Source organism: Sinohyriopsis cumingii, chromosome 10, assembly GCF_028554795.1.
Source record: "Sinohyriopsis cumingii isolate HCF-2022 chromosome 10, ASM2855479v2, whole genome shotgun sequence".
In the NCBI taxonomy this organism is placed as follows: domain Eukaryota; kingdom Metazoa; phylum Mollusca; class Bivalvia; order Unionida; family Unionidae; genus Sinohyriopsis; species Sinohyriopsis cumingii.
In genome coordinates this window covers 47,151,306-47,295,484 of record NC_142970.1, presented here as the reverse complement: position 1 = coordinate 47,295,484, position 144,179 = coordinate 47,151,306, and the positions used below count along the sequence as shown (strand labels likewise).

At 36.5% G+C, this 144,179-nt stretch overlaps 4 protein-coding genes and 2 long non-coding RNA genes across 8 annotated transcripts; 3 read left to right on the top strand and 3 right to left on the bottom strand.

The window, feature by feature from the left end:
- The first annotated feature begins 8,514 nt into the window (after positions 1-8,514).
- On the top strand, positions 8,515-20,769 carry LOC149789996 (uncharacterized). Of its 2 annotated transcripts, none has more exons than XM_089973390.1 (11): positions 8,515-8,643; positions 10,371-10,471; positions 11,017-11,148; positions 11,321-11,473; positions 13,497-13,796; positions 14,675-14,998; positions 15,652-15,690; positions 16,914-17,291; positions 18,051-18,347; positions 19,378-19,488; positions 20,015-20,769. In XM_089973390.1, exons 2-11 carry the CDS (start codon positions 10,402-10,404, stop codon positions 20,320-20,322), a joined length of 2,112 nt encoding a protein of 703 aa, XP_089829516.1. In that variant the 5' UTR covers positions 8,515-8,643; positions 10,371-10,401; the 3' UTR covers positions 20,323-20,769. The 2 variants fall into 2 exon arrangements, with proteins under 2 accessions (XP_089829516.1, XP_089829515.1); XM_089973389.1 differs by having other exon boundaries at positions 8,543-8,655.
- A 9,645-nt stretch (positions 20,770-30,414) lies between these two features.
- LOC149789995 (protein CFDP2-like) lies at positions 30,415-31,056 on the top strand. The gene has a single exon (XM_089973156.1). The coding sequence runs from the start codon at positions 30,415-30,417 to the stop codon at positions 31,054-31,056; it is 642 nt and encodes a 213-aa protein (XP_089829282.1).
- Positions 31,057-63,994: 32,938 nt separating this feature from the next.
- Positions 63,995-78,261, bottom strand: LOC149789994 (uncharacterized). Its single transcript, XM_089973387.1, has 3 exons — positions 77,980-78,261; positions 75,482-75,584; positions 63,995-66,930 (listed from the first exon to the last, which is right to left on the bottom strand). The coding sequence occupies exons 2-3, from the start codon at positions 75,493-75,495 to the stop codon at positions 65,760-65,762; spliced, it is 1,185 nt and encodes a 394-aa protein (XP_089829513.1). The 5' UTR covers positions 75,496-75,584; positions 77,980-78,261; the 3' UTR covers positions 63,995-65,759.
- Positions 78,262-84,451: 6,190 nt separating this feature from the next.
- Positions 84,452-91,690, bottom strand: LOC149789993 (uncharacterized). The gene is made up of 3 exons (XR_016423782.1): positions 91,562-91,690; positions 90,418-90,531; positions 84,452-84,678 (listed from the first exon to the last, which is right to left on the bottom strand). It is a non-coding gene; the product is annotated as an uncharacterized LOC149789993 (long non-coding RNA).
- Positions 91,691-104,940: 13,250 nt separating this feature from the next.
- Positions 104,941-143,554, bottom strand: LOC149789991 (uncharacterized). Its single transcript, XM_089972081.1, has 2 exons — positions 143,508-143,554; positions 104,941-112,215 (listed from the first exon to the last, which is right to left on the bottom strand). The coding sequence occupies exons 1-2, from the start codon at positions 143,546-143,548 to the stop codon at positions 111,054-111,056; spliced, it is 1,203 nt and encodes a 400-aa protein (XP_089828207.1). The 5' UTR covers positions 143,549-143,554; the 3' UTR covers positions 104,941-111,053.
- On the top strand, positions 112,225-140,978 carry LOC149789992 (uncharacterized). Of its 2 annotated transcripts, none has more exons than XR_016423783.1 (3): positions 112,225-113,869; positions 138,380-138,543; positions 138,935-140,977. It is a non-coding gene; the product is annotated as an uncharacterized LOC149789992 (long non-coding RNA). The 2 variants fall into 2 exon arrangements; XR_016423784.1 differs by lacking the exon at positions 112,225-113,869 and adding an exon at positions 113,889-114,115 and having other exon boundaries at positions 138,935-140,978.
- Positions 143,555-144,179: the final 625 nt, after the last annotated feature.

Genomic DNA, 144,179 nt, shown 5'->3' with positions numbered 1-144,179 from the left:
CATAGAAAACAAAGCGAAAATTTGAAAGGAACTTATAGCATTGTGAATTTGATCCCAATAGTCCTACAAGTTCTATAGAAGGTCCGAAAGTATAGAGCGTCCTGAATTCTGAATAAATTTTGATAATGAGTCCAGACTGTCTGCTCCTAGGCATGAAGCGACGAGTTAAAGATATGATGCAGGTGTGCAAGACATAATCATTGCACTGTCTTAGCTTTGTCTTGTCTGTACTGGAAAGTAATGTTCGCAATGCGTCTATATTTAACATTTTATTCGGGTCAAGTTCATCCATGATATAGAATTCTCCCGTCTGATACAGATGCAGGAATTCTCTCTTTCCATTTTTGTTTTAAATGTATTTGTACAACTTTAAGTAATGTTTGAATTATCCGAGCAACTTTGCTCTTACTCTCAAACCTCAATGTATTATATTATAAATATATATTGATCATATATATCTGACTCTACGTTACTGTATGATTTTATGCATAACGTAAAGTAGCAAGAAGTTTCAAACATTGACCAGATATTTTGTTTTGATCATAAAAGTATTGTGAAGCAGTTGCTCCTTCCCTCCACATGTTAATGCCGAAACTAAAGCATAACAAACAAATGTCGCGAGCAGAAATGTAACAATATAACTTAATGTTGGTGTATTATTACAAATCTATAATTAGACATGCTGCATTAAGCATCATGTTTATACTGTAAATATTAATACAAATATGTTTTCCTGAATCACATAACGTTATGTTAAGGCCGGATTTCTTTATGCCTTAGTTTTCGTGACGATAAATCCAATTTAGACCAATATTCTCACCGCGTGAATACAGGTTCACAAGATTCTCGAGCGTGAATCCGAGAATGGGCCGAGATCGTATACGGGATTAGGGATTCACATATGTAATATAAAAAATGTATGTTAAATGAAAATGAGTTATATATCGATTATTGGGTTAAATGACTCGTCACAAATGTGGATAATTTCCTTCCAACTACTCTTTTGTATTTTTCTACACTTTTCTAAGGAAAAAGCAATTAATTATTCGTTGGTGTTCTGAAGAAAATCGAGAAAGACTGTGGAACTCTTCAAATTAGAATGAACAAACTTATGTATCAATATGTTTCCTTAGGCTGTATGAGATAACCCTTTATTTTGGATATACTAAGTGGTAATATCCAGTGGAATATGGTTTTATTTTGCCACAATGTATGTATCTCCTATTGAATTTAGACTACATCAGTTATAGGCAGCATGCATGATATATTTGGATTATCAGTATAGTTTTAAGTTTGAGTTCTTTATCAAGATAGCTTCAGTAGGTAAAGATATTTAGATATCATTCTTCCCTTAGATGTCTCCCGCTTATCTTTGTACTAACACATTTCTTGCCCTGATTTCCTAGGCAGCACAATATATTTTGCTGGTACCTTTGTGCATATCATTACTGGTTTGAAGTGTTTCATGTTATGTTTCTAACAATGAATGATGTCTAACATGTGGATACAATTATATGTGGTATTTTATACACAGTGATAGTTCCTTTCCCATTTTTCTATTATTTCCTTTATCCTCTTCTTCGTTCTTTTTTCTTTCTCCGTTTCTGTAATACATAAGGTCCTTACTTTTACTAGAATAGTCAAATTATGTATCTCAAATATGTATCTATGTTTACATCAACGACATAAAAATATAATGTAATAGTCCCAGAATAAAAGTTCTATATTCTAGCTTCTATATTTTCCAAACTTTCTTCGACTCAGAATATCATCTATGCAATAACAATGATTATGATTGACACCAATATATATATATATATATATATATATATATATATATATATATATATATATATATATATATATATATATATATATATATATATATATATATATATATATATATATATATATATGTGTGTGTGTGTATATATATATATATATATATATATATAGGGTTCGGACCACTATTTAATTTCACATAATGCATAATGTTAACAAATTCAAAAAACTAATTTATCAGAGTTAGATAACTTGTGCGTCTTAGTAATCCGCGTCATTGTTTTCAGCTTCATACTGTTAAGCTGTGGACCCCTGATCTGCACCAACTAATAAGGGTTCATATGCTTTTTTCGGTTTTAATTTATTTACAGGGTATCAAAGCTGAAGTAAATAATTTGTTCTCAAACATAATAAGTAGGTGTAATTTTCTAAAGTTAATAAAGCAAAAATATAAATCCATATACTAGTCAGTTGACGCATCTCAAACTATTTAATACTCTATTTTTCATTCTGCACCATCGAGCAGGGTCTCTGGCTGTAAAATAATTAGTCATACGATACTCCCTAGTCTTCCCTAATGTATTCCCTAGTCTTCACAATATAAAATAACTTTGCACCCAGAATTCATAGATAATTTTGTCTATATAAATCAACTCCAAGCTATCAAAATTAACGTATATATTTTTTCAACTATACACTGTAGACTGAAGTTTATAAACTTACTAATGCAAAAACATTTAATCTATTTACTAGTCTCAAAATAGATAGCACTCTATTTTTATTTTCCCACAGTAGACTGGTTCTCTGCCTGTAAAACTATCAGCGGTCTGATGTCATGTATGTAAAACTGCCAAAATCTTCCACTGTTGTATTGATTAATATTGACGCTTTTCCATCCAAAGACACAAGGTTGGTCAGTCGGTAGTCGGTGACCTGTGACAGACATCTATCTGACCATTCAACTATTTCAACTACCGTGTGATAATTATTTAATAGTTTATGAACATATACAATTTGGACGCAATTTTGAGAAATCATCTGTTCAAAAAGGTTTACCAAAGACCCCATCAAAGTAGAACCAGGCCTGATATAACCCTGTAACTATTTCTGTAATTTCTAAACCAGGAATTGCTACACTCTCATATCAGAAGCACTTTCAACACTAACCGCTACCCAACGCAAAACAGTATATGCAGTTTTGCACTTATGTCTGATGCTTCTATAGTGTTCTGCCTCTTTAACCAAACCTTTTCTTGTTGACTGTTTGCAAACCATGAAATTTAAATATGTAGGCGATATGTGATACACAGGTGATGCAGGTTGTTTTTCTCAAATGTATCTGTAGTAAGTGGACAAAATTCATCAGTACTTATTTAGGTACTGAATCCTATTGAACTGCAAACTTTATCAATGAAATTGGACCCATCAACCGCATAAACTCGCTAGCGAGCCTGTCAAATTCTTAACTATCTATTTCAAGACCATGCACTAATAAACTATAAGAGGTCAGTTAATCGGTGCATAGTAAATAGTGTTAATTATATTGTTTATCTCATTTGCATTTTGTTAAAGTGAGTTTACTTCATATTTATGGTATGGGATTTGGGTTGTTAGTTCCGTATAACAACTAATTTAAATAACTGTATCTAAAGGCTCCGAAACAGAGCAGCATTTTTTGTACAATGATGCAACATGACCTAAAATATACTACACGACATAGACCAAAATAACGAAAACTTTGAATTACTTTATGTTAAAAACAAAATTAAAGAATTACAGTCAAACAAAACGTTGAATATACTCGACCGCATAAGTGTACACGGCTGAGTATAACCAAGCTGGAAGTGAGCTTGACAATGATCTTGACACAGTTCGTGTGATACGTTGTGTGTCTTTGATCTTCTTCCATTATTACTCGGACTATGACATGCAGGATTTAATGAACGCTAAGCTCGTATTGGCAAAACATATATCTTCTCTTGTTTTTCCAACACCTTTTTCTTATGTAAAACTTCAACAGATATATTTCTGCATATTTATGTTGCTCCACTAATGTTCGACTGTCATCTGCATTCTTCTATAGCAGGGAATGGATGTGCGGTAGCGTCAGTCTTTAACTGCATTGGTCGAAAGCACGATACACAACCAGGCTAGAATATATTACCTACCTAAGAGTATCCCCGGTTCAGCACTTAGATCGCATTTCTGCGGCATGATCTAACTAATACAATGTTCAAAGTGCCATTAAAACCAATCACAACAGCAAGGAGAATCAATACAGGTCGAGCGATAGCTGCTGTTTTAACCATCCGTGAAACTTTGGTTATTAACATTGATTTCGAATTATATAAACAACAATATGATAGGAGATGGTGTGATGAAACAGTTTGATAAAATAAATGAGATTTTTTAGAGTAACAACAAATGAATGCTGATGATTCAGAAAACCGTATTAATGGCGTTCCGAAAGCAAAACTCTAATCACGCTCAGGATGATTGCAAAAAATACGACAAAATGTGTCAGAATTTGTTGACCTCAGATACAAAGATTGACTTTAAATCACTCCATAAATAGATGATATAAACTGTAATATATTATATTAAGCTTTATTAACAACGGATAATTAGCAACGGATGAAGCTTAATTAAAAAAATAAGGAGTATAATGTAACGAACATAACTAAAATTAAATTATCCAACCTAAACAGTCAAATAGAATATTTTCTGTAGATTGAACCGAAAATATAAGCGCTCTACATGGCGCTGATTGACTTACGTTTAGAGAGAAATCTGCAAAATGAACGGAATCACATTCAGCAGATGAAACAATGCCCACATATATATAAATATCTACGACTTTGCAAAGACAAAACATATACGCTCCTGGCGATATTCACACAACTGAGATATTAGAGCAAGATATAATGCAAAGACTTTTCCAGATTATTAAATAGTGGAGAGCTTCCTCTACAAACCGTAAACTATGTACTTTGCAAGATGAAAAAGAAAGAAATGGTTATGTAAATATTGTGGACGTTGTAAATATAGAAATAGATGATCTCAGATGCCAAACTGAATAACAAGGACATAATAAAGTACTATATCAATGAAACAATCACAGATCTGATCAAATGCTTCCTGTCTGCAAAACTCCACTCATTTAGTTAAACAAAGCGAAACAAAACAGATCTGATCTAACCCTTCTTTTCTGCATAGAATCCATCCATGTTGTCTTCTTATATTCCGTTGTTTCTTCTTTGAGGACTCATTGCATAGGATTTATTAGCTGCAGGAATTATTCTTCTATCAGGTTGATCGTAATAGAAGTGCATAATCTCAAGTTACAACTATTGGATGATTTTCAGAGTTATGTTTTAACCAGAATGCGTGATATTTTTCATGACTACGTCATTTAGCAATAAAAATATGCCATCAACACCAAAAGTATAATTAAATCTAATTTTTAAACTGCTCTGATATGTTCTGTTGAAGTTTCAAAATGTTTTATCTGAGTGAAATCTTGCCATTTCAAAACTTATTAGTTCCTTTTTCCTTTATTAACCAGTTTTCCATTCCTAACTTAAATAACTAGAGATATAATGCCACATTTTACAGACAAGCATATCGCAGTAAGTAGTTTCAGACGCCTGCAGTTAAAATTACAAAATCAGTGAAAAAGAACTAAATTTGAAAAATGCAAATCCTATGGTGTTCACAGAGAAAGATGAGTTGCATTTTAACGTAACATAAGTTTCATTTGTTTAGTATAAATAAAACCACACAACCTAATATCCATTTGAACCTACTATAGTAGCAAAAACGATCAATAAATTCACTAGAGGAAATAGGGAGGCAAATACTAGACACAAATGAAGCGCGTGAGCAACAGTTTAAAAAAGCACTACCAATGATATCTCGTATGAACCTGGGTTAAGAACTCTCAGCTGCAATGTAAAAAGCAAATCATTAAACAAGATAAATGAAGATTAAAGGAGCAATTCAATGCTATGAGTTCGATACATTGAAGACTGATAATAACTGTTTGAAAGGCAGAACGCAACTGTTAGAGACACCGATCCAAAAAAATCTGTATTACAAGATCAGTTGTACACTGTACTTGCAACAGATGTGGTATCACATGACATCCACCAGAAGAGTGTACCAATCTATTACCGTATGGATCGCACTGATCTAAGATAAGAAAGCTGGAAGATGCTACTAATTCCAGGACATACCTGATCATGCAGAAGAACGGAGCTAGATCCAGACCCTAAGGCACCAACTCATCCTGCATTAGGATGTTAACACGGCTGGGGCTACCGAAAGAAATATCGGCCCACCACAGGCCGAAGCTGGAACAAGCGATCCTGTTTTTATTCCGGAAGTCCCGTGTGAGGTGGAGGTTGGAAATGATGATAACACCTCCCCGCAACCTTTCCCTGAATGTGATTAATATGAACAGACAAGTGCAAGCGAGATAAAAGCCAAAAGAGAAAATACAAAAGAGAATACAGCAGCAAAAGAAAATACAATAAATCGTAGGGAAGAATACGACGGCACCATTTTACGCACTGGAGGAACCTAAATGTGAGGACGCCTCTGACTCACAAACATCGGCAGTGACTGTTGTGAGAGAAGGTGAAGATGCTGAGAACTTAAGGCAAGTACAAGATATCCAACGGATCAATGTGACATGAACAAATCGAATTACCCCAATCTCAGCTCCAGGACACGGAAAAATAGGATAAACTGAAAAATGATGGCTGTGAAACAAAATCACTATTACCAATATATCACACGCCAAGCAAAAAGGAAAACAGAAACAAAAACATACACCAAAGTATACATAAACAAAACAAATATAAAACAAAGACACGAGCATTGAACATGACCCTCCAATTTGATGGCCCACAAACTTCAACGCCAAAAATGCCGCTAAAGCGGAAAAGCGGACATGAAGAGATTTCCAAGTTGTAAACGTTGGTGATATATTTTATATTCACATATTTACAAGTAATACTGAAAGCTTGATAGAGCATATATTTCTACCTGTCAGTACACACATAAGATATATTTTATGAGATGTCTTATACAATGAACTTTATAAGAAATCTTGAAAACGAAATAATGTATCGTTCAAATACTAAAATATATTAGAGGAATTTGGAGTTACAGTGTACTTAGATGCGAAATAATTACTTGGGTGCTATCATGAACGTGGGTCAGGTACGCACGAATGACGACTACACGTGAAAATACGAAAATGTTATGTATACGAATGTGAGTTACATGGGCTATCTTCTTCATTATGTGTCAAAGTAATTAACGGTCGCACTGTTACACCCAAATTGTACAGTAATTCTAGGCCATTAACAGGTTACAAGTGCAATTCTTGCGCGGATTGATATAGTGAACATTTATGCGGTATGCATAATGTAGATACGTCGCAGAGGGGTCATATCCTGCATCTATAAACAAACGTTTTTAATGTTAGTGAATTTATTTATGATTTAATTCCTTATTTTGTTGATTTCTTCCGTATTTCCGTATTCCGATATGATTTTCGTATGGCTGTTCAAACGTACATTCTATTCAAGTAACAGGCGCTGTACCCAAATAAAACTTGTCACTTTCATTCGTTTGGAATCACCACACATTTATTTATGATTTCTCTTTATAGTTTTAAAACATGATGATGAGATGAGATTTAAATTCGCTACATAAACATTTTTATCAATGTACTTGATCAATTCTTTTTTTCCTCCCGAAAATATGTACTGGATGTCGTTGAGTGTAACAGGTACACGGTACATTATGGATGATCCTGAATATCGAGTAGATGCAGGTCGTGTTAGTTTACTTACTGAAAAGAACACAAATGATTCATCTTGATTCATGTGGGAAGCAACTTGCACAAATACTAATATCTGAAGCATAGATTGTGGTTTGCGGTCTTTTTTATAAGTTACATGTTAGTAATTACATAGCGAATACTGGATCGTCTATCGCTTTAACATCTTTAAGACGTGGAGAGTCACAGAGAGAAATATAACCAAGAGGGAGACAGAAAATGAGCAGGGGAAGCTGAAATGTGAGTAAGCCTTAATACGTGAATACAGTTTTGAATAACATAGATATGAGTACATGAAAATGGAAAAAGAAAGAATGACAAAAGTGATAAAATTGGTACCCCACTGTAGCGATAACATTTTCAACTCACTGATATATTTCAGTATCTCATTATAAAATATATAATTACAGTGAATATTCTGGTATTAGTGTTATTTACCTTCATATCAGTAATTACAGGAGAAGAAAATCTATTTCATAAAGGTTGTATTTGGCATACGAACAATTAGTATTACTACCTTGAGGTTAGTTGTTAGCATTTCACAATGGTTATTACTTGGATTTGCCTATCTTATACCTATTAGATTGTACTAAAATGTCTATGATGCAATTTTAAAATGAAATGACCTTACACAGTTTGGACATGAAACAAAAATGAGTCATGGACTTATTTTAACAATACTGTTCAGTGCTTGTATTGCGCTCGAGATATTAAAATGTAAAATAGCTATCAAACTACCTTCGTTTTAATTTCCTTAGATACATAAGTATGACAGTACGAACGTGGCGGAAGATATTTTATTTTTACAGCAAGCTAACAAAGGTTATCACTATCCCCAACGACAAGGTCACGTGTGTATTTCTTTGGACTAAATCTTCCGGGTTTATTTACAGGTATTACCCGTATTACAAAGTCGGTATTTTACAATTTTGTGACTCTAGACGCAACGAACACACGAATATGAATGAATAAACTTTCAGCACCATAGTACCGAACTTGGAAGACAGCAGGTAATGTTTATGGTAAGAAATATAAAAACTGTTTTTTATTATTTTAATGTCTCATATGACCCCCGTAAGAAAATCTTTCATTCCATTTCTACATATCACTAGAATCGGATTTATGCCAAACAAAATTAGTAAAATGTGGAAAAATGTTGATCATATGGCTCTCTAGCACATTTTCGTGGGGAAATAGTATCGCAAGGGTTTGAACGCAGGTGATAAACTAATATCAAGCTAAAACATTAATATATGTGCATCATGTACAGCAAAATTTCATAATAATAATAAATTGCAGTATGCAGTGTAAGTCATTAAATGCAAGCTCGATATTCGTCCACCCCGAGTTACACTTGAGGGGCTAAACTCAATATTCAGTCTGGTTGTAATGATTGGCGAATTTCGCATTATTTATGTTGTGAATGAGGATCTGGTGGAATATTCATTTGTTTTCTGTAATACATGGTTTCGCTAACATATGAATAGCACAGATTTTTCATGTCAGGAGATATTTTTGCCTCAGCATCATAACTTCTGAGTGAGAGTAAAGTTGACACATGTCCTTGAACTTCGGAACGATTTGGTGCATATGACTGCACATTATGCAGCGCATTTTGTTGCAATTGTATGTGACCGAATTTGTTGAATTTTCCAGGGTTACCGTAGCACTTACCACAGTGTTCGTTCGACTGTTACCTATGCATCCATACCATGTTTTTAGAATACACTTTTCAAACTATTGAAACATTTGATCTGGCATCAACGCTGTAAAATGATATGTTAACAGTTTGGTGCATCGGAGTGGAATGTAACCATGACCAAAATACGTTCATGGCTTTCATGGATTCGTGTTTGAGCAGGATTTGATATCCATGAATCTAGGTTTGTTCATATCACCATGGCATATTTCCCTTCTATATCCTCTCTTATCAAGCTGCCGTTTGAACTCACCAAGACTGATTAACTCTCTCTCTCTCTCTCTCTCTCTCTCTCTCTGATCTTAAAAATTGATTTCAATATCAGAGAAAACTTTAGGGAAAGAAGGTTATTGAGATATTGCAGGGTGTGAATCTGCGTACCTTTTTCAAGTTACTTCAAGGTCTCACCTTTAATGTTTATGCAGGAGTTCAATACGTTCCTTACCTACCTGTAGTATAATTATAGTATGCCCTTCTTCAAAGAATTAATGAAGATTAAATGTGTGTAATCGGGGAGCTAAATCCCGGAAGTGGAAACACACAGAATGTACTCATAAAGTTTTCCTGAGGCAAATATTATTTCTTCTTATGGATTCGCTTTTAAATATATTATTATATGGTTATGAAGATTGAATCTCTATAGCTCTTAACATTTTTGCAGCACGCAAAGTTAGCAATTTTCAGTCAAAACTCTTAGTATTATCTCTGACTCAAGCTTCAAGATTTCAGTCTGAATGGTGCTAGTGGATTCAAAGAATTACTTACACACATATTTGCATACGCTGATACTTATGAAATGACAGTATATAATTACCTGTTTACTTCGTCAAAGACAAGTGAATATCGTAAAAACCAAATTGAGAGTAAGTAGTTCATCTTAACTCCGTCATTGATAGAACCGGTATTATGAAGTACCTTATAAGAGAATTGTTGGAAGTAGTTATACATATATTTGCAATGTAACTTCATATTTATGTTTTAGTATCGTTGTTGTCAGATATCAGAGATAGAAATTTAAGACTTTCGTACTATTTTCAGCTCAACGTCCACAAAGCTCGTTGTAAAAAAAATGGGATGTTGTGCCATGTGTCCTGAACGACAACCTGACAAATACGCTGTTTCTTATGCGGGGAACGAAGGTAAATAATATTGAGAAAACACGTTTTGCACCATAACTCGTTTCTGTTGTCGAAAGCTTACATATATAGGTGATCAAATATTTTGTTTAAATATTTAAATATTGCAATTGTCAGCACATAAATGAAAACATCGTAATTGTTAACGAAATATGTATGCTTATTTAAAAGCAAAACCATTATTTAATTCATGTACATTTGCTAGCGTTAAATGCAGCCTATAGGCTCAATGCACTCAGAATGTAATATTGCTTAAATGTAGATCATCAGGGAAATACCCTTGATATGTTCGTAGAAAATAAAGAATATGTCTATATCTATCCGTGTTTCTGTGCATGTCTTCGTCCATCAGACTATTTGCTTAACAGAAAATGAAAAGGTGTCTTTCCTGATTTCGACGAGAACTGTGTTGATACTTTGAGGTGATGAGCTGTGTTAATTCTTTAAAATTAATATGAACGATTTGCTTATCATAGCACCAACTGAAGTGTTCTAAGAATGATATTTTCTGTTTCTTTGTTTTGATGAAAAGGGCTCTTTTTTTCCAGACTACATAACTGAATCAAACGATGTACATCTTTATGCAATAAGTAACTCCGGACTTAGTGATGACGCAAATGAAATAGCTGTGATTACTCTGAAACACGTGAAAAGAAGAACCGACAGCGGTTTATACAATGGTACGTACGAAAATTATTATGTACAGACTTACTGCAGAAGACGTAATCCGATCCAGCGATCATTATTTGAAGCTAGTGTGCATTGCAGTGGAAACATATGTTCTCCTATGATCATTAAGCACCGCATAGATACAAACCTTTCCATTCAACTATAATCGTTCTTTATTTCCAGAATGTATACTTAGATCAAATACTATACAACTAAATGAAGGAAACTCCGGAGATGTAGCCAGCATAAATGAAATCGAAACGGTTGACCTCATTAAAAGAACTGACACCAACAAACGTTGCAGAAGAACTGACACCGAAAGCGGTTACAGAAGTGGTAGGCATGAACATTTATCCAACAACTTCATCGAAAAAAATAACATATGATCTACTGAAAATGAAATTAGTATGCATTGCGTTGGGAAAAATATATCTTTCTTTGAACATTGACTCCCCCATGAAAAGGAATTCATTTTTACAATTAGCATGAGCTTCCTCTTATTTTTATCTTATTACTGATAACTTAACTTCTATATGTATATTTCATTGTTCAATATTATAACGAATCTTCTAAATCAACCTATTTTAGATAAATAGATACATTGATGCATTCTTATTTGTCCGGGAATATTTCGTACACAATAATCTATAGTTTTTGCATAAATCCCTGTCAGTTTGTACCAACTGCCGATTTCAGTAACGAAAATATTTGATATATAAAAAATAAAGAGAACTTATTGCATTTATTGATTTCTGATTTCTAATTTGACTCTAACCAGGGTGGACCTAACACTGTCATTGTCTCTTTGTTTCATGCTTAACGGAGTTTCCATACTAACACGCATATTGCATACCCTATGGGCGAGACAATTTTCCTCTGATAACTGAGTGACGTAGTTCTTCCTATTCGGTAATTACTGCATAATTCTGAAATTACTATATGATGGATAATTGATAGTTATTTCCCTTTGAAAACATTTACATATAAGTTAGACTGCTTGTTAAATAAACGTGAAAGGCAAATGTATAGTTGTCATTATTTTCCTTTGCTTGCTTTGACATTTTAAATGTCGGATCATTCGACCTAGTCTTTGTCTTCTAAATACATTTAAGACTTTAATGATATTTTTTCTGAGTTTCTTAACTCTCAGTTGCCGAACCACATAGAAAATAACCCTGACAGTTACGATGGGGGAGTAGTGGATCTATCTCCCACTCACCCCCACATCGTTACTGTGAGAATCGGCGTTTAACATTGTAGGACTATGAGTCGACTTGATATAATGTTAGTCTTTGAAACCCCCATCCTTCCATTCCCATGTATATATATATGTGTGTGTGTGTGTGTGTGTGTGTGTGTGTGTGTGTGTGTGTGTCTAAATTCATTTGGGACGAGCCGCAACGAAAGTGCTGTGACTCCAATGTTCTTCTTAGCAGAGTTCGAGTTACCCAGCTTTTTCTGTCCAATCTAGTCAAGGAAATAATTATTTATTTTCAAAACATTGCAAAGATTTGTTATTTGATTTTGTCAAGTTAATTTATAAATTTTTTAAAGTAAAATAAAAACCAACCGTTTATGTTTAGTTTTAAAGGCGTGCATAGTTTATGCCTTCATTTCAATGTTTTTATTAGTTTCTGTGCACGTGACTATTTATTGAAGTTGATGTTTGAAAGTAGTTCTCCTTACAGCTTATACAGAAATAAACACAACTGTGTATGATCACATGGCTATGGTCTCACCAATAGAAATCTACCATTCATTTATCAACTGATGCAACTGTAATGATGTGAAGTTGCGCATCCGAGATTTCACTTTAAATGAAATTCTCGTTAACTGGATATGACCGGCGAGCTGAGTCTTTTTCATTGAAAACCTCCGTTTGGTATGCGACGGCGTTAGGGCTCCCTGGTCATAATCAGGTTTGAAGTTGTAAATCAATGGAATAACTGCCTAGGTTCTCTGCATTTTGTATCTCATTAACGTTTTTCGTTTTTTAAATCAGTTGGTGGGGGTACAAACAAACGAAGATGTATATTCAGACTATAAGCACAAATAAAATGAATATACCAATGCCTTTACATTGAAGCGATGATTTGACACGAATTTCAAATAACAAAGGTAATATGATTTTAACAACCGATAGAGTATCCAGTGAGCACGAAGTTAAAGAACATCAAACACTAAACTTTGATAAACGTTTCCAGATATCTGATAATCTTTATTGATATTTGACAAACTATATAAAAACTATAGCAAAACATTCCCTCAAACAAATAATTATATATAAGAAATATGCATATTCAATTTTTGTCAATGATATAATCGTATTTGCTTCCTTTGCTCACTGCTTATAAAACAGGTTACTTAGATCGCCTCTCACCAGAACATGAAAAGATGATACAAAGAAATTACCGATTTCTGCTGGAGAATCTAATGGCGAAATGTGTAACTCCTTTACTTGTGCAAGAAAGAATTTTGTCTCCGGATGATGAATTAGAAATTCGAAAAGGGTTGACCGAAAGAGCCAGTGCAGAAGTATTGCTCCAGAAGCTCGTCCATTCCAAGCCTGAGGGTTTTGACACCTTTCTCGAGGCTCTTCGTGCAACCAAACAAGAATTTATTGTTTTTGCATTGGAAATGGGTGTGAAGCCACAAGAAAGTAAGTGGAACGGAAATTATTCAAATTTTGAATATGCATTAAGCCACTAATTGATATATGTAAATGAGCTTCTCGAAACTCCCTATTTTTACCCAAGCAAAGAAGCAACAATAAAACATGAATTGATAGTTATTACGATGGACAACTATTCTATTCGACTATATATATATATATATATATATATATATATATATATATATATATATATATATATATATATATATATATATATATATATATATATTCCAACTACGGTTCTTTCATTTTATTGTGGCAGCAAACGTTTTGAATTAATACAAACCAATATTTATTAAAACGTATGTTTTAAACGCCATACTTATACTTCGTTTTGATTGTGTTGTCTTAAACCGGGCCTCAATCTTAGATTAACTTAATACCAAGAAGAATAGTGTGTGAACCTTCATTTCTGAGAATTGAATATTGGTCTCAAATTCATCGCTTGAAGTAAAAAAATTGTGTCGATCGTCATGGCCATAAAAATATACATAAATGGTCTAAATGGTTTTGTGGAAAGTGGAAAATGACTAATGACACATTTCTAAATATTCCTTTGTTTAAATATGCCAAAGATTAATCATATCGTTACAGATAGTTATCTTATACTAGAAATGAAACTTTTGCATGTACTTAATGTCTGCCAGTATAAAAGCAATTAAAATAAAACTGAAGTAACGGCTAATTCATAACATTTTAAGCATTTAAACAATAACTTTGCATAATTTTTGAAACCTTGGTAGTATCTTATTCCTCACATGAAGAGGTACCATAACGTGGATTTAGACATATGATTAATATTCATTTATAGCATGATGTAAAACTTGTTTGAATAAGACCAACAAATTCTTCTGATATTTCAGAACTTCCTGAAGATTGGACTATCGAAGATAAAGCAAGCATTGAACGAATGATAAAGCGGGAGGAATCGTACATCTTGGATCAACTTCACCCAGACAAAATCCTAGGATTTTTTGTGGAAAAAGAAATATTTAGTATAGAGAGCATTGCAGACCTGACATTCAAGTCCAGACAAAAGAAAGCTAAGCTCGTGCTAGATAGAATCTTGCAAAACTTGCCTTATGCTTTTAACCTCTTGCTGTACGCCTTGAAGCAAACAGGGTCAGATCAATTGGCCAGTTGCCTAAGTGACCTGGTTTCAAGAAAAAGAGACGTTTCTATGCTCGGTAGTATTTAAACTTCAATGAAAAATATTGACGGAGATTTTTTAAATAAGATAAAAGGGAACTTGTAAACATTCGACCTTGGAAATTGGGCACACTAAAAAATATCCTAATGTCTTAGCTTTTGGTTTGGCTTTGGTTATGACCCGTATATTTATTGACAAAAATACATGTAATTGAATTGGGTTACGATCTTATGCGTTTTTTGCAGACCTAAAGTATTATTAAATAGAAATGACTCTCGCTATAAAAACATATATTAATTAAATGTTTAATGTTTTCCTTATTTAGTGTCGCTTGCAATGGTGTATTATAGAGTTAACATTATTCGGACTACTTTTATGAAAATTAAAATGATCCAGTTTCATCGAAAACCTAGCTAAAATTAAGTTAAAGGTATGTAGATTTGGGAGTATGTCAGATGATTCGAATTGATTCGATGTATTTTAAAGTCAAGTATCATACGCATAGTTTCCGGAAATGTTGTGTGTATCATAGTTTTCATATTGATTTCCTTAAAACTGTACTCTGTAACTGTGAAAGAGAGAGAGAGAGAGTGTGTGTGTGTGTGAGTGTGTTTATGTATGTGTATGTGTGTCGTTTAAAAGAGTGTTAAATGCATTATGGATGTCATATTTTAAACATTTTTTTTTCAGATGGGAATTCAAACTCGAAACACAAAGGATGTCTCGGATGTAATTATTTTTATTTTATGTACCACACGATATTCTACGTACATATATCTTTCCTACATTTTCATCTCAGAAGCATATCTTAAATGTCAGTTTGATAGTATGTTTTGGTTCTTCTAACTGCGCCGACCAACAAACTAAGTATGACTTAAATTTGTTAGGTACTTAAATTTGTCCGAAAGCGTGTTCGTAATTTGATGCGCCAATTTGGGGTTCTAGTGCAAGTTTTCCAGAGTTTACTCCACAAAACTTAGGACAAAATTCTTTTCTTCATTAAACAGTCGTTTTTCCTGTAAAAGATAAAATAAGAATGAATCCAATGTTTAGTTGTAAATTCTTTACCAACAAGCTGGTGATTAGTTAATGCAATATGACTAATTTTTTACTTGAATATCGTTCCTTTATTTAAAACGCTTGTGAATTTATGTTGCTCGATAAATAAAAATTAAATTCAAAACACTGTTGTCACTGTCTGGCTGCTGGTCAACAAGTATGTATCATATGTATTCTACAAGATAATGTATGTCATACTTAGGTTCTTGAGAAGGTCTTTATCAACTTTTCAGTCAGAATATATGAAGTTTATGAATTTTCCAACTTATCTGAATTCGCAAAAAACTATATTATATTAACACCATACATATAAAGAAACATTTATTTTATGTCAGATACCCCATATATTATAGAAATTTTGTATTATTGACGATCGAATTTTAGTGGTACGCACTAGGAGCTAAAGTAATTAGTAATAGACCATATTTTAAAATTTTAGTACCTTTACCAATAAAACATTTAAATAAGTTTGTTGACAAACCTCTCGTATGTTAACACCTTTTGCAATCTACACAAAGATTCCTGAAATGTCCGCAAAAAAAGAAAAACAAAAGACTTTTTATAGTTTTACCTCGTTCATTTGTCTTTTCTGTTGAATCTTTCCAAATCGATCATAAAAATAAAATCCAACAAATATTTAACTATAAAACCAAATATGTTCCACCTACAAACTGGTTGATGTTATTAGAGAGGGAAATAAGCAAACAGCAATTAGTTATCAGTCAATGAGAATCATTTGAGATATATTACATGCATCAATACTTTTACATGGTCTGTAGTTAGTATGTAAAATAATTATGTATTCTAGACCAGAGCAAGCGTTTTAGGGTTACTTTCTCCCTTACTAACATATTTGAAATACATGAAACTCGACATTGTACATATTGTTCCAGGTGAATCAAACGTAAAGATCCAGATAAAGGCAACACTCTGTAGTGGAGAAGACATGCAACCTCTCACTGAGGCAGAGAATCATCTTGTTAAGCGAATAAATACAGAAGAATGGGAAAATGTGCGAAAAACCTTTTTCAAGGAGACGGAATCAGTGTTGAAGGAAGCAACATTTGGCAGTTTAATTATTCATATTACCCCTTGCTCAAAGAGAGCATATGACAAACTTTTGAAGTTTTGTCAAAACGGCAGTTTTGAAAAACTGCTGAAAAATCTTCTGAGCGACGAAAAGGCAAAGCAGCTTCTTCCCCAAGGACCTTTTACCGTCAAAATAGAGTTACTTGCAATCGGTGTTGTAGAAGAAGTTGAAAGAAGTGAAGGTAATATTGACTGTTTAGTAATGATCAGACTGGAATGAGATCAAATATACTAAGTGATAATGTAGATTATATGGTGACAATACCTTACATCTTCAAAAAAAAAAGTTAAAAAATGTCAAATAACTGTCGCAAAAATACGTTCTTGTAATGAATTTTTATATATGTATATATTTTTGGTGGCAGTATTTGCAAAAAATTTGACTAATTTCAACTTTTAAATAAAGTTCGAGTCGACATAAATTGGTTGTACGTTCCAGTAATAGACTATATTAAGTTTTGCTTCTTTGGCATGATATTGCTACTCACTGATCATTCTACAGAGATTAACTGACAACGAAACACCATGCTGTTTTATAAATGGACACATATAAACTAGTAGGACTGCCAATATTCCCCAAACGATAATGCTTATGTGCTGAAGCTTTCATCCCCAATAGTTTGTTCTTCACAAACAGACGAAAGTACGTTTGTTATGTTTTTATTCTCAGCAAACTTTGTGTTATCGGCTACATTTCTGGAACGAACGGTGAATACATATATTGATGCACACTATTGTTTTAGATGTTTCCAATATATTTTGTTTTGTTATCGGGAGAGGTGCCTACAATCCATATCTCTTAGAAAGGTGCCTATAATCCATATCTCTGCAAACATAATAATATCCATTATTATCGAAAACTGTTCAAATATAATCCGATAATATTGAAATATAACCCATTCACACTCTAATGTACTCTTGTTCTTAATTTACCTTTACAGTTGCTAAGTTCCGTGACAGGATTATTGAGGAATTTGACACAGTCGTGGATGAAATAAATCCAATGGATTTTAAGAAGGTTTTTGTAGATCGTCAACTTTTGTCTGAAGATTACTTCCACCAGCTTGGCCGATCGCTTGTTCAAAGTAGATCAGCAAGTGCAACAGACTTTGTTGAAAACGTTTTGGAGCTTGGAGAAGAACCAATATTAGCTTTTATGGAAACGATTGAAAAGAACGGTCCAGAATATTTGCTAGGTGTATTGAAGAAAGATTCAACGAAGGTTGCTGATGCCCATGGTAAGTACTGTTATTTTGAATTGTTTTAGGATTTGAAGCATTTTACTAAATATTAAATCTTAATGTTATAACACCATCTTCGGCTTATATTTATTTATTTATTAATTTATTTTTTATTTTGCGATTTGATACTAAAGATGAAGAGTTTAGATATACAACACTGTTTTTCAAAGTTTAAATTGTTGGGGTATTTTTGCCACCGCTTGTATTATTTTTTTCAGCTTGTGATCACTATCTTTATAAACTATTTCTTCTATTTTTCTGTTTCTCTGCTGTAATCACTTGCTAAAAGTTAGATCTTATAGACTCATTACGGATAACTAGAATTTATTAATTTTAGAGCAAAGGACAAATAACATTGGAGTCGATACAATAAAATACTAGAAACAGCGACGTATTGAATTCAAGGTAACTGGAATTGATGACATGGTAATTGAGGTCGTTCAAAGAAAAATACATAGTTTCTAATAGGTAAATCGAACTTGGCTATGACAAAATATAGTCAAAATTAAAAAGGGATATGAAAAATTGTTTGTAATACATAACGAGCAAAAAGTACGAGCAGATCTAAATTAATAATATATAGTTTAGAAAAGCTAACATAGGACTAAAACAATTTACCATCACTCGGTTCCTCCAGACATCGCAGCTTGATTTTAATAGTTATAAAGCAAAGCTTACTAAATACTTTAGAAAGTGATCCCACTTCCCGAAATACGATCAAATGTATATAAAATAACATATATGACAAAATGGGTCAAATTCTATAAGGGCAAGTCAATTCATGTTATATTCATAATGTACGCCTTCCACATATGATATCATATTGCAAACGCATTTGCATTGCCATCGATATGGATAAAATGTAGTTAGAAAATCTCGAAATATAAAAATTACGAGAGTCAGACTTGTTCTCAGAACATTTGGAGAGTGTTGTTCCTTATATTCCAAAATATATCAGAGAGAACACTATAGTGTTTATCGTTCCCTATATACCCGGTATCATTGGACATTGTTCTTTTTATTTCAGATAATGATCAGTTAATTGCTACGTTGCAGGTAAAAGATCTCAAACCCACTAATTTGGATGCAATTATTTTCCCCGACTCGCGTTTCCATATTACCATACAGGATTCCATCGGTAATACTTTATTTTTCTGTGTCAGTTTATCTTAGTATTTTCAGCCGATTCTAAAGATCCATATATCTATATTTATATATATATATATATATATATATATATATATATATATATATATATATATATATATATATATATATATATATATGTGTGTGTGTGTGTGTGTGTGTGTGTGTGTGTGTGTGTGTGTGTGTGTGTGTGTACGTGTGTGTGTGTGTATCATTTATAATTATTTCAAGTAAATGTATCTTGCATTTGTAACTGGCCATCAAGTGCATTTAGATGTTTGAATTCCGTTGTCTGGCGAGTGAATTCTTGTGTAACATTGCAACATTACGTTCAAGCTTGTCCCATTCTTTGCTGGGAATGAGCGCATTGCTGTTTTGCTTTAACTATACGACAGATCCCATTACCAAGATATCTATTCAGAGCCTGCTTAGAACAAATTATAATTCTATAACATATTAATCATACAATTTTCCTTCCATATTTTATAATTCTAATGAAATGCTTTCAAATTATTCAGATTTGCATACAACACCTCAAACCAATTCGGCTAAAAGTCTGAACACGCCAGGAGCAAAGATGTTTACAGTAACGGAAGTTGGCCATCCAAGGAATAGAACTTCTGACACATATGGAACGGAAGAAATAATTATCTCTAAGTTTATTGGGCGAGAAAACGACATCGCAAGAAAGACTGTGGGTTTTCGAGGTTCCATTATTTCACATTATACTAGTAGATTTAGTTCGGGCTTTTCAGAAGATGCCCAGTTTTCACAGTGGTCAGAAGCTGATCCAGCTGTGGATTTAAAGAGCGATCGGACAAGTTAAGGAACCAGTTTACATGACTGCGCTATGTCTAGACTTTCTTTTCTTTTCCCATTAAAAGGCCAACAAAACGTTGTTCATTAGACACATCCAAAGCAACATGACATTCTCATTATTGGTTCTTGCACTGCTGATTAAAGTTTGAAACCTGCAAACAACTCACGAATTTCATGGTTTCTCAAATGTTAATGACCGACCCAAAAACAAGTTATACACCTTGATAGTATTTTTGGCACCTCTGTACGTACTGTGTACACTAAAGACGTTTCTCAGCACGTTTTTGATGAAAATTGTAAATCTAATCAAGTACTACATTTCTGCGAAATTATTTGAAAGTTCACATATATGTGTTTTTGACGATTGTGTTCTCATTCGGAGAAGTAATGAAGAAGCTAATCCCACCGTCTCTGTATCTCAGACAAATTAGCAAACACACACACACACACACATACACAGATATATATATATATATATATATATATATATATATATATATATATATATATATATATATATATATATATATATATATATATATATATATATATATATTCTCTTCGATGATTCAGTCAGTTAGTTTTTATTGGTAGGTTATGATGGGAGGTATTGTGAAATAGAGCGGTGTGAATGTATATAATGTGAAGAAAAAACAATTTATTCAGAATTCCTTTTTCATATCTGTTTTTTTTTTTGTATTTTCAGTCTGCATATGTATTTAATGTTATGTTTAGATTAATTTGAGAATTAGTAGTTTTGGACTTAAAAATATTATTTAGGATAATGTTTGATTTAGTTCACACCACTGTAAATTCCTCTTAACGTTTTGTTTTAATAACTTCGAAAATTAAATTATTTGTTCAATTGTACAGAACTTGCTGGCATTGCTTTTCTATATTACTTCGTTTATGGCCATTTATTAGTGCAAATGGATATTCAAATAAATTCATGTGGACACTGGTGCATTTAACAAGAGAAACTTTAAATGTGAAATTTTATGAAGATTATTTTTTGAAAGCAGCAAAATGACAGAATGTTTAAAACAAGGAATGTTCTCGCTGGTTCATAGGAAGCCGAATGTAGAAATATTCTCCACCATAAATCATGAATGCCGAAAGGTTTTAGTGGACCAACATGCATCCAACAACAGGTCAACGAAATAGTGAATCGGTTGGAAACAGCGCGTTCAATTTGCGCGAGCAAGAACTCGTCAGAAGTCATTAATGAATTTGCATCGATTTTTCTGCAGTTGCTCCCCAACGACATCATGAACTCGGAAAACTATCAATCATTGATTCCTTAACTTGGTGAAGACGTTAATGATGCATACAACACCGATTACGTATTCTGAGGCAAATGAAACCCTTAATGCTTTTAACATAAAATTATGCGTTCCTAACACAACCGCGAGAGTTACCCCAATTATTACGATCTCGTCAACGAAACCAGAATTCTACGACAGTCATCGCCTAGAAAGACCACCCACTCGAGAGCAAGTTAACATCGCTGTATGGGTATTACACTTTATCGATATTCGATAGCGGCAGTTAAAATGTCTACCCGCTAATTACTGTTTTATTCTTAGTTAGACGTTGGTACAACTTGGCATATTGCTAAGGCTCCCACTGCCGAATAACATCTGCTAGATCAAAGAAAGAAATCCGGCGGAGAATTTCATTGTCGGCTGGCGAAGACTCTACAATTCATATCAACGAAGACGAACTCATTCTCAGCTCTTCCTTATTCATTGAATCATCATTGAATAGCATGGTACTCGCTGAGAACGGTTCTTGCTTGGCCTGAATATATTATTGAATGGTATGCGTAAAACTCAAAACATCCGGATACGATATCTCATTAGACATTGTTAGGAAAGAATTGCATGAGCGATTCGGGTTATTCCGACCTGTGACGTTATCTGTGGTAGATACGAAAGCGTAGTATTCATAAGAATAGCCTCCCATGGTCATATATTGCTTAGTTTTCCCCCCAAATTTTGCCCCGGTTACTTAGATCTCTATTTGTTTCGCAACTGCCTTATCTTATATACCAAAATCTTTATTTAGTACATATTCATTGTACGCTTTTGGATCAGGTCGAGAATATCGTGGACCTCTTGACAATACAATGCATTAAAGATCAACGTTATATTTAAATATAATTACATATTATATTATATATAATTACATGTTATATTCGTACATGAACGTTTGATATACGTGCGTATTGTTAAGTCGAGATAACCCGTTTAAATGACATATTACGGAAATGGTCATGGTCATGATGTCCGTTTTTTTTTTTTACAGTTGCGACAAGGGTCGTCAAAGCTTTGTCTTTGCGTACTGTACAGATCGCGAAATAAAGTTGCAGTTCGAGTCATTGATAGTATCAAAAATGTTGTTGCGGATCATTGGTTGAAACATCAGCTGCTGGAGGCGGTCCAGTCGAGTGGATTTCGACTACGACGATTAGGGACTCGATTGACAAAAGCGATTGCACGTACATAGACAGAGACAATACCAGCCCCAGTAATTAAAATCATCAAATAAGCTGCTAATTCAGTGATCGAAGGGGTATGGGGTGTGGGGTACAGTGTAGATTTGACTATGTTAAGTGGAGTGTTTTCCACTTTGTTTTATATCTAAGTAATACCTGTATAAACTGTATGCAATGTATCATTTATAGAGTACTTATAGTAAGCAATATATTTTCTAGTTGTGTTTTGAAACATAATGCTTCAGATATGATCACATAGGTCTTTTCCACCATGCTTAATGGGGATGACCTCTCATGACTTTGCATCCCACTAATTTCTTTCAGTGAATGTTTTGAAAGTTCATATTTTGCATTTTAATGGACTAATGTGTACCTTACTTTAGTCTTAAATTATATGTCTTCTGGGAGGAATTTTAGGTAATTTTTGTCATTTAAATATCTTTTTCTGTAATAATACATGTTCATATAGATGGTCACCTTGACTTTTTACTCATTCATTACATAATGTGACAAGGCTGGTAGTATATTTCAGCATTAAATTAAAATGCGCTAAATGGTAATATTAAAAATATAATTCTTATTTGACATCTTTATTTTAATATTGTTTTTGGATTTTCTTAAATAAAGCTCAGATATTTAAATGTCGCCTGAAATACACCATTACTCTCTAGGTGAACCTGAACTTGTCATTTAATTTAATATTAACTAATGTAATCTTTGACAAGCGGAACTATGTACATTGCTTACTTATGTATCCAACTATTATTCCTAGGACTGTCAAGAAAATCAAGAGTGGATGTAAGACACACGGTACCAATGATATGGAAAAATGGGAACCATCCTGGAAATGGGAGAACATTAAATATAGTTTATATGCGTTTGGCTGACCAGGATTGGTTAATAGTAAGTTATATTTTAGGAAAAAGAATCTTTTGAGAGCTTATCCTAGTTGTAAGTGAAACAATAGAGACTTTGTTTTATTGATGGAATTTCAGTCCTTTAACAGTCTTGAGTTTGGAACACTCATTACCAAAACTAGCACCTGACTCTTTTGAAAGCACGTGTTTCAAACACATACTGGTCCAGAAAATTCCGCGGCTCATATCTTACCTCTACACAGAAGCTGACATCCAGGTTTCATATATACTGATAAATATAGATTTGATCATGATCACTCAGAAATTGTAAGTTACTGAATTTTTAATATCATGGTGTTTGCATAGGTTTACTATTGGAACTGAATTAGTACCGTAAGTCCTAAAACATGACGTCCTTTCTTTGATATAAAGGTACACAGTACATTGTGCCAAACTTGTTTTGGTTTTGATATTTAGTATCTGTTCTGCTTTTTAAAAGAATCATACCTATTTTGTCATGACTACTGTGATCATCAGTTGCCTGCAATTAAAAAGAATATGAATCATATTCCTCTCTGTATTTAGTATGTTTTAAACCACTTTAACATTGCTACCTTATTGAAACGTCTAGTCTGAATAATGCCCAATTTACATTCTATGTGGCTGCTGTGTATAACATTTGCATAATTACTGTGGTTCTAACAAATTGAACGCATTATCTGAAACACTTTTTAAAAAATTGCCAGTAAGGTATTGAAATTCAAAACCGACAAATTATCGCAAGCACTTAAACAGGTGAGCTTTGAATTCACATGCTTGGAAAGTATGATACATGCATTCTTAAGAACACGGGAATATACAATTGCCGTCTTAATGGCGTCATACTAGATTTATTTGAATGACCCGTACCTGTTGCAATAGCTGCCACAATCTTAAGTAAGTACGATCTGTAGCTATTGAATTCATTGTTCAAGATACGCTAGAGTTCATGACATTATTGCAAAGAGCCTATGGATCACCATGATAATTATCAAGGTAGTCCTGAAAAGCGACCTCTCACTGTTAGATAATGTTTAAAAATTATGCAACTTCCTGTTAAGATTCTCCAATCTAACCGATGTTTTTTGTATTCTTAAGCCCGTTTGGTACATTTCGAGCGCATAAACATCACTGCTATATTACTCTCTATGTCCATCTACGTTTACATTCCTTTGACAATGACATAAGTACTTTTCTTTAGCATGGTGAATTGTTCAAATCTAACACACCTAGAAAGGCCTATATACATTCTCATGCAAAACGATTCCCTTCATGTTTAGTACAAAAGGCTGTTACCAACTCACTAACAAAGTGTGATAGCCATATTAGTATCAGTCTTATATGCTTTAGTTTCACTTGCCTTTCAACAATTTCGTAAAAGGAAATATTTCAGTTACATTTTAATAGACCTTTAGTTTCCATCTAAAGTTTATGGCAGAATAATATGCTCCATTATATTGACGATAACTAGAGAATACAATCTAATAATTTACAATTTTGTACACTTGAAAATATTCAGTAACATTGCATTGTAATTGACTGTGCTTGCAGCGGCATGATGTACTAAATTGTTAAAATGGTGTCTAACGGTGCATGATAAATGATATGTTCAATGTTTTTGACTCACATACGTAGAGTGCACACAATTTGTTTTTAAATAATTTAAGGATATTATAGTTATCTCTACGTTACACAATTGGTTTGATTTTCAAGGTTTCAGACGTTGTACTTTTTCCCGACTTTGCTGTTTCGCGGGTCTCTACATATCCATGTACCGAAGGCATATCTTCTTATAGGTTCTTATGTTTTCTTGAATGTTGTATGGCTGGTCAAGGATGTGGCATGTATCCAATTTGAAGGTTACGTTTACTTATGCTACAAACACCAATCAAAATGTCTAACATTACTTTTATGAGCATGTTTAATAGATATCTTTATTGGTCAGAATTTGAACATATATATATATATATATATATATATATATATATATATATATATATATATATATATATATATATATATATATATATATATATATATATATATATATATATATATATATATATATATTGACTTGGAATTTCTATTGTCCCCCAAGTGTTACATTTTCAAAATGTTGAAAGTGGTGTTAATTCATATTGTCACCCAAACACCACGCTATACAACTGTCTGTCCCGCATTATTTGTCCCGTTCGTTACTTTTACAATGGCCTTAATGATTTCGATGAACCTTTACACAGTTCTTTTATCTCTACTAAACAAAGGGTGTCGCCTGCCCAAAGCCACATACGGGGTTCAAAATGTCAGATCAGGGATGTTTGTAACGGGTCCAAATCCTTACAATTCAACTTTCAAGAAAGGTGTACATTCACCAGATGATGTGTTGTATACCAAATTATGGCCATGGTTCCAATCACACGGTCAAATACGATGTTGCAAAGTGAGGATTTCTATGAAACTTCGCTTAAATATGTATCTTAATTAGATCATTTGTCGTGTACCACAGTGGTCGACTGAAAGGCGTGATCAAAAAGAGATTCAAAGATGAAAGGAGGAATTTTAGTGGGAACGGAAACCACCCGAATATTAGAGCGGAGAAGACATGGAGTGCACGTAGAGATAGGCGGTTGTACAAGGAAGGAGGGCAGGAGACGGAAACGAGGGTACCGGACGTACCAACAAGGAGAGCCGGGAAAGGAATACAAGGCAGAAGTTACACATGAATAACAAAGAAAGGACACGGAAAGGAAACCCTCTCAATTTTAATTTCGCTGGATGAAATAATTGGCAATTCGGTTAGATCTTGGATTGATTGGAAGCAATTGCATTGAAAATTGTCCTCTAATTAATTTTATATTTTAACACCTAGACCATCGGCTTTGCTGATTGGGGGCTCGGAGCTATTTAACTTTTAAAGTGTCAGTCCTTCTCCGGGGTTAGCAATAATTCCGTAGGGTGCACTTGGCATACTTATATAAAAGAGTAAAAGGTATAAACCGCATTTTGAGGCTACTAATACCTGACATATTGCAAATCCCCAATGTCGCTAAAGAACCAACATGACCTAACCCATCCACTGGGAAATAACTTAATTTTTCTAAGAACTCACGTTACCGACCTCTCCACCGGAAAACAGCCCCAAACTTGTCAACATGTATATTACTAATATTATTATTAATAAATGTAAGCATCTACGTAGGTATATATTTATAATACGCAACCGTACAATCGCAATATTTTAAAATCGAACAGCTAAACAAAATTTAGTTTTAGAAAAAAACTACAATTTACAATCATGAATGAAATAATTTCAAGAATTATAGATATGCATAACTGTATGTACATACGTTTGTATGTATGTATGTATGTATGCATGTATGTATGTATGTATGTATGTATGTATGTATGTATGTATGTATGTATGTATGTATGTATGTATGTACAATAAGGACCTTACGTACAAACATGGATAAAATACATTACAGGTTAGTAAGAAGTATCCACAATGCATTTAATATCTAAGTAAGAAATATAAGGGAAATAACGGATTACAGATATAACAAATGGAATTTTTTTGTCCTGAGAGGTGCGTTATGAACATTTTACCTGCATGTACCAATGAATGCGTAAATGTACACAACATAATACAATAAAAGTGATATTTCAAAGCTTAGTAGTGCTGGCATTATTTTTGTTAATTTAGGAAATAAATTCATATCGTTTCCACATCCAATATAGATAACACCCTTCGGAGTCATTAAAGGTACTGTAAAAATCTTGAAATACGATGTCATCATTATGTTAATCATCAATGATTTGATTTGTCATCGATTTTATTTCAGAGAGTATTAATTCGGCTACACATGTGGCGTTGTTATTATCAAAAACATATTATACCAGCGTAAAATCGCTTAGTTTTGCTTATTGGATATTGGAACGTAAACATAATTGATTTACTTGTATATACTTCAATGATGTTAGTTATCCAAAGTCTAACCTAGAGTAACGTCCCATTCTCTACCTAGCCCGGAACGTATGTCAGAATAAAAACTTCATGACAAATGTTATCTTTACTCTATACTCTATGTTCAAACATCCCGTGCAATCCACCTTTCGTTAATTTTGAACGATTAAAATTAAATTCCATCGGAGAATCCGATCAACATCATTTTGAATGATATATACAATGGAATGATTTCATGACACCCTTTTAAAACCCATTTGGTCACCTACACCAGGCACTCTGGAACACCAATAAAGGCAAAATAGCATACATGATATGCCTCGAGTTATTAAGGAACCGTACCAATAAGAAGACATATACAACTGGATCAGACGAAATAAGGCAGAGATATGTTTTAACTTTATAATCCATTTTAGATGTTCTGAGAAAGAGGACTGGGCATGGGGATAGTTGGGATGTTTTGTAGAGATTTTGAATATATATCACATTGGGAAGACGCCTATTCATTTCCATATCGTGAAAAGGATGAAGTTTGCAAAGAACCTCAGAACCAAATACTTTTAATGCATTTGAGCAACGACTGCATGGTTCAGTGCCAGCCTACCTGAGTTCTGTTACCTTTTTCCCTGCTGTTTGGTCCTTCTTTATCAGTGACAACACTGTAGTTCATTAATTGAATACATTAGATATCTTAATGTATAACTTCAATCAATGTCTTTGAAACTTTGTTCTGACCCACTGATACCAGTCAAGAACAATTTTATAGGCATACTATTTCTTGATTAATATCAGAAGAGTACTTAAATGACAATCAAAAGCATAATGATCAGAGAGGAACGACCACTACTTTAATACAGTACCTTTAACCATGAACCTCCCACCCCCTATAATCAAGGATTTCAACACCATCCACATCCAATTCAAAAGCTAAATTTTCCAAATGCGATCACTGTATCAATAAAGTTGATAAAAGTGTTTGTATTTGCAAGAAAAGTGACAGACGGATATTCATATCTACGAATATAAAACCATAAAATACCAAATATAAGCATTTTTATAAAGGGTGTATTATCATCAATCATTCCATACATACATCTTTCATGAACATGCATTCCATTGTGATTTTGTTCATATTAGTCTTTTTCAGAGTGACAATTTACGGCAAAATATTCTTGAAAGCCTACGTTTCTGATAACAAACATAAACGTCATAACGGTGACAACCATCCTACGCTTCTCATACCTTTGTAACAAGGTATACGGTTTTTGACAAAAATATACATGTATCACAACTCTGGATTATTAAATTTGATGTGCGTGTGTGTGTGTGCTTTGGATTTTTAGCGTAGCTTTAACATGTTTGTTAATTGCCTTATCGCTATGATGTCTACATTGTGGCAGTTTATAGTGTCTAGGAAAGGGGCATCATGCCGCAGACATGAAGCATTGTGTCCCACCCCGTCACATTATCCTGACACCATGCCGACCAGTCCTAACACTAACCTACTAATGCTGAGCGCCTAGAGTGGCACCTGTCTGTACCATCGTATGAGTCTTTGGTATGATTCGGTTGGGGTTCGAACCCACGAAATCATGCCTCCGAGGCGGAAGCTCTAAACAATATGCCACCGTAGCGGTATTAAATTTAATATAATGAACTCAATCTTAACAGAATGTATGAGGTCTTAAGAGCCTGAAATATTGAAGAAGAACACCCCTTTTCTGCACAGGCTTGCAATGCGCATCTTCGTGTTATTAATTAGCTTTTCGTAAAGGTTACAAAGAAGAAATTAGTTAGCATCAGCCCAAATGGCTCATCCTCAGTGGAACAATCAGTTTTCATGTATTTAAGATCAATACCAATGTGGTTTATCATTATCATATGATGCATGCATGCATGAATGTATGTATGTATGTATGTATGTATGTATGTATGTATGTATGTATGTATGTGGTGTTCGGGGTGACCTGGGAGGGGTAGTACCTCTGGTGGATGGGCACTTCGTGCTCCTTCGGGAGTAGCTTGCCATCTTTGGTCCTCACCAGGCGCTCAGCCCTCACCTGAGGCTCCAAGTAGCTGTAGCATGCGCAGCGGCCACACCACGGGCAACGGCTTCGACTGGCCGGCTAAACCAGGTAGAGGGTAGCCGACGGGCCTAAAAACACCTCGGTGACTTAGGAGCTTGCCTATCCTTGCATGCAAAGCCAGTTTCGGCAAACTGGGCAGAAGAGATCAACTGAGTGATCCAACGGCCACGAAGGCGAATCTGCAAACGTTTTGTGGAGCGCACAGGGTATGACAAGGCACGGAAAACGTCATAGCCATCCAATGCAGCCGAAGTAGTCCCCAGCCGTAACGAATCTTCATACAACTGAGTTCTAACTACCAAGGACGACAGAGTGAGGCTGTCTCTGTGCAAAGGCTGTTTCACTTTGATCTCCTTCACGCACAGGTTATGTTGTGCACCTCTCATTCATCCTCATCATCACACTCATTGTTCCTTACCTGCACATACCAAAGTCCTACGGCGATGAGCGACTGGCGACGCAACAGGTGGAGATGACATCTAAGAGTTGTAGTCAGAGACCTGCACGTAGGCGGCCCTTGGACAAGTGGTCGTTTTGCTCTGCACCCAGGGCAGTAAAACAGTTCGGCAGCATCCAGGGGCGACTGAGCAGACCTTTTCAAGACGGCGCTGCTCACCCTGAATAGAGAGAGGCCTAGAAAAGGGAGCCTAGCAAAATGCTTGCCCTAAAATATCTGGCCAGCATACCGCGGCTGGCAAGATCATCCATATCCGCGGTCGAAATAATCAAAGAAAAACTTATTATTGGAGCATGGAACATCCGTACTCTCATGGACAAAGAGAACGTAGCAAGACCACACAGGAGAACAGCTCTAGTTGCTAATGAGCTTTCCCGCTACAATATTGACATTGCAGCCTTGAGTGAAACCAGGTTCGCAGAGGAGGGTTCTCTTACTGACCTAGCAAGCGGCTGCACATTTTTCTGGAAAGGGAAAGCCCAAAATGGGGACAGGATCCATAGAGTCGCCCTGGCTATCAAATCATGTCTTCTGAACCAGCTTCCAGAAATGCCTGTTGGAACCAATGAGAGGCTAATGAAATTGCGAATACCTATCAGCCACAAACGCCATGCAACAATCATCAGTGCATACGCCCCTATCCTATCGAGTCCAGCAGAAGCCATCGAGCAGTTCTATACCGACCTCAGCTCTGTACTTAGCTCAGTTCCAGCTGACGACAAGATCATACTACTGGCGGATTTCAAAGCCCGTGTTGGCTGTGATTATGCTCGATGGAAAGGTTCTTGGCAAACACGGTGTCTGCAGAATGAACAACAACGGCCTCCTCCTACTCAGTAAATGCGCAGAATTTAACCTCCTAATCACAAACTCGATGTTCATAATGACAAACAAACACAAGAACTCCTGGATGCACCCCAGATCTCGCCAATGGCACTTAATCGACTATGTAATAGTCCGTCAGCGTGATGCCAAGGATGTCCTCATCACCAAGGCCTTGCGAGGAGCAGAATGCTGGACAGACCACAGACTTGTCCGAACTACCCTACAGCTACACATTGCCCCTCATCACATAAGACGTCCTAAACTTGTGCGCATAGCCTTCAACATTGTCAAACTCCAGCAGCCTTCCACCAAGCTCAATTTCCAGAAGAGACTAGATGACAAGCTGTCATCAAACGGACCGATATGTGGAAATGCCTCCGAAAAATGGAACAAGCTCAGGGACACGATAAGAGAAACAGCTATGGCGACCCTGGGCCCAAAGAAGCGAATCCATCAAGACTGGTTCGACGAGAACAACGATGCCATTGAAGATCTTCTTGCCAGAAAGAACAAAGCAATCATTGACTGGCAGAATGACACAAACTCTATCAACATAAAAGACCGCTTCAAATTCTATCAAGCTGAGGCTCAGAAGGATGCATGACAATTGGTGGGAAAAGAGAGCTGATGAAGTGCAAAGCTATGCTGACACTAACAACTCCAAAGAGTTCTATAACGCCATCAGGTCAATCTTCAGCCACGCAAAGTACAGCTCTGCGCACTTGCTCGCTGCAGATGGCATTACACTAATAAAGGACAAGAATGGCATTAAGGAAAGATGGAAAGAACACTTTAGTCAGCTCCTAAACATGCCCTCATCGGTCAGCCAATCTGTTCTTCACCAAATACCCCAGCAGCCAACGCACGACCAAACTGGATATTCCACCAACGATGGAGGAGTTGAGGAGGGCTATTAAACAAATTAACTGTGGCAGGGCACCTGGAAAGGATTGCATCCCAGCGGATGTTTGCAAACTCTCAGTGAACAGACTCTGGAGGCATTCCACGATGTGCTAATCAGCATATGGACGGAAGAAGAGATGCCAAACGACCTCAGGGACGCATCAATCATGACCGTCTATAAAAATAAAGGCACACGTGTGGACTCTAGTAAATACAGAGGCATCTCCCTGCTGTCCATAGCTGGCAAAATACTTGCTCGCATCATCCTCAACAGGCTTATTGCGGCAGTGTCAGAAGAAAACCACACCGAGTCTCAGTATGGTTCTCGCCCAGGCCGCAGCACCGTTGACATGATCGTCGCAGTGAGACAAGTCCAGGAGAAGTGCCTTGAGCAGAACATGAATCTGTATGATGTCTTCGTGGACCTGACAAAGGCTTTTGATACAGACAACAGAGACGCACTGTGGGTAGTGCTCAAGAAACTTCGTTGTCCTCAGAAGTTTACCAACCTCATTCGGCTCCTCCACGTTGACATGACCGGAGAGATTCTCTCAGACGGTGAACCCTCTGAGAAATTCCCAATATCTAATGGTGTCAAACGGGGCTGTGTATTTGCCGCGATACTCATCAACCTCTTCTTCGCACAGGTACTGTTCCATGCCATCCGTGACCTTGCCATTGGCATCTACATTAGGTATCGCCTGGATGGATCAGTGTTTGATCTCCGTCCCATAGCTGCATAAACAAAGAAGGTGGAAAGACTCATCATTGAAGCACTCTTTGCAGATGACTGTGCCATCATGGCCCATGAAGAGACTCACCTACATGCAATCATGGACAGATTTTCTGACGCCTCCAACTTATTTGGACTCACAATCAGCCTAGGAAAGACAGAAGTCCTCTTCCAGCCCGCCCCAACCACTGTCCCCTCACAACCCTGTATCACCATTGGCGACACGCAGCTGAAGAATGTGGACAGTTTCAAATACCTTGTCAGCACAATATCTAGTGACGGCTTCCTGGACAAAGAAATCACTGCGAGGATCCAAAAAGCCAGTCAAGCACTCAGACGACTTCGAACCAAGGCTTTACAGCACAAGGACATACGCCTGTCAACAAAGATGAAAGTGTACAATGCAGTTGTCCTCACGTCTCTCTTGTATGGCTGTGAAACGTGGACACTCTACCGAAGACATATCAGTCAGCTGGAACAATTCCACCAGCGCTCCCTGAGATCCATTATGCGGATCAAGTGGAAGGACCGAATCACCAACCAGCAAGTCCTTGACAGAGCCAACACAACAAGCATCGAAGCCAAACTAATCCAGGCCCAGCCTCGTTGGACTGGTCATGTCATCCGCATGGATCAAAGCAGAATCCCAAAGCAGTTGTTCTAGGGCGAGCTAGCCCAAGGAAACCGAAACCAAGGCCGCACTCATAAGAGCTACAAAGACAACCTCAAGATGAATATCAAATTGACAGACCTCCAACCCCGCCAGCTCGAGCTAGCTGCCTTAGACAGAAGCTATTGGTAAGCGCTGACCAAAAAAGCCTGTTCCACCTTTGAGGATGACCGCGACCAGCGTCTTGCTGTAACTCGGGAGAGACGTCACAGAACTGTATCACAAATACCACCAACCACCGGTGTCCTATGCGCCACCTGCAACCGCCTGTGTGCATCGGAATTTGGGCTCAGGAGCCACATGCGCGTCCACCGTTGAATGAGATTGCACAACTTGTCTTCCTCGACTCGAGAGACTACCATTAATGTATGTATGTATGTATGTATGTATGTATGTATGTCTGTATGTATGTATGTATCTATGTATGTATGTATGTATGTATCTATGTATGTATGTATCTATGTATGTATGTAACTAGCGCTGACTTTTCGAAATACACAGTATAGATAATTTACCGGGTAAGGCATATTGTGTAATATGGGACAGCTCAAATAGTAATAAATGTGATATTACATAGTTTAATTGGTTTGATCCTCTCATGGTTAGATTAGCGGAAAAGAACAGATCGCAACATATATAATAGAACCTTTGTTTATTTATTTGAATTTCATGTTCCACACAGCTTACATGTGAGAAAAGCAGAAATGCCTTATATGCACTGGTAATAAATAAGTAGTTTTTAGATGTGGAAGGCATTTTTAGATTGCTGTAATGCGTCGTTTTCATATCTGATTTTATTCTCCTCTACTATGAAACAGTTACATACAATTGCCTCAAATAACCTTTATAAACTTTACAAAGGTATAATAACATAGCTACCGTCATTATCATTCATCTTCTCTCCAAGATCAGACTTCAATTTATGTACCACTTTTTGCAGAATTGTGACTTTGAATTAGTCTCTTTTTGCCAAGTATTCGTTTCCTTTCAGTAATTTAACCTGTTTATAAATATGTGCTTTTCAATTTCGCAATAGGCACGGGAATAGCTTAAACTTCTATGAATATATGAAGATGTGTAAATTAAACATTATCCTGCAGCAATATTTTCTGATTAAATATAAATACAGTTTTGCTTTCTGCATGTAGTGCTTGAAGGAACGAGATCAAACTTTTATTTTTCAGCACACTTGATTTGTTTTATGTGTTTGTGCATTTTATTAACTTTTGTAAATTTGATCTTTCTGCTTGCTTCTTTGTTTTTTTAATGTTTACTCTCAACGAGCATGGGCACAGTACACCGTAGTATTTGATCTAAGCCCAGCTGAGATGCGTTTCGGAGCTTTCAGCAGAAACGAGGTCCACCCTTTGGTTTTGTTCAGGTGTATTAAGATCGGTTTTGCTGAAAACAAACGGATTCATGTTTATAGTTCACCTCTACAACGATCATTCAAACATAAAAATGTTAACTGAGGCTGAGCTAAATCGCAATCCTAGTTATATTACTCCCCAAAAGATCCACTGATCCAGTAAACCGAGTTTCGATTCTGACTTAATTACGACCTCAGTTATAAATGTTCATTAATGGTGTCATTAGGACTAAATGTGACCATGGAAGAGTCCAATATTTCCTTCTATTCCCGTTACAACCTGTTGATCCAATAAAATTGTTTTTATAGCCTTCTTTGTAGCCTTTAATTCCATGAACGACTTTTACAAATATACAATTTGTACGAGAATCATAACTATGTGGCTATCTATATTATCTGTTAAGTACTCCTACCGAAGATAGCAACAATTATTTCATGCTTTCAAATATTTGAACAGAATAATAATGTTCTAAACAAAAGAAACTTTTTATGAGATCAAAAGATAATGAATAAGATAAATACAACTTGTTTTAACAACCTGATCATAACATGAGTTGACTAAGATAAAGTAATTTAGGACGATTGGGAATTAGCATTAAGCAGTCTATGGGAAACTAACACTAAGGGTAAGTCTTTATATTTCTATAAAGTGGTTGATCTTAATCGCGGTTTTTATGTTTCCATTAATAACAATGGTAGTGATCAATAATTGAAAACATTACATGAATCTAGGACAATCAACATTACGTCCTAGGTTTACTTTGAGGGGCTAGCCCAGTGTCTACAGAAAATTAACTTTTCGCCTTCATGGTGAAAATACAATCAATCAGCTACTATCCAACACCTCACATATACTACCCAGTACCCAACATTTACTATACAGCACGCAAAGTGTAGTAATCACTACTTCGATATTTACTATCAAACATACGTTGGCTGAAATGAAGACTTTGTGTGGGAGTGCTCCTGTCTTGGAAACATCTTTTACAAGTATATACTATTACGACTCTTTAGTCTTACAATAAGTAATTTGAAAAGAGTGAGAAACAACAAACTTTGTAAAATTTAACAAACAATTGATTTCCCAGGAATAGAAAGTGACTATGTAAATCAAGGAACTTACGGTATTGCGAATTAAATCCCAAAGAATTACAGACACACGTTCTAATGATTAAACTTCTGAATCAACTTTAGAGGCAATACAGATTAAATCTAACGTTGGAAGTGTTGATGTATATGTTGTGGCCCATGTAGTGGTGATGTGCAAACAGTCTTTGTTTGAATCACAATAATAAATCCAAGAATATGTCCTTATTTGAATTTTCACTATAAATTCAAGCCTCTATTTCCTTGAATTTTATTTTTGATGAGCACTTTTTATTTCTAATAAATAAATAATTTGAATAAATAAATTATAGTCCGAATTTATTTACTGGACACAAAAATATTATAATTGATTCATCTAAGATCTTAAAACACGAATGAATAATTTCTAGAAAACAGGATTGTATATTCCTCAGCTTTACCTCTGGTCACAATCAGCATTATTCAACAAAAACTATTATGTAATGATAGGTTCTTAATGTTTACAAAAATAATCTTTGTTAGAAATTAGCACAATAAAGGTCGACAAGGCAACCACTGAGAAAAGAAAATACACTATGGTTAGAGCATGAAAGACAGTTTGTAAGAGCAAGAATCTAAAATCTCAAGAGCGTGGAGGAAGTAAATTTTGAGTTATCATTAATACTGGAGTAGTGGCAATGACAATATCCAACTTTATGTCAACGTCGGTGTTAGTATCCTCATAACCTGAGCAATATCACCACTAACGTCGTCTGGGCACCATATCAATGTTTGCATTTTAGAAACGTTTGTTACGTTATTTTGGATTAGAAAGATCTGATTATGTAGCGACATAATAGCTGTAGTGGTAAGGAAATGGAAGCTGACTAATGCCTCACAAGTACACTTACGATATATTGGTGCATTTTGTTGCTATAGGCAACAAAATGAGATCAAATATCATTTGAATGATATTTGGAACTTGATATGAAAACGTCATGTAATTTACAGTTTCTGTTCGTTCATATCTTATTTCTTGCCATCAGCAGGTTAAACATTAAAACTCAAGTTGTAATAAATATAAAGTGTCCTCTTAAATTAGGCAACATCTTACTTTATATGGTAAGACCTTAAACGAACAACATTTGAGACAGGAGATTGATTTCTACAAAATTATCATTAAACCACATTTGACACTGCATCTCAGGTCTATGAACCGATTACTGTAGTAACGGGTGTCTGACTCAATGGCATCATATGCTAAATCAAAAGGCTTTCTTGTAGCAGACCGAATAAATAACTGACAGCTTTGCTTCCTAATAGACGTCATCAATTTATATTCAAAAAACTTATTTCTGAACAAGATTTTCTACTCCAAAATATTTAACTCTTCTCTAAATTTTGTAGCCTTTTACACCACACAGTGAATAATAGCTTTAATACAGTACCCACCTATATTAAGGCTGCATGGAAACTGGCTATATAGTTACAAAAAAGTAACTAAGGAATATGTAGGCACGGTCTAAGCTGACAAAATTATATTATATTATCACGGTATAATATCAAACTGATGTACAATTTAGCAAATTACACCACAACTCCCAAACTTCAACTCCCACGCATGTGATTAAATGCTTGAACTTTAATCAGTGCATATATCTCTGGATCAATAGCTATACTGTATGTGAGCGTGCGTGTGTGATTTTGTTTTTTAATTTTTTTTTAACAATTCTGCAATCATATTGCTACAATGTCTGCGTGGCAGTTCATAGTGATGTATAGCACTGAGGCATCATGTTGCAGACATCTAGCATTATGATCCACCCAGTCACGTTATCCTGACACCAGGCTGACCAGTCGAAACACTAACCTCTGAATGATTAGCGTCAAGTGAGGCCATTGCTGGTATCATTTTTATAAGTCTTTGGTATGACCTGGCCATTTGTGGGATGCCTCTTGGCCTCCGAAGCGGTTTCAATAGCTAATAATTTAAAATATTAACCCTCAACAACACAATCTTCAACTCCAAGGGTGGATTTTCACTCGATGTGGTAATAAACGGTCATTGCTTATAACTCATACCCGACCTTAATCTCCACATAATAAACAATATTTTCAAATTCCAACACTAAGCTAATGAAAATAATCAAAAATGAGTAAGTTGTTATATGCATATATACATATATATATATATATATATATATATATATATATATATATATATATATATATATATATATATATATATATATATATATATATATATATATATATATATATGAATATTTTGTTCTTGCTAAAGTCCAAATATAAAAAAGCTGGTAGAAGTTTAGAAACACTTCTTGTAAGTGTCTGATTATTAGGACGAGAAAGTAAAATGATGCTTGTATTGACATTATCTATTGCTCAGTGTCAGTATTCTGCACAAGGACGTACAAAATATATAAATATATTACGCCACACACACACACACACACAACATACGTTCCATCTATCATTTGGTCATGGATTTGTGTTATCTCATAGAAATATGGTATCATGCTATTGTCTATAGCAACAAAAACACTCAAATAAATCATAAGTGTACCTGTCAGATATTGGGATTCATTATTAAAATTAGACAGTGTGTTACCACTTTAGCAATCTTGTTTAATCAAGCCTTTTACACTCGCATGCCTTTCACAGCAAAGTAGCATTAAATGTAACGATTAGAATATTCTGCCACTGACCTCGCTGTCTTCTTTGTTGAGATTGGGTGATGATAACTCCGATGACCTATGGATTAGGGTTAGAGTAGATTTTTCAATTTACGAATTTTTCTTTCTACAGTTCGTATCTTGAATGTAAATTCCAACCTAAGATCTTGACACATTTATTACACGTTTGTTATTCACCTCATACATTTCTGACAAATACCTTCCGAGCAGATGTTAATCATATGACCTACACAGCATAACTGCTGATTTACGTATATGAAGTATTTATTAACATCCTTTTAATGATATTTCTACCACTACTACTACTTCAGCTAGAAATACTGCTGCTACTAATACCACTACTACTAATAATAATATTACTACTACTATTACTACTACTACTACTAATAATAATAATAATAATAATAATAAATTTATTCAAGTTTGAACGTGATAATGTATAATCGACTGTTGTAGTACAAAGATACATACATATTTTTTACAAAAATCTACCAAGGGGTATCCATTCAAATTTACATACCTTTCTACAAGCGGGTCATTGAAGGATTAAAATTTTGGGGTTAATAATAGTTTCCCAATTAAAATGATGTCCTTGAATAAGCACACAGATTAGAGTTAAATTTTACAAATTTAAAAACCGCCTTCAGAATTAAACATTAATGCTAAAACAATTCACCCCAATACAATGAACCCTGTTCTCATGATCTGCTTTTGCAAATGTATAGCTTGCCAGCCTGGTTCATATTTTTTATATTTGAGTGGTTGAATATAAGTTGGAAACGTTCCAGACAATTATTACATGCATAGTTAAACGTGTTTCTCTAAGTAGACTAATCTTCACATATTTCCCTCATATGATTTGGGCTATCCTCATAAATAATTTTATGAGAATTATTGAATCTTAACAGTTTTGCTCGATTCTCCAACTTCAGCATTCCCGCACATTCAATCTGACAGTGTCTGATTATTGATATAGGTACATTATTATCTATAACGTTCATAGGTTTATTTTGACTTTGTTCTTTAGATATTTACCGTTCCGATATAACACTAAGAAGCAACTGAAATAAACTAATACTGTCATCGTCTTTAGGAGACAATCTTTTGTTAGAAATTGTTCCACTGTTTACACGTGCTTTCGTGTACCGATATCTAGCGACTATACAAGTATTTGTCTTTGTTAATCTAGTGCACTGTCGGATTATGCATGATAAATACGTAGTCAAAACAAAGATTAGAAAATATATGGAACATAATTTGTAATACCTACATATTCAGACAAGTTTGACTTATGATATACATCATTAAAGCACAATCTGAAGCATGTCGCAAATAAATAGTTATAGACACTTTAAGATTAAAACAATATATGCAGATAATTTATCAAAACGTTAACTTAAAAACTCTAAACATAAGGTCAGCCACGAAACGAATAAACTTGAAGCAATCGAATGACTGCTGTACCTTTCCCACTTTATTCTAGTGTCTTGCTTTTTACAAATCCAGCTGAATAAATATACACTATAATGCAGATTATATGACCGCATGCAAAGCAACCACATTGGTGTTGAAATTATTCATGGTGGAAATGACAATGAGATTAAGCTAATCTACTTTGAAAACCTTTATCGGCTGACGATAATGAACTACGGATAACCATTGTGTCTCTCCTAAAGAAATTTAGATTTCATAATGATTTGTTTCTTGTTGCACTAATAGGACCATGTGTTCACTTGCAGATAAGTACTTTTAACCATTAAGAAATATGCTCATTTAACTGCTGAGATGTTTTAGTGCTACATAAGTCTCTCCTTTCTATTGCTGCCTTCTTGTTACCTTCAACGTTGCACCTGCAGGATACACTCTTTCATATCCGGACAATTGGCATAATTTTCAATATTTCTTGGTCGGTACAAGGAATCCGTTGTTATGTCAATGGTAAAGATTACACTACTTGTACCTGCTACGTCGCTGCATGTCGGGAACGACTTCGTTTTTTTTTTTTTTACATCGACAGAATATGAAATGAAGGCCAGCCAGGTGAATTTGACACCTACCTGATATTTTTCTACATCTTTTCCTATCAGCAACTTTGTTCGATAGGTCTTGATATTCTCACGCTTCAGCACTCCCAGGAAAAGAAGTATCTGGTATATCACAACAAAGGGACCTATCGCAAGATCATTGGCGGATGGATTGTAGTCAGACTCCCGTTGCCTGCTGAAGGATGTGTACATATATGTATACAGGTATGTTCTTTCCATAGTGTAAACATTGATGATTGTTTCGTAAAATGCTTATCTGGACGAAGAGTTCTTCAGTTCTGTGGCTGACGAGTCACTAACAACGTAGAGGGAGTCTCATAATTGTTTGCGTACTTCAGTCCACATGTACTCTGAAGTCTTCAACTCGTTGAAATTATCTCCAAGTACAGAAAAAATAGACATCCTAGGGTCAGTCTTCTTGGGATGAAATGTGTTCTTGTACGCAGCAAGAGTGATAAATATCAGGCCAAGTCCCTTCTTTTCAATGTCAGCATGCCAGTGTTGGAATGTGTCAATCTCTCTGTTCACTTCTTCAAACGTATCATTGTCTTCTGATAGTAACTTCATCACATCAGTACATTTATATGTAAATGATATTTGAATTGATTAGAACATAGTCCTTAGGGATTACATGAAGTCAGGAACTACTACTACTACTAGTAGTAATAATAATAATAATAATAATAATAATAATAATAATAATAATAATAATAATAATAACAATAATAATAATAATAATGATAATAAATTAAGAAACTTCAATTTAGTTTCATCTCTTGGAATACTGCCGAGAAAAGTAACTTGAATCATGTGTGTTCAATTGACACTGTTAAGTGCTTTCGATTTAAAAAGTGCAAGGGTAGAATAAAATCTGCTCTATTAGAAAAAAAGCAAGTTTAAAGCCCTATACATGAAAAACATACATGTAGTAGGACAGATTTTCGCGTCATTATTTGTGTGTACTGTTTGTGCTCTTTATCGGATAACCTTGGCAGATTGTGAATATTCATCACATGTCATAAAAATGTCAACTTAAACTTCAGCTGTTTACATAAAATCGTAAAACTTTGTAAAAGCAATGATAATTGACTATATATTTTTTAACAATTACATAATGAAAATACTATATAAAACGTTAGAAAATTAAATAATGGAAGTATGATTTGAAAATATACTACTGAAAATAAGATATAAACAGTAATAAATATGAATCTAATATATACCTAGTAGAACATACTTGCATGTATGTATTTACTTTTGTATGTATTTATGTATAGTAACTACCTTAGCTGCAAACATGGATAGAATACAGTTCGTGTTAGCACGATGTGAATACCCAATACACCTAATATGTGCATAAGGTAATATAATGGATAATAGATATAACAAATCTCCAGAAATTCGGTTTAACGCATGAAACGACTTATTTCCAGTTATCTCAACTGTTAATATAAACAAACTAATTTAATTTACAGACCATTTAACATTTTTATCAATACTCCTTAAATCGTATAATAATGATGGAATCATCAACTATAGACAATGCCTAATCTATATTAATATAATGCTTTGTTGATGATGCGTATATTGGGTTCAATAAATTAACATTGATCTTAAACAATTTATAAACCACATGTTCGATATATTATTTTTATTCATTGCTATATTTAAAAATGGCTATATAGGTCTTTGAAACTCTATTAGATAAACAATCATGGTAACGTATTTTTAGTATGTTTCTCAAATTCATATTTCTCGTAAAGGACATCCGAATGTTCATTGTCAGCATGACTGTAATTTTCTACATATCTAGCTTTCGCGATTTTTCAGTATTTAATTGAATCAAAAACAGTTTGAAGAAAATAAAAAACAGTCACAGACACAAAGATAGCATTGACATGAATTAAGATTTGAAGAAGAAGACAAGCGGGAATTAAAATTATCATAACAAATGGGACATACAAGGACATACAATTTTAAACTCTTAACTGATAACAATTTAAAACAAAAGGATGGATAATAAATTACAAAATATATGAGAATGCTGAAAATGCTATCAAACTCATTACCAATAATGCTGAGAGACACATCTGATGTGTAAATTTCTTGCAATTGATAATCTAATCAAATATATAGAAATATGACATGGAAACTAGGAATCCAATATTTTGCTGGATTTTATCATATTTTGTGGAATTACATCCTGCACTGAGGAATTTAATGCAATTTAAAAATATAATTATATATATATATATATATATATATATATATATATATATATATATATATATATATATATATATATATATATATATATATATATATATATATAACACATAAGCGTTTGCAATTGGATCACTTTCGGTGTGGAGAAATTAGTGAAATCATTCCAGACACATCCATGAAAGCATGTCTACCTACGTGGACTCCTGAGGACTTGAATGATGTTATGAAAACAACCACCTGATAACATTCTGAAAAGTAATTCAAAGTTCATAAGGTAAAATTTCCAGCAACTCCTGTTTCGTTGCTGGATCATCCACGGAATAGTCATCCTCATAGTATACCGGTTATACGAACTGGCACTGGCGAGTACGAGTTATCAGAGGCCCACATTCTCGTGTAATTCCATCGTGAAAGCCAACGCCAGTGCAGCTGAGCCAGCACTGAAATCGGGTGCCTGGTGTCTTTGATTTGCTATAACAGTATAAGTTCACATGGATTAATGACATCTCATCCAAAACACGTGTTGGGTCATTGGTGATCTATTGAACACTCAAATTTAGCGTATTTTGTCGTGTATCGGGTCAAATATATGTCGCCGTTGTATAGGGCGGCTTTCCATAAAATGAATTACGTACTTGCATCATCAAAACAAAGAAAAAGCATGACCATCACGCTTAAACCAGGTTTGTACCGACGCAGCGACAAGCGTCAAAAACATGATTGTGACCTGACAGTCAATCATACCAATGATATTCTCGCGTTGGTGCATGAGCAAAGTAATCATTGCCGCAAATGTAAAATTGTATGGAATTATAGCGATGTTTATTCAAGACAGTTTACCGTGCTTTGTATTGAAAGTCAGCTTGACCGCCACCGAGACATGTTGTGGTAACGTGCCTCGAATGTTACCGCTGCAGGGACGTTGCTGCGTTATTGTTTAAATACCCACCCATGTGGTATATGTGTATCCGCCGATATCGTCTTCAATTCCTCACGAACAAACACACGCTGAGGTTCAATTGCGATTTTGAATGTCGCTGGTTCGCAGCTGTGACGGGTTACGTGCGAAATTGTATACGTGATCAAACTCCAAACTTTATAAGTAGCTCTCCCAGCTTCACGTTCAAGGTTCCCAGACGCGTACAGATATCCTACAACGGCGTCGTGTCCCAATATGTGTTCGCGCGACTAAAGCACATCGCACACAGGTGTTAATGTTTGGGTATTTTCCCACTGCGTGGCGGTGTTTCTTTGCGATTACTCATGCAGATTCATTGTTCTGCACGGTTACGACAAAATGAAATCTTTATATTCATTCAATAAATCGTTATGTGGGTTGGATTAACATTTTTTGTGCTCATTGATATCCTCATAATCGTTCCGCAAGTGAACGATTAAATTGTTCAAAGCAATTAGATCGCATTAAATGTAGACATGTCCGCGTCGAATCTTTAAAATATATTGTTTAATCAACATCGAGAAGGATCTGTGACATTATCTGCTATGATCAATAATAATAATAATAATAATAATAATAATAATAATAATAACGTCTTTAAAGAGCGCTTAATCTTTGAGAAACTTCAAACATAAAGCGATTTTCATGCAGACAACATATCAAAACATTAAAAAGTCTCAAAAACAAACTTAAGAGAAACAAATTAATCTTTAGACACACAAAAAATAATACAAAATATGAAACATGAAACATCAGTTGATAATATTCATTCAATCTAAAAATAATGAACTTTGGATGAATATTAAATGTATTCATCCTAGTGGAAAATATGTGCCTTGAGGGCACTCTTGAATGTAATCACGATCTCTTTGTGCCTGATATCCAAAGTCAGTTCATTCAGAATTAGCAGATAAGTCAACGAGAGTGAGAACTGAAATCTTACCATTTTAGAAAACAGAGGTAATGCCATTAGCATCATTTAAGAGAGCAGATTCAATTCTGTGATATGGCGATATGCCGACTGGAAATTAATGGAGAGATTATGTAAATGTAAGTGAAATAATATTTTGGACAGAACAACCTTTTCGAGGACTTCAGACTTGAATGAGGGGTTAGAGACATGGTAATAGTTCGTCATGTCCATGGGGAGATGGGTTGGCTTTTTCAACAGTTCGACTTCTTCGCATCGGTTAGCGAAATCGATTTTGGTCAACGCGTACTTGTCCGCAAAAGCAAACTATCAGCCTGATGAACTTCACTAAGTGTTCTAACGCTGAACCCTCCTCCTGGAATCTTTTACTTTCGTGTCATTAAATAAATCTGCCATAATACCAACCACGCACGAGCTACTTCTCAACCGTCGTGAGCCGTTCTCAACTATTTACTGATCGCTGAGGCGCCTTCTCAATTAACACGTGGACTGTAACACAAAGATTCCACGTTGCTTACAATGACCAACATTTTGACTTCATCGCGTTCTGGGATCCATGATAGCACCCAATTCTTGGAAATCCTCGTATCAGTCACGTGTTTATCGCGATGTGCTTTTGCTGAAGTCATATTGATAACGCGTCATGCATCTGATTTACCGGCGCTTCACCGGGGCGTGGTTGATCATTGCCGTCCAACTGTATATCCAAACGCATTTCTGGTCCACAGTAATTGTATCCAGTATGTTGATTTTTTGCCTGGATTCTTGGCACACAGTATCCCTTTCAATTTCTCTGACGAAGATGGAATATCACCATCGTGCCTTATAGATGACCCGAAACCCTGACGAAACTGTCTTTTTGTCTGCCACAACGGATACGTTTTGCATCTAACACATTATGAACTCATGATTGTTTTATATTAGGAATGTCTTTCAACGCACTTGATTTCCTCATCAGCAACAACCTAATGCCGAAGAAGCATCATGATGCAATTCCCAACTAAGATCAGGGCAATCATCATAGGTCCATCCGAGTCTGGTAATATAACTTTTACTTAATCGCATCGTGCGATAGCTCACGTGAGATGAATTATACTTAAATGCAACGTCGACAGACGATCAATGGTCTAATTATTTCAGAGTCTTCAGTCTCGTCTATGAGGAAACAAACGAAATACCCACTTTGAATTCATCATCGATATCAGTAGCGCACCAGCCATTGATGAATTCGACGTGCCCTTGAACAACTTGGGGGTGCTTGATGCTAGACAATCAGGCAATTCCTGCAAAAAAATTTCTCACTGGAGATATGAAAACACCAATATCATCCGTATATCATCCTTGTAATGTAGAAGTATTTACAGATACCGAAATTGACCCACGTCGACGCCAACGTTAACGGTGTTAACTGGACAGACACATACGGATTAAGAAGTAATAACGCCACGTGGTGCTCTGGTGACATGGTTCATAGTCGTGTTAAACAAATTTTCTCACAAACACAGGCAATTTCTTAAGGTGTTTTCACAATAAAGTTGGGTGATTTGTGATCGACTATAGCTGTGCTTGCAAAAATTCGTTTTGTACACACGGTTGGTAATATAATTCTCACTAAATCATATAATTCAGCCTTAGCAATTAGAACAGCAAAGACATACAAACATATCTACCCAGACCCTAACCCTAACCCTACTGATATCAAACAAGTACAGGCACGTCAATCCGCATATGTAAATCTTACCGCTGTAATATTTGACCAGTCTGATCAAAAACAGGAACAAAATCTCAACAGCAGCTTATCCAACCCAACACGCACTACAAAGACTGCCGGGCGACGCTGAATAAATCCTAGCGACCATGGAGTGTTTAGCGGAACAAATCAGAGAAGTCGTCGGGGCAGCACGAAACGCCGAAAGAGAAGATAAAGACGCCAATAAATGCTCAGAACATCGCCAAAGAGGACGCACGGCATGTTCGCGAACAATATGGCATTGAATAATTATATCCCAATCTCAACATAACTGCGAAATCCGGTGCGACAAAAACGGACAGAGAAAACTGAGCAGCAACGTAAACATAAACACTGGTGCTACGGCAGTGTCGACGACACATTGCCCCGATCAAGAACTATTAGACCGGTCGGAAACACTCATTGGTTCACTGCCCAGGGGTAGCACTTTCATGGACGTTAGCAATGAAGCCACTTGGAGTTGTCATTATTTACTTCGCGATGGTGTCACGGACGCTGATTGATGATCTTTAGTATAGCAATTACTCTCGGTTTAATTACTCACAGTGATCAAAGCGGCAACGCAAACCGTGGCCACGAGCACAAGAATGAGTACCACCCTAATAGTGTCCGTGAGTATGAAACCCGAATTTGAAATAATCTTTCCACGTGAAAACGGCACCACATGAACGCGCACTCGAAATCTCGTTGGCGTACCTGTTTTTATATTACAGTTGGTAAAACATTCGGCCCCAGAGTTCGGGGATCTGCATGCGAATTATTCTCTACATTTGTGTGGAAAACTAAAATCTTTGACGGAAAATGAGAGTCCGATTGGCACGTAGTCAGCATTTCCACGGGTACGTATGAAATCGAGTCCATCATCTACGAATTTGAGTAATGGATAAAATAAAAAATCAAGCTCAAAGTATCCCAAATTGCGATACGTGTCCAATGACCGACATTCAGTGCCGAAGTCGAAATATCTGAGTCAGGTTCCAAAGTCGACATTTGCGTGACTTCGATCAGAACCATGCTGGGATGACGCGAAGATGCACATAAATATCGTGATGGTAAATCATTCGTCATCATGGATGCTCATATCAGCGATAGAAAACATTTTAACCCCTACATCCTACTGTTGGCAATATGCTTTGGTGGAATAATGGAAGTCAATACTACCATAATTTCTTGAACGCAATTAAACTTACAGCGAACCGTGTTATTACTTTGACGATCATTTTGTTATGCTATTCGTGGCAGTGATAAATCATCACACGAACGTCAAGCCGCTCAAGGATACCTATTATACAGCTTCTCCACTGATGTGTTTCCAGGAACATAATATCGGTAGTGACAATCAACATCAACCTGGTTTAGTTGCAAAAATAAAACGTCGGGACTGATGTTATCGTTCTCGGATCAAGATGCATGTCTGATTGATTTGCGATGAAACACTGTTATAGTAAGCTTGTATATCCGTAACAGTGCAAACGTGTGACATTTGTGTAATTTATTAGTCAAAACTGTTGAATAGTGAAATAGTTATCAAAAGGATTTGCACCAATTGAATCTCCAATTAGTGGATTTTACTTTCAACCATCCTTTGATAATTTCTAGTTGGGATCTACTCCAACAGTAGGACCGATTTAAAAGAGAATTTATCGGATCAATTTCGATAAATACGGGGCTAAATACATAGAAACCATAAAAAACAAGCACCGGAATGACATGTTAATCCACGATTGTACATTAGCATGTCCATCTCATGGTAATTTTAGGGTGAACTGTGCGGTCCGCATATAGATTGAAGAGGTAATCTACTTATGAGCTTTATTATCTCAACCATATATTGGGCACCCTATATTTTGAAACAGGCTCAACAAGTATTTTATCAACATATCTGCTAATGGAGTAGATACCTAATTAGATTCTGTCTAAGATTCGTTACTTAGTACACATTTATTGATAGAATATAGCAAAATTATTCCTTATTGAACCCCTAACGGGATACTCATTCCTTATTTAATCAAGAGAAAGGAATAAGTAACTAACCTGATGTAATCTTTAACGTGCTGGATGGTTTAGAGATAAATGGAATGAAAATGAGAAACACGTGGACTTGACATGTGTATTCTTAAAACACTATAAGAAAGATATAATTTAGGGAAATTCAAGAGCAAACTAATAACATATACGAAGTAAGATGTGTTTAAGGATTTAGATGAGTGTGTGTGTGTGTGTGTGTCTGTGTGTCTGTGTGTGTGTGTGTGTGTGTGTGTTTGTGTGTGTGTGTGTGTGTGTGTGTGTTTGTGTGTGTGTGTGTGTGTGAGTGAATAGTAGATTATGTTTTTGCTGCTTCAGTGTGTGAATAGTATATTATGGCTTTGATTTTAATGCTTCGCGTGTGTGGATAGTATATTACGGTTATGTTATTTGTCTAGTCATTACTGTGTGAATAGTAAATTATAGTTAGGTTTTTGCTACTTCGGGGTATTTGGATAGTATATTTTGTGTTTGATCTTGCTGCTTCCCGTGTGTGAATAATAGATTATGGTTATGTTTTTGCTGTCTCATTTCGTTAGTGTGGATAGTAGATAATATGAGAAGAGAAAAGTAGGCATGTTTTCCTTCACGTCCGTGCTTTTCATATAAGAACGCATAGCGTTCGTCGTTCGCGCCATTCTACGGAATAACGAAAAGGAATATGGTGGCTGCAACGGAGTTGTTGAATAATTTGATAGGCATCTATTATTGGATATTAGATGTTACGTTTGTAATGGAAAAGATGGAGAAAGAATTTAAGTTTGAAAAGTGTCTGGACTATACTAATAGTCTAAAGGAAGCAAAATAGTTGATACAAGGGATGATGGAAGAGGAGGAAAATAGGTTAAGAGGCTTGATTCATCCTCCCCATGTGAGAGTTGGATCACTGAAGGAGACCATAGATCATCTCACAAGAGTCAGGGCTTCCTGGAAAACATTTTGGCATGGAGTCAGTGGTCATTCATAAAGTAGGGAGTAAGTCAGGTGAAGAAAGCTGAAGAACAGATGACGAAAGTGATGAGAGAAGAAGTTAAGAAGATCACAGACAACTGGACAAAAGAGAGAAAAGAACTAGAAAACAACAAGACAAAGGAAGAGTTTGAGAGGCTCAATAACAACTGGATCAAAGTCCAGGAGAAGTTCCGAGCATTGGGCCATCCTGATTGGATGCCAGAGAAGGAGAAGAAGAAGATGAAGAAAAGAATGATGGAAAAAGTGAGAATTTGGTGGAAGAAGTGGAGGAAATAGAAGAAGAAGAAGAAGAAGAAGAAGAAGAAGAAGAAGAAACCAAAGGCCCTTTTCAGGGCCATTCATATGCCTCGAAAAGAAATTGACTTTTATGCATAATTTCTTTTTCCTTTTTTTAAATATGTCTGTTGTCTGTTATCTGTGTCTGTTGTCTGTGTTATATCCATCTCCCATCTTCAATTTCCCTTGACGATATACAAACCCACAATATATTCCCAGGTTAAATTCCCCTTGACGCTATACAGGCCCATAATATATTCCCATGTTAAATTCCCCTTGACGCTATACAGGCCCACAATATATTCCCATGTTAAATTCCCCTTTACGCTATACAGACCAACAATATATTCCCATGTTAAATTCCCCTTCACGCCAAAAACCATAAAAAATGTCCCCATGTTAAATTTACATAGACTCCAAAGTGGGGGAACCTAATTTTAACATTAAAGTCCCCTTGACGCTGAATCGCCCCACTATACTACTTTCAATTTAACAGTGTCAGGTTTAACAGGGAGAAAGTAAGGCGCTATTGTTCGTTGGGTTCAAGAAAGCAAGAAGTAATCAAACCACATAATATTGAATCATTTAGGGCTGACAAGATCTAATAACATATATATTTTTGAAAGCTTACGCAGGGGGTGGGGTGGGTAATAAGAGTGAAGTGGATGAGTTTTATTACTACCAGTGACGAATTGTTCTTTAGATAAAAAGCAAAGCAGTTGTTGTTTATGTTTGTTTGCTCAGAAGAGTATCTTTCATAAAAGACAAAATAAGGAGCCGTGTACGATACGATGTAGATATATATATATTCTGATTAACTGCATCTATTACATGTGCGTCTCTCTATGCATCCTAAGCCATCTGCGCGCGTGTGTGAGTGTGTGTGTGTGTGTGTGTGTGTGTGTGTGTGTGTGTGTGTGATAGAGATAACATGGATGCAGACTCAAAAATAGCATGATGTGACACCTGTCGAAACAATTATTTTATTACTCATCAGTTCAATTCAGGGAGTTTATAATTTACTCTTTGGATGTTTCAGGTCTATTAACGTTACATTCTATGAGAAATAAGCCGTCTCTGTACAGCAAAACACTGTCATCAATTTCAGTCAATCCTCCTCCTCCAAAGTTTCTACATCAGTCAACGACAGATTCACTATTATCAAGGAGAATATGCCTTAAATAAGTAACTGATATAACCCACAAGCTCTTTATGTAAACTGGAATTACTTCACAAGAGTTTGCCTAGCATTTTCTTTTAGGGCCCATTTTCATCCAAAACTTGAAAATACGATTACTTTCTTGTCAAACACAAGTCGAAATCGGCTAGTCTCGGCCCGAAAATGCAGCCCATCTTGTCCTTACTAAATGCAACAATGTATATGTCTGAATGTAACTTGAACAGACTTTTAAATATCATGGCTTATAACTCTTTCTATCTCCACGGCGTAGCTGACATTTATGTTCGATGCAACTTTAGGCTTTATATTGTTTACTTATCATAAAAACAGAATGGAAATGAATTTTTATTTGCATAATTATTTTATATATCACAATGCCCTCGTTTTTTATGCAAACCACCCTTATATCATTTTGACTTGAAAATATTAACATTATATGTTGAGATAAGTAGTACCTGTGCTAAAATAATATATTTTGAAGGTTCATACAGTGATTAAAAACTCGAAATGGGCCGGCCAATCAGATTGCTGGAAAACATAACGAAAAAGAAAAATTAATTATACTGTACACGCTGACACGTTGTCTATACCTATTCATACAACAGTAATAACACCAGCCTTGGTTCTCATAGACTAGGTCGTGGGTAATGAAAATAAAATCGGCAGCAATACAGAATGCATGCATACTCCTCTTTATGATTGATTCACACTCCATCAATCTGTCTTGTCCTTCCACTTCTATCTGCAAGCCTTCATGTGGTCACGGCATGGGGTGAGGTGATACATTTCAAAACCTTTGTACACAAATTATCTACAGTGATGAAAGACAGAAATAAAGAAAAGTAAAGAATGCCAAAATGTAGCATTAACTGTAAATAACATTACTACAACCTTCAAAGTGAAATCAGAGAGAATATTGTAAACAGACTTATCGAAAGGATCGGGTCATATTGCCTAAAATAGAGGAGATATATCTCAAAATGCTACTTCGTGATCAACAGAACTTGTATACGTCACCTATATGACTGACAAACACATTTCGTTCCAGCTGTATTCTTAGAGGTTCTGCAGTTCGGTAATTCCATGTAAGCAGACGTGTTGACCTAGTTGTTGTTATTGTTGTCGTCGTAGTCATTGTTAGCATTTTATCATTGCCGCTGTCAATATTAATATTTTCAAACATACAATGAACAAGCCTGCACTTGCCCCATTCAGGCAGTTAACATTTGCTAGGTCGTAGTTTATTATGCTAACTTTTTTCCTAACACTTTTCCAGGCATTTCATCGAATGTATTCACTAAACTATTTGAAGCAGATGCATAGTTCTGTGAAGAGGTATGGTGTTCAGTGATGCAGGTCAATGTGATTTTTATTTAGACTTTCATTAGCGATGTTTAGCAAGTCTTTCTTGTTATATAAATATTATATTATGTCATTTACCCATAAGACACTGCACCATCAACCCTACTGTTTTCGGACAAACAGATGACAACTTCTAATCATTTTGGGTGGTGGTTAGGGATTCGTCATAGCTTTGCACTTGGGTAATTGTAATTGAAGAGGTGCGTTAGGATCATAAACATTCACTGTCAGTAAGACTCTATGAAAACAACAATCTGTCTATACTATACTCGTTCCGTTTCAATTCAGATTTTATGGGAATAGTAGGTATGCAGGTCCCTGACAATGGGTTATGGAGTACAGACTGAGAACAACGCATTTCACAGAACACCATCTAGAATGGAAACTGCGAGAGTTTCGATGAGCACTTTCATTACGGTAATATTGATGAACTTATAATGCAGATTTGCGACCCTGTAGCAGACTTGATGCTATTTATAGTACTAGTACTGCGTTTGACATTTGTATCAAAGTTTGCAATATTTTAGCTGGAATGTAAGTTCAAATTTTGAATTTGTTATATGTAGACGACGTCTCGACATGATGATATATTTTTGTTTGTTTTATACAGTAACGGTGGAGCATGTTGCTCCTCAAGTACAGCACATATGTGGTGACAAATTTTCTTCAATTTGAAAAGTTTATGTCCTATTTGGTAACGTACTTTCATCACCTTGTAATTGTAGACATGTCTGGATCATTCCTTAAACTTTGAATTCTTTTTTAATTCCTGTAAACGTTTTCAAAGATACATTTCAAGATCCAATCACTGTTGGCCTTTTTCTTTGTGCGCATTTAATCCATTAATTATTCAACCTTTCATTCAGTTTGTGTTTGTTCCTGTGCTATCTTTAATCGATAGTTCAAAGAATTCTGAAAAGTTAACTTAAACATCTTGCTTAAGTAATTACTATAATAATAAAAGTTGATTTGAAATTGATTTGGGTAAAACAATGAAGATGTATGCATTCATCGTTTAAATGTGAAATAGTAAGATATGCAACAGCTTGTAATCATTAACAAAGGAAACCAAATTGTCAAAAAGAATGGGGAGCATATAGAAGATGGATGCAACAAACGTTAAAGAACAAAGACACAGAAGAACTAATAACAATGAGGACTTTGTATAGCGCCTAATCTTTAGAAGCTCTAAGCGCTTTAAAACATTAGACAACATCTATAACATAAAAAACATATAATGATATGATTACAAAAACAAACACCATGAAATTAGAAAACATAAAAAGAAACATGCTGAGAATATTTAAGGTAGGAAACATTATTAGGTCTTTAAGTTTGTTCTTGCGGTCGAAATAAGTGGGTTTTGAGAGCATTCTTGAATTGGATCACTGTGTCTTTGTGTCGAAGTTCAGTGGGCAATTCGTTCCACGTTGCTGGGCGCTGGTATGCAAAAGAACGCTGTCCATATGACTTTGTTTTCATAGTGGGAATAATGAGTATACGATTGACAGAAGAGGAGCGTAAGTATCCTGCTGGTGTGTACACATGGGTGAGGTCAGATAGGTATCTTGGACTAGAGTCCGTCAGTGAAACGCAGCACAAAGAACAAATTTTGTGTTTATTTCTGGATCGAATGGATAGCCATTGTAGGGTACAGAGCAACGAGGAGGTGTGCTCTGATCGTGGTAGTCTAAGTATGATCTGAGAAGCCGTGTTTTGAACTTTTTGAAGTTTCTGGAGTAGATATTGAGATGAACCAGACAAAACTGAGTTACAATAGTCCAGGCTTGAAAGTACTAATGAACATACAAGTGTTTTATTGGCATCAACTGAAAGATATTTGCGAATTGAGCTGATGTGTCTCAGCTCAAGATATGCAGCCTTGCATATGTTCATGACATGATGGTGCAATGTGAGAGTACTGTCCAGAGTAACACATAGGTTTCGTATTGATTGTGTGAATTTAATGTTGGTGTTGCTGATATTTATTGTTTGAGGTAAAGGATGTGAATGAGAAAGTCTTTGTGTTGTGATCAGAATGACCTCATGTCATCATTCATCTGCAGCTTGTTACATGTTATCCACGATATCACATCAGAAATGCACCTCTCTACACCTTGGATGGTAGCATCAACTTCAGTTGAGTGGCTAGATTTATATATTTGGTTGTCATCAGCGTACAATTAGTGAGACACTGGATGATGATCTATGACACTTGAGAGACTCCTGTGGAACACCACAACATAGATTAACTGGGCTGGAGTGTATTCCATTTGCAGATACAGTTTGTGCCCTGTTGACCAAGTAGGACTTGAACCACAGTAAGGCTGTGTCATGAATGCCAAATACATGCTGGAGACGGTGAAGTAATATATCATGGTATATTGTGTCAAATGCTGCAAATGTGTCAAGGAGGGTGGGGACTGTAATCTTTTCGCTGTCCAACGCAGAGAGAATGTCATTAACTACTTTTAGAAGAGTAGTTTCAGTACTGAGGCAAGGGCGATATGCAGATTGTACATTGCTAAAAAGACTTTTTGAATTCAGATGAGATACAAGCTGGGATAGAACAACCTTTTCTAAGATTTTTTTATATGAATGGGAGATTATAAAATCGGCGATAGTTCTTTAAATCGTTATGGTCTAGTGTTGGTTTCTTCAGCATAGGCTTTAAAATGGCAGTTTTGAAAAATGATGGGAATTCCCCGGATGAGAGAGAGGTATTAATAACATCAGCTAGTGAAGGCAATACTGGATCTAAGCACTCAAGCAGCAGTGATCTTGGAATTGGATCAAGTTCACATGACTTTGGTGCACTCTTCATCAGGATTGTACGTACGAAATCCATAGAGACAGGTTCAAATGCTGCTAATGGTTGCTGCTCAGATTCTGTATCCCAACTACATGGTGACGACGAGTCAATTGAAATTGTGGTGTCAAGCTAATCTCTAATGGCTTATACTTTGTCATGGAAGGAATTTGCAAACATGTCCGGAAGGTCGACTGGAGAGAAGGTAGTTAGAAGTGGTGCAGATTTGTTCCTTGACATTAGCGTGTTAGTAATCTCGAAGAGCTCTTTGCAGCTGAAACTTTTCATGATCTTAGTAGTGTAGTGGGCTGATTTTGCTGCATAGACTATATTTGTGACATTCTTCTTGGCGGCTTCATAGATTTGCTTATGAATAGTGAGTCTGGTGGAAAGCCATAGCCTCACAGCTTTACGGTGATCTCTTTTAGCAGTGCGAAGCTGGTCCCTAACACTGCTATACCATGGAGAACACTTTTGAATTGATACACTGCACTTGGTAGTTGGGGCATATTTTTTAAGCAATTTACGCAGGCAGTTATCGAGTTGTTCTGCTGTAGGAGGTAAGCAAGTTGTTAGGTTTGCTTGGATGTCGTGCATTAGTTTGGTTCTATTTATCATACAGAGGTTTCTCTTAGTAGCAGATAAAGGTGGAGGGTTAGGGACTGATACGTCAAGATGGCATATAATGCAGTGGTGATCTGATGCAAGGTCATGGGATACCAGGGAGGACCGTAGAATGTTATCATCAGGTCTATGAAGAATGCAGTCTAAAATGTGACCATGTTTATGGGTGGGTTGGTTAACTGACTGTTTGAGGTTGAAAACATTAATGGAATCGATGAGTTTTAATGTGTTTGGGTTTCCGGGAAAGTCAACGTGAAAGTTGAAATCTCCAAGAAAAATTAGGTTGCCACCTATCGAATTTCCATACTCTAGGCGATTCGGAAACTGCTCCAAAAAGAGAGATTCAGCCAGCCTGTTTTTTCTACTAGGAGGAGGGCGGTATAGGCAGAAAGAATGGACTGACCTTTGCTCCAGTGTGAGTGTGGTTTGGACTAGTTCAAACGATGTGTGGTCGAAATTGAATGTTGTGGTGTGGTTAAGACGTTTGATCATGGAGTTCTTTGTGATGACAGCAATTCCACCTCCACGAGAGTTACAGGGAAAGACTTGATGGAGTAACCAGTGGGTGTTAGATCCGCACACTTGGGCTCATCGCCTGATGTTTTAGCCATGTCTCTGTCAGGAAAAAGACGTAAATATTATGGTCGTTGATACAATTAACTATTTATGTGCGCTTTAATGAGCATTACATGAATATAATACTGAGTACATGAAATACACGAAAGAAGAAAAGAGTGATTTACGAATTTATGAAGGAGGCAATGAGGCAAATTTATTATAATGATGAAAACGTTTGATAGTTGTAGCACGAGAAGAAATATAATTTTATGAACACTGAGGCAAACCATCAAATAAGGACCTTTAATATATTCGAAACCCCATCAACTGACGTTTACAGGGAGTGGTCGAACTTTACAAACTCTGAATATATTTTTAAAAAATTAATGTCATTTTGATCATTTCAGTCATTTTGCTTCATTTGCTTTGTTTCTTTCTGTGCAACAACGAAAGACGTTTCAGTCGTTAAATAATAAATACACAATGGCTTCAAATATAGCTTTAGATGCTGAACGAAAAATCACAGGGCGAGAGTTTATGCATTCAATATTTCTGCCATAATCATGTAAATCTTGGGCCGTCTGGACTGTTATTTTTCCTGTGGAACATTTTTGCATGGAATTCGCACTCCTGCAATACAACGTTTGCACACATTCTGTTTGTAGATGGCAAGTCATTCTCCTTCAAAGATGCTCATTTATGTACTTATGGGACATTTATTAAAAACATTTTTCTATTTTCTCTTTTTCTGTTCAGTGTCGCTGTAATTTAAATTGATATGAAGACTCGTCCGATTAGCGCTGAGTGTACATGGAAGCAAATCTTATATGACTATGATACCCAAAAACAACAACAAATAATATTGCACAGGAGATTGTTGTAAAAGGAGCAAATGATATTTGACTGAGAGTACTAGTGCGTGCTACATGTACGTAACCTGCGTCGGTTTTGGTTGAAGCGATAGGATCCCTTTTGTAAAACGACAATTATTAACGTGCTGAGCAATAAAGGGTAATACAATTTTGAATTCTTAAAGAAGACTTAATTTTGCATTCCACAAGGAAGAAGTCCGAACTTTAAACACATGCATTTACTGATATATTGTGAACATTACAAAGTTAAACAATATTTAAAACGTCTTTAATCCTACTAGATTATAAATAATAAAGTAGAACGTTTTGTCATAAACCCATTCTACTTTATATCTTCCAGTAAATAGTTAGTCTATAAAAGATGATCCAAAATATATATTTTCTGACATGAAATAAACATACGATTTTAAGAAATGTTCGAGTAGTGAATCTGACCAACTTTGTGAGAAGGAATCACAACCTGTATTCATCATATTGCCATTATGTAACCAGTGAAATCAAGCAGAATATTAATTTGCTTGTTAATTTACCATGGTTGCTTTTTGTATTTATTCGTCCTCTTAGTGTGCTCTTTTCGTTTTAAGACAGAAAATGGATTTCACCATATAAATATGCATCATATATCTATATCTTACCAATACGTATTACTAATAGTACAATATATATCTCACTTGACCTAAGACACAATATAATGATTTAGAATTCGAAAAGAAAATTCCATTAGCTCATAAACAAGTTTAGGTTTTGAACTCAAATTCTAGGAAAGATCTCGTCATCACTTGCGAGAATGACAAAAGTCAGATATTCAAAACAATGTATCGGCAATCCTCAATCACGGAGAAACGTCATGAAAACAACATAATTCAAATACACGGTGATAACGATAAACCTGATTCAACAACAAATATAACAGAATGGAATCGTTCTTTAATGGAAATGATCAAATTATATGCTATCTACCAAAGGTCACAAATAATTTGGGTTGTGAAGGAATAGTATCAGTACGTGCAAATTTATCGGTCGGCATATATGGACTGTACCAATGATATGAATAATGTATGGATTTATCAGCACTTTATAAGAGCAATACATTGTCCATCAACAAGTACAATGATGCATAAGATTGGTTCACATATAATAACTTTGGCTTTATTTTTAAACTTTTATTTTTATTAGTAGCAGTATCGGCAGTAGTTGCATTATTTTAACAACGGATTGTCCGCTGTTCAAATAATACGCTTTAAATCGGGTACAACGTATAAGAGTCGAGTTGGGAAATCTGCTAACGCGTGTCTAAGTTTTGATATAAGGTCTAAAGACGACCACAGATTGTGACATGAACCTACAGTTTGATTTTTTATGGTCAAGACGAATGTTGCCAGAGGGTTTTGTTAACTTCAAAGAATCCTCATACATTTCTAAGTTGTACAATATAATTTGGTTACGCTTTTAACTATTATCATGTGTTGTACTATGAAACGCCACAAACTCGTGTTTTGGTGCGCTAAGGTCATGTTGGTCTCTTATTTGCCATGTAAATTGTCTAGTCATATCAATTGGTGGGTGCGCATATGTAGTTGCATGAACGATGCCACACGTGGTAACAGGTTTGGCATTCATAAATGTCGGTCCACAAAAGAATCCCGTACAGTTTAATGAAATTGCGCCAAATGAATACGAATCTGAGAAAAAGGCCACATACAAGTTTGAGAAACTTTTCTCAAAAAATATGAACAATGCCGTGTTCGGAAAAAATGGAGAATCTGACCAACTGATTCAGAATAGACTTTGATTAGGATGGTGAAAAAAAAATTGTGTCTCATCGCTGACCAGCATTTAAATCTCTGAATATCTTTGATTGTGAGCTTGTTGCCGTTCACAGTAAAACCAAGAAACGAAAGGTGAAAAATCATATCTGTGTAGGATTGACCGTTCTGGATATGTCGAAGCTGATCATGTTCGAGTTATTAAGAAAACATCTGGTTTATGCAGTAAAATGAGTTTATCACCACTTGATACATTGCGATGGATACTCCAAAACTAAATCACCACTTATGCTTTCCAGTCATCATGCTACAGAATGTAATGTATCAGAATGTAATGTAACGTTTTCTACACCTGTTACCGCTTAGAATAAAGAACACTTAATATTTCTCTAGCTACAAGCGTGTGTATTAATGTTGGGGACATATCCGATCACATGCGTTTGATGGTCTTGACGCGAATAAATTTATGGTATTTTCACTAGATCTCGGATCACCTTGGGGTAAGACAGAACGTCCAACAGGCACACATGATATTGCGGTGCTGACTGATAAAGACTAATATTTCTATACGCGAATAAGTGTCAGCAATTAGTTTTGTTTTTGGAATTGACCCTGATCAATATTTGGTCAGCATTGGAAAGTCGCCTTTGCGAACAGTTCTTGGTTAGCATATTGTTAAAGTATCAAACTCTTGCTGCAGATTGAATGAAAAATCTAGAATTACAAGCAGTTAAATCGATTGGAGATCGGCTACGTTGATTAGTAACTCGAGCACCATCAAAAGCAGTTACACTACCATCGGCAGAAAATTACCATCTGTGTTTAGTATAACTGTCAAAGAAGCCGCGAAACAACTACAGTCAGATTCAATTATTGCAAATCAATGATTTGGAAGAACGTGAGTGTGGTGACAATGGTGGAATTGCTGGTTACTGCTCTGCATCACTGAACAACTCTGGCAGTTTGCTTGGGTCACGACACTTTCTTGATTTATTAATATTAATAGACCACGGGTTGAACGTAGTACATGACTTGCATGCTAAAATGTGAACAAATCATGGGTGACAGAGGCTGTGACGTATATAGATCTAAAAACGGAAAACTGTCCATAATGATACGAGTTAACATGTGACAACATCAAATCATGATGTACAGTTATATTTCATATACTTTAAATAAAAACTGGCAAATTACAGCTCTAATTAAATATAGTAACATCAACCTCTAACTTAAAATGAGAGCAATTAAATTTGCAAATTGTAGATTCTTGTCTTACAGATTCTAAACAATTTCATACCACCTATTATCTAACATTTTGGATTCCAAAGAGCATTCTCAATGTAGCTCTAGTTTGTTACCTCAAACTGCTAGAATGTTCTCTCTAGTTATGATGCACTACCAGCGAGTAGCTTAGTTTCAGTACACTTCACAGCATCATATTATCGGAAGATTTCATACAAAATTACATAAGTATCCACGCACTCTAATTCCACATTGTCGTCAAGAAGCACGTGTTACTTTCACGTTTTTCACAGCGGATGAATGTTGGTTTAAACATCAAATTCAATGTAAATATATATACAGTATCAATCACACCCATATATGGTTAATGACTGACTGGGGATCTCAACGGTTTCTAAGTTATGGCCTAGAATAAGCATACCACAGGGACTATCTCTGGGCAAGACCAGAGAGTGTAACCCAAAAGCCCAAAAAACATTTCATAGCCCAAACCTTGAAGGTGACACAAATGAACGTTCATATTTCCATCTGCAATACATATTTAGACTCTTTATATGAAGAAAGTTACCATCGATTAACCACTATGCACAAGTAACAAGTACCCTGAATCATATACTCATATTCCAAAGTTTCATCCATGTGTCTCGAAAATTGTTGGCAGTGCATTACATTACCAATGGAGGAACATATAGGCCGAAAGGCAGGAGCAAATAACCCCGCCTTTCTAAACCTCGCATGGGGATAAAGTCATTCTTATTTGTTTAAACTTAAATAGTTATGACCCTCAGTGATCATTGTGAAACAAATTGAAATAATATCGAAACGTTTAGGAAACTCTCAAATTGGTTGAAGAACGTATACCGGTTGAAAATGAACATTTATGAGGTATATTTGCATGAAATGAGAAGCACACAATACATTTATAAAGACTAAAAGTGCTCATACATTATAACATCAGCAAAGCATTTTTTTTAAAACTTCAATACAAAGTATTACCTAACAACGTCAATAACAACATAATTACCGTTCCAATATTATGGCTGTAGAAAGAATGGTTGTGAGGTTCATGCAAGTGGTGAATAAGAAAAGGTAAGCAACATGTAACAACCAATGCACAGTGCAGTTAATAATAATAATAATAATAATAATAATAATTATTATTATTATTATTATTATTATTATTATTATTATTATATTATCATTATTATTTATTCGAGGTTTATAAGTAGGAACAAATATAGCTGTTAAATTTTGTTGTTTTGTGTGAAATTGTTTGCAGGTTATTTCACGGTATATTTTGAAAGCCACGTTCCTGGGAATTCTGGTTATTCAATGTCTACCAATGTTAGGAAACAAAGCAAACTGATTTTTTCACATAGAGGATAATTTTAAGATACTGAATTAAAATCTATATTACGTTACTGGAAAGCTACACCGTTTTACATACAAAAATATTCATACAAACACCACCTTTCTCCTTCTAAGAACACAATTTGTTTATTTATTTGGCAGAAAGAAACTTATAGGTACCACAGATAAAACTTAGATCAAATCAGTGTATAAATATGCATATAATCCTTCACAGTAACAGTTACACTTCTATCAGCTAAGTTCACAATGAGTATAAACTGACAAAATAGTTTTGGATTTTGATATATGAGAATAATCGTCAGGCCTCTGCAAAGCTCCCTAGAAAAATTATGTCAGACAATGGTTGTACGGGTAATTTATGTGATATGATATCTGAACAAATAACAAATAAGGAATATGATCATAAATTTATGAAGTATTATACCCTGCGAAATGCATCAGCAACCCATCGAATTTATATCAAAGAATGTTGAGTAAACCATCTGAACTGGGTATTAAGAGTATTTGTTCTGAATTAAGCAATATTAATGATATTAGAAACTGTTTCTGATTATGTAGAAAGCATGTCCTGCAATCATATACTCAAGTAAATCTAAACAGGATGACACAATTAACGCTATACATAATCAGAACATTGAAAAGACATGCTTAGATTAACCCGAAATGGTTATGAAGAATTACGACCTGTCAAAACGTTAACAACATAATACGTTTGCATGAAGTGTATGAATTATTTTTATTACAAATTATAGATAAAAGAACAGAAAAATAACACTAAAAGATAAATAGGCATAACAAACATAATTCCATTTGACAATAAAAACAGCAAAACGCAAACTAAATAGAGTTTGTTTCCACTTTAAATTTTGTCGTGCTTACTAACCTGTAAATATTGCATGCTTTCTGAAACAAATGCTAAGACTATCAATCCAGACCGTACGTTCAGTTGTTTCAATAAGAACGAATGTTATCTCACATCAGTAAATCTTAAGGTGTAAAATACATTGCAGTTTAAGACAGTATTTTTATTAAAAAATATCATGAACAGTATACTTTATTGTCATATGTTAGATGATGTGCACTAGGTATAGAAAAAATGACTTAGGAATCTCATAAATAAGACAAATAGGACATATGCATAACATTTGCAGTGACAGCGGATATTTTCTTTATAACCATACTTAAATGGGAAAGTGCGTTTGTCCATACCTTACTAGTAATGATGGTTCAGCTCTGAAACATGCAGTCAAGCAGTCAAGTACCCACGTACGTTAAAAGCTTATTGATACATAAAGTTCCAACATTAACAAACAAAAACAATGATGATCGCAACAACTGCTATGATACACCTTGTTCAGCTTCTAGACAACCATTGTTATGATTAGATGATTATGTTTACGTTTATTATGTGTCTCACGATCTTGATTGACTAAAAGGGAAAGTATATGTCAGGTATTGATAGAATAGTTTCAGTTCAATGACTTTGTTACGGTTGGATTTTCTATAAAAACAAAAATATGAAATGCAATAATTATTTTTATGACTTAAATTTATATTATTTTCAGTAAAATCTGAATTGTAGTACCTGAATTCACATTGTCGAACAGTATTAATGATTCCTATCCATGTTATGTAGTTTAGCAACATTTGATATCAGAAAAATCGCATATATCAGCAGCTTCGATGATGGTGGAGGTTCTCAAGTCAGGTGGGGTGATATTTATCTAACGGACAATCCAGTTGTGGGTATGGAAGGCGTATGTAATAATTTTTCCCGTTTAAGGGACAGGGATTTGCGTTCCGTGCCTTCTCTTCTATAACTGAATATAACAACACTGCGCAAAGAGCTCCGTAAAGTTCTACGCCACTGAAGTTTCATAATTACGACCTCCTCTTATAGGTAAGAAAATGATATTTTATTATAGCTAAAATGCTTCTATTAGGACCTCGAAAATTTAATTATTATTAAAAGACATGGAAAGAAATTCTTTTTTCTCTTGTAATATGATGTTTTCGTTTTGTCTTATCCTTCTATTATTATGTATGTTTTGCATTGTTTTTAATTTAGCTTTTTTATTTTAAAAAGAAAGCTATTGTATTGATGCATATTGTATATTGCTGGACCTGGCCTTGTCCAGTATTAAGCACATTTTCTACATGGTCTGAATTATTTAGTTTGGTTTTGTAGTTAACATGTTTATCTTAATCTGAGTCTGGAACTTTGGAAGTTACTTATGGATTGAAGAGTCTACTTATTTTTCACTAACTATTTTATGTTAAAACTTTAGTAGGAGGCTGCTATGTTTAGCAAAGATTTTATTATGTAAACATCATAAACATTCCGGAAGGTTGTTTCCATTAGGTAATGGTGTCTTTAAAAAAAGGGTTAATCTTGTTACTGAAACTTTGTTTCATTCGTCTTCAAATATCCGAGCAGAATAAAGTTGTTGTTTTGTGCTGTATTCTATTTCAAATTATTGAAATTATTTCTTCTCTATAAATTTCGCCAGTCTTTTTTTTTCATTTTATATTTAAGTATTTACGTCATGCTCAAACAGACAGAGATTTCATGAGTGTATGAAGTTGATGATTTGAAGAAAAACATTTATCTTGTATGTAATTGTAATAAGTTAATGTGTAATTATGTATCTTGAATATATTACCTTGCATTTGTAAACGTCTATAATGAGTATTGTTTGACCTTGATAATAAAGTTCTACGCCACTGGGCTTCAGATTGTCGACCTCCTCTTGCAGGTCGAAGTCAGTACCTCTCTGCACCAAAATGTTGTCACCTGACCCTTATCGCTGGAGTGACACCTCCGATACGGAGGCCAAAATAACATCTTTATATGGCTCACTTTTAATTTGAGAACGACCATAAAAAATATGGAAACGAAAATGGAAAAAAGCGTAACGATTGGTACAGAAACTAGATAATGACATTCTATATCAAAGGATAAAATCCAATTCCCAAACCCGCGAACTCAAACCAAATTTTTCCTTGACGTAGAGTAGCATATAAATATATTTCCGTCATTTCATCCTCAACATTACTCGCATTAAGTGAGGTCGATTTGTACATTCAATGTTGGTGACAAGATTGTGCGATTTGCATCGTTCTGACACACTTCCGTTTCTGGTTCTTACCAGGTTACCGACGGAAAGAGAAGTCACTAATATCATAACCATTTTTAATAACGATTTAGTTCACGGTAAGATAAAACAATAGTGAATTTCTTTCTCGCAATGACAGCTTCCTTGACGTCAGCGGTTCTGATTTGCTCTTTGCATAGATGATTTGCATACGACCTATACAGTGACCTAAATAGTGGTTTGTAAACAGAGGGTTGGCAGCTGTTTCTTGGTATGATACTTCCGGTGGGCGTGCCAAAAGGTCAGTGAATCATACAATATTGCCATAGAAATTAGAGCTCATTTGGTAAGCAGACAAGGAAACCAATTACACAAGTGCATGCTTGTTCTTTGCGAGAATTTGTATTTTGTATTGAATATATTATTCGTTGCACTACTCCAGTAGATGTAAATAAATTTTGCACTCGGTGCAACATAAATGTGATGGGTTTATTCCCATTTAGACACGTGTATCAATTTCTGTCCTAATAGTTGATTTATGCGCTTTTTTACTATAATTCACATATATTTTGAGGTAAGTTTTGGATTTAGTGATAAATATTTATTATCGAACAATTTTCTCACTAAAAGGTTGTGTTTGTTAGTAAGAATTATACAAATTTACAAATTCCTGATTATATCTAATTTCAAATAAACGTAACATTAAACGCGCTCATTTTATCGATCGATATGTACTTTTAATATATGTGAAGCATTTAATACACTAAAATCTATATAGCATATATAACTTATCCCAGTTACAGGACAATACAGATCTGAGATGAAGATTTTGTGCCAAATATGTGGTTTCATTGCTCGATGAGATACAAATTCCAATTTGTCAACAAATGTCAAGCAAATGGCGATGAAAATTCTCAAACGAATGTCATTAATCGCGTGGCTTTAAATCTAAGCATACAACATTAATTTTCACCTGAGCTGAATCCACTCGCTGCCCAATATTACAAGTATATGCATGTATTTGGTCAAAGATATAAACCATTTTAGATGAACTGTATTGATTCTATTGGAACAAAATGAATTGGGATTTGTAACCTGTCCTGTAGTGGTGCACAGGTAAGTAGTCAGGTATCACCATCATGTTCAGATATTTACGTAAATGCAAGTGGAACCATAGCAACATGTTCAAATTATCTCTATTAACTGCTAAGAAGTTCTAGATCCACTTGCATCTCCTCCTTCTTCCGCCGTACTTTTTTAACCACAAATTTTGCACCAGCGGGATACACTCTTTCGTTTTCCATATAATGTGCATACGCTTCAATATCTCTTGGTTGGTGTATTGAATCAGCTGTGTTGTCAATGGTAAACGTTACTCCATATTCACCAACTACACCGTCGCAGGTCGGAAACGCCTGGGCATTTTTAAGAACCACAGAGGAGGAAACGAAGGAAACCCATGTAAATTTGACCCCTTCCTGATATTGTTTCATATCTTTTTTAGTCAGCAACATTCTTCGGTAGGTCGTGGACGATTCTCTCTCTAGATTTCTCCAGAACATGAGAAGTATCTGGTACATAACCACATATGGACCCATCGCAAGATCATGGCCTGAAGGTTTGTAGTTAGACTCTTCTTGTCTTCGAAGAGCCGTATTCATTTGTGTATAGAAGTACGTCTCCTCTTCAGTGTAAGTTTTTATGATATGCCGGTAGAACTCATGTCTGCACGTACACTCTTGGATATCTCTGGCCGCTTTGTGATTGACTACGTATAGGGAGTCACGTATTTTGTCGCGGACTTCTTCCCATCTATTCTTCGAAGTGTTCAAATCATCGAAAATATCCTCGAGTACCGATACAATTGACTTTTTGGGGTCTATAATCTTCGGATGAAATGTGTTCTTGTACGCAGCAAGGGTAATAGGTATCAGGCCAATTCCACATAGATCAAAATCTACGTGGATAGGTAGGAAGGTGTTAATGTCTTCAGCCTCTGTTTTCAAACCGAGATTGCGATTAAAATGTAATATCTTTACGACCTCTTCACAGCCATGTGCACGTGCTAGTTCTAACGCGGTCATGCCGGTAGTGGCACCTACTTCTGATTTACTCTCTTTTGTCTTCAAGCTGGAATCGCATGAATCAAATTTCAGTATTGTCCGTACAATATTCGGGTCTCTCCAATAAACAGCCTGGTGTAAAACTCCCCATCGGCGATTCTCTGGGATAGAATTAATCAGGTACGCCTTTTTGGGATTTTCCGGAGTTCCAATTATTTCCCAGACTTTATTCCAGTTGCACAATTTCGCAGATAGTATCAGAGTATTAATTGTCTGCGATTCTTCCTCGATTCTATTTTGGGATGTTCTAAAGAACAACAAAAAGAATGCATTATAAACGTATATGTAAATGTTTCGAAATTACCATTATTATTAGAACAGAGATATATTGTAGAACAAAATCGATTACCACGTAATATAAGTAATGTAAATTTTGAACTTTGAGTATTTCAGATCAGTTTTATTTCGTTTTATTTGCTAGAGTAAAACTCTACATGTAGTTAATAAATAAAAATGTGTCCCCGTAAATAAAGTAACAGACAGCAATCTAAATGTATTTTACTAATTTTAATACTGTCTTGAAAAACAACTTGCATACATTCTTCTAATTCAAGCAAAAAATATTTTTAAAATTGCACGTGCTGTGCAAATAGGAAAGAGATAAATACGTACAGCACCATCATATAGAATAGACATAACAAACAAAATCGATGACCCATTAACTGTCGCATATGTTTTGTCGCTTACAAGATAATTATTTAAACTTTTTCTTCACAATTCGTAGTATGTGAATTTTTTCGCATATGAAGCATTTTTCAGTATAAAAATGGAGCTGTCGCGGACCTTTTTGAGCACTGTGCACGTAATATAATACATTTTTTTTATATAAAATGGTACCATTATTAACAAGTTTATGTTGGAAAAGGAAGGCGATTTAAATGATGTAAAAGAGAAACAGTTGCGACCTAATTAGATTTAAACATCAACAACTGGTCAGTAACAGAAATATTTACGTAATATTGCTAATTAGGAAAACAAAATATATTCAACTTCTTTGACTGCACTCTTATGACTTAAAGCTGCAAAGGACTCCCATGATATGACCTGAACATCTCTTTGTCCCAGATTAAAAGAAACTACAACAGTTGGCAAAGGTAAATAGTAAATACTAGACATAAATGGATAAATTACAGAATGAATCGATGCAGTATGACAACTATTTAAGCTCTAGTAGCTCTGTACTACTCCAAAATGTATTAGACTACCCATAGTTTGTAACAATATAAATATCCTCAGGTCGTTGGACCGTAATATGGGACATTTTGGTTCTGTTTAACGCTCTGATATGCTTGCATGGTTTTGTGGGTTAAATCAAGTGAAGGGAAGTTTTTTTATCACCAGACCAGTCACACCTTGACACGATTAACTAAATTTAATCATTTTTATACATAATATAAATAATGATGCCACAGCTTCATCGTATTGTGTTGAAGAGGGTTTAGAACATTTCTCACAAAGGCAACATAAAACTAGTATGAAGAAGGGACAAATTAAGTATAAAATGTAGGTCGTCATCGTCTTCATCATCATCATCATCATCATAATCATCATCATCATTGTCGTCGTCAATCTTTGTTTCCTCCTTTCAGAGATAAGGGATACAAACAGAGGATAAAGAAAAGATTAATGAACTAGTTATATACAATTAACAGAGGTGTACAGAAGAGGAATATCTTAGAAAGACTACTTCCCAATAAGGATTCTTTTTAAATGTTAAGGCGCAACCATGCATAGTCCTCCAAAATGTATTGTACTCATTATCAGTATGTTTTACAATAAACAATATTTTGTATGTAATGTCAAAACTAGCATACGAGATGACACGGCTATCGTATTACTATGACAATAGTCCATGAATTACAGACGGAAATGATACTGAAGCAGGCATTATAAAATAATTTGGTAATTCGGGCTCGTCATGGCGACATTGCCTAACAAGGAGTGGATGAATACATTCCTCGTCTGATATATTGTGAAGGAAGATATCGAGGCAAATATCAAAGCTGTTTATAACATGCGTCCAAGATATAACTCTTTGTCACAGAGTGCTTTGAAAACGAATTGATGCATGAATTACTAAACATGTGTGAGACGAAATACGCTGTTTAAAAACTTGTATGATATGTGTTATCAGAAAGTTTGCAAGGGATGCAATTAACTGTAAATCTTTAGTTTGTTAGAGTTTGCCGTAAACCCGAGCGTTTATAGAGATATGAAAGTTCTTTAATCACTGGTGGACATGCCAATATGACACAAGTTTGTAAAGCTCTATTTTTCATACTTGGGTGTTTCTTGTTTTATAATTTATTCGATTGTACCTGGAAATCTTTTGCCTCTAACAAACATTTCAATAAATTCATAACTATTATATTTGTGCAGAAATGCTACATTTTTGGTAAAATTCTCTTAGTCCAAAAGTAAACTTTCTCCCATTTCTTATCATATGGATCAAGGAAAGCCTTACATAATAATTTGGTACAATGATTCTGATATATATCGAGCTTTCTGAAGTCTTTCAGTCTGATATTAGACCAAACTCCACAGCCATTAAATTCGGATAGCATCACAATTGTCTTGTACAAGATGAAGTAGGTAACATGGTTGTTTCTATCTTCTTATTATATGTAAAATCCTTCCTTGATTGCCTTGTTGTCTGCGTTTTAGAAAACCTCTGTCGTGATTCAGAGTGCTAAAGGTTCTCTGGATATCTAAGAAAAGGATTCACACTCTCGAGACTTGTTCACAAGATTGACCCTGGCACACTAATTATACGCCTTAAGTTCAACAACGGATTGGACAAATGGTATCTTTCCGCATAGATTAAAATCGAAATATGAATATTTTACAAATATTTCGGAATGATTTTCAATAAAACATTACTAATCCAAAAAGGTCCATTCTGTTTCTTGGTTTCTGGTTTCGATGCGTATCTGATCGCTTCAATTTTATCGGGGTAGGGTTTCAACTACTGGAGGTACTCGACATTCCGCGTGATAATATGCGATACTACGCTTAGTGGGTCTAATTGTACGATTGGATCTGTCTAGTTTAACAAGTTAATCAAGATAACAATACGCACTTTCCAGGCATGCTTATACAACATAGTATAGTCTACAATATTATATGTTTTCCATGCCTTTTCCAATTTTAATAGAACACAACGGCAAAATAAGCCTGAATTGACGAGATCGAACGGCATAACTTTTCACTGACAAAAACATTTTGCGGCAGTAAATGCGCAGCATCGACAGCTATGGACCCAGGCCAAAATCTTTTGTTTATATCTTATTTCGAAATATACTGATGCCGTGCCAGTTTCGATAAGAACCCGGAGATACCCCCCATCAGTTCTGCATTAAACACTATCATTCTAATCAATTGACCAACATCAATAAAAACGGTCTGTTCCAAAGGATGAATACAATGAATTTGAGGATTGGTTCAACCGGATGGTTAGTGTTTACCTACTTCTCCGTATATTCTCCACCGTGCATTAAACATTACACATAAGAAGGAATTGGAAATCTTAAGTTCAGATTGACTCTGATGTGCTTTTAGTTATTTCATGCCGTATTAACACAGTATGACTTTTCTGTTTGTGAACACGTCTGGGTACCTACTTAAAATTTCTGCGAGTGGTCTATGCTAGCCTTCATGATGAATACACATTAACTTTATTTACTCCTTCTTTTCCCAATCGCCTTAGGAAATCTGGAGGGAAAATCCGTACTTGGTTCTTCGTTCATTTGGCTGCCTGTATCCGTGTTGATGTCTGCAGTACGTTCAATAAAATTATATTATCTTCTTCTCTAACGTATCTGCCTGTAGCTTTCGCATATTAGCGTGAAATATTCTCAACATACCTTCGATGTATATAATGTAGTCAAAGTTTCCCTTGACATGCATGACTCCGTAAAGACTTTCCATTGGACAATAGCTTGTTCCAGCATACTCGGAAAAGCATCAACACTCGATCACCTATTTCAAATTTGCTATTTAGTGTTTAGCGGTTGTAATATTTTGCACACTTACTACCCAGCATCGTAAGCTTGTCTATGCCATATGACACGTGCGCACTAATCTTTCGCAAAAATCGACAACGTATTATTAGGTCGATTGTTTTCCTCGTCCGTGGCATAGTTCATGCAGACTACGCTTGGGGCTACAAATCGGTTCACTATTTAACATATCGACCGGCGCAAATCCCAAACTTTGGCGTTTAAATATATGTCCCAGTTTTGTTTTCTCTTCATGTACGTCCAGTTACATTTCTAGTGGAAACCACTACACACGGGTTGGAGTTGTGCTGTGCTCAGCTGTTTAACTGATACCATTCTTCAAATTTCCGTCATGAGCTCCGAAGTAAAATCAGCCCCACAATACGTAAGAACCTCCTACGGCACTACGACCCTGCTGTTACGTATATTTGATTTAATTTATCTTTGATTTAATCTAATTGTTTGTAAGTTTTAAAGTATTTTTTAATTACATGTCAATGTAATGTAATTTTGTTTATTCTGGGTTTTCCGAAATTGCGAAGTAGTCATATTTAATAACGATGTCTATAGAGATATGTCTCAGTTGGGCTTCTACACACTGGGATGTAAAGATATTTGCTTTACTGTGACAGTTTGGAGTTAAATGTTAATTTTTTTCAAATTATTTGAATTCTAAAAGATTAATTCTTTATCCTGGAAATATTTGAGTGCTCATACAGTATTCTTGGACAAAGACATTTCTTTAAATTTTATTCGGAATTCAAACACCGGAATATTGTTTTCTGTAGTTCACAACGGGCTGTACAAATCAGCTCTATACCGACTACTGTATACGTCATCGCCTTCCATCTTGGATTTTTCGTCGGGATTCAAACTTGAATTCATTACTAGGACTTCTAAAATTTAATTCTTGGATTATTCTTGAATTATTTTTGGATTTGATTCATAAATCTGTATGTTCTTATTTTTTATATCTACATTGTTTTTCCTGGGAAATAAATTATTTGTTAAATTTCTCAAAGCTTGTTTTTTTTACTCTTTCTTTTGTTACTGTTTCTTAGAGCCCAAGCACGTAACTCCTGCTCAAAGTATTACTTTAGCTGACACATGTGCTGGTCTGCTTTTGGTGAGGTCACTTTTACTCCTCGTTTGGATCAATGAAAGGCTACCCATTCTCTTTATTTCAGTCACTTGTCGTCTAACAGGACGCGATCTTGAGATAAACTGTTTGTATCAGAGGGACATTAGTGAAACTGAAGCCACAGAAAAACCTGTTTGTTTCGTTTGGGTTTTTTTTTTGGTTAAAAATGGGGTCCTTACGAAAACATGGAGACCTCATGACGTACCTGCAGGTGACTAGTGGTCAGAAAACTATTAAAGTGTAGTTCCAAAATCGCACGGACAGTAAATTCTTATTCTTGCCAATGAGAATAATTTCGCTGGTAATTTTGGGATCAACAAGACTTTATCACAAGATATTAAATCACTTTTATTGGCCACAAATTAAGTGCGATGTTTGTAAGTTATGTAGGTCTTGTCATACTAGTCAAATGGTAGAAAAACTTAATCAGAAGATATATAAGGCTCATCTGCAACCTATTCCTCCATTTGAAAATGGTTTATTAAAATAATATGAATCTTCCAGCAAGTTATGTAGGAATTAGGCATCCAATAATTCAAGTCTTCTGCCTATCACCATGAAAGCCAGGGGGCTTTAGAAAGATTTCATCAAACTATAGAAAATATGATTCGGTCCTATTGTTTTGACACTGCAAAAGATTGGGATAAAGGTGTTCATTTATTGGTGTTTGCTGTTGGGGAATCAGTTCAGGAATCGACAGGATTCAGTTCCTTTGAACTAGTTTATGGATTTGCTGTGCGTGGACCTCTAAAATAGCAAACAGAGAAACTTCTTTCTAATGAAGATACAGAAAATAATCTACTCGATTATGTTTCCAATTTTAAGTATAACTTGTCAAAGGCTTGAAATGTTGCAAGAAGTAATATGTACTCTACTCAGTCAAAACTGAAAATAAGGTATGATCAAAATGCAGAAGAAATTAATTTTCAGCCTGGTGATAAAGTTCCTGCTCTCTAGCCAGTACCACACACTCCTCTTCAGGCTAAGTAGTACGGTCTTTTAGAGTTGAATAGAAAGTGAATGATTTAAATTATATATTTTTGTTTTATCTTCTATGGCAAAGGCAAGCAAATAAATTCAGAAAATTTAGTGGTGGTCACCAGAAGTATAAATGTTAAAATTTTGATTTTACCTCTGCGATAGAACTGTAGCGATGCTAGATGGAACTGGAAATTAACCAAGTTGTATGTCTCCATTGCCATCGGTGCAGAAAACCCTAATATACTATTAACATCCCATAACATATTAAAATTACTAGAAAAAAAAACATAACTTAAAAATAGGATATAACCAGCCCCAAACAACCATGTCAGGCAGTTGACAAGAGACGGGCGACTGTGACACGTCTAACGAGACCTCATTTTTCATCAAAGAAACCCGTCTCTAATTAACAACTGTCAAATAACCTCCTCCACTAAACTTATCTCCATACAAAAACCGATTACTCTAATTAAAAACCTAAAAAAACATCCCTAACTATCAGTCAGGCTAACAAACCTAAAATTAGAGGGAAAAACCAAAAAATAAGTTCAGATATCCTTGACACGTCCCAGCGACCCGAGTAATTCGGCAAAGATATCTGTCTTATTAAAATAGAGCTATCCTGAATTAAACTAACAATACATAAATAAAGCAAAACAAATAAACTATCATATTAGTAAACAGGCTAATAAACTTAAAAACTAGGGACTAAATAAGATCGGATGTCTTTGACATGTCATAGAGACCCGATCTTTCGGCAAAGATATCTATCTTAAAAACGTAACACTTAGCCTGGAAATAAAATAATAGCTCCATCAATAAAACTATGACAAAATAAGCCAAACAACCCTAAAACCCACATCAAGAACAATGAAATTCATTTACTCTTAATCTTTATTCAACCCTCTGTTTAATTATTTTTTTAATCTTATTATTTTTTAAAGAAATTTTGATAAAATTACATTTAAATTTAAATTTACAGCTTAAATTTGAATTTTTAAAAAAAATTCTACCTCTACTTGCATGCTCTACTAACCTTAAACAGTACAGAATATTTTTCAGAACTTCACTAAAAATCTTTAGAACATAAATTTAAAATTCCTGCATAGCGGAACCTTAAATCAACCTTAAAACAAAGGACAGCAGCCTGCCTTCCCGTACTTCTCCTCCCTTACCACGGAGACACACCAATTATCAGCACACAATGCGCGCATAAATGTTTCCAAATAAATACATGAGTGAGTAAGCACAATTCCCACTCATGCCATCAAGTGAAACATTATTATTTCTAAAACATGAGAGTGTGCTGGGTCCATTCCCACCCATGTCAGCCCTCCATTCAGGCAGTTAGGGACCTATATGGACCCACGGCCTGAGGCTCAATTAACAGTGCTCCTTGAGCACAATGCCTGGGGGATGAGGCACTGATTCCTTCCCCTAGGAACAATTAACAGACCACAGTGCGGTTATAAACCTGAGGTACATGCACTTAATCTGCGCACACCTCGTTAATTTATTAACAGATAGATAGAGACAAGAATAAAAGAATGAGGAAAAATGAGAAAACAAGTACATGAATATGAATATGGGTGATTACCAGTACGCTGTATATCACGCATGCGTTTCGTGATCTAAGCAAAAAGCCGAAGTCATCATCTTCACGCCTTCAACTCTGGTCATTCAACACATAATAGTATAGGCTTAGAAACTCTACGAAGCTAAATGTGCATCATTTCCTCCAAATGTTTAGTATCATTTCCTGGTGCTCTATTCTGGGCCTAAAACCAATTTTTTTTCTAAACTCTTATATAAGACAGAGATAACAAGAAAATGAATTAGAAATGATAGAACTATCTGCAGAGGGTATTAACCATGGTAAGTTGATATAGTCGTGTTGTATTCTTGTAAAGAAATGTTGGGCATTAGTTTCAAAAAGTTTGTGGTGACAACTGAATAACTCCATATATAATTACACGTCAAACAAAGAATGTAACCGAATTTTAAACAATGCAGCCATGTTCTTGGACGCATGTATTATTTAACAGTTTTGTGCATATCAATTTGAACTATCCTCACTTCATACATATTTGCAGCTACCAAGAAACACTGTATGATTATTTCTGGTGTTAAGGATGACATCTCATCAAGAAGACATATTCTTAGGGACTCTGGCCCGTAGATTTTATATCAAATGTTATCATTTGTCTCAGTATAAGAGTTTATGTAGATATAACCAAACCGGACACAGTGGATCTATTTCCGTGTGGGAGTCATTTATAAAACAAAACCAATTTATTTGAATAGCGATTTGTTTTTAACCGTTTTATAATGCCAGAGGAACGTCTACCTAACACGGATATGAACCACTGGCCAATATTTAACACATTCATGTAATTGGTTTCTCAAAGATGTTTATGTGCCAGTACTGTAGCTATCTTTATACTTTTCTAGACGTTGAGGAAACTGGTCTACCGAATATCGAAGACTCCATATATATATATATATATATATATATATATATATATATATATATATATATATATATATATATAACTAAGTGATATCACATGTTACAGTTTTACACATCGGTATTGTTTGTAATAATTCATACAACAATTAAAAGAAATGAATAATACAAATCAGTACAAGTAGAGTTATGTTCTAAAATGTTACCTTACCCAGATTGCTGCATCACCAAACAGTTTGTTTTTTCAAAGGATTTAGTTGATATGGTTCTGTTCTCGTCGGTGTCCCAGACATCGAAATTGAGAATCGGGATTCCTGTAATAGATTATGGGTTAAAGTGGAAACCTTCTACACCATAGTGGCATTTATGTCACGTGACATTCTCGTGATACTTTCACTTTGAGGACTGCAATTTTATCACAGTCAGCTTTTTATTGCTCAAATTCCATATCTCATCAACCTCCCATATATGAAATTTCATAACAAACAGAGTACTCCAGTGAGGTAAAAAGGTCGTTATATTTATACAGCTATAGTAAATCAAGATGTGGGCATATAATGTTTTTGCCTTGTCAAGTCATTGGAAGCTTAAAGCAAAAGAAAGATATGGCTGTGCATGCATACATACATACAAGGAGACTTGTATCAGGAGTTTTCTTAACCAAACCCTATTTTTATCCTTGGACAACAACATGACTTTTACCCCCCAATCGTACGCGCTACCCGGGCTTATCCAAACGTATTTGAAAGCAGCTTCTGTTGAGGCTATATAATCGATTTCTTTGTTGAGTACAACGTAAGACCATCATGGAAAATCATCATCGTCGTCAAACAAGAATACATTTGCCGAAAAACAATCCACTTATGGTAGACTAAAGCGATTTTTCGAAATAGATTACTAAACGTTTACCACAACTAATTTTTTACATTGACACAAAATTTACTGTAATAACCAAGCAATAACAATCCACCTTACTAAAATCAACACTATCAGACTTTGTATAACCCAACGCAAATGTGATAATGCCATCAGAACAATATCGCATATCACCAAATTGCACTGACCAGACTTTTTTATAAACTTTGTCTCAGCTTTATAACGATTAGATTTTATTGACATCATCTCATCTGAACGAGACAATCCGTCTAAATCAAGCCTTATAATTATCGAATCCGATTATATTACCTACTACATTTCTTGTCATGCCTTTTGCTCGTGTTTTAACTTTATTATCTGACAGTTTTAAACAGTACATTTTACTTCGTAATCCGATAAACTCAATGATAATAACAAAATTTGTTTCATCCTTTAACTTTCCTATGACTTTTGTATTATTGTCACAGCGAAATCCGCTATCTTCTGGATGATCGGAAAGATCAAATAGTTCTAGGCTATCGTAAAACTCTTGATAAATATCATCAGATTCTGTCTTGCACATTAGCGAGTCAGTGTCTGTAAATAACAGCTCTGCATCAGGCCACATAACCTTAAAAAAATCATAGTGGAATCAGTACACAAACTGGCTTGTTCGACTTCAAGTTTGTCTTTCTCTTATGAACGGCTACTAGATTTTGATTATATATTTTCATGGTAACAAAATCATCAGATGCAACAAGTTTCTTTAGACGTTCCCCGTTATTAACGATCTCAATGCTGACACGCTCTCAGCTATGTTCCATAGTCTTGCAAAACACATTGATGTTCATGAGCTTGACAAAGTTTTTTTTCTAACTCCGTTGTTGCAACTGCTCTTCGGCTTGTGTTCACGTCAATATAATCTTTCATCCAACACGACTGATTAAATTTTAAAATACTATAAACTTTTGTAATAAAAGACTATGATCAAGTGCCTATTTCAGATTTTTGTAATGCAAAAGGTCTCTTTGCTTGTTAAGCAGATTAAAAACTAGTTTATGAACAACAGAGTTGTATAAAATAGATTTACATTGCGAATAAGTTTGATGTTTTTCTGATAATAAACTGTAGTCGACTAGCATTGATTATTGACAAAATGGATAATCATCATGCTTGTCATGAAGCTCAACAAGATATTCAGGATCAACTTATCAGTTTCATCAAACAAATTTTACTGATGCATCTGAAACCACCATACGAATGATACCAAGCTGGGTCAAGTCCGTAGATATCAGCGCTGGCTTCTTTGACATTTTCAAATATATCAGTGAGCAGCAACCCATCTGTGATCAGATACAAGTCGTGATAATCACTAAAGTTTTTGCAGTCGAACGAGTCCTGGATCGGTTTAGCATATTCGTAGTCATCAACACAAATACACTCAAGATTTAATCGAGAATAAAATGATTGATTGTCAGGTAAACTTGTTTCAACAAATCTATCCTATTTGTCAAGATATTCGGATGGAAAGATACCTTTACGTGTAAGTAAATATGATTTCTTACCAAAATGCTCAGTCAAATTATCAAATTTACCCCAGCCTTTTAGAAGCTCATCCAACGATGCTGCCAAAACTGCAAATTATCAATGAATTATAATTTTCAGTATTATTTGGAATACATTTATTTTATTGTTGTTGTTAATTTTCAGACGGTTTATTATATCTTTGTTGACAAACACCTCAACGATAATATGAGAATCATAGCCACGAAAATTGCGAAAGAGAACGGGGGAAAAAATCCGGTGCGGTATATTTTAAATCACATTTGTCATGCTCTGGAATGCTGTACTTACCAGTAATATGACAGTGATCATTTACAAATCTTGAGGCACAAGTGCATGCTCACAAATATGATATATTTCTGCTGCAGCAAAATTAGCTTCTTGTTTTATAGTCCATCGTTGTTGTTCTCCTGAGCGACATCATCATGACATCAACCTCGTTGATAACATTTTTCAGAAGCCAAACAGCAGGAGCTGTCCTACGATAAATTTGTATTGATCCTGATCAGCTTTTATCAACAGCACATAAACCACTCCACAAGGAATATGTTCTTGTTTTTTCTTGTCGAAGATCTACTAGGGTTATTTCTGCTCCTAGCACTGGAAGTAAAATAGACTCAAAATCAGACACAATTATACTTGCTGAGACTTACAGTCGTGTAAGCATTTGACAAAGAAACATTTATTTTCCTTAAGCTTGTTATACTGAACTCCGATTGGCCAGCTAATGTTTTCTTATCCAGGAGTAATGATTCTTATAAAAACATACATTTATTGCTGTTTGTGATGCTCGATCACTAATATATCTTGGATAGATATTTTCTGATACATCATCAATTCTAAATACATTAACAACTCCTGATAATAGGGGATTGTTTTAGATTCTCAGCAACAGGAAAGTCAATCTTACTAAAGTTTCGATTGTTAACATGACAAGTATAATTTCATACTCGATAAGTGAGATCTTGTGCTGCACATAATGACGATAATATAGGCCACTGAACGTACTTGTACCGCTTGCTGTAAAGTACTTTACATCTGGATAGTCATTTTTCCTTTTGCAGAATCTATCGTTAAGAATCTATCAGATACAATTAGCGCATTTGCATAATACGCAACAGTTCCCGGAATAGCTCCTGGTGTCCATGTAACCTCAATATCAGAAGTCGATCCAATAGCGATCCAATAGCTCGTTCTGAATGTTTGGATCCATCAAAGTGAAATATCGGATAAAATAACCTAAACTCTTTGATTGAAATATGAGATCCACTGTGAGCATCCTCATACTTTTGCATTGTGTCCATAAGATATATATACACAGCAGACACATCTATATTAGCTCCAGGTATAAAATTACATTTTGGAGATTGTTTAGAATTTATTCTCACAAATATTCATCGGACATCTGGAATATCAAAAACAGAGTTGTTTTGCTCTTGACGACCGCGTTGGTTTTGATGCCGAAACACAATAAAAATGTGTCTTGGTAACTGTTTGCTTGGTGCTGTTGTTATCCGCCCTGTGTTATATATTGAATTTGGCACATCTGTTTGATAAATCTTTTTTGTGCATAAAAAAAACTTTCTTGGTATATGCTGTTAGCATTGCTTCAAGTTATATTGATATATCGATAAATTGAACGACTCGTGGCATCCACAGCGCTAGTAGCGAAATTACAAATTTTGCATCAACACATGCAGCTTTCAACCGACAATCGTTTTGGTTTTCTTGCTCAAGTATAAGTGTATGTTTGACACCACCAAACACTTTTGTTGTAGTCGCGACAAAATCCAAATATTGTGCTAAGCTGTTATTTGTCTCGAGCTGTCGGCTATCGCCCTTGTTTTAAAATTTTTAGCATTAACACAAACGGCTGGTGCTATGATAGCTCCAATAGCATTACAAAGATCTATTAGCGTGTTTCTAACGTTACCCACTACATTATTAGATGATGGCGCTGTCCCGTATTGAGCATGAAGTGGATCTAAACATGCGTTAATATTAGTAAGCGTCCCAGCGTCGTCAACACCAGAAACTACTGGAGGAGTATGAGCTAATCTAAACAAATCAGCAGCTCCAGTTCCTATATCTTTAAACTACAGCATATTTGTTGCAACATATTGTGAATAATCCTTACTAAAGACACAATATTAAGAATAGAACTTGCTGCTGGTAAGTGCATATAAATATCTTCTACTGTTTAATTAGCTAATTGATATCGGGCGCTTTTAAATAAACTCCAACGAACCACTGGCGATAGAACAGTTTACTAAAATCGTATTTACTTTTGATATGTCTACTGGTAACTCGCTTTCATATGAAACTGAAGCAGCGATCCAGAGCCGTATTGTTGTCGAGCAAAACCTAGCAACTATTCGATCTTGTTGGCCGTAGTAAAATCAACAAGAAATTTGTTTTTCAACGTGATTTTGGCACGTAACGTGTTTTAGTTCGGAGCAAGTTCAAAATTGTCGTCCGCAGATCGAACTCCAATTGTAATCAACGACTTTTTGTTTTGTTTAGATCTGTGACGTTGTAAGCGTCTTGTGATATCTTAACAGATATCAAAGCCGAGCCAGCTGGCTGGCTTGATTGAAATGTTAAGCCGTCATTCACGTTAGTTTTTACGTCTGATATAGCATGCCAAGCAGTCGTTGAAACTAAACCTATTTCATATTGCTGCGGAGACGCTTGCGTTCCTGGGCCAAGTTCGATTGCTGGAAACAGAAAGGTTTGCGATATCTGACGTAGTTTGAGATGAATCAAGTAGTAATGTTGTTGATAACATTCTTATTTTATCATATAGATAATGATCGGAATGCTTTACGGTTAATGAATCAAATCGCCGCGAATGAATTTGCCGCGATAAGATCACTATGTAAAATATAATATTCATCGGATGTTAGATATACGTTTGATCGCAAATTATCAAAACTTTCAACAGTTTTGTTTTCGATTTCTGTTCTTACATTTCCAGGTTAGTTTTGCCAGATCCAGTTCGTCCTATTATCATATCATGGCAATAGGGTAGGTCGTGGTTATGCTGATGTTTTAATTAATCGATCCGTGACAAAGTTAAGTATGCTCATTATATTTTAGGTATTCGCATAATGTTATCGCTCGGTAAGAAGAATAATGAGTTATTACAGACATTTTGGTACGGTAATCTGAAGTTCAACATAAGAAAAACAATAACAACTACAACTTGAGCAGATTTTAACAAATTATCTCCAAACAAATCCGGAGATACAACGTTTGTTACCTTAAGTATGTCAGGTCAGCGAGCGCTAGCCCTAGAAACAGCATATCCTCTTGTCAACGTAAATAACACACAAGGTGTAAGTTATGCCCAGTTTAAGAGGATCGGTAATAGCGAGTTATCGCTGAGAAGCGGAGCAATGAATGGACCGATAAACATGGCAGGTAATAGAATAAATATTCTGGAAACGGATTAACCTCCTGCTAAAGTAAATAACACACAAGCTGTAAGTTATGCACAGCTTAAGGCGATCGATAGTAACAAGTTGTCACTAACTGGCGGAAAAGTGGCTGGAAACGGATATGGCAGGTAAAATAATAATAACTCTAGAAATTACATATCCAACATTGAATCAGAATCCGACTCAAACTGTGAGTTTAAATCAGCTCAGTATTGTATCAAGCTTAAAATAAATAAATATAGAGACACAGTAAATAGAACACATACATTTACTGACGGTGCTATAATAACAGAACTTCCATCAGATTTTCATACGAGGTGAGTAACACATGCAGTATCTTACGATCAATTAAAATGATTACTGACGGTATATTTAAAAATTAGCGGCGGAGCAATGACAGGTTCTATCGATCTGGGCGGTAAAGAAAGATATAACACTCAACATGATAACTATCTTATGTCCAACGATAACTGGGTAGCAAATTTAAAATTTGTTAAACAAAATTTTGTACTGAAAATCGGCGATACGATGACCGGAAATATTGACATGGGATCAAACAAGATAACAATTAAAGAAATTCCATCAACAGCAACATCAGATTTAACAAATAAAAATTACGTCGACCATATGATAGCAGGGAATATTGCATCACGAGTAGCAAACTCCGGCGATACAATAACATGGTTCGAATAAAATAACAGGGACTTATAATCCAGTCGCCCCATTTGTTCTAACAAATAAATCTTACATGGAAGCATCTATCTCAGCCGCAGATGTACTTTATGTCAAACAAACGGGCGACGCAATTACAGGTGCCATTGACATGGTGGCAAATAAGATAGCAACAATTTATGTTTTATTTACTGCATTTGATCAGACAAATAAGCAGTACGTGGACAGTATTGCTGCTGGTAGTACAAAGCGAGCTCAAAATAGTGTCTGTCATATTCCACATTTTGCTGACTCAAACGATAACACAAGGGGTTTTGTTGTAGTGGCATCAACACAATATCCTAGAAATAATTCAAAGTTTGTGTTTGCGTTTAACAGCGCCATATCATGAGGTCCCAAGCGGATAATATTCGGGGAAACAACTAACTTTTGGGTTAAAACTCAATGCCCGGCAGCTGTTGCGATATGGAAATTTCAACTACGTGATCGATTAAATGCCAATGTCAGCCGCATATACAATTGTAGATTAGAGGCATCTAACGATAATACAACATGGACAACGTTCTACAGCTCAACCGGGGTGTATATAACAACGAGTCAGCAATTCACAAACGCTAATACTAACAAGGTTAACAAGTATCTTTTTTCGAATAAATATCGTCAATTCAGAGAGACCTTATCTGGGTCTGACAATGTTTCAGATATATAACGTAAATAATTTAATGTGATTATTTCTGTAATGTCACAAGCGATCTCATCTGACGCACCATTGATCAAAGTAGCTAAATAACTTTATAATTTTATACTTGCTCCTAAAATAGAAATAGCGATACCTGATGTTGATCAACTAGACCAAACAAGTGCTAACGAGGCTGCAGCAGTATGAAAAGTTTGAAACTCGAATCACCTGATTAAATGAGAACGAAGACAATTTTATTGGAGTTGCAGCAATGAGAGTTACACAGCTAGAAAAGTTATAAGAGATTTTGATATTATTAGCAGGTACTGTCATCCAATCGATTGTGAGGAATAGCAATTCAAAGTTGAGTCGCAGTTGACAAGTACACTGATTGAAATTAATAAGGAAAATTATATGATAATTAGCAGATCTAATCTTATAAAAACAAAATCTCATGGTTGTAAGAAACCAAAACAGGAAGTAATAAAGAAAGTGACGATGAACTTGACGAAATAGCTCAAACAAAACAAAAAAAACAGTTTTGCTATGCGTTGTATATTTCGATGGTTAGATATGGACTATATTGATAAAATAAAAAACATTATTTGAGGTCCCAGATTATCATGATGATGCCAATCCGCTGGCGATAGCATATTTGATACTAGTATATTCTCTAACAAATAGTGATTATAAAAAATATTCTGTAGATCAGATAAACGCCGCACGCGCCAAAAATATTAGATCAATATAATAGGCGATCTAAACTACATTATAATGATACTAACAACAACTGAAATAGCATCAGCAAGTGGAACAGAAACTCCACTACTATTGATAGTATCGGGAGAAGGTATTGTATTATCAGCAATAAACAAAAGAATCGAGCCAAAATACGAGAATAAAAATACTTCGTGTAAAATAGCAATAGCAACTTATAGTAAAATTCTTAATCAGCTACGAGTTTGTCTCAGAGGTGAACGGTTCATTATGTTAGATCTGATACAAGAACTGATCTGCTGGCTGACATGATAGAATTGTAAAAGTAATCGGTAAATTTTGAGTAAAAAGATTAATGTAGAGACACGACGTTAAATATGAAAAGATGTCTTTTCCTGGGTAAGCATGTGAAAAATATGCTTAACAATGAGAAATATAGCACATGTTTTAAAAATACAAACAAGATAAAGTTGTCTCTTGTTCGTGAAGATGAGATGATTCAGAGTTTTTTTTAAATAACTTTGGTCACACGCTCACTTTCTGATGTTGTTGATAGTCTGTGCAATCCGATATCGCAGAATATGTTTACTAACATTACATATGATGATGAGCTAAATAAAACGTTAAGTCCATTAAGCAATAGTCTCCTATGGAAATTGTATTAAGACGCTGGAACCTGATTCTCTTATCAGTGCCAAAATTAACTTGTACTTGTTTTGTCATGATCATGTGAGTTATATAATAGCAAAAGCTGAGACGTTAACAATATCTCGAGAAGTTACTGTGTAAAAGGCTTTTGTGAATATTAATAATAAATCCCTCGCGATTTAATCTATAAAAAATCGCAATAGTCGTATATAAGGGGATTGTTTCTGAGTCAACTCTATTTTTGTTTGAGGACGATGATGATTTTCCATGATGGTCCCATGTGGTAATCAACGATGAAATCGATTTTGTTGCCTCAACAAAATTGTTTCCAAATGCCTTTTGATAAAACCAGGGTGATTATTGGGGAGGTAAAAATCATGTTCTCTTTCAAGTACAAAAGTAGGGTTTGGCTAGGAACCCCCTTATATAAGACTACTATATTTACATACATAGATACATACATACATACATACATACATACATACATACATACATACATACATACATACATACATACATACATACTTACCTACCTACCTACCTACCTACCTACCTACCCACTTGTGAGACCTACGTCCGATGTACACTCTTTCGCCTTCAAGAAAGGATCACATGCATGAAACATGAGTAGCTTCCGTACAATTCTCGGATTAGACAGCCTGGTGCAAAACTGCCCATCGACGATTCTCTGGGATACAGTTTAACAGGTATGCCTTCTTAGGCTTATCTGGGGTGCCGATTATGCGCCAGACGTCATCCCACTTGCCGCGTTTTGCTGATAGTAACAGGGTACTAATTTCCTCCTTCTCTACCTCGATTCTATTTCTCAATAATCTGCAAAATGACACAACGTTGCAGTAGATATTTATAGACAAACATCTTGAAAAAATATTAGCTGATAAAAATAAGGCTGGCACACTATATCATCAAAGAATATACTGTTGTTGAAAAGTAGATTTTTATATTTGGGAATTCTGAATAATGAGAGCTTGAATTCATTTACATTTCTTTGTTAACTTTAGATTCTATGGAGTCAAGATTGTACGTTAATAATAATAATAATAAGAATAAGAATAATAACAAAAATTATAATAATAATTATAACCCAATTTGATTTGACCTCGTTCAATGTTGTCTTGAAAAGTAACTCGAATCTTCTGCATGTGTTATTGTTTCTACCAGAAGTATTTCTACTCTTTCTTCGATACACTTCCTATACTGGGTACATTCATCACATGTCAAACAGCTTTCATTTTAAAAAGGAAATATTAACAGCACTGTTTAGATATAGTAATAGATAACTATATGTCCCAGCTCAGTCAAGACCTTGTTACCAAATAACAATACTAATGTAACAAACTCAACAATTAGTAGTTAGTACTACATCATTTTCATGTTTCTTTATGTTTGGAACAATCAAACATCCAACAAAAAAGAACAAACAAGCAAGCAGTTCAATTAACATTTTGTAGGATGCGTCCTAGGCCATGCAACAACATTAAACTTTAAAACATAAACATTAATGCAAGTGATAATCATTGTTGCACAACTTATTTAGGATAACGATCCCGTCATATAAGAATAGAGGAAGTGAAACATCCACCGTAATTGTTTATTGTCGAATTTCGTCCTTTCTGAACAACATATTACGCAACTAATTATTGTACATGATATTAGATTATACGTATTAGTGTCATTATTACTTAGAAATAAACATACATTTGTGGCCGTTTAACCTTGGAGCTCACTAGAAGGGAGATTATTAAATCTTTAGTAACCTTAGGCTTTGAATTTCAAATTTAGTAACTATCTTGTGTATGACCGATCATACTCTCAGTCTGCATTTGATTATTTTATCCCACAATGGTTAATATCAAAAACAAAAAATGGGTAAAACAAATAGTGTGATAGCGAAGCAGTTCGAAAATGAAACGTGATATATATATATATATATATATATATATATATATATATATATATTCTAAAATACAACACAACGAAACAAATAAGAGCAAGGTAGCTAGTTGATGACAGAAATAGTAAATGGCGTGAAAATGATGGAGAAGCAAGCAAAAGGTCTAATATATAATTGATCTATTTCTAAATCTAATCTGTATTTTTCATACCATTAAATGCATAAACACATTTCTAATTGTACCACCAATATATCTAAGATCTCAGCCTGTAGCCAACAAAAACGGTTTTGGTTTTCGATATTGAACATTACATATGTGTCAAAGGAATTAGAAAACAGTTTGAAAGTTTTTCTACTTGGGACAACTTAGAAGTTCGACCGCATTAGACAGTATGCTTATATTAAGTAGGATACAAAGCTGTATTGGTTTAATAAATGCGTATTTAAAAGTCGCCGGAGTAAAAGGACGATTAGTTATATATTTTTAAAGCATGGTGAAATATAACATTCTGGTTTTAGAAAGATTAAAAGTATTGATGATATGACGAATAAAGTAAAGTGATTATAAAACAAGTAATTTAATATGATAGTTACAGACGAAAATATACATACAAAGATATAAGTTTCAACATGGGGAAAGTCTCTGGTTACACAGAATGCTATGATATTGAAAAGTATCTTTCTTAAATGCACATAAAAGAAAATTAAACAGAAATCGATTTTAAAGAACCTTATTTATCAACGGAATTAACGTAGGTTGCGATGTACATTTTAGCGCTATAAACCTCGTAGTTATAATTGACTCATATATCAAATGCATATTGTAAGATAGTATTCGTTTGAATGGCTGATGCTTAAATTGGCGATTTATAATTTGCATAAATATTATTTGTAAACTTATATTGTTATATTCCTTTAATACTAATTATTACCATTGAAAACTCACTTTTTATCTATACAAAGTCTAAAAGAATACAGTTTACTTTTTAAAGACGCAGTACTGCATAATAGGAAGAAATAAACAAATGCAAGAAATTCAACAGGTGGGTTGCACTTGTGAACACACAACTTTCTGCCCAATAAAGTCCATGCCAGACATTTGAACCGGCATAGATAATCTAAGTCAACCTTCCAGATTTCATTAAAGGCGACGTCGGATTTGCAAAAAAAAAACATAACCCACATGATTAATGTTTACATGTTCGAACAACTGCGGATGTTACCGTAGAAGATCATGATTTCATTTAAACATTAAAATTGCCGAAGATGCACAACCCAGAGGAAGAAATATGTTTAGTGGCAAATGTGCCTGTACAGACGATAATTGAGTGCCCTGGTATATAATGTATTGATCAAGATAACGGAGAAGGAAGAAAAAGACGACAGGAAAAAAAGATATAATATAGCTAGAAGCTTCCAGCCTATATGAAAAATGACTTAATGTAAACCATTATTCAAATTCTTGAATATTAATACTTTACATCTAGATGGTACTATAATTTTCAGTCGATGATTGCAGCAAATTTAAATCACAATGATATCATACATTAATGATGGAAAATTGGATGTGCATTCAATGTAATAGAAATTTAACTTGTAATTATATACTTTCATTCATTTTACATTTAACTGGATGCATGACTGCAGTGCATATTCTCACCAGAACCAGATTTTATGTTATTATCAATGCTAACTTCAAATGCCTATTATTGTTAAACCCAGTGTAGCAGAGGCCTAGCAGTGAATCTCCTATCGTATCAAAAATGATTTTTCTGTATAGGCTCATTCAACATAGCTTGCACTGATAGCAGTGTAACTATTTGGGTGAAGCATTCTATGTCTAATTTTACCACGACCAGAGATATATGCGTTATCTACAGTGTTTCCGAAGAATATGTCTAATTCTGTTTACATACTGCATTTAAATTTGTGTTCTTGAAAGGAGGAAAGTGATGTTTTATAAAATTATATGCATGTAAAACAATGTTCCTGTCCAGTGCCATAATATAGATTATAATTCAGTATCTTAATAATATCGTCTGAAGGGACGAATGTCAAATTTTCTTGTTTGCCAACATTTTGCATAATTTTAACACATAGTAATCCAAGAACTCGACTATTACAAATACTATGAAATCACCAAGGTACAGTTTCATAAACAAGCCATAAACTACACAGATTATTCTTGTTGCGATCATAACACTGGAGGAATAATAATAATAATAATAATAATAATACATGTTTTCAACAACTGTCACATTCTGCAAAAATACACTGGTAACATTTTTATTAAATTATTGGATGAAATTTTTTTTATTTCATTAAATACAAATAAACGGTTATATCTTAGATTATATAACACACAGGTAAGAAACATAATGTTGACATCTTATCGTCAAAACCACTTCATTTTTAATGCCAAGCTTTCAAGAAATGTTCAAAAATAACATGTTTTAGTTAATGTTATTTTTTATGCCTCCACCGCAGCCAAGCGTCTTTGTTCATTAGCCAGGGAGAAACATGTTTTATTATTTTTAAAATTTGTAATTTCAATTATTGTCAAACATTAGAAATAAATTAAATATGTTTTACATTTGTTTTCTACCACTGGTGTATTATTGGAGAAAACACAGTTATCAGCTACAGGACAAAACAGTTATTTTGGCTGGGAGGAGTGTGAACCATGGATTTATTTTGAAACTAGAAATATGTTTTTTTCTAATACATCAAGATAGTTAATTCTTCTTGTAACAAGATAACCTGGTTGGATTTCGGATTTAGATGTATTACTGGTATATCAAACTGTGATCCACTAAATGCGTATATTAATACGCATATATTAATATTTGTTTCGACAACATCAGGTTATATTTCAACAGTAGGCAATTGCTTCTATGTTCTCTAAAACTGTCATGAATGTCCACTGAATTGCATCAAGAATCCTCTCTCTCTCTCTCTGAAGTATAATGGAGATGATACAGGGATGCTGGGTGCGAGAAACAAGAAAACTGAACTTGCACTAAGGAACATACAAAAACCTGGAACTTCGTGTACACGTTCGAAAAGCTTTAATAGAATGTCCACAGCACCAATGACATATATATTGTATATGCAAGGAAGAATACACATAGTGTAATCTATTTAATGCTTTGTGTATTTGTTGTATTTCTTCATGTTTTATAAAACGTATAATGAGGGTCTAAAACATATTATATAATACTGAAATATCCGAATGCCGCTCAACATATTCTCACGTAACCTTTCTCTACCATTGTATGGTTTGATAAGGCAGCAGACTCATTGATCAACAAAGTAACATGAGGATGGGCAATTAACAAAAATGGTTTCATGACAAGTCTATCCAACCACACCACCACATCTCTCTCTCTCTCTCTCTCTCTCTCTCTCTCTCTCTCTCTCTCTGGACTTGCGTAGAAATGTACAAAGGAAAATCTGTTCAAACATGAGAGTGCTGGCTTTTTGTTTCAGTCATGCGACGATGTCTCTGGACCGATATATGATGAAACAATGTAGCTACACGATGCAACGGAAAGGGGAAAGTTTGAAAAGAAGGATAGAAACAATTATATGGTTGGTAACAATGTTAATAAAATCAAAATAATGATTTAGATGAACTGTAAATTCATTTAGATGTTTATGCTACCTCTTGCCAATTTTACATTTAGCTTATCTTAGATTAAATACTCCAGCCGCTATGTGAAACCTAGTGCATTCAATGTTCTATTAGGTATCTATGCTTTGTTTGATGTGGTTTACGTTCTTCATTTAAACCATCATTAATGATTAAATTATGTGTTTTATATTTGTGCAATCAATATGAATGAACATACAAGTTTAAAGCTAAACGAAGCAGCCTATCAATTTGCAAAGTAGATTGCGATTATTCGCAAATGGTTAAGAAAAACATTTTGTAGTGGACGCACCGGACGAGGCTGTGCAGAGTTCATTCATTCCGTCAATACACATTTGCTAGTAGTCCATTTTAACAGCGTTGGAAATGGAAGTATGCGCAATGTATAAGATATAAATAAAATATATGTAATGTAATGTCTCTGTATCTTTGATCGACCAATCGTTATGTAAAGCGTTTGATTAAAAGGAAAATCGTCAAACCTCGTTTTCTATTAATGAAAAATGTATGCATGTCGTGGCATGTCAATTAAATATAGGATTCAAATTTGTCAAATACTTGAGGTGAAAAATTAAAATCCATTACTTATTCATTACGGTACATGTTTTCATGTTGGCGGTGGGTTTTTTTGTGACATTTATTCATAATAAAATTATATTATATTAAATTCGAAACAGAGGTTATGTGTGGTATCGTAGTTTTAAAGCTAGTTCATATTAAACATAGACTGATCCCTAAGAGATGGGAGTAGCCGCGAATCATCACGGAAGAACATTATTATGTATTTATCAACATGCGTGCATAAACCGTGTTTGTAAGAGCATAATACTTACTCGTTTTTGAGAAAGAACCAGTACAAACAAACAAAGCAATAAACGCAACAACATTACAGTTTTTAAAACTACTATTTTGATATAGGTAATGATGTGTTAGACATCTTTATATGTATAATATATGTGTGAGTTTGTGTGTGTTTTCCAAAAGTATAGAAAGGAAGTAAGCTTACCCGTTACTCTGGCCTACTATGTTTTGCATTTCTAATCAAATGAGATCTTCAGTCTCTTTAGTTGATGCTTATCTGTTCTCATCATTTTCCCTTCTCACCTAGGGCACAGGATTTCTGTCAATAGAGTATCAATTATAGTGCATATCTTCTATTTCACTTGTGGATCTATGATGTAACATAACATGCTGTTAATATTGCCCATATATTTCACTTTAAGGGCTCTCACAAAGTTATGATTTCAATCCTTCGTTATTTTTAACGACAAGGCACCATGACGTTTCAAGTAACATAGAAACGGAAAAATGAAACTTCATTTTCCACTAATACAAATATTTTCAAAAAACCGCCATGACCTAGCAAGTGCGATGAATGATTTAAGTCTACGTTTTCACTATTTTACATTTGCTTCTGATCTTTTTTACTTGAGCATGATGTGAACGTATTTGCAAAAACGGAATCATTGAAAGTTTGTGATCATTCAGGTGCACATGCAAAATAAATGCTCGGATTATTGCAATCACTGCTCTGAGATCTGAAGCCAATATAAAATATAGCCGTACAACAATTGAATAGACTGCATGACAACTCCATATGGTACCAAATATAGTTATTCATAATGACGTCTTTGTCGTTTTTTCCTTGGCATAAACACTACAGAACACATCGTTTTGCTGGGTCCGCCATCCTGCCCGTTGACTAGCTGGTGGTTCTTCCCCGCAGTCCGCCGGTTCCAGTCTTCAGATGCAATGGGTGACAACCCCTGACTCACCGCGGGATTCAGACCCTTCGGTTACCCTCAACCTGGATTGGCCGGCCAGTCGAAGCCGTTGCCCGTGGTGTGGCCGCTGCGCATGCTACAGCTTCTTGGAGCCACAGGTGAGAGCTGAGCGTCAAGTGGAGACCAAAGGTAGACTAGCTTCCCCAAAGAGAGTACGACTGCTACCCCCAACAGTGGTACTACCCGTACATGAGCACCCCTTACACCACATACATACATACATACATACATACATACATGAAAAAGAACTTTTCTCAGGTCCCATTCACTCACGAAATATCTTTAAAGGACAAGGGAGTTTACCAAATCATAGTAAATATTAAGATGGGAAGCGTTTCAACTGATGGATTTCTAATAAATACATACCACACAAAAACTCTTGCGGAAGCTAAGTCTTCACTTCAACGTCAGTCACTTGTGCACTCAGTTAAGAATTAGTATCTGGTTGAAGTTCAAGCTCATGCTTTTTGTCAAGTTGAGTGATTAGTTAATCTTAATTTTAGAGACCTGCAAAGAAGAAGAAAAGCAAAACCACTCTTCGATACTTAGAGAAAACATGACAATTCTAGAGGAAATTCTGTATTGTTAACTCCAGCAAGCCTATGAAGTAATTGCCCGCAAATAAAACCACTCGTTTCCCGTTGTTAAAATCCATTACAGACCAGGAATGTATCTTTACCTATCAGTTGCTAAAGGCAGATTAATTTAATGTACCATTTGAACGAAATGATTCAGTTTTTCGACAATGTACACTCTATCAAAATAATTCTTGATTTCCTAGACTTATTAATTAAATGGTTGAAAACAACGGTATTCCAGTCAGAAGTAATATAATAAGAAATTATATGCAAGATCATTTTAGAGTACTTCTGAACAATGAACACGTAACCAACATACATACGTCATAAACCCAATAATTTAATATTCGACCTGACTGTTCCTCCCTTAGGAAACTTTTGGCCAACATTTTCTCCATTTATTTCAGAGATTTTACTCTGATAATTTACCCTGGCTTGGATGCAAAATACAATTCACTGATGTCAAATTTACAATGGCTTAAAGGTACAAAGTAAGTCGCTGTTCGAAAACTTGTATTCTTCTATAAAATTATTGCCTTCAAAGATTTTATTCCTATTGGGATTGCAAGCAGTCGCTTCGTGGATTTAATATGTGAATGCACAACGCACTAATGTGAATGAAGCCATAACCAATGCTAGCTAAGCATGCTCTTCGGGGATTGAAAATTACAACATGAACAACATGTTTCTTAGTTAGTAGTGACGAGTGGGACAGGAGCAACCGCGAGACGATACCCGGTCCAGCGTGCAAGTACGCGTCTTGGGCTTATGTTTGTGTGTAAATCACACTACTTGCTAACTTGTCTGGATAAGGCTAGGGAGGATCAGTCCGGCCGGAAACACAAAGTGAGTCGAAAATTTCTGAAGCTCCATGTATGTATCATCAGTCAAATTATGCACAGCTTTCTAGATCGGGCTGTTCCCTACTATCAATTGTATGCAAGACGTATACTGTAATTAGGATCACCCTTACCAGTTGTAAATTTTCTTATTATTTATAAATTTAGGATTTTGTGTACTTAGTGTACATATATTTTCCGACATAGCAGTAATCAAAATTGGTTCTAACTGATCTCTTTTGTGATTGTATTAGGTAAGTTCAAGACCTATTTTGAACGGTGTACAAATGGTTCATGTTTGAATATTTTCAGTTAATTTTCAAAATGAGTTTTCAAGCAGAAATATAAACCCTAGATATCACAAGCAATCTTGATCAAACCTCTGAAGGCAGGACCAGGAACAGTTTTAGGTGTTCAAGCGGCATGAACGTCCCTCTAATCTGCCCCGGGGATGGTGTTTGGGGTGATGAGATATGTCATCACCAGGACGTCAAATTATGTCCAGTACTGGATGGACTGAGCCGGGATACTGAAAGCTCTGAACATTTAGCTATCAGCATCACCAGGGGTACTGGACATTTGCAATATGTCTCCCCTAGTGAACTGATATCCCATGATGCGTTAAAGAATTCCGTTTTTGAAAATTCTTCCTTAGATGGATCTCTCTTCCCTTTTCTTGGCAGCTTCCTTTACGATTCTTAAATCCGCCATGTGTAGATTATCTACCAACCTATTTTCCATAAGTACATCCATCAACCACTCCTCTGCCTCGGCACTAAGGTACTTTGCTACTGATGCAGTTTCTTCGCTGCTGTCTTCTCTGGTTGTGGTGGCTGTGGTCCCTTGAATTGTTTATACACTGGGTTGATTTAATAGTGTTTTATTTGGTTGATGATGATGATGTTGATACTGATGATGCAGACGCCGCTTTTGCTCTAATGGCTGTTGTTTCCTTTTTATTGACTCTTGTCGTCTGGTAACCTCGTTGGCCTGTTATTCTTTCTGCAATACTTTCTTCTTTACATCCTACTCCCATCCCTGCCTTGTCCTAAATGTCTAAGTCGAAGATAATATAAGTATGGGACGTTCGTCCTTCTTTTCTATCGTTTGATGAATTGTTTTTGTTGCATTGTGTGGAGGTGTCGTTGGCCGGTCTCCTTCGTTACAGGGGTGAAGTATATCTCGAATCTGCAAAGATCGGGCATGCCGTTGTACCTGTTTTCTCCCTCCTTTTCTTTTTGTCTTGAGGAGTTCATTGTCTGGTAACTATTGTCATTGGACTCTTCCCAGATAAGCAGACAGGTGTTCCTCCTACCAAAAATGAATTACTGGAAACAACAGTAATACAACTTGATTATGCTAGATCTTAGAGCACAATTATTTCCTTTCATTGACAAGATTATATAGTCCTCTACTTGACCTCAGGTCACAATTAACATTTTCTATAATAATAAAAAATAACTATTACATAATGGAAAATAACCTTCTGGAATTACCCTGAAGTTTGCAAAATAAAAGTTATTAGAAACATATTACTGCAATTTACACTATTAAATGAAATTACAAATCTTAGTCCTAGTTACAGTTTAATATAAAATTGTAACATTGTTATATTTAGTAAGCCTGATATGTGTCGATTATTCGGACCGGACGACTAGCTGATTTAGCGTCTCTTTAGAAAGGCCAAAACTAGTACCATTGTCCTTCATAATTACTATCCGTCTTTGATTGTTGTAGAAACTTTGGTGGAAGGGGATCAACTGAAACTATGTCAAGTGTGGTAATTTGTAGAGTTTGTAAGCGTATTTTTTAAAGGAATTTAAAGTGTCTACACCCTGATACAGCAAATAAATAAATCATAAATTCGGTTAATGGAACTAAGAAGATCAGATGTTTAAAATGTAAGTCAAGTAATGCTATTTTAGAGTTTGTAGCCATTCTCTCTCTCTCTCTCTCTCTCTCTCTCTCTCTCTCGTGTGTATCCACATATAGATTAGGCTACCAACACTTAAACGAACATTTCCATTCTGATGTCGATCAAACATACATAGATCAAACTTTTATGTGGCTCTATAATTTGACACTTATTGAAGATACCTTTTCTGAAACAATATAAACTAACAACTGACTCGCAATATGTAACAATCGATTCTTTAATGATAGTGCTTCCAAGCAGTTTTTTTTCAACCGTAATAGGATTACGTTTGGGTGTTTTGATCACTTGTTGCATTGATGAGGTCCATATAGAATGGAGATTCTCTCTCTCTCTCTCTCTCTCTCTCTCTCTGAAAATGTAAAACATGCTGGTAAATAGACATGTTTTGTCATTTTCTGTAAAATATGGATAATATTAAACAAGCTATGGAATAAAACCTTTTGATTTTTAATCAATACGATTCACTAGCTCGGACAGCTAAGGGAAATGTAATTAAACAGATCAAAATAAATTTTGCTGTTTAATTATAGATATATGTCTCCACCAGTAACTTTATATGTAATACAATGGAGGCTATTCATATACTGATTGAATGTTCGCGCGTCAGTTTCTACTCTGTTTTCAGGGAATTGGTTGCTAGCTGTCTTTCTTTTGTATGTATGCAAATTATGGATATTGATAGCTTATTTGGCATATATTTATGCACAACGAGACAAGGTTAGAATTGTCTATTTAACACACTCTTTAAAAGGATTGTATTTATTTTGTCGTTATTAGATATAAAAGGAAATTATAAGGATTGGCCAGTTGATTCTCTTACGTTTATCAAAGAAAGATCCGCTTATATTACATTTTGCGAAGCGCTTTTACACCTCAGACTTTAAAAATCGTACAGAAATAAATGATCAGTCCTTATTTGCTACTGCACCTTATCTAGAAATGCGAATTTAGTATAATGTTGACCATGTTTTGCTCCACAGTAATACTGTAATATATTTCCACTTTAAAAGTGCATGGTGGTGAGATAACTACTCGGGGTTACATGGGTATAAATAGGACTATATGGATGCAAGTGGAGTGAACAACATGGAGCTATCTTGACTTAAGGCTGTATGGGTAAAAGGGCATTTCCATAATAAAGCTGTTTTATATTGTGAGACAGCATGGTTACAAGGGGAAATAAAATGATTGTTTCGTGTACATCTATCTATCTATCATGCTGCAGTATACTCAATTAACTAATGAGAAGTTTAGGTTTCACATGTGTCGCCCAATTACATAACCGGTGCCTTCTTGTTGCCTCATATTTTTCCTGAAAACTGGCATACTCTTCAAAATGTCTTGGTTAATACGATGAAGTCTTTGTATTCTCAACGACAAAGGTTACCGTAATTTTACCTTTTACATCTCTGGATGTCGGGAACAGGGTGGCTCTTGTAACATCCACGGAAGATGTTAACGAAGGCTAGCCATATAAATGTAACCACTAACATATTTTTTCCATATCTTTTCTGTAAGCAGCATTTGTCGGTAGGTCTAGGTATTTTCACGCTCTAGCTGTCCTAGGCAAGGAAAAGTATATGATACATAACCACATATGGACCCATCATTGGCTACTGGCTTATGGTCAGATTGTTGTTACCGTCGTAAGGCCGTATATTGAGGTATGTTGATTCCTGAGTGTAAGTAATGATGGTTATCTCTTAAAATACGAACACTTCTTGACTGCTTTTGCTGATGTTTCACAGACAACATAGAGGGAGTTGGATATTTTTTCGTGTACATCTATCCATCTATTATCCGAGTTGTTCCAATCGTTGTAAATATCATCAGTTACAGATCCAACAGATTTCCTGGGTTTATTCATTTCTTTTATGTAATGTGTTCTGTACGCAGCAAGAGTGATTAGCTATTACGCCAAGTCCTTTCCGTTCAATGTCTCCATGGAAGCCTAGAAGGTGTCAACAATACATTCAGCAACAACACCCCAATTTAATTTGACCTCCTTGAATACTGTTTTGGAAAGTAACTTGAACCATGCGTGTTGAATTCACACTATTAAATGTTTTAGTGTTTAAAATACAAGGGTGGCATAAAGTCTAATCGGAAAATATAAACAAGAAAAAAGGAAAATACAGAATCTTCATGAAACATGGAACATGACCAAAATATATGCAAACCATGCCCCGCCATGTCTATGTATGTGTTTCTATGTGTTTCTACACAAAGTGTTTTTATGGGTTTTTCCGATAAACTTGCTGTAACGGGAACATTTAACACATATGAATGAACTTTCAATTAAAAAACGAATATCAGCATGACTGAAATTATCTTAATATTTCAAACACTAACAGTTTCTCGGCACCAAACAAAAATAATGTAACAACCTCCTCAATTACAGGTCAATACTAAATCGTTATTGGATTTTTTTCTTACAAACAAGGAAATAACAACAAAAACACAAAAAAGTATTCAGCAATGAAATGTCTGGTTAAATCTGTTCTAGGCCGGGCTAACAAGTTAAATTGTAAAACATTAATATTCATACAACAGGATACAAATCTTGCTACACAATTTATTAAATGGAAAACTCGCGTTATGAAGAAGGCGGATCCCCCACATTATTTTTCAATCAGATATTCCTAAGATTTTAATTTCATAAGTACGACTAAAACAAAACATATTGCCTGAAGTAGTAGCATACTTTATATTTCTTAAAAATATGAAACTATTTAGTTTAACCATCAATACAGTGACCAAAGTGAACCAAGTTTCCACCCTTCATTCTTTAAATTGCCACTCGTTATTTAAATTTTCAGCTTTCTAACATGTACACAAAAATTTATAAAACATTAGACAAATAAATAATGTATGCAACCTTTTAAATATTATAATGAAAATATGTTATAAATCCTACCTCTGTTCAGTAACACAGTTCATCACATTAAATTGACTAATTCCAAATATACAAAATTCGATATCTTAAACTATTCTGATGAGATGAAAATAAATTACAGAGAAGAACTAATTTACACAGAGACCATTAAACCATTTGATCAGTATTCTTTCTACTTCATAATTATGATGAAAACATCAACTATAAACAGTGCCTAAATTATGTTATTATAATGCTCAGTCGCTCAGGCGCAAATTAGGTTTAATAAATGTATATCGATCTTCAGCAACTTATAAACTATTTATATGTACGATACTCTTTGTATTCATCAACTTTATTTGAAAGAGGCTTTTAATAAATTTGAAATACTTCGTCAGATTACCTGTCACGATAAGGTTTGTCATTTATTGTACACTTATGATGCTTCTACAATTAATATTTATCGTAAGCGTCATTAAAACAGGTATCGTAAGCAGGCCTATCAAATTCTGCTTTCTATTGCACCATGGCAATAGTGTCCACAAACAGACTAGAAAGACGCAGCATTGAAAAGACCATTCTGATCATTTAAACAGTTATTTAGGAGATATGTTAGTAACGTTTCGTTAATGAAATGGTTCAGTCCTCTCTGGAGTATATAGAATAGCAGATTAAAACATACTGATGACAAGGACTATTGCATATCTGTCAGACTGAAGGTTTCGGTAGGAAACTATGGTCTCAGAGCCAATAAGCCAAGACGACGAAGAATTCTTATTTCTGCTGGCTGAATGGACTGTTAAACATCGGTTGCTTTGCAATATTCCGCGTTTTCTTTTTTGATACAATGTTTCAGATTTAGGCTAGCGATAGGCGCTATACAGGCCATAACATAGTGGGGTCCCTACAAAGAGCATGCAAAATATGTTTTCTATAGCTGGTAGTAAGAATATCACAAAAGTATACTTACATATTTGCATCTTGAATTTCCTCAATATTTACTTTCTTAGTTCTGCAAATCCGAATTACATGAGCTATGTCATGGGTTCTAAAGCTTGATTACACATTTCGAAATTCTACTTTAATTTCGACCACATTTCTAACTGCAATAATATTCTCCTTACTGCACTAAAATGAAACTGACGTCATATTTCATAGCGATGTTTTGATAATTACAATTGAAAGAGTTCATATTATTCCCACATTATTATTCCAAGTATTCAATGACAGAACAGAAACACATGCAGCTGAGTCAAGATGCGTCCCACTCTGCTCAAATCATAGACACGTGTACTTTTTGTGGAATTGACACAGCTTATAAATCCGGTCCATAATCATCGGAATTGATCGGAATCGACAAGGACAACATCTATTTATTCCAGACGAACTGGAAAAGCTGTTGAAATACGCATTCATTAAGAATATGACTCTAAATTTCAATTTTAATTAGACCAAAACTACGATTCTTTATTAAGCAGATGTCGCGCGCGCGACTAAGTTCAAAGGTAGCTGGGCGGTAATATGCGCGCAGTAATATTAGTATTGTGCATTGATGAATCTACTGTTGTATATTTATTTTGGAATGCAGCATATATTCAATGACTGCGTTTCTTGTAGTGTAATTTTTATCATTAAGCCTTTGGTAGAATATGAAAATCAGTATGAAATAAAAATGATACTGCATTGTATAGGAAAATATGAATTTGTTTTCTCGCCTGGATAATTCACTCACACAGGTCGTGAAGTATCCGTGGGAAACAAAATTCGTTCATTTTTTCACCTACTAATGCATTACCCCATACATATGGAGTCTATATGTAGTGACAAATAGATGTCGCTGACACTCACGAATAACATATTTAGAAACAAGGAGAATATGACTTTGCATAAAATTTGGAGAAATTGAACCTGAGCTTTTTTTCTACGCCTACTGTTTGAAAATCAAATAGATTATTGTCAGTCATTAATAGCTTTGACAGTACTTCCTCAGAAAGGTAGGAGGCCTGAACTACCTATAAGCATCGTTTATTGTGAAAGCAAAAACACATTTGAACATTTTTCCGATAATAATAATGACAGAATTGTCAGTTACCAGCGTTACGATGACCCCAAAAATGAACAGTGTGGAATATTTTCATGTTCTCTGCTCAAATGCCTTTCTGTACAAGCTCCGCATCTAAATATATATCTATTTACGTGTCTTGAGTTTAAATTCACGTAATAGATTCTAGTCAAAATGTAAAAATATAAACTTTGGTCTAATATGTCCCTGTAATGTAGACCACCGGCCAAATTAAACCCCATCACTATATCCTGCTTTCTAAAGCATCCCGTCATCCCATGTCCTTGCAAATGATCGCACTATGTGAAATTTGCCTGGCTCGCACGAACACATTGTTTCTAGCGAGGCTGCTGCGGAAAATACACTCAAGTAATTGCGTGGTATGCAGATCAAGGCCATCCTCCACAGATAGCCGACGACTCCCCAAACAGGGCTGGTTGAACAGTTCCGCAGATTATTACTAAGAAATCAATGATAATCGTCGCGCCAAGACGAAATCTTTAAGCAATAATAACACATAAGCGTCTGCGATCAGATCAAGTTCAGTGTGTAGAAATGAATAAAATCATTCCAGAAACGTCCATGAAAACATTTCTACCTATAAAAACCCCTGAGGATTTAACTGATGTCACGAAAGCTAACAGGTTATATCATCTTGAAAAATTATTCAAAGTTCACCAGGTAAAATTTCCAACAACTGCTGTCTCGTTGCTGTATCATCCACGGACTAGTCATCTTCATAATGTACCCGTTAAACGACCTAGCGAGTGCGGGTTATCAGAGATCCACATTATCGTGTTAAATGACAACTTGAACGCCAATGCGAATACAGCTAAGCCAGCGCTGAAATCGAACTACTGGTGCCTCGGATACGCGATAACAGTATACAGTTCACATGGATTAACGATATTGCATCCAAAACACGTGTTGGGTCATTGATGATCGTATTGAATGGTCAAATTTAGCGTATCTTGTCGTGTCTCGGGTCTAAAACATGTCGCCCTTGTATAGGGTGGTTTTCCAGATAATCAATGACGTACTTACACCATCAAAGCAAAGAAAAAGCAAAGACAATCACGCTAAAACCAAATTCGTACCGATGCAGCGACAATTGCCGAAAACATGATTGTGACCTGACAGTCAATGATATCAATTATATTCTCGCGTTGTCGCATGAGCAAAGCAATCATTGCCGCAAATGTAAAATTGTCTGGCATTATAGCGTTAGGGATTCTAGGCAGTTCACCGTGGATTGTATTGAAAGTCAGCTAGACCACCAACGAGACAGTATTGTTGTAACGTGACTCGAATGTTACCGCTGCAGGAATGATGCTGCGTTATTGCTTTAATACTCACACATGTGGTAAATGTGTATCCGCCGGTATCACCTTCAATTTCTCAAGGACAAAGAATGTGAGAACTGAAATCTTACCGTTGTAGAGTGATATGGGCGATAAGCCGACTGGACAATACTGGAGAGATTACGTAAATTTAAGTGAGATTTTATTTTGGGACAAAACTACTTTTTCGGGGACTTTGGACATGAATGAGAAGTTAGAGACAGGGCAATAGTTCGTCATGTTCTTGGGATGATGGATTGGCTTTTTCAAAAGAGGCTTTACAATAGCAGCTTTAGAAAGTGATGGAGGAACACCAGTAGAAAGAGAAGTATTCATGACGTTAGTCAGAGCGGTCAGTATAACATCCAAACACTCAAAATGCAGTGATTGAAAAATTGGATCAAGTTCGCATGCCTTTGGGTACACTTCTTGAGGAATGTTCTTAGAAAATCCGTATATATATATAGACTGAAATGCTGTCGTTTGCTGAAATTCTGTATCAAAGCTGTAATTTAAGGCTGGGTAAGGTCAGTCTGCAACAGCTAAAGCCGTCTTTAAAGACATATCTCTTAGATACGCTCAAACTCGTTTGCGTCACCAGCTGACACTTTGGATGACAACAGTTCCACTTCTTCGTATCGGTTTGATATCGACGGCGGTCAACGCGTACTTGTCCGCAAAAGAAAAAGAATCAGCCTGATGAACTTCAGTGGGTGTTCTAACGTTGAACCCTTCTCGTGGAAATTTTTATTTTCGTGCCATTAAATAAATCTGCCATAATACCAACCACGCACGAGCAACTTCTCTATCTTCGTGAGCCGTTTTCGATTATTTCCTGATCGATGCGACGCGTTTTCAATAAACACGTGGACTGTAATACACTGATTCCATGTTCCTTATAATGACCAACATTTTGCCTTCATCGCATTCTGGGTTCCATGATTGCATCTAATTCATGGAAGACTACGTGTCAGTCACGTGGTTATGTGATGTGCGTTTGAAGAGGTCATGTTGATAACGCGCCATGTATCTGATTTACCGGAGCTTCACCATGTCGTAGTTGGTCATTGCCATATAATCGGACATCCAAACGCGGTCCTGGTCCAAAGTAACTGTATCCTGGATGGTGTTTTTCGATTGGATTTTTGGTCCACGGTATCCCTGGTAATTTCTCTAACGCAGATCGAATATCATTAGTGTGCCTTATAGATGACTCGAGACCCTGACGAATGTCTTTTTTCTGCCACAACGGACACGTTTTGCATCTAACACATTACGAACCCATGATTGTTTTATATCAGGTATGTCTCTCAACGCAACTGATTTTTTCACAGCAACGACCCAACACCGAAGAAGCATCATGATGCAATTCCCAACAAAGATCAGGGCGATCATCATAGGTCCATCCGAGTCGAAAAAACACAACAGTTACTTAATCGCATCGTGCGATAGCTCACGCGGGATAAATTATACCTAAATGCACCAACTGCAGAGGATCAGCGGTCTTATTATTTCAAAGAATTCTTTCTGATCTATGAGGGAAACAAACGAAATACCCCTTTTGAATGCATCATCGATATCAGTAGCGCACCAGCCATTGATGACTTCGACGTGCCCTTGCACAACTTGGGTGTGCGTGATGTTGAACAATCAGGCAATTCTTGCATAAACATTTTCTCGCTGGAGATATGAAAACACCAATGTAACTTAGTAATGTTTACAGATCACGAAAGTGATTCGCGACAACGTGTTAACGGTGCGCACCGGACTGACGCATACGGATTAAAAAACATCTATGCCACATGGCTCATTATTGTTTCAAAAACATTTTCTCACAGCACAGACAATTGCTCACGGATTTTTCACCATAAATTTGGCTGATCTGTGCTCGACCGTAATTATGCTTGCAAAACTTCGTTTTGTAAACGCGCTTGGTAATATAACTTTCACCATCACTTATACGTCAGACAGAATAATTAGAACAGCAAAGACATACAATCATATATGCCCAGAAACGAGACTGTAAAGAAACAATTACAGGCACGTTAGTCCGCATCTATAGACCTTAACGCTGAACTTGACCAAATATTTGCCCAGTCTGATCAAACAGAACAAAACTCGCAACAGCAACTTGTGCAACCCAACAAACACTCCAAAGACTGCCCGGCGACGCAGAATCAGGGAAGCCGTCGTGGCCACTTGAAAGGCCGAAGGGGAAGCTGAAGAGGCCAAATATTTTGCACAACTTCGCCAAAGAGGTTACACCGCATACTCTCGAACACTACGACATTAAAAAAGTACATCCCAATCCCAACACAACTGTTAACTCCGGTGCGACAAAAACCGACAGAAGAAAATGAGCTGCAAAGAAAATATAAACACTAGTTCCACGGCAGTGTTGACGACACATTGACCCATCAAGTACTGCTAATGGTGGACCGGTTGGAAACACTCACTGGTTCGCTGTCTGGGGTAATACTTTCGTAGAGGTTATCAATGTAGCCACTTGGAATTGCCAATGGTTACTGCGCGAAGGTGTCATGGACACAGATTGATGACGTTTGCTATAGTGATTAATCCTTGGCGGACTCAGTTTAATTACTCACATTGATCAACGCGGAGACGCAAATCGTGGCCACAAACACAACACTGAGTACCACTCAAATGGTATCCGTGAGTATAAAACCCGAATTTGAAATATTTCCATCCACGATAACAGCACCACCTTGCCGAGAACTCAGAATCCCGTTGACGCAGCTGTTTTTATATTGCAGTTGATAATACATTCGACCCCGATAGTTACGGGGCCTTTCTGCGAATAATTCTCAAAATTTGAGTGGAAAACTAAAAACTTTGACGGAAAATAAGAGTCCCTTTGGCACGTAGTCAGTATTCCTACGGTCTCGTATAAAATCGAATCCATCATCAACATTCAGTTCCGAAGTCGAAACATCGGAGCCAGGTTCCAAAGTCGACATTGGCGGGACTTCGATCAAGAAAGTGCTGGGATGGCCCGAAGATGCACATAAACGTTGTGATGGTAAATCATTTGACGTCATTTTTAACCCTTATATCCTGCTGCCGGCGATATGCTGTGGTGGAATAATGGAGCTCGGCACTACCATAATTCCTTGAGCGCAAATCGTGTTATTGTCAATATTACTTCGACGATCATTTTATTACGCTACTCGTGGCAGTGATAAATCGTCACATGAACGTAAAGCGGGACAAAGATGCATATTATACGGCTTCTCCACTGATGTGTTCCCGGGAACCTGATTTCGGTCGTGCCAACCAACCCGGTCTATTTGCAACAATTAAACGTCGCGATTCATGTTATGGTTCTCGGATCAAGATGCATATCTAACTGATTTGCGCGGCGACACTGTTGCAGTAAGCTTGTATATCCGTGACCGTACAAATGTTTGAAATTTGCGCAACTGATGGATCAAAATAGGTGCATAGTAAAATCGTTAGACCAAGAATTTGCACCAAATGAATCTCCAGTTAGAGGACTTTGTTTTCAACCACTCTATGAAAGTTTCTAGTTTGGGATCTACTCCAACAGTTCGACAAGTTTAAAGAGACTTCATCGGACCAATTTTGAGAAAGGGGCTAAATACTTAAAAACCATAACAAAACAAGTACCGGGATAAAGTGTTAATCCATAATTTGACGCAAACATGTCCATCTCATAGTAATTTTTGGGTGAAATGTACGGTCCACATATGGATTGAAGAGGTAATCTACTTATGAGCTTTGTTATGCCAGCCATATATTGAGCTCCCTATACTTTGAAAAGTGCTCGAAGAATATTTTATAAACATGGCCTGCTTCTGGGGCAGGTACCTATATTATTATGTCCAAGAGTTAGTGCAAAAATATAGATAGAATATAGCAATATTACTCCTTATTGAACCAGTAACATGATACTTATTCCCTATTCAACCGGGAATAAGGAATAAGTAACCAACCTGATGTCAATCTTGAACGTGCAGGATGGTTTAGAAGGATATGGAATGAAAATGACAGGCACGTGGGCTTAATATATGTCTGCTACAAACAAGCCAAGAATGTCAAGATATAATTTAGAATTCAAGAGCAAACTATTAACATATACGAAGCAAGGTGTGTTTAATGATTTAGATGAAGAAACAGAATTAGATATTAGACTTTTGTGGAAAGTGTATAATAAACAAAGTAATAGAGGCAGAAAGTCTCAAGTTATTGCGAATCGAAACTTGACTGAGAAACAGAATGCAATCCACAGATCAAATGGACAAACATTTTAAACACCTAGGCATCCTAGAGAATATTGCATTATGTAGCTCTTCAGTGAATAAAGGAACCGATCTTAAAGATCATATCTTTAAGAAAACCTTTACCTGTGCTGAAATAGTAGCATCGATTGGTAAGTTACGTGAAAGTTACAGGTAGGTTCTGTACAGAACAAGCATTTAATACAGTGGCAGGAAACTCATAGAAATTATCAGAAATCAACAAATCACTACTACATGTATAAATTTGTTATGTGCCATGTAACTGAAAAGTGGCCTAATTGCACCAAACTACAAAGGCGAAGGAAAGCAAACAATTGACCCTGACAGCTACAAATGTATCTTTGCTAACTGTTTTGCACAAACTATCTGAAAACTGTATATAAGAAATTTAACTTATGGAACAACACGAAAATGAAAAATGTTTCGAAAACTCAACAACAAGGCTTCCAAAAGGGATTCAGTTGCATAAATTCATCGGTTAACTTACATGAAGCCGTCTACTCTAACCTGGAATTAGAATCAATATTCTGTGTCACATTTTGGACATAAGGAAAGCGGTTGACACCGTACGGCACGAGGGACTTTCCATAAATCTTGCCCAATTGGAAATCCCTGGCAAATTGTTCATTTAAATAAGAAATCATTATCTAATATCTAAAGCACTGTATCTATAACAGACACTAAATATGTGCCTAAACCAATCAGGCAAGGTGTCCGGTAAGGCAGAGTTCTTTCCACGCTTCTCTACGTGGTGTATACCAGTGTTGTGTTGATGTTGTTAAAAGTTTCCAAGAATAACTGTACGTTCAGTTCCTTCTGTAAACCTTTAAAGCAATAAACCCTGCCTAGTTAAAAGCAATAAATAGAAGAAATATTGAGAGGATTATATAGACATTAATATTGACAAGGATGTGAGTCCTGTAAGCACAAAGACACGGCCTGTAATTGAAATGGCGCATGACTAAATGACATAGATAAGGAAACAAACAACCGAGTGTTTATAATAATGTCTACGGCTGCAAAACTGAAATTTGCGAAGAAGGTTATTATCATTGTGCGATTGTTGTCCTCTCTCTTTTTATTCCGTTTGCTGCCAAATATAAAACAATATTTATAACTCTTAACAACAGTAAATAACACCAAGAAACAATTGTTTGTGTAACCAAAATATCATGAACAGTTAATAAACTAGCATATTGTCCAACTGATTTTAAAAGCCAACTTATTACACTGCCAATGTTGTAATGTCGCTGTTGCCTTCTTTTATAGTCAACTCAAACAAATAGTTGTTAATATATTTTACTCCTTGTTTAACTGTGTCAACACACTTTTTGTTAGAGTTCCTTGCTAACATAATTATGTAAGAATCTCATGATCTTGAAATAATATTGCACAAATGAAGCACTGTTTTCTCAGGATCCAAGAGTTTAACAGAATTATGGGCGTAGACATGCTAAAGAAAGAATGATCATCCAATCTCTTTCTAACAACTTCATATTAGGATACTGCAACAATTTAGGCACTGAATTTATTTTATTCTTTTCTATTTATCAATTTGTTTTGCTAGTGAGATAAATCAGACGATTAATGAATTACAGTTTTCGATGTTAAAGTATAACCTTTAAATAAGAGGTGCAAATTTATTGGCACTTCTAAATCTACTTCTAAAACAAAACATTTAGAAACTACCACTAAAACTTTGTTCACGTTTATCTCATTGACTTAAATTTGTTACCCCATTCACAGTTTTATATGAACGAATTTACACATAGTTTAATCATATAAAGCGTTTACGTTAGTATATTGAATGACTTTGCCTTTAACTTTCACCTATCGTATTCTCCATATACTTTTCACTTTACCTTTTTGCTTGAGTTAGCTTCACCTTCAATCTAGTACGCATGATTAATTTTACCGTATCTAGTTGGTATCATACTGATTCCTCCTTTTATTGTTGAATCAATCATTAGGAACAGATCATATCATGTTAGTAATTTCAATTATGCTTTACTTATTTTCAAATTTACACCAGAAATTAGTCCAGGTGTACTTGAATACTGTGCTGGATCTAGTTTGTAACTATTCATGCAGACATTTCCGGTTTCGTCAGAAATAACACATAAAATAATATAACATCAAAGTACCTAGTCGCAAAAAGAATTCAATTTCAATATGATGCGTCATGAAATCTTTAATATACTGGTAATATTCACTTGCTATACCTTATACTCTGAATCATTAATAAAATGTGTTACTTGTATTTCAGTATTCTTAAAGCTTTCAAGGTAGACCGTATACACGTATGGAGTTATATATTTTCTAGATACAAATGAGTTCCATATAAATATATGTTTACTGTGAATTTATCGATGTTTAGATTTTTTCAAGCTGTTCTTGCGATTCATCTATAACCGCAAATTATATATAATATATTTATCTTTTTTATGGCATCATCTTTGTCGTCCTCATTTTTAAATCTGCCTGAAGGAAATGTATTTCCCAACGTTACGTCTTGAATTGGATCTTTTTTCTTTGCTAAGCTCTTGATAATCGGATGTGAATCATTACCAGACCAATTACTAATAAACAGCGGTGTATAATTGGATATTTGTAATTTTTGTTAACTAGACTGGCTCTGGATAGGACATCTATAGTTTTCTGTTATGTGATAATAATTTCTTACATTATAATTGATGTTGTTAACTTCTGATGTATCTCATAAACAAATATGATGTCGTTGATGGAATACGATGCTCATTTTTTCATTACCTATACTTCAGCAGTGTTTTAAGGCTTAAATTCTCCTCAAGCGAATTCTGCAATTATTTGCAAATACTCGAACAATTTATTAATGCTCTTAGTTCTTCTATAAACAGTAGCGTCATAGAGTTTTGTTCTAACTGATAAAATCTAAAGGCAAATTTCTGATAAAATACGCTTTACTGTGTTTATGGCCAAAGATTTATTCAGCATCTAATTACACTTGAATATTGGCTCTTTGATACTTTCAAATTCACAATATAGAACAAAAAGGACTTAAAGATGATAATGGTACTTTTAAATTTTACCACAAACCCTTTCTTTGGAAGTATGTTTATTCCTCTAACTCTGTTATTACATAATCTGCTGTGATACTGTGATTCAAATTTAAAATAAACATGATTTAGACACTCCCTACATTTTGGGGAATTTTTAGTAATATGAATGGGCCAATATGAAAGAATCCTATTTTTTTCACAATAATGATAAAATTCTCCATCAAGTACGATAAGCGTGTTTATATTTACTCTTGTTATTATTATTATAAGTTTGCTTACGGTTTTATATTCGTTGAGACATATGCTCGACTGATTTTTAAAAACAGCATCTTTTTGCATATATTTCAGCATGCTTAGGGTTATATTTCAGAGGCCTCTCTATGTGATATGTTGATGGGTTTGTCGTTGATTCTATTGCATTATAAGCATTTATTATCCTGGTTCTGAGTATTCAGACAGGTATTTTATTGTATTAACCATTCTAATAAAATCTAATGTTGAATTATATATTCGTGCAAAACATTAATGCCTCATATTTCTTTATCATATTGTATTTGTCAAACTTACAGCATATTGTAAATTACAATTTGTTTTTTATTACTCTGCATTTATATGATTAAAGCTGTGACACCGGGTCATAAATTATATTGTCTTTTATTACCATTACTAGCAAAATCACTCAAGATAGCTGAACTTAACAGATTTAACTCACTAAATTCTATACTTATTACCTTTTATTGATCTGAATCGACATCATGTAACAATGGATAAATAGCCTTGTCTCTAATCCACTTTCAAATCGATACTTTCAAGGCCTATTAAAAGTAAAAGTATCCTGAAGTTTCTGGTGATAATTATATTTTATTCTAAAACGGAAATCTAATTAAAGGTAGTTCTAATTTTCTTTTCTTCCGATTTTAGAAGTCTATACAAGGAATTAAAATCATTTATTATAGCACTACTTTTCAAGATAAATTTAGTATGAACGTTTTCCTGCGAATTTACATTGACCACTTTTCCATTGTTTTTCTACGATCGCAAACAGTTCTTTTCTAATTGCATTCTCTGACCGTATAAGATCCTCAGGTATTAGACTAGTCTGGTTTTTATCAAGTTAAGTTACTGCTTTGACGTTTAGAAACCCGTGCTCCGACGTTACATCTGTTCGACTTTTTTACTACGCTTTACCGCTCCGGTAAAATAATGAAAATGGTTATTCGAAAAATATATTAACATTTTGAGAAGATAACATTCTTCCCTTAGCTATATGTATGTGTTCCATGTGCATTTGTTGCCATATTACCAATAAGCTGATTCATACTTCAGGTCTATGTTATCCCTTTCTTTGCATCAATAGAACTAAATCATTCGTTTTTAATTTGGGGGAACGCTTCCACGGTCTCGTTTTCAAAGTTTCCTTAAGCCTTTCTACTAATGATGCTTTTGTTCTGTGTAAGAAGAAACATTTTTATATTTACTTTCACAAATAATTGCTTAACATTTCCGGAACTATATATTTTTCGTTCTTGTTCAAGAAAGCCGTCTCTAAGATTGTCGTCTCTATATTGTGTCATCGCTCTGTTGGCACAATCGCATTTGAGAAGACTTTTATTACCGTAAACAATATATGTATATTCATTGTTGTACTGTTTATATATATATATATATATATATATATATATATATATATATATATATATATATATATATAAATGCCAGCACTGTCTACTTGCCATTGGCTATCCACGTGACCAATATTGCCCTATTGAACGGAAATCTTGTATAGTTTGCCTGTGCAAATGTGTAGATACATTACATTGTAGTACATGCATTTAATGCAGCTTATCTTATTCTGTCCCGTTTAATTTGTCCTCACAACTGATTGATATTTGTTTTAGCAACTGGTCTTTGAAGACTTTGGTAAAAGTGTCATAAATACAGTTCCTCTTTATTTCATTTTATTTTCAAACCTTTTTCATATTCAAATTACGAATTACTATGTCAGAGAAACTAACTCAATGTAACTCAGTTGTGATTCAATACAATTTGACAATGGTTGTATAACTACCAGGGATATGATGTTAAATCCCGTGGGGTTAGATATTATGTAATTAAAGATTATAACAAAGATATTACGTCGTTTAAAAATGAGATCAAGTAAATTATATTTTGTCACTGATCGCTGTTAGTCAAAACTTTTCATAACTAATCTAAATCATAAAATTCCTATGGTGAAGCTATAATTGTTTGCGTTGATAATTAAATTTTAGAATTAAATTTTATAAACTATAGTATGTTTGACTGCGGCAAGTTAGTCGGACCTAATACTTTATCTTTGAGAAATAATTTCATTTAAATGCATGTATTGCTTAGCTTTTCTTCTAGCTCCTTTGCAACTGCGCAGCCGTCTGTTGCTATATCGTAAAGAGCTGGATTGTTTTATTTTATACATTTGTAATTTTAGTTTTGAGGGTCTAATAACATAGTGGCCGGGTAAATATTTTTTGTCGGGGGAGTTAGGGGTATAGTTAGTGACCGGAAAAATAATCTCCTGCAATTAAAAAAGAAGCCAGAGAACATGTTTTTCCGAAGTGATTACCTTGTCCAATAATGTACCGGACATTAAACAAGGACTCTTATAACGACTACACAATTGTGTAACTTACGATTGAGATCAAACCAAGCATTCTTCTTTCCTGCTCAAGATATGTGTGTTCTTAAAGTCTTAAGATTGGATGAGTGTATAAAACTACGTCGATTTAAAGCAAAGCAAAATGGCCGTCTTATTCATTCATCATGAATACATCGATTGTTTCACAATAATTCAAGCAAACGGCCTTGTATATGAACAACTCGGCACATGAGCATTCATCAATAGGTTCGCTCTTGTCCTGGCCGCATAACAAAATATTAATCGATTAGTTTTATTGCAACATGCGTCCCCAAATCGTCCTGTCGCCTGCGGGTAACCTCAAATTTAGCACCGGCTGGATACACTCTTTCATTTTCTGGATACTGTGCAAACTTTACTACATTCCGTGGTTGCCACGCGGAAACCTTGGTGTTGTCAATGGTGAAGATAATGAAATATTCTCCATCTGCGCCACACGTTGGGAAGGCCACAGCTTTATTAACCTCTACAGATGACGAAATAAAGGAAACCCACGTAAATTTGACTCCCACCTGGTATTTTTCCAAATCTTCTCCAGTTAGTAACATTTTTCGATAGGTTGTGGCGTTTTCATGCTTTAGTTCTGTCCAGTAAAGTAGAAGCATCTGGTACATCATCACATAAGGACCCATTGCAAGATCATGAGCTGATGGTTTGTAGTCAGACTCCTTTTGTCTTCGCAAGGCTGTGTTCACATGCGTGTAAAGATACGTTGTTTCTTCGGTATAAACATTGATGATTTCCTTGAAGAAGCCTTGTCGGGAAGTGGACGTTTTGATTTTTGTAGCTGAGGCTTTGTTAACGACGTATAGAGAATCGGAAACTTTGTCACGCACGTCTTTCCATCTACTCCCGGAAGTATTAAGATCATTGAAAATGTTTTGAAGTATTGAGGGAATCGATTGCTCGGGATCTATTTTCTTTGGATAAAATGTTTTCTTGTACGAGATAAGAGTAATCGGTATCAGACCCTGTTGCCTCCTTAAAAAATCCACGTGCAATGGTTGGTATGTACCAAGTTCATAGTCATCTTCAAAAAAATTACAGGTATGCTGAGAGAGGACTGTTTCCATCTCACTATTACCATATGCATGCGCTATTTCTCGCGCAGTCATGCCACTTGTAGGACCCACTTCCGAGGTACACTCTTTCGCCTTCAAGCGAGAATCACAAGCTGAAAATTTGAGTAGTTTCCGTAGAATATTCGGATTCTTCCAGTAGACGGCCTGGTGCAGTATTCCCCATCGACGATTATCCGGTATGCAGTTGATCATGTACGCCTTTTTAGGATTATCTGGAGTGCCGATTATGCCCCAGACATCATCCCACTTCCCTTGTTTTGCAGACAACAAAAGTTTGTCAATTTGCTTCGAGTCCTCCTCGATATTATTTTCGACTGACCTGAGAGAGACATGCAGTTATGATAAACGATAATGGACAAAGACAGAATAAACACTAACGAAGAAAACTGATTAAAAATGTTGAAGGGACATCTTGTCAGAAATAAAACAGAAGATCAAATAATTTATTGCGCGTTGAATGGTATAAATTTTATTTGTCAATACTGACAATAATTAAATTCAACTATATTTGCTTCTCATCCATAGATTATGGAGTCTCTAACTGTAATCAAACTAAACTGAAAAGCAACTCCCAATTTCATATGATTTCCTCAAATATTATCTTAAATACAGTTGTGAATTATGTGTTATGACATCATTAAATTTCTAAAAGACTTCCATAAGAGATGACCGAAATTAAGATCAAGAAAAGAAAAGAAATTGCCGCAACCCTTCTGTGTAAGTGCGTAACGATTATATCGTTGAAGTCAGTTTATATTAAAATATCATAAATATGAAGAAACTTGAAATATATAAAAGAATAAACAGTGTTAATATTAATACCAGCTATATCAATCATCCGAGGCGGACGCTCCAACCACTAGGCCACCGGAGCGGTGCAACGAGACTAGGGAATACGTGATTAACATGGCCACAATCTTTCGACATGGGTGTGGAATCTACCACAAGCAGTCTTTGAACATGAGTTTAGACTTTTCAGTGTTATTGTTCTAATTAATTAATATTTGTGCATATATTTAGCACACAGCAGTTGCCAGAAAATCATGAACTTTACTGTAGTGAAATCAGTGAAAAACTGCAGCGTATTATTATGCCAGAATCTGGTATTCTAACGTCTACGTAACAATGAAATAAGAAAATGCCGTGCATCATCTATGCGGACTTTGGGATTGTATAGGTTCCAACGGACAAGACACAATCAAATACAGTCATGTTGAAGAATACGTTCCTGTGTGCGGTCGTAGATTGTATCGCCTCAGAAATCACTGCTGGTCTGGGTGTAGCGGGTATCAAGACTGCGGCAACTATTATAGGTATATAACTCGGAATTGTTGTTGGAGCTACATCAATAATAATCGGAGTGACTGACAATCCTAAGTAGAGTTTAATAGAAACAAAAACCAAATTTATTTTTACATTTAAAAAGAAACCACGAGATGCTTTTAGCAGGTTCACAAGATCTACGAAACTGAGTAATTATTCAAGGAATCCAGCACATCAGTTAGTTTTTGCCTTCAACAATTTATCTGATTTGAGTTACTGCATACTGCAGTGACTTTCAGTTTCGGACAAAATTCAAATAACACTTTAAAGCAACTCTTCTATTTCTAAATTTTACAATGTTTCAAAGTAACTTCTATTTCTAAGCTATTGAAAACAAGATATGTTTTCTGTACATATCATGTGCAAGCCTGAACATAATATATATTTCCAATAGTTTTACTGGAGTTTGCTAATGCCATTGAATTGTGTGTACGAAACTAGCTATGCATTATATATGAATAAAGATATAAGTGGACTTCATTGCCGTGTACATCGTTCCCAGGAGTGCATAGTTTTACTTTGAGGTCTGAGACCTTGAATGCGACATCAAGCTTAGTTCGTGAAGTGCATATTCTCTTTACATGGACACAATACGGATACATCTTGTCAGTTAGCTGTCTGTGTTTCGACAGTAATCCTCGGCTATAGAGGTATGTGAAGATGCAAATTGTATTCTTTCTTGATAACGGAGAGCGCTTTAGACCACTCGGCCACTCGGGGCCCCCTTAAGGTTCTTGAACAACGAGAGCCTGCAGAATGGAGAGGTTCTTGCGGGATCTCTTGGCAGACTGGGAGGGACGGACCAGATGAGGTCATCCGTTTAAACATTTGTCGTAAACTGCGGATCGGAAATATTTGTATCCTTCTCATGGATGCCGCGAGATAAATATCATCAGGTATGTTAATAGAATATATGTATCACCTTTTGAACCTAAAACGTCAACGTATTGAGGAAAATCAAATACGGCATTCATACATGTTCATGAATAATGCATTGGTCATACCATTTGGTAATTCCCTATGTTGTTCATATTTGTCAGTAATTCCATATAGTACGCATAGCTATTGATGGATCTATCTGTCAGTCTTATCCATTGCTAGATCCAGTCATGGGGGCCCCGAGTGGCCGAGTGGTCTAAAGCGCTCTCCGTTACGGATCACTACCATCTCAGTAGTGAAGCGGGGCACTTTACGTACAATGGAAATTAGCATTACAGAGACCCCTGGGTCAGATTACGTACAATGGAAATTTAACATGGCGAAAAATCGTGGGTCAGATTACGTACAATGGGAATTAACATGGGAATAAATGGTGGGTCACTTTACGTACAAGGGGAATTTAACATGGGATTTTTTTTAATATGGGGTTTTTTTAATTTTTTTTTAAAATTTTTTAAATTTAAATTTAAATTTAAATTTAAATTTAAAAAAGGGGTAGGCAATTGAAAAGTCATTCTCTTTTCGAGAAATATGCGTGGCCCTGAAAAGGGCCTTTGGGTTTATGTTAATGTATCCATTAACATAAAGGGCACCGCATTGGTCTTCTTCTTGTCCTTAGGCTGCGTCTCACTGTTGGCCCGTAAATCAGCACTCTTTTGAGGCATCCTTGTCTTTCTACGTAGATCCTACGTATCCACAGACTGGTGTTTGTCCTGTGGACAACGGTCCACTTGGATCGGACATACATGAGCATGTCCGTTCTAAACATCATGGAAGACACAAGGGTGGATGATTCGACTGTGGGCCACATCTTGAAGCGACGAGAACAGGGGAATCAATGCAGTGAACTGCGCTTATTTATAGGTAGAGGTAGGATTGAAACGGATTGAGTTCATTCACCAATCCAAACACGCGTTACAAAATTCAGTCAGCCCGCATCCAATCCGAAGAGAGCAGTCTGTGACGTCAGTTGGTCTATATAGATTCGCTAGCGCTTGTGTGCAGTCAATCTATATGACAGTGATTCAACATGACGGAAATTCAGAAAACGATCCATTGGGGTGCACCAACAGGGGAGACTGCCCAAGGGAACCCGGACTTACTTTCAGAAGAGGTGAATTGGGATTTTGTGGATTTTCTTACCTCGCAAGAAATTGTTCCGGAACCTTCGTTACCTTCTTCATTACCGCAAGTGGAGAATTTTAGACAGAGACAGAAAGAAGAATTGGAGAAATTTATACAACGACAAAAGGAAGCGGAACAAGCTTTTCTCCTACAGCAACAGCAGCAAGAAGAAGAGGTAAGAAAAAAACAACATCAACAACAGCAAGAAGAAGTAGCAGCAAAGAAACAAGAGGGTGAAAATCAAACGGTCACGGTACTGTTGGACATTTTAGCGGAGTTAAGAAGTCTGAAACAAATTTATCAGACTTCTTTATTACGACCGAAGAGGATACGACCTTCCCGAGCTAAACACGTTAACCCTGTGACTAAGCCTACCGTACCACCCTTAGTGATTTCAACCCAATCATCATCATCAACATTACGCAGTCCAGAACTAGGCCTTGGCCGTGGCAAAGGCTTAAGGCAGTTAAAGTTGATTAGTTAAACTTACCCCTAAACCAAAATTAAAAGGCCCTTTTCAGGGCCACCCACATTTCTCGAAAAGAAATACAATTTCAATTTGCCAATAACTCAAAAAAAAACCACCCATTTTACCCTTATAGTACGTGTCTTTGTATGAGTGCGTGAGTGTAGCTTCTTATTTTAAAATCAAAACTCAAAGACACTTACCTTGTATCATTAATTTATTCTTTTCTCCATTTTTACAATCCAATTCACAATTCACAACAGAACACTTTAATTAAAAGTTCATTGACTTCTTCTTTCTCCTTGTTTAGTCTCTCTGTTTTTTGAATTTCTTCACCGTCACACTCTTTTCCTCTTCTTCTTCCTCCTCGCTTTCTTCCCTTTTTCTTTTCTTCTCCTGTTTCTTTTTCTTCACCTGTCTTCTTTCTTCCTCAGAAGAATCCCTCTCTTCCTCTGAAGAATCCCTCTCTTCTTCTGATTCCTCTTGTTTCTTTTTTGGGCAATCTGGAGACCAATGTCCTTTTTCTTTACAATAATAACAGGTATCTTTACTTTTGTCTTTTTTAGCCCCTGTTTTTTTTTTCTTTTTTGACGGTCTGGACATTCTGAAGACCAATGCCCTTTCTTCTGACAGATATAGCAAGTATCTTGACTTTTATCTCGAAAGGAAGGAAAGTAGTCCGTGGGCTGGTCTGAAGAGAATTTTCTAATGACCCCTCGCAAAGCTCTGACGAAACGTTCGATTTGGTTAGTCTCTTCCATCGTTGTGCTCGGCTTGAGAGTGAAATGAATAGTGAAAGGACAAGACACACACCCTTTTATATACGCTGGTCTGCCATGACTATAAATTAGTCTATGGTGATTAAACTTGAGTCATTTGACGTTTTTCACTGAAGATGAAACGATCCTATTCATTTGAGAAGAAAGAAGAAGAAGAAGAAGAAAGTAAGAGGCAGAAACGTGATCTATCGCCTCGTACCAGGGCTGAAATCTTGGCACAAATTCATGCCAGTGATTTTGAAGAGGACATGAGTGAACCAGAATTTGAAACCTCTAAACCAAGTTCACCACCCTTAGTCAACCCTGAAAAATACTATTCCATTCGAGAGACGGAAAAGCGCTCCTCTAGAAAATTTAGAACCACGGCTTACAAATACACGGTGAAGTTTAAAGATTTCAAGGCTGATGTGCCGTTAGAGAAAGCAGAAGTGTTCATCACTGGGGTGTGGGATTCTTTGCTCACTGCACTCAAGCGACAATGTCAACCCAAAGAAGACGATCACTTGAGACTTTCCATACAACACGACGGTTTGAAATCCCCTGTTTGGATCGAGTTTAGCACCCCTGCAGAATTGACCGCTTCCAAAGTCATGGACAAGATTCAAGACGTACAACAATCTAATGATCAGTTTGACATCACCGATGGTAAAGCCACACTGGACATGACCCACGTCTCTCCTCCTCAAGGGACTGGACGCAAAAAGATGTTATTGGTGGACGACCTTCGCAACACCAAAAAGAGTCTCGTCCGAATTAACAACACTCATGACCAGATGTGTTTAGCCCGTGCCATCGTGGTGGGACGAACCTATGCCAACAAGAACGACACGGTAGAATGGAAAAGAACCTGGAACACTATTCAACGTTTCTATCGAGCCAAACAACGAAACGAAGCAGAACTCCTGTTGCAACAAGCTGACCTGTCCAAAGACACACCCTGTGGCATTCCTGAGATGCAAAAATTGCAAGATGTCCTAGCTCCACGATACACCTTGAAAGTGCACCCTCAAGAAATGCGCGGACCTCTGTTGTTTCGAGGCCAAGATTTTAAGGATGGAAAATACATTCATGTTTATTATCACGATGACCATTTCGATACCATTACCACCATCACCGGATTCCTGGGATATGCTTATTATTGTGAGAAATGTGATTATGGTTATAACAATCGAGAGCAACACAAGCATTGTGGATTGAAATGCTCAGGATGTTTGGCCTCTCCACCCTGTCTGAGCGAAGAACCAGTGCCTTGTTCAACTTGTCTGCGCACGTTTGTCAGCCCTACCTGTTACCAACAACATTTGAAAACACAAGGTTCACAGCAGAAATGTGCTTGTCATCTCCTGAGATTGTGCCCTACCTGTGGACAAGGCATACTTACCAATAATGCCAAGGCACACGTATGTCGAGGAAAGAAAAAATGTCACATTTGTCACCACATCGTGGACTTGGAACACCAATGCTACGTGCAAAAAATACCAACCCCCACCAGAGAAAGAGGACGGTCACAAGAAGAAAGGCAATTTCATCTTTTTCGATTTCGAATGCATGCAAGAGACCGGTATTCACATTCCTAATTTCTGCATGGCTCATCGAGCGTGCGAGAAGTGCATTCAAGAACCTATATTCAGTCATTGCCCTCACTGCAGCAAGATTCCTAGAGGGCGTGAAAAAATCTTTCGGGGACCGAACACGTTAGCCGATTTTGCACAATGGGTCTTAGACCCCATCGACAAGACGTGGAGCCAAGAGGACATCGAACGTTACGGAGATTGTCATCGTCATGCCACGGTGATGGCTCACAATTTCTCCGGATACGATGGACAGTTTCTTTTGAGATACTATACGGAACAAGGCACCGAACGTCCTAAAGTCACTTTGAACGGAGCCAAAATCATTTTCATGCAAGTGGGACAAGTGCAGTTTAAAGATTCGATGAGCTATTTGGCCATGCCTTTGAGTCGAATGCCTAAAACGTTTGGAATGACAGAAATGGCTAAAGGGTACTTTCCACACTTTTTCAATACGGAAGCCAATCAACACGCCGTTCTACCCCATTTACCTGAGGCTCACTATTACGACCCCGACAACATGCGTACCGAACAACGAGAAGCTTTCTACGCTTGGTACCAGGCTCACGCCTCTGACCCTTTCGACTTTCAGGAAGAAATGCTAAAGTATTGTCGTTCCGACGTGGACATTTTACGGCGTTGCTGTGGAAAATTTCGAGAACTGTTAATGGAACACGGAGGGGTCGATCCTTTGAAAGAAGCTTGCACCATTGCCAAAGCGTGTTCCTTAGTGTATCGACAACGATTCATGCCTGAAAACACCGTGGCTGTCATCAGCCCTCAAACGACCAACTTTGTCAAACGTCAATACTCGGTCAAAGCCCTGCGTTGGTTACATTACTTGTGCGACAAGGAAGACAAGTGGATTCAGCATGCCCCCAACGGAGGGGGTGAAAAGACCATCGGAACGTATTCGGTAGATGGCTGGGACTTAGAAAACCCAAAGATCGTGTACGAGTTTAACGGTTGCTTATTTCACGGATGTCCCGTCTGTTACCCTGATCGTAGCATTAAAAATCAGTTTTTACAACGAACCGTGGAAGACTTGTACCAGGACACATGTCAGCGGCGCCTAAAGTTGGAACAGCAAGGATACCAAGTGGTGGAAATGTGGGAACACGAGTACGATCACCGTATGAAAACCGATCCCGAGTTTAAACGCCTCGTGGAAAGTTACCAGTTCATGGACCCGCTGAACCCGAGGGATAGTTTGTACGGAGGAAGGACCAATGCCACCTGTTTGCTGTACCAAGCCGACGAAGAGAAAGGAGAAGAAATCAAATACTTGGACGTGTGTTCGCTGTATCCCTATGTGTGCAAATATTGTCGCTTTCCTGTAGGGCACCCGCAATTGCTGACGGAACACATCAACCTGAAAAACATTCGACAATACGAAGGCTTGATCAAGTGTAAAGTTTTGCCTCCCACGAACCTATACCATCCCGTCTTACCTCACCATTGTCAAGGCAAACTGATGTTTCCATTGTGCCGTACTTGTGCCGAAACGTGCAACCAAGATCAGCCTTGCCATCACACCCAGGAAGAACGTGCCTTGACGGGAACCTGGGTCAGCGTAGAATTGTTCAAAGCTCTGGACATGGGATACCAACTGTTAGAAGTGTACGAAATTTGCCACTTTCCCAAGACACAACAATACCACAAGGGTGATCCCAGTCAGAAAGGCATTTTCGCCGACTACGTGGATGCCTTTTTGAAACTGAAACAAGAAGACAGCGGCTATCCTTCCTGGTGTCACACTCCCGAAGACCAAATACAATTCAAAGAGAAATACTATGAACAAGAAGGCATCACTTTAGACCACATCGAGAAAAACGAAGGCAGGCGATCGTTTGCCAAAGTGGTGTTAAATTGCTTGTGGGGTAAAATGGCACAACGACCGTGTTTACCCAAGACGGAATATTTGACAGAACCTTCCCGCTACTTCCAGATGATTCACGACAAAACCAAATACATGAAACACGTGGACGTCGTTCGAGAGAATTTAATCTTGGTCAATTACGAAGAAGATCTGGACTTTGTACAAGACGACCCTTTTGGAAATGTCATCATTGCGGCTTACGTGACAGCCCATGCTCGCTTAAAATTGTACGAAGCTTTAGAACTGTTAGGGGAACGCGTCCTGTACTTTGACACGGACAGTTGCATTTACATCCATCACCCGAGTCAACAGCACCCTGACATCGAAGGAGACCGTTTAGGAGCCTGGACAGACGAGCATCCCGACGACAAGATTCTAAGTTTCGTCAGTGGCGGTCCCAAAAATTACGGCTACGAATACCGGGACAAACAAGGAGAAGTGCACACGACGTGCAAAGTGAAAGGACTGACTCTGAATTATCGTACCAGTCGAGTGGTCAACTTTGGGGTATTGAAAGAAGCCTTGCAATCGGGAGAGGATGGAAACTTTAAAGTGACCACCTATCAACCGAACAAGATTGTACGTTTACCCACTCATCACATCGTCAGTCGGCCCTTGGAAAAAAGTCTATCAAATCGTGTACCAGAAGCGAGTGCGACTTCCCAATCATTTCACCTTACCGTATGGACACGTCGGTATTGGTCTGTATATAAAAAGGAACCCTAGGCAAGATCGATAGTTCATTGGGACTACCAAGACCGAGCGAACAAGATGAATACTTTCAGAGAAACACAAAACAAGTTGTTTAGAAAGGCACAATTCAAGTGTGAGGCTTCTGAAGTGGAATGCGATTGTGAGCCTTGCGATGGGTACGATGCTGTATGTTGTGACCTTAGCGATGCCGTAAAGCATCATCAATGGAACTTTGTTCTCACTACCCCTATCATGGAAAGTGATGCTGTGCGTGTCAAACCTGAGGGATGCGAAAGTGATGCTGCTCGTCCTCTTGGACATTTTACTGGGTTTCGTTTTAAAGGGGAATGTTCACCTTCACGTCTACCCCCCCTACGGATGTCATCCAGCCCTGAGCAAACTCCTGCCCATGTCACTCAACCCTCATCGAAACGAACCTGTGAAAGACGAATATTCGTTCCCTGTGTGTTTGTCGGAATACTGCGACTTTGAAAATAGTCTTCAATCGTTCAAAGGAAAATGGCCTAAGTATCTGGGAGGACCGACCCCCGAAGAATTAGCCAGAGCCGGATTTTTCTACTTGGGCGAAGGAGATAAAGTCAAGTGCTTCAGTTGCGGTGTGTCACTTCATTACTGGGAACCGCAAGATTCGGCCTACGTAGAACATGCTCGATGGTCACCGAATTGTCATTACTTACCCTTAGTGGGACCGAGACATTGAAGTAACTTACCATAATCTGTTCATGGATACTTTACAAGAGAACATTCGTGCTTTGCCTGTGGAGTTGAGAGAACGCATTTACCGAGAGCTGGTCAAAATACAAGTGAAACGTAAAGAACAATTGCATCCGTTACGTCACCGGTGTTTGAACCACTGGTACCTGAAGGCTATACAAGGATTGATTCAATTGAAAATGTTCCATTGGACAGACATTGATCAACGATCCCCTGGTTTTAAAAAGGATTGGTTTGTTATGGACGATTCTATCTACTACATCATTGTAAACTTACTGCATCGAATTCCAGAGGAAGAGTTAACGAATTACCAACATCTTGAAACAATGTCAACTTAGTGAAAGAGGAAACTTCTGAACGAATTGTAATGTGTAGATTAGTGACTAAACGATTTAAATTCGACACTGAAGTAAAACCATGTTTGTGCAAAGAGTACATTTCTTGTGTCAGACCAAAGAGGATTTAGTATGACCTATTCATGGATACTTTGCTAGAGAACATTCGTGCTTTGCCTGTGGAGTTGAGAGAACGCATTTACCGAGAACTGATCAAAATACAAGTGAAACGCAAACTCAAAGTTATTCAATCGTTTTTAAATTATGCTCTGTTCCAAAGTAAAAGAAGACTGATTATGAGTGGATATTACATCAGGCACAAAGTTAAACGAGGCTATTGTCCACCACCCAACGATTCCAAAAACAGTGTATATACTTATGGATACTTTACAAGAGAACATTTTGGGCATGCCTGAGGAGTTGAGAGAAAGGATTTACCGAGAACTGGTCAAAATACAAGTGAAACGTAAAGAACAATTGCATCCGTTACGTCACCAGATCTTTAACCACTGGTACCTGAATGGTATAAGAGGACTGATTCGTCAGAAATTTTTTCAGTGGTCAGACCTTGTTGAACACTTTCAGTTTGTGAATGATGATGAACTAGACGTTCGTAATTTTGGTTACTTCGAGATTCACTTACTGCAACGTATTGAGGAAGACGAGTTAAAGGATTACCAACATTTGTTACATGGAATCTGCTTAGAGAAAGACGAAACATCTAGACAAACTCTGACGTTTCAGTTACAGTATGTAACATTTAAATTCCCTACTGGAGAACGAACATGTTTAGTTAGAAATTACCTTTATTGCTTCCGAAACAAAGACACTATAAAATCAAGTTGCCATGCCACGGATTATGTCACATATTATTGAACAGATTCCGTGGAAGGAACTCAATGACCATATTCAAACCGTGGATCATTACCATCGATTATTACAAGAACTGTATCCATTCAATTTGGGTCGACAAGTGGTGTGTGTCTTAGTGACTTGTTTTCTGGGATTTCGTTTACCAGCCGATTCTTTGTGGACTCTTTACGATCAGTACTTACCACCTCAATGGCCTTAAATGGTCACGAAAAACTCCTTTTGCTCAAAGCCTTGCGTTTTCATCTGGATACTTCTCGACCTCAACAGGAAAAAAAGATTCGTCAACTTTTAGCTACCCAAGACGTGTATGACGATGTGTGTGTAGCTTGTGACTTACATCCCTATTGGACAGATGTCCGTGCCTGGAAAGAATGGGGTTTTGAGGCTTGGACCCAAGAAGTGGCCCAGTATGCACGAGAGTTGTTCAAGGAAAAAAGTTACTTTTCAACCCGTGTTAGTGACGGTGCCAGAAGAACCCGTCACCCAGGACGGGACTGTCGTGGACAGGCCTGAAAGACCCTTTAGGGAGGACACTTGTGTGACCTTACCCCCTACTATAGAACTAGTTAGAACATTACCCAAAACATGTTGTTGTACAGACACTTGTGTTTATTCCACGTTAATGGTTATCATGTGCCTTTTATCCTTGTACTTAAGCCTTTGGCTTTTATGTATTTTTGTCTTTCGTATTCATGTTTGAAACATTCAATAAACGTGTTCTGAAAAAGTATATAAACTCTTGTCTTGTTTGTTTTCGTGTCACAAGTAACATTTCTCACACTATGGCTACCTCTGCTGTCTCTGCTCCCTCTTCCTCTACTGTCAAAGTCATCGACAAACACTTAGATCGTGCCAGTTGGGAGGCTTTGTATCTTCGCCATCCCTTTAACATGCTCATTGATGGACCTAGCGGTTCACGCAATACCGAATTCGTCAAACGTTTGATCGAACATAAACATCATTTGATCGATCGGCCACCTCAGCGGATCGTGTGGTGTTACAAAGAGTGGCAATCGGCGTACAGCCTCTTGCGAGAAAGTCAAGGCGATTCCATCGTGTTTGTGGAAGGCATTCCTAAAGAAGACGACGGCATCGTCTCTGACTCCCGTCAAACCCATTTGGTTATTTTCGACGACATGTTAGGAGAAGACGAAGAAGAAATTAAACTGTGGTTCACGCGCAAAGGGCATCACCGTAATGCCAGTGTCGTTTACATCACCCAAAATTTGTTTCAACAAAGTAAAGCCCATCGCACCATTAGTCTCAATGCGCATTACGTGGTCTTGTTTAAAAGCCCTCGAGATAAATCGCAAGTGCAAGTCTTAGCCAAACAGTTAGGAACGCCTCGGCTGACTCAGGCTTACGACGATGCCACTCAAACTCCACACGCCTATTTACTCGTCGATTTGAAACCTACGACCCCGAGGATTTGCGATTTCGTACCCACTTGTTTCACCACTGGTGCCAAGACGGAGGGTTTGTCCTGTACACGTCTCCGTCCTCGATTTAATTTCACTCCACAAAAAAATCTATAAAAACCTCAGACCCTTTTCGTCTGTCTCACACATTTTGAACATGACGTCCCTTCAGTCGCATCTTCCCGTCAAATTGATTCGTGCCTTGTATGGCATCAGTCGAGAAAAAAATCCACAAATACGAGCTTGTGTCTTAGAAGCTAGTCTCAAAGAAGTCTTACGATGGTTCACAGTGACAGCACGTCAATTACTCCAAGGAATCATTCAGATTCCTCATCAAACCAAACGCTTTTTTGATCGAAACAAAGTCGCTTTGGTCCAACTGGCCGATCGCCGCATCGACACTCAAACCAAAAAACAAATCATTTTGAAACCTGGAGGGAGCGGTACTCTAGGAGGGGTCATCATTCGCTCACTCTTAATATGGGATCCTAGTGCCCCCAAAGTTATACCCAAGAAAAAAGTCCAACGAAGCTCCAAGAAGAAAAAGAAAAAGACCAGGTCCCCAAGAAGAAAAACTTCTCCAGTGGCGTAACCCTCCTCTGACCAGAAACCACCCCGGAAAAAGAAAAGAAGCCCCCAGAAAAAGAAACAGAGAAAAAGTCCCCAGAAAAAGAAAAGTCCACAGAAGAAAACTAGTCGCAAGAGAGGCACTTCTTCTTCGGCCAGGACGCAACCTTACACTCGCAAACCACGACCTGCCACGGCGGTGACTGCGTCTCCTGCAGCCTCACGTTCATCCACTTCTCCGTTGATGACACCAAGAACTGAAGAGTACTTGGAGACGTTGATCACACCAAGAACTTCTCCGTTGATGACCCCCAAAAGAACTTCCCCAGTGGCAGGACCCTCCAATTTAGTAGCAGTGGCTGCTGTTCACAAAGTACCTTCTCCCAAAATCAAAGTTCAAGAAAGATCGGGCATGTTACAAAGTTTACTGGATTTGTCCAAGCAAGAACTGGCTCGATTTAGTCCGTTACGTACCCCTGCACGACGTGTCATGCCTGTCCTCAAACTAATACGACGTAAAGACAATCAGTGGCGACGCGTTCCAGTATAAAAAAGACCTGTGACCAAGTCGGGGGTATCAGTGTTTTTTGGTGCTCCTGAAGACCAAAAGATGTCACTCTCCAGAAAACCCCAAGGAAAGAAAAGGAAAGGACTACCACCACGTTTAGTCAAACATGGGGACATGTTATCTGTCCTGTCCAAAGCTTCTCCACCTCTACGAAAAAAAACTCATTCAATCGGCCTCCAAAGAGGTCATCGATACCGTGTGCGAATGTTGTTTGAACGTTTTGAAAGGCACGATCCCTTTGTCCAAACACCAGAAACAATGCTTAAGCAAGCATCGTCACGTTCTTCGCCAAATGGTTCAAAAGAAAATTCCCATTCGTCAAAAAAAGAAGATGTTGGTCCAACGTGGAGGCATTTTGCCTCTCTTGTTAGGCCCCATACTGAAAGGAGTCTTGGGAACCATGTTGGGAGGACTGGTGGGAGCAAGATAAAAAGGACCTCGGAAGTCCCAAGATCTCAGAATCGACCCCTGACAAACCCATGGAAGGACGAAAACTAGCTTTAGTGCCTTACAAACGATGGATGGAATACCATCGGTGGCAAGAACAACGCACCCCGCATTTACCTCCCAATCCCAATTTGAGCGAGATGTCCCAGTTACAACACGAATTGCAATCCTTGATGGATCGCCAAGATTTGTCCGAAACAGAAAAATCGCAAAAGTACGGTCAACTCTTGCAACGACTGCAACTCTTTGACCAGAAAGCTTTAGACGAAACAGCTCTACCCACTCTGAAAGATTTTAAGACCTTGATAAAAAGTCCAGCACCATCATCATTACCACCACCACCACCACTACTACTACCATCCCCAGGGGTCACCAGAGATGCTACCCCACGAAGGCCTGAGGAAGAAGAGATGCGAGAAGTGTTTCAAACACCGTCAGCAGCTCCCATTTCGAGTAAGATTGCAGCATCCTTGTTGACCCCGTCCCCCACACCCCATCGAGAAGAAATGAAAGCTTGGGTTAAAAAGATGATGTCCACTCCTCCTTCGACAGAAGTGAAAAAGAAAGAAGGGAAACCAGAAGTGAAAAAAGAAAAGAAGGCCAAAGCCATTCCATTACCACCTCCACCACTACCTTCGACTTCTACTCCCGTAGCCCATCGGACACGTAAATCCGTTTCTAAACCACCCTTTCGACCCACCCAAAGTAGCATCACCGAAGAGTGGGTGACTTATTAACACACCAACCAACACAAAAAATGGAAAAAGTCTTAGCCAGCATTTACTTCGATCCCTCCCATCCTGCAGGTTACGCAGGAGTTCAAAAATTGTATCTTGCTGCCAAAAGTCGACTGAAAAGTCTCCGTTCACCTCAAGTGCAACAATGGTTACAAGAACAAGCTACTTACACTTTACACAAACCCATTCGACGCAAGTTTTCCAGAAGTCGCACCCGAGTGGAAGGCATCGATCATCAATGGCAAGCCGATTTAGCCGATGTCTCTCATTTGGCCAGCTACAATCGTGGCTACAAATATTTGTTTTGTGTCATCGACGTCTTTTCCAAATTTGCCTGGGTCGTGCCCTTGACTTCCAAATCCAGCAGCGAGTTAGTACGAGCCCTGCAACGAGTGTTGAAACAAAGCGGTCGTCACCCTCTTCGATGGCAAACGGACAAAGGCACCGAATTTCTGAACCAAGCTTTCCAAAAAGAATTAAAGAAACGTGACATTCATTTTTTTACCACCGAGAATCCCGAAACCAAAGCCAGCATCGTGGAACGTTTTCAACGCACTTTGAAAGAACGCATGTGGAAATATTTTACGCATCACCACACTCTGAAGTACATCGACATCTTACCGCACCGTACAACCAATCTTACCATCGAAGCATCGGACGTGCCCCGCAAGATGTGACTCCCGACAACGAAGTGTTGGTGTTTGAGCGCCTGTTCGGTACGTCCCCGACGAGGGCTGTCCCCAAGAAAAGTGGAGAGTTGGTCGTAGGAGATTGGGTGCGCATTGGCAAAACCAAACGCACTTTCGACAAAGGTTACTTACCTAACTGGACCAACGAATTGTTTCGCGTCACTGGACGAGTGCATGGCCGTCATCCCGCCGTCTATAAATTGGAAGACATGAACGGAGAAGTGCTCAAAGGAACGTTTTATTTACCCGAGTTACAACGTGTCACCAAAAAAGAAGACGACGTGTACGACATCGAAAGCATTCTCGAACGCAGAACCCGTAAAGTGGGCAAACGACGTGTCAAAGAAGTCAAAGTACGTTGGAAAGGATATCCACCCAGTTTTGATTCTTGGATCGACGCTTCGCAAGTCATCGACTATAAAAAGAAGTGACCATCATGCCTTTTCACACAGACGCAGCTACGTCGACCACTCCTTCTTCACCTAGTTCTTCTGTGCAAGATTTACAAAAACAACCCTTGTGGGTGTAGTGTGGAGAACGTGTGCCTAAAACGCAAATCGTCTTTTTCTGCCAAATCTTCGTGGTGTATTGTGTCATTCGGGCAGCCATTGCCAATTTGAGTTTGCAACAAGGAGACAAACAATTGTGGACCATTTTATTGAGCAGTTGCATCGGTTACCTGCTTCCCAATCCCTCCCTGAAATTCTCTTCCAACGGGAACCACGGGAACCTTGTGTCCAGTGCCAGTGCCAGTCACCACTCCAATAACAACAACAACGACCCCATTTTAGGCGGAGACACGCCTCTGACGTCCAGTAACCCCTCGGACAGCCACAGAATTCTGGAATTATGAGTCACCAAAACCAATTTTACTTAACCTTACCCAGTGACAGTTCCATGGAGGTGTTTCCCAACAACACGTAGTGCTGTTACACGGCCAAATTACCTCAGGCCATCCAGTTAGATCACGAAGCCCATTGGGAAGTGGCTTTGGTAGAAATCATTCACCCAGCCCAAGTCCTCAATGTCCTTCCCAATCAAAATGTTTTTGATGTGGAAGTTCATGACGAACAATTCCAACAGTACTTGGATACCTATAGCAAATATGACAAGAAAACCCCTAACACAAAAAATCAAAAGTACACCACCTATCACTTGTTCATTCCTCCAGGCTATTATTTTAGTGGTCAACATTTGGTCAGCACCATAACCTCCAGGTTTAATGTCGTGTTTCTTAAAGCTTTGGAAAGTGTCAAAAAAAGTGTCACCATGGAGTACCACAAAGCAGCTCGTCGCTTCTTGATGAAATTTGACGGGAGTAAAATCCTGTCCATTTTATTTTGTCCTGAATTGTTTGACATGTTGGGCGGAGACATGGACATGAGAATGGCCATGATGAAGAAAAAGGAATTACCAATCATTTACGACAACGAGTCTTTTAGCAAGTTATTTCGTGCCCCGGTAGAACTGAACCAAGGACTGAATTTGATGTTCGTGTATTCCGATGTGGTGGAGTACAACGTGGTGGGACACACCTCCGTGCCGTTACTGCGTGTCATTCCTTTCAAAGTGGATTCTGCCACGAACGCTGACGAGGAAGGTGGAAACACTTACCACGTCCACCGCGAATTTGTACATCCTCACTATTTGCCTGTCAGCAAGTCGTATTTGGACACGGTCAATATTGCTATAAAAGGAGATCTGGGACAAAATATTCCATTCACCAAAGGAAAAGTCACGGTGAAACTCCATTTTCGAAAACGGTTTTCTCACGACTCTTAAGTCATGTATCCAGTGTACCGAGGGGTTGCTCGACAGCGAGGACACGGTTTAGGAGACATGTTAAAATCGGCCTTTCGTTCGGTGGCCCCGGTGTTGAAACCGATGGTGACACGCGGATTGCACGCCTTGAAAGATGTGGCACTGACGCAAGGCAAAGAATTTCTCCAAAATGTCATCATCGACAAACAAAACCCTAAAGAAGCCTTCATGAGGGCTGGCAAAAATGTCTTGCTGCAAACGGGCAAAGACCTTTTGAGCCGACGAGACACACCTATAAATGCCCTGCACGCTACCGAATCAGGCATTCAGCAAGGACAAGGTAGAAAGAGACGACGAAGAAAACGCCCTTTCACCAGACTTCAAGCTAAAAAGGCCAAGAAAAGAAGAACCGTTCGAGACTTAGACGTTTTCGATTATTGAGACACAGAAAAAATGATGCACCGAGAGTCTTGCGCTTGTTCCAAGTCGGAACTGGATATGTTTGCCATGCCCCCCACCATGATGACGATGCAAGAATCCCAGTGGGTGGAATTTCATCCCGTCTCCTCATTGACCGATTCCGCTCCCATCGAGTTTGAAATCAAAGGACAGCCCGAAGATTACATCGATCTGAATAGCAGTTACCTATACTTGAAAGTGAAAGTGATCGAACCACCCAACGCTAACATAGACAATGATGATGCAGTAGCTCCCGTCAATAATTTCATGCATTCCTTGTTCAGTGGAGTGGACTTGTATTTGAATAACAAACTGGTCAGCAGCAGCATGGATACTTACCCTTACCGAGCCTACCTGGAAAATCTCTTGACATACGGAAAAGAAGCCAAGAACACTCATCAGGATGCTTGCGTAGTATGGAAACCTGACCAAGTGAATAGGTTCAACAACATTACAGTTGCTGGGGATGCTCAAAATTTATCGGGATTTGTAGAACGAAGAAAGAAAATTCATCTAAGTCGTAGTTTAGAACTGATGGATCGTTTGCATTTGGACATGTGGCTACAAGAAAAGTATTTGCTGAACGGGGTGGATATCCGCCTGAGACTGAATCGCAGCAGTGCCACTTTCCATTTGATGGCTGCTCATGATGCCACTTACAAAACCATCATTCAAGAAGCCAGGCTCTACGTGCGTCGTGTGGAAGTGTTGCCTAAAGTGGGAAACGACATCAGTCAGACGTTGAGCAGAACGACCGCCAAGTATCCGATCCGACGAGTGGAAGTGAAAACGTTCACCATTCCTGCTGGATAGCGATCCATGATCGAAGATCATCTGTTCCAAGGACAGTTACCCAAGCGTTTAATCCTTGGCATCGTAAACAATGCAGCCTTCAACGGAGCCTACGCTGAAAATCCTTTCAACTTTCAACACTTTGGCGTGTCCAAGATTGAAGTCAGTCGCGATAGCAAGACCTTGTGTACCCGACCTTTCGAACCTAACTTTGGTGCCGCGAAGAATTACTTGAGATCGTACTTGTCCCTGTACGAAGCTACCGGACAGTTAGGAACCAACACCAGTCACGGTATTACGTACGAGGATTACGCAGGAGGCTACGCTTTGTGGGCTTTTGATTTCACTCCAGACCAAGGCAGCGACGAGGGACATTTCCACCCTATAAAATCTGGCCAGATTCGTGTGGAAATTCAGTTTGCAAACCGAGACCCTGATGTAACGGTGAACGTCATCCTGTATGCAGAATTCGATAATACCATAGAAATCAACAGCTTGAGAGAAGTCATTCTAGCCTATTAGAAGCCATGGAAGACTGTTATCCCTCTTTACCTAGTGGAGAAACTTTGGACATGAAATGTGAGGAGACCGTGGAAAAAGAAGAAGTGATCATGATGAAGTCGAGATGGCCAGAACAAGAAGCCCATTTAGTCTCCTGTTTTGCCAAACACTTGGTCGAAAAAATGACGGAATTGATCAAGAAAAATTGCTATGGATGTCAAAACGATCATCCCAGTCAAATTCAACACGATAAATGCCTGATGTTGAGTCAAGAAGAAAAATTGGACGAGTACCTGGACGAAGCTTAGAGTCTCATCTCGGACGAAGACGTGTGGCACCAGTGGTATAAAGACTTGCGTGAACATTCTTGTCCACCATTAACCACTCAAGAGATCCATCGTATCGAAGCTCTCCTGAATCAGAGTGAGGAGACGAAACGAAGAAACGGTTATTTGTCAGACATTTTCAAGCAAAAAGTCAGGATCGAATTGACGACTTATTATTACCTGTGAAGAAAAAAAAACACACAAATGGATACCTGGGAACTTTATTACCTTTTGAACCACAGTTCGTATACGGCTTCTTGGAATCCTGTCGTCTGTGCTAAAGATGAACTCCCTCATCGCAAACCTAAAGACCATCTAGCTTACGTGATCAACACGGACGACAGTCATCTCCCAGGAACCCACTGGGTAGCCGTCTACTTTCCTCAAGAAGGATGTGTGGAATATTTCGATTCGTATGGATTGCCTCCTTTGGAAGACGATATTATCGACTTTATGAGAAGAAATGCTCAAACCACCCGATTCAATAATGTGAAATTACAAGGCACAGATTCCTTGGTGTGTGGACAATATTGTGTGTATTTTCTGCATCATCGCAGCCTGGGCTATTCCTTAGAACATTTAGTGACTCATTTTGATCCTCGTTCTTCTTCTAGAAACGATGTGAAAGTAGATCGATGGTTTTGTAACCATTATGCTTATCTTTTGTCTCAAGCTAGGAAACGTAGTGTCCATCAATGGCCTAATGATTTCCAACAGTGGAAATCACAACGTTGTCAGCCCTGTTTAAAGTAGAGTGTGAATTGAGAAAAATGTTTGTCATTTTTTTTTTTTGAAGAAAAAAATGTTTGATGTTATCATGTTGGATTATTGTTAAAAATGTTAGAAATGTTGTTGTTTAGTGTTAAGTGATTTTTGAATAAAATATGTTGTGTTTTGAAAAAAATGCCTTTGTCTTTTGTTTAGCTATAAGAATGTTTGATTGATGCTCTTTAATTTCTTACTATCCCTCTCATGACACTCACTGAACGTTGCGGCTCGAAAACCGTGTGGGGGATGTTTTTCTTCACGTCCGCGCTTTGACTTTAAGAACCGGGGTTGTTTCCAGTCTAACCATCCATTGTCGACTCATCCTCCTACGAAGATGTGCTCCAAACTAGCTAAGCTCAACGAAGCCTACGTGAATTTGCATAGGGTCAGACACAGTCTGATACCGAAGCCAGAAGAAATAGAGAATGTGAGAATGTTAAAAGTCACTGAAGACCTGATAGAAGAGCTCTTCAGAGAAGAAGTGAACAGGGAGAAAGAAGAATGGACAGAGAAGTACAGACTTCAGAGACAGCAGCAACAGCAACAACAACAACAACAGCAGCAACCTGAAGCTGACAGAGGCTTTGTCGATTGTCGTATCGACACCAAAGAGTTCTTCTTCTGTTTCCGAAGAAGCAGACCTATCGCCAGAAAGTCTATCCTCAGAGGACATCGCATTCTTAGAAACTAAAAAAGATTGCCATAGCAAACAAAAAAACAGCCCTTTTCAGGGCTACCCAATACTCTAGAAAAGAAATAACCATCAATTTGCCAATGTGTGTAGGTAGAGTAGTGTGAATATAAACACTAACTCTTTTTTAAAAATGTGAGGGTATGTGTTTGTGTGTTTGTGTGTTTGTGTTTGTAAGTGCTAAAGTAAGTTGGTGAGGATAGTAGATTAAAATAATGTTTTTTTGGTGTTTGGGGTTAGATTGGATTGCTTTGCGTATGTAAATAGTCTATTGAAGTGATTTATAAAAAAAAAATTTAAAATAGTGATGGGTAGCATAAAAAAGTGAGTGAGTGTTTCTTTTAGGTCCGCTCGTTGTTGTTTTTGGTCATGATCTAGGTAAGATCAATTTTATGTTTTTTAGGGGGATGTTTTCCTTCACGGCCGCGCTTTCACTATAAATTGAAACTCGTTCGGCAGTCCAGCTACCCTTGTTGATTGATCAACACCAAAAATGAACACGAGATTGGCGAAACTGTTGGAACTTCATGTGCATCTGGAATATGCCAGGCGCATACTAAATGAACTGGCCGCGGAAGCCATTGTGGAAGAGGGAAGGATAAGAGAGGAGGAGAAAAGAAGAAACAAAGAAGAGGAGAGAAGATACAAAGAAGAGGCGGAGAGAAGATACAAAGAAGAGGAGGAGGAGAGAAGAAACAAAGAAGAGGAGGAGGAAAAGGAGAGAAGAAGAAATTTCAGAATCCCAGAAACCGAAAATTGGGATTCTGAAGCCACAAATCCTGCCTCTGCTCTCTCCCCCAAAAAAGTAAAAAGTAACTGGGGAACAAGATGTGTATGTGGCGCCAGGCCTGGAAGGTGCCACCATTAACCAGGTGTCCATGAAGTTCCAAAAAATCAGCCCTTTTCAGGGCTACACAATACTCAAGAAAAGAAATAACTATCAATTTGCCAATGTGTGTAGGTAGAGTAGTGTGAATATAAACACTAACTCTTTATTAATAGTGCGAGTGTTTGTGTTTGTGTTTGTAACTGCTCAAGTAAAGTTTGTGTGAACAGTAGTTTCTTTATTGTTTCTTAGCGTATGTGGAGAGTATAGTTTGGGTTTTATTATATGAAATGAGAAAAGTGGGGATGTTTTCCTTCACGTCCGCGCGTTGTTTGGTCATGATCTAGGTAAGACAATTTTATGTTCTAGGGGGATGTTTTCCTTCACGTACGCGCTTTAAGTATAAGAACCCACAGTATTCGTCGTTCAAACCATTTTACAGAGAAGATGGCTTCGAACCATCTAGATAAATTTCAAACATTGCAAGACGTCCTTGACAATTTGGGCATGATAGAACAAATGCTAGTACGACTCAGTGAAGACCACTATTCTTATAGTCCGCATAGAGTAAAAATGGAAATTAACAATTTAAGAAAAGCAAAGGATATGATAAGTGGTGTGATGAAGGAAATAAAGGAGGAGAAGGAGGATGAAGAGGAAAGGATAAGAATAGGAAAATGGAATGAAAAAATTGAAAAAGAAGAAGAAAATGAGAAGAGGAAGAAAGAAGAGGAGGAGGAAGAGAAGAAAGAAGAGGAGGAGAAAAAAAAGAAGAGAAAGAGTGTAGGTGAGAAAATAAGAAGTTGGTGGAGAAAAAGAAGAAATTAGAAGCAGAAGAAAAACGAAAGGCCCTTTCCAGGGCCACGCATATTTCACGAAAAGAGAATGACTTTTCAATTGCCTACCCCTTTTTTAAATTTAAATTTAAATTTAAATTTTAAAAAAAATTTAAAAAAAAAAAAAAAAAAAAACATATTAAAAAAAAAAAATCCCATGTTAAATTCCCCTTGTACGTAAAGTGACCCACGATTTATTCCCATGTTAATTCCCATTGAACGTAATCTGACCCAAGATTTTTCGCCATGTTAAATTTCCATTGTACGTAATCTGACCCAGGGGTCTCTGTAATGTACGTAAAGTGCCCCACTTCACTACTCATCTCACCTCTGTCTGCGTGGGTTCGAGTCTAGGATTCCGCCAATGTGGGTATGTGAGAAAGCTTGCCAGTAGCTTCTCGCTGGTCGGTGGTTCTTCCCGGGGTTTTCCCGGGTTCTTCCTCCACCATTAATACTGACCGCCATGCATAGCCTATATTGTGCTGAAAATGGCGTTAAACCCCACAACAACAAGATCCAGTCATGTATATTGATAAATTCCACACTGTGGTCATGTCTCTTTATAAAGCCATATACTAGTCATATATGTTGATAATTCCATGGATTCGTCATGTTAGTTGACAAGCAGTCTATTATTTGTTGAAACTCCTTGTTCTGATTTTATCCATTGAGGAACGATCCATTTTCTTATATTCATTGTTATACTTTCTACGCATGCGTATTATGTGGCTATAGCTCAGTTTATGTGGTGGAAATAAGTGTGTGATAATGATAAGTACCTCCTTCAGATAACTGTGTTAAGTGTGTGCACCATAAACAGTCTTACCCTGTTTTATTTTCTCAACTTGTATGCTGTAAGAAAGCATTGTAAAGTATTCTTAGGAATTTGACTCTATGCTACCAATAATACAACATATTTCTGTACCCGCATATTGTTTTCGTGTTGTCTAAATTTTCAGTTTGGGTATATTTGAGTATGTTGACAATTGTATCTCTTACTTTTTAGTTATATGAACTGAAAGAAGATTATATTTTGGGGAAAGCTTTGCAAGTTTGTTATTAGTTAGAGTCATTAGTTACAAAATTTACTTATCATAATAGTTTTAGCATTGCATAATAAAACTTCTCATAAATTATTGTTTTAATATACTCTTGAGCAGTAGAAAATATATGTAATATACATTTTCTACAGGCAAGGTTTCTTGACTTTGACAATAGGCGAAACACGGGGCTGTCAGGCTATCAAGCAGTGGTGAACTCGTTATCATTATCTATTCATAGCCCCAGGTACAACTCAAAACTTCTGTTTACAAACTTTTGGGAAACCTTATGTGTTTTCCTATGGAATCCCTATGTATTTTCCTACGAATATGCGTCATACATGCAAGGTGTAAACATCAACCTGAAATGTGCTTCACACCAGTTTATTCTATTTTGATGTGACATATGCAACTGAAATGATTGATACTTGACATGTATTGTACAAAATATTAGGGAACAAATATCTTGCTGGGTATAAAGAGTGGAGAGACCTGGGTAGAACTTGAATTTTTAAAACCTACGTGTCAAAACACTTCCATTATGGAATCACCTTTTGAGTTTCAAAGTCTTACCGAGACAGGAAAGAAACTTTAACAGTTACAAAAATATCAAAAGCCTTAAATTAACGCCTTCGAAATCATAGTTTATTCGTATTCTATGTTTTAATCGTTTGTCCTCTGTTGTTGCGGCACATGGATCAGTAATAGGATTAAAATCTATCCCATCCGTACATACTTGACCTTTGGTCTGACACCCATGATGTTCTATTTTTGTCCCCGTTCACGCATCTGACCCCTCCCGGGGACACTGGGCCAACCATAAACGCTTTGCACGCATAGGATATCTTTAGTAATTCAAGAACTATACAAAAATGATCTCACCCGTCTCTACAGAAAAATCTCCCTGATTTGCTAACCTTACTATTCTTTTCTCAGTCTGTTTGTCTCATCCCATTTGTCTCAGTCAAAAGAAGAAACCCTTGTTGTCGTCTGCTATGCTTGTGGTTATAAAATCAAACAACAACAATAGCAACAGCTATATAATAAAAGGAACTTTATTCACAATATAATTTATTTTTTCTCCAACTTTGACAATACAGACATACACACACGCACACAAGTCGACTAATTTGGTAGACCTCATAAACAAAAGGGTATCATATAACCCGAAATTGCAAAGACCAACAATGCTGATCACATGAATAAACTGTCTGAATCCTCGCTATTAAGCCATGACACACCATTAACGTTAATAAACACTTTATGGTTTAAAAATATGTTGCACTTCTTGTGGTACGGAGTCGGGAGTAAAGAACACAGAAACATCAAGCGAAGTGACATCTCTGCAGAGGAAGATTGTGAACTAAATTTTTTGATGTTCCGAGTTTAACGAGAGACCGACCAAGGCAAGGACATGGGAAGACTTAAGAAACACAAGCAATGAACAGCCAAGAATGTACGCTAACCCGATATTTCCAGATGGGTCTCCTGTCTCTACAAACGGTGTTAGAACCAACGTACCAGTGACTTTTGTCACCTGACCAAACATTGTACGTTGCCAATGTAACCCATCTGAAGCAAGGAACAACCATAAATGAATGTTGTGAATTCTTCAGACTTTGTCAAACAACCCCAATCTTCCCCAGTTTAATCCAACATAATAATTCAATCGCAAATTAAAAAATCTATACTTACCAGTAAATTCAGTCATGAGTCCACGCGATACTCATCAAGAAGGTTTTCATGTAGAGTAGTTTTAGAACCAAAAGTGGGAACAATAATTTCTGACTCACTTATTTACTTACACAGTGACAATACGACCTGTTCTGCAGAAAATTTAGTCCTACAATCACGTGTTTACTTTCACATGAATGGGTGTGATAACATCATTATTTCAATGCGTCGGACATTAAAGGCTTCCAAAACGAAATGGTTAATTTTACATATCAAACACAAAGGAAGCCGCGTTAGCACAGTTTATAGAACGTCGAGCTCGTTTTCATGAGTTGCGGGTTCGATACCTGCTGGCCTGGTCGGTTTCCTCATTTGGGAAAGGCACATAGCTTCCCTTTCGTCAGCATATCACCCATACCGTGTTAACAATTCCGTTAAAACTAACCAAAGAAACAAACAACGCAAACCCAGCACAACTGATATTCATTCATTTTACATTGCAAACAATAAAACAGTTATAGGTTAAGTGCACAGCATATACAGAACACTGATATTAATTGTGGTTTACTTTTGAACACATGTTCGGTTATATATGTCACAGCTATATCAGCTTACCCGGAACTACGGTACATAGACTGCGTACCTTTTGAGGTCAACTCCAAAAAAATGATTTCACTTAAAGATATGGTTTAATTTATACACGTTCTCATTGGTTTTTAATACTCCAAATAAGAAGCGTGATTCTATAAATAGATCAGTAGTGAGCGAGGGATTTCCCTCTACCTACAAAAACATTTTAATTATATCTTATGAATAATCCTGTCGTGGTACTTTCACTTTGAGCGCTGCCATAAATGTATGACCTTAATCTCTCACGATTTTGTAATTTAAGGCTGAAATTATTTTTTGTGGTAAAACAGACACGAAAATACACCAGATGATTTCAGTAGGTTGCCACGATCTACGAAACAGAGTCGATCATTCAAGCATGCTCGAGTGTCAGTTCGCGTTTGCCGTATTCAAGTAATATACTTGAATATGTGAGAGACGGTGTAAAACAGTTTGCTTTTTTAAGTTCTGTGTGTAAACTGATGAGCCACAAATTTCAACCTTTAAAATAAAGTTCAGGTTTTAATCCGAGAATGCTTGAAAATAAAACGGAATGTTTACATATACGAGTAAAGAAGCAAATACTAGGTCGGCATGCGAGTTGATTTGTTACGCACGGTGCCTAAACCACCGACTTTGTGGCATCAGTATGTGCATGGTCGAGATGGCATAGAGTTTGGTGCATATAAACAAATCCATATGTGCCGTAGACTACAAATTAAAAATTCTCTAACCTGTATGATAATGTTATACGTATACTTTTCGTTTTGTTGCTATAAACAAAGAGAGAAATCAAATTATTGCAGTGCGTTTTAATTTCGAAATAAATCAAATAATATTCTAAAGGAACGTTTTCTTTTAAACTTTATAATCCCTAACAAAAACTTCTATTTAAAAAGCTCTGGAAAACCGACATGTTTTCCCATACACAGCATATAAAACCCTGAACTTGAAATATACTTACATAGTTTTGCTTGAGTCTGTGTCACAGAACTGTATGTACGAAAATAGATATGCACTATATATGAATGAAACTATAATTGGATTTCTTTACAGTGTACATCATTACCTGGAGTGCATCGTTTTACCTCGAGATCTCTGGCCGTGGATGTGACCTCAAGCATAGTAGTTATAGTCCAAATTATCTCTCTACCGTCTCAATACGGATCAGCCTTATCAGGAAGCTGCCTACGTTTCGGCAGAAATCGTCAGCTGTAGAGGTATGTCATCAGAACAATTGTATATGTTTTATATCTGCTCTGTGTGATGGATTTGAATATACGTTGAATATTTCGAAATTTTTTCTACATTTTCTAATAAGTCAGACCTCTATCAAATAATATCATGTAATGGAAAAAGATAGTTTGTTTCAGGTTAGTCATGTAGCTGGACTGACGAGTTGAATTAAATTAAGTGTTGTACTCATTAACTGATGAGAAATGTTCGATTATTCTTTTTGGAGACCGAATCACTTACAAACGTGGTTATTGTAATAATAATCTCGAAAAGCTGTACTTGTGAAAGCAATGAATTTAAAACTAAATCAGTACATGTACGCATGCGCGATGTATACCATTGTATTAGAACTTAAACGTGTCATATTTATTACAGGGTTCAGTCATTGTATCTTCAGCTGTTTCTGTGAGTCGTCTAACTCTTTGAGTTACATAATCTGGATACTGCGGTCAGTGGTGAGGTTGTTTTGAGCGACGATACTGGTTCACTCAATGTGAGGTACCAAAGGTTCTTGGCCAAAGGGTCAGCATCATGCAAAAGTTCTTGTGGGAGCCTTCGGCAGGCTGGGAGGAACGGATCATATTAGATCATTTCTTGGCTATTTGTCTGGAGCTGCGGGTATGAAAGATTCGTATCCATCGCCCGGATGCCACGAGATAAATATCATTTTTTATCACATAGTCTGTACACTTTACATATAGTGTGTGTAGTTTGATATTTTAAGCCAGTAATATTCTAGCGCAGTATTACTTTTACTGATTGGCTACGATCGTAGGACAAAAATTTACAACTCCTTATGGAACTTTTCCTTTTTACAAATATAATGAACATTTTGATGGCCATATTTCGAATCGACTACCCCAAGAGAATTGGGAGAAAAAGTTCGCGTCTTTTGGAATATGGCGAATTTACCTCACACGGGCTTGTTCCGCCATAACAACAAATAAAACTAAGGGTACTGATCAATCCAAAGCAGGCGTGGGTGGGTGGGTTGGCGGTAATCCTGTAACATGGAATCCACATAATACAAGAATGGTTTAAATGTTAACTTCTAGAAGTAAATAAATTTACCTCTTTACATTAGAAAAATGTAGACATAAACCGGTTTCCTACTGACAGAATGTTAGGGCTATCAGACCACGTGATTTTTTCGCGATAAAATAGCTCAAACGATCTAAAGTTTCTTATGTGATGTAATTCCCACTGATTCCTGTTCCAAATTAACTAATACAGATATCCGGTCACAAATAAATTACAGTATATATTAAATTTTTCAAACAGTAATCGTCCTTTTAGATGAGTATCCAACAAGTTTCAGTAGTGAAACTGACAGACCTTGGGTGTAAACATTGTCACATTGATCGTATAACCGAAATGAATCAAAGTATGTGACATCGCACTAAACTTTCATATACATTATGTGTTGAAAAATTATGTTGTGTGGGTTCAGTGTTCAATTTATTCGGAAGGACGGTCCCTCTTTGTGTTATAAGTTGTAAAAAAAAAAAACAACAACATGCTTTTAAATGTTATTTGAAATAAAACCACACAAACAAAATCGACAAGCGTTTGGGACTACTTTTACTCGCAACAAAAATGAAAGGTGTATCGTATGAGTCAGAATGAATGAAATTATTTATTTTTCTTTCTCTCTATTTCCATTAAAATAAAACTTATGTGATAAACAGAATCTCAAATGAGTAATAATTGAATATTAATTTATGAAACTCTTTGAATAATATCCAGCGTTTGCTCGGCAAGGCTCGCAAAAGTTAGACGTTATTAAATTCAGTATTAAATCATTACCCATTTGAGATCCTCTATGTATTTTCATGGATTAAACGTATCCGGTTTTGAACCTAACTGTCAATGTCATTATGTGTGACAATCCAATACGGCATTCATACATGTTGATGAACAATATACATTGATTATACTTTTTGCAGATTTCCTTTGTTGATAATATTTGTTTGATAATTCCATGCAGTGTTCACAGCTATTGATAGATCCGTTTATCAGTCGTACTTTTCATAGATCCGTACATCAGTTATCTATGTTGATAAATTCAACAGTGTATTCATATACGTTTGTATGCAAGTCATATATGGATAGATATGCATTGATCATGTCCGTTGACAAACAATATCATTTGTGATTATTTGTTGACACTCCATATTTTGATTATATTGAGGAACAATAAATTTTTGAAACTTGGGCGCATACATAGGGTACGGCTAACGTCCATTTTATAAGAGTTGGAAATAACTGTGTGAACTAGGATGTCAGAGTTCGTTTAACATTAATCTGCATTTGTAAATAAGCACCTCCTTCACGTACTTGAGTTAAGTGTGTGCGCCAAAATCCAACCCGGTTTTATCCTGTTACAGCTTGAATGCCATAAGCAAACATTGTAAAATATTATGAGTAATTTGACTCCATGCTGCCAATAGTACAATATTTTTCTACACCCACAAATTGTTTTGGTGGGTTTCAAAATTTTCAGTTTTAATATTTTTGACAGGTGTTAACATTTCTATTATTTATTTTTTTACGGGTATGATCGCAAAAGAAAGTTATATTTTGGGATAAGATTTTCAAATTTTATATTTGGTAGGGACATTAGTTCCAAAATTTCCAGAACAGTATTAGTATAGTACAAAAAAAGTATTATTAATTAGGGCTGGATCGGGGGGGGGGGGGGGGCAAAGTTTCCGGAAACACCCCGGCTTAAAAAAAAAAACGTACACGCACACAAACGTACAGTCACCTGCTACATGAATATTTGACCATCGTTTTTTCCTTGCGCTTGTTTATTGGATATTATGCACACTCAATGTAAATAGACACATATAATGTTGCTTTGATGCCCTTTTGTGGAAAGTCAGGGCCCTTTTGAAATTTTGGAATAAACCCAATCACCCACCTCCAAGAAAACATTTGACCTGTCCGGCCCTGGTAACTATGTGCGATATGGGTAGGTTTAGTTTATGCTGATACAATACTTGACTCTTCGGGAATGCACTACCTGCATTTATTTTTAGTTGCATGTCCAAATCAAGAAGGGGCCTAGAGTGGTCAAGTGGTCTAAGGCGCTCGCCATTACAGATCACTGCCATCTCACCTCTGTCTGCTTGGGTTCGAATCCCAGGCTCGGTTAACGTGGGTACGTGAAAGAGTTTGCCTGTAGCTTCTCGTGGGTCGGTGGTTCTTCCCAGGATTTTCCAGTTTTCTTCTGTTACCAGTTATACTGGCTGCCATGTGTAGCCTATCTTGTGCTGAAAATGACGTTAAACCCTACAACAACAACAACAGCAGCAACAACAACCAAATCAAGAAATCTTGCGCAGTAGAAAATGTATATCAACTACGTGACAACAGAGTGAAGCACAGGGCGGTCAGACTGTCAAGCTGTGGTAAAACCCTTATCCTTATCTATTCATCGCACCATGTATAACTCAAAACTTCTATTTATAAACATCTGGGAAACCCTTTGTGTTTTCCTATGGAAATCCCTATGCATTTTCCTATGAGTGTGTCATACATGCAAGGTGTAAGCATCAACTTACGGTATGCTTCCAAGAACCTTACCTGTAGAATCACACAGGCGATTGTGATAATTTATAATTGACAAGTATTTATAAAGTATTTTGCATTATAAAATAGAGAATCAAATATAGATCAAATAATTTATTACGCTTTGAATTCTAGATTTTTAGACTAAAACTTAAACTGAATCGCACTAAAGTCATCTGAGTTCCTTATTAACTGTTTTGAACAAAGTTGTGAACCTGTGTCAAAACAACACTTAATTCAAACGGACAAATGAGAGAATACATAATAGAAAAGATATTGGCACAACCTACGACATCATGGTTAATCATATCCTTTTTCTTTTCACCTTTTGTCCTTTGCAGGGATCAGTGATAGGGTTCGAATCCATCACATCTGTAAATCCTTGACCTTTGATCTGACACCCATGAAGTTTTATTTTTTGTCCCCGTTCATCCATTTGACCCCTCCCAGGGACACTGGGCCAACCATAAACGCTTTGCATGCATATGATATATTTAGTAACTGAAGAACTATACAAAATGAACACGAGAAATTTCAACTTATTACTGCAACTCTGTACTTTATTGTGACGTAATCAACCAAATGTTACCACTATACCATAAACGGCTAAAGCAAATATTGTTTTCAAATACCGAAATGAAACAAATGCACAAGCATATTTATAATCATAAGTGGGAACAATAATTTCTGATACGTATGTTTCTTAGTATGTGATAATACGACCCTGTTATGCCGAAAGTTTAGTCCTACGTTCACGTGTTTACTTTCACTATAATGAGTGTCATGACATTAAAGAGTTACCAAAACTGAATGGTTAATTTGACATATCAAGCACAAAGGAAGCCGCAGTAGCTCAGTTTGTAGAGCGTCGATCTCTTTTTCATGAGTTGTGGGTTCGATACCCGACCAGGCCAGCCCAGATAGGCTTCCTCGGTGTATTCTTTGGAAAGGCACATAACTCCCGTTTCGTCGGCATGATATTGCCAACAATGTTTTACAAGTGCTGTTGAAACTAACAAAGCAAAGCAAACATAACAAACCAAACATAAAAGATGCACATTGTTGTATTGAAAGGGACGAAACCTTACAACTTTTAACAACTTGCTCGATGATAGTGTTCTTTGTGCTTTTGAAAAAAACATGAAAGACACATTATCTAATTATAAAATAAAGACAATGAATGGCATATAATCTCAAACAGTACAAACAATATATATATATATATATATATATATATATATATATATATATATATATATATATATATATATATATATATATATATATATATATATATATATATATATATATAACCCAATTTTGATTTAAATTGTATCTAAATCATAGTTGGTAAATGTTTGAAATCTCAGCTTACCCGGAACTACGGAACGTAGATTGCATAGCTTCTGAAGCCATCTCCAAAGGAATGATATCTCTAAAAGATATGACATATTTATATAAGTTCTCGTCGATTTTTAGTAGTCTAAAATAAGACACGTGATTTCTATAAATAGATCAATAATAAGAAAGGGATTTTCCTCAGCTATCAACATATTTTAATGATATTTTTGAATAATTATGTCGTTGTACTCTCACTTTAATACTAAGCACAATATGAGTCGAGTATATATTGCGTGTAAATGTGAAACGTGCTGATTACGAACACTGCATAAAATGAATCTCAGACAGTTATTGAACAAAATATTTTGCTCTCGGGCAGTAACTGAAACAGACACGTGAGTTTTATAACGAGTCTTCCATTTACAAAACTAGATTGAGGAATGTCGATCGGAAAATACCACCCTTTTCGAAAATAGTGTCGGAATCAGACTGAGAGCAGTTTGAGGTAATGTTGCTATGATGCCTGGCCATCCCAGCTCTTCAACCAAACCAGAGGCGTAGCTATGATATTTTGCGCCCGGGGACGAACTATAAAATTGGCGCCCCAGCCCCCTCCCTGTTTAATCACATTTTTGAATATTACCCTTGTTTACTTATTATAATGTAACGTTGTAAGCCTCATTTTGGCGCCCCTGTACCTTGGCGC

Bases quoted from the DNA above. Each gene is read 5' to 3' on its own strand.
- LOC149789996 (XM_089973390.1), top strand. From the start codon at position 10,402: ATGGGATGTTGTGCCATGTGTCCTGAACGACAACCTGACAAATACGCT. The intron at 10,472-11,016 runs GTAAATAATATT...CTTTTTTTCCAG, and splicing joins TTCTTATGCGGGGAACGAAG to ACTACATAACTGAATCAAAC. The intron at 11,474-13,496 runs GTAGGCATGAAC...CTTATAAAACAG, and splicing joins CGAAAGCGGTTACAGAAGTG to GTTACTTAGATCGCCTCTCA.
- LOC149789995 (XM_089973156.1), top strand. From the start codon at position 30,415: ATGCTTGCCCTAAAATATCTGGCCAGCATACCGCGGCTGGCAAGATCA.
- LOC149789991 (XM_089972081.1), bottom strand. From the start codon at position 143,548: ATGGCTTCAGAAGCTATGCAATCTACGTTCCGTAGTTCCGG. The intron at 112,216-143,507 runs GTAAGCTGAGAT...TGTCTCTCTCAG, and splicing joins TCTACGTTCCGTAGTTCCGG to GTCAGTCGAAAATAATATCG.